Source organism: Pseudonaja textilis, chromosome 4 (assembly GCF_049901715.1).
Source record: "Pseudonaja textilis isolate UNSWEBS1 chromosome 4, rPseTex1.2, whole genome shotgun sequence".
In the NCBI taxonomy this organism is placed as follows: domain Eukaryota; kingdom Metazoa; phylum Chordata; class Lepidosauria; order Squamata; family Elapidae; genus Pseudonaja; species Pseudonaja textilis.
The window spans coordinates 13958926-14099563 of NC_141993.1; the positions used below are offsets into that span (position 1 = coordinate 13958926).

General features: G+C 39.8%; 2 protein-coding genes across 3 annotated transcripts; both read left to right on the forward strand.

The window, feature by feature from the left end:
* The first annotated feature begins 6070 nt into the window (after nucleotides 1–6070).
* On the forward strand, nucleotides 6071–76807 carry SYNPO2L (synaptopodin 2 like). The gene is made up of 4 exons (XM_026711040.2): nucleotides 6071–6383; nucleotides 23169–23320; nucleotides 45435–46090; nucleotides 70428–76807. Exons 1-4 carry the CDS (start codon nucleotides 6273–6275, stop codon nucleotides 72749–72751), a joined length of 3243 nt encoding a protein of 1080 aa, XP_026566825.1. The 5' UTR covers nucleotides 6071–6272; the 3' UTR covers nucleotides 72752–76807.
* A 24833-nt stretch (nucleotides 76808–101640) lies between these two features.
* MYOZ1 (myozenin 1) lies at nucleotides 101641–140294 on the forward strand. Of its 2 annotated transcripts, XM_026711014.2 has the most exons (7): nucleotides 101655–101866; nucleotides 107999–108074; nucleotides 111948–112040; nucleotides 114279–114460; nucleotides 130606–130873; nucleotides 134386–134554; nucleotides 139756–140294. In XM_026711014.2, the coding sequence occupies exons 3-7, from the start codon at nucleotides 111965–111967 to the stop codon at nucleotides 139985–139987; spliced, it is 927 nt and encodes a 308-aa protein (XP_026566799.1). In that variant the 5' UTR covers nucleotides 101655–101866; nucleotides 107999–108074; nucleotides 111948–111964; the 3' UTR covers nucleotides 139988–140294. The 2 variants fall into 2 exon arrangements, with proteins under 2 accessions (XP_026566801.1, XP_026566799.1); XM_026711016.2 differs by lacking the exon at nucleotides 111948–112040 and having other exon boundaries at nucleotides 101641–101866.
* Nucleotides 140295–140638: the final 344 nt, after the last annotated feature.

Here is a 140638-nt window from a genome sequence, read left to right on the forward strand (position 1 = left end):
GAGGCCGAATTCAGCACCTGGATTCGATGTCTAGTCCAAGCACCGGTGTTCTGAAATTGAATACCTAAATACTTAAAATGGAAAACCTGCTTAACAGCATTACCATTGATAGCCCAGTTATACAATTTGTGGGCTCTAGAGAACACCAATACTTTGGATTTGTCATAATTAATGGACAAGTGGTTCTCAGCACAGTAAGACCCAAATGCAGAAAGTAATCTTTTCAGATCTGGCCTTGACAATGAAAGGAGGGCCGCATCATCAGCATAAAGGAGAAGCGGGATCTTCGTAGTTGACAGCTTTGGGACATGGGACTCAATACGTCCAATGTGAAAGGCCAAGTCAGATAAGAATAAATTAAACAAAAGAGGAGCCAGAACACAACCCTGCCTTACTCTGTTCTTAATTGGGATAGGATTAGAAAGTTCTCCCTTAATCCACACCTGACCTGACTAGAGGTCTGGTTGTACAAGGGTGTAATTAGGAACAGAAGACATCTATCGATAGAACTTTTGAGCAATTTTGACCACAACAGTCCCCTAGGGACTGAGTCATGGATTGCCAGTTAGGAACTGCAGGAGGCAGCTGTGGCCCAAGCACGGTCGAACTTGTTGACGCCTGGAAAATTGCCAAGAAATGGTTTTCCCAATCTCTGTTGGAAATATAGCAGAGAGGGAGTTCTTGATGACCCGGCAAGGAGCTGGCAACAGTTTGCCAAAATAATTGAGTGTTCTTCTACTGGATAGACAGGAGAAGTAGATCCCACTTCTCTCTCTCTTTAGCTTTTTTTTTCTTAGCAATTAGTCCTTTATGCTCCCGCTTCAAGCAATAATAGTCCTCTGGTGGGCATTTATCCCCTCGATTACGATAGAGCAGGTAAACCCGATTAATCTGGTTTCTGAGCATCAGACACTCTTTGTCAAACCAAGAATTATTTCTTGAATGATATGGACCACTCGGCCTACGGACGGCTCCTAGCTCCCTTTGAACACTATTAACTAGTGATTCAAAGGCCAAGATTGTCCCTGGGCCACTACTTGTTAGGGCCTGATTGTATAGGCTGAGACACTCCAGAGATGATAAAAAGGAGTGGAACTTTCTTTCGTTAGAAGACCATTTGATCCTCCTTGTATACGAGGCCACATAGGGATCTAATATCTGGGGACCCCTAGGGAGATGTATATTTGAGGAAAGCCCAATGATTGTAACCAGGGGGTAGTGGTCGCTCTCCTTAAGGCAGTCCACATAGAAAGCACGGACTGCCTTTCTAAGAAGCTGGGATACCAGCATAAAATCAATAACACTAATCCACGTGAGGAACTAAAAGTAAACTCACCAGCTAGATCATCTAGGGTACTCCCATTAAGAATTATCTTATTGTGTTGGGCTGCTAAAAGGGCTAACTGAATGCCAGCAAAATTTGTTAATTCATCCTTAGAATGTCTGCCTGAAATCAGGTGTCCTATGGCCTGGAGGGTTTCTTGGGAGTAGAGTGCCTCAATCAATGGGGGAACTTGGACTCCCAATCAGGCATTAAAGTCGCCCCCTATAAGGATGTGCAGCGCTGGGAATTTAGCTTCCATACAAGTAATGTCATTCTCCAGCACGCCCCATTGGGCCTTAGTATCAGCTTGCCTCATCGTCGGGGGGAAGATAAACGTTGAACACTAACAGTTTGCTGCGTCCTCTCTTAATTAGGAGTGCCGTAGCTAAAGAGCCACAGCGGGGCAGCTCCACTGTCTCCACTTTCAGAGAAGTAGAGACCAAGCAAGCTAGACCACCCTTAGGCCTTCCTATCATAGATTGTCTGGTGGCGGCCAAGGAAATGACCATAAACCAGGTGGTACCACACCTTCTCCCCCAGCCTGCTATGTTCCACGAAAGGCACTTAAGTGTGCGGGGTGGTGGTGGTTACCAAGTTTAATAGTCATTCCGTGTGATTAATTTTTTCCAGAGTGCCCTTCGGATCTGAAAAGATACGCCCATTGTTAAGTGGCAGGGTCATCCTCTTAGGAGGCAAAGGCAGGGAAGGAGGGAGGGGGGGGCGATCCTTGTTCATGGGGCTGTAGGGCTCTAAGTGCACTCCAGTTCGTACTTGTGGCATTAATTGGTTGCTTAGCTGGCAAGTATTCAGCGGCATCAACAGACGGAGTTTGAAGTAGCTCTGGATCTTCAAATTTACGAATTAGACATTCTGGAGAGAGCGCCAAGGGAGCTTCCGTTGGTAAATCAGCCTAGACTCCCTGGAATCCAAGGGAATCCTTATCAGGTAGTGAAAGACTCCAGAGCTTGGATTTAACTGCATCCAGACACTTTATGATTTGGGCCCTTTCTGGTTCTCTACACTGAATTTCATTTTATTAGATAGGGCTCAATGTTCAAGTCTGTCAAGATCCATCTGGATCTTGAGCCTGTCTTCTCAGGTTTTGTCTATTCCTGCTATTTTGGTGTCATCCGAAAATTTGATGAGTTTTCCTTCTAACCTCATCTAGATTGTTTATGAAGAAATTAAAGAGTACTGGGCCTAAAACAGAACTTTAGGTCATCCCACCGCTTCCTTCCTTCCTTGAACATGTAGTTCCATTAAGATTTGTCAACCAGTTAAATTCCATCTGGTGGTGATGCTGTCTATCTCATGTTTTTCTAACTAGGTTGTGATCTACTTTGTCAAATGCCTTACTGAAATCTAAGTATACTATGTCCATAGCATTCAGCTGGTTCACTAGTTTAGCCATTTTGTCAAAGAATGAAATAACATTTGTTTAGCATGAGCTGTTTTTGAAAAACCCATATGGGTTTTGGGTTATAACTTTGTGTCTAGGTGGTAGCAAAGCTGTTGCTTGATTATCTTTTCCAGGATCTTCCCAATATGTCAGGCTGATTGTTCTGTAGTTTCCTGGATCAGTTTTTTCCTCTTTTTTTAAAAAAATGGGGACCACATCAGTTCTTTTGCGGTCCTCTGGTATTTCCCTGGTACTCCAGGATCTTTGAAAGATATAGTACAATGGTTCTCAGGTAACATCTGCCAGTTCCTTCAGAACTCTGGGATGTAATCCATCCGGTCTCAGTGACTTGAACTCATCTAGATCAGAGAGATGTTCTCTTACCATTTTCTTGCTTATTTTAATTTTTATTTCTAGACTGTCTTTTACTATGTTTTGGTAGGTTGGGCTATATTTTCTTTTTGGATGAAGACTCAATAATGAATTGAGCAGCTCTACTTTTTCTCTGCTGCCCATTACTTCTTTGTCAACATCTCCCATTAGTGGACCAATGGTTTCCTGGAGGTGTGTGTGTGTGTTGAAAGTTTCCTGGAGGTCTCTGTGTGTGTTTTTATTGTTTTTATATTTGTTGCAAGTCTTACTTCATTCTGAGCCTTAGCTTTCCTGACCTTTGCAAGTTCCAGCTATTTGTTGATACTCTGCCTTAGCTATGTGTCCCTCTTTCCAGTTTTTATACTTATCTTTTTTTTTGTCTTTCAGTTTTTCAGAGTGTGTGCAGCCAGGCTGGTTTCTTCTTGGATTTCTACTTTTTCTTCTCCAGTGGTATTATGGTGGACTGAGCTTTTGTAATTATATTCTTTAGAGTTTCCCAAGCTTCTTGGATTGTTTTCCCTTTTAAGATTCTCATCCATGGTGTCCTTCTCAAGTTCTCTCTAAGTTTGTTGAAATCAGCTCTTTTAAAGTCTAAAGTTTGATTATACTCTATTGTGGGTTTCTGCATTATATTGAATTCTAATATGACATGGTCATTCTCCCCCATGTTTCTGCAACTTTAACCCCCTCTATCATTTGTTCTCTCTTAGTAAGAATTAGGTCCAGGGTAGCTACCCTCTAGTTCCCTCCTTTACCTTTTCGATAACAAAGCTAGGTTGGTCAGAAACCTGTTCGATCTCCCACTGGATGCAAATTTTGTCTCCCATAATAACTAATAAACCAATTAATGTACTATTTCATTTTTTTAAGTAGAAACCATCTTGTGACTTTGTTCATGGATTGTCGCATAATACTACATTACTATCCATACAGCATGCACAACCATACTTGCGCATTACACTATCTGAAGGGAAAATCTCCATGAGTCCTACTGGGGGGTGGGATTCCACTGGTATAACAACCGGTTCACGTGCACTCTGCATTTTAAAAAGGCAAGTTCATACTTACCTTCAACTGCAGCCTCTGTGAAGAAATCAGCTGAGGCACGGCAAACCCCTTTGCCATGTGAATCAGCTGTGCTCTAAACCAGTGGTTGCCAACCAGTGGGCCCCGGCCCACTGGTGGTCCATGAGAAAATTTTGATGGTCCGCAGAGAAATGTTACCCCCAGAGCACCCCCCAAACCAATTAATCCAGGCTGCGCAGAAACACAAGGCTGTGCCACCCACATGGCCCTACTCCCCGCCAACTCACTCCTTACCTGGCAAACTTGCCTGCTAAATTGCTATTTTTCCTTTTTCCGACCATCAGCTGTTCTGTTGTGCCAGGAGATTTAGATTAGCTAGAACGCAGGAAATCGTTGGATTTCTTGCTTTCCAGCTAATCTTTAGAAAGCAGAAGCCTTATCTTTAATCTTTAAAAGCAGAGCCGAACCTTACTTAGGACTGAAGCAGCGCAGACTCAGCTAGCCGATTGCAGAAACACAGATCTCTAAGTGAATCTGTGATTCTGTGAGCAACTCGATCTGTGTGCTGTCCCAGCCAGTCTATGGGAATTGGATAGTTACTTAGGAATTATGAGCTGTCTCCTTAAGGGAATGCATCATGGTAAATGTAGTTAAAGGTATCCTGGGAAATGTAGTTCACGTCACGTGGCCACATCTGTAATCCCGATTGGTCATTAATTTAACCCTCCATGGGTTGGGAGAGTTTTCCTCACTTTTTCCTGAATTCCCTAACTCATGGCAGCTGCTTTCTATTGCTACGAGATGGGTTAGGAGATAACCATCTTTTACCTACTCTGCTTGCCTGCTTTACATGATTTTGGGTAAAAGTTGCTCTTTTTTTATAAAAAAAATCAATATTTACATACATGGTGTGTTGTGAGTTAATTTTGTGAGTTTGCTTGCTAATTTTACGTTTGCTTGCAAGCAAATTTTATGTGACAGACTCAGCTAGCTGATGGCAGATAGATAGATCTCTGAATGAATCTGTGATTCTGTGAGCAACTCAATCTGCCTGCCTGCTCTGCCTGATTTTGAGTAAAAGTTGCTCCTTTTTATAAAAAAAATCAATATTTATATAAGTATTTATAACATTTACATACAAGCCATGCCCAGCTAGTCACATGACCCACCAAGCCACACCCACAAATTAGGCCATTCCCACAAAACTGGTTGTTAAGAAATTTGAATCCTACCCCTCCCTCTGTGTGTGTGTGTGTGTGTGTGTGTGTGTGAGAGAGAGAGAGAGAGAGAGAGAGAGAGTGGTTAGATCAGATCTCTCTCTCTCTCCCACCAATGTCAGCAAGCCACCGTCAGTCCGAATTCATATTAGTGGTCCCCGGGATTTAAAATTATGAGTTTGGTGGTCCCTGAGGTCCAAAAGGTTGGCGACCCCTGCTCTAAACAAAGGCATAAAGCACAGGAAAGAGTGGGGGCAGGCGGGCGGACCCTTTTCCTCATCGCAGAATCCCACCCCTGGTCCTACTGAAATGACTGGCAAGTCCTACTCATTGTAATGTGTTGCCCAGATGAGCTTCCCACTTCACTCACTGCAAGAACAGAGGTGGCTTTGATGGAGGTGACACAAACATCTTAAAAGATTTCTTATGTGGGCAAAAAATAACAGCAGAGAAATCTTTCAGGAGCTTTTGCAATTCCATGTTTTATTGCAGTGCTTAAATCAAATCCTCCCCAGCTGGAAAAGAATGAGACAAAGCTCTAGAAAAACAGGAGTTGAGCTATTTTCAGCCATGAGTCTGGAGTGAGACATCCAGGATCTGTTTCGAACAGGAGGTGGAGAGGACAGAGAGTGAGATTGACAAGATACATGTGCAAATAACTCTGGCGTCTTACCAAAATGGGTATGAAACGCCTGGCAATGGTTTGCTCAGCAGCTGGACATTTGGAAGAGTATCGAGTGTTGGGCTTTTCTGTGCCTGGGAAAAGGATGGGGGCGGGGTAGAGAAAATCAAAAGTTGGGAGGGACTAGAGAAGGTAAATGCTACTCTCAGCAATGGACAAGTAGCAATGGACAAGTAGCTCCTCTAAGAGCTGGAGATTTATTTTGCAGCCAAGGGGTTTGTGACACACACACACAAAAGGGGGACTGAGGTGATGGGAGCCGAAGAGAAAGAAGAGGTGCTTGTAACTCTCTCTGGAGGAGGCCCCTGGGGCTTCCGCTTACAGGGAGGCTCTGAACAGGACAGACCCCTCCGAGTATCCAAGGTAGGACCTTCTAGCTCTCTGGAGTGGACACAGACACTGGGGAAAGTAGATGGGAATCTATTTGCTCCATTCCAAGTCATTTATTTTCAAGACTGCAACAGTCTTCCTCGGAGTTTAAATATCTGTGCTTGCTGTACATGCAAATTCAAATAAATAAATGTCAAATAAATATGCTGTTGCCAAAGTCCATGTGATCTCTGCAGCCAGCAATTTTATTCCCGTGCTACTACTTTTGTTAACTGAAACAGCACATTTTAAAATTTAATCTTCAAAGACTGGAAGTAATGTGCTAAATAAGAATCCAAAATTTACTGTTCCCCAAACTGATATTTTTAAATTTTATTGTAAAATTTATTTACCATTTTTTTCCCACTATCAGGTAAATTTAATTACAAATACAGTACAACTTCTGTTAAAAAATGGTAGATGGCAAGTAATATTTCAAAGTATTTTGCAATTTCTCTTATGCAGAGGGGATTACCTCTTTCAAGTAATGTCTCTGTAATGAGTACATCTTCCAAATCCATAATTCAAAATTTAAAGCAATATTTTACGCATATACATTTTCCAGCTCAAACTCGGGCATTTAAGCTACCAGGTTTTTAAAAAATTGGGTCAAAAATACACAAGCCATGCATGGTAATTAGGATCTGAAAAGTGTTGAAAACAAAAATGGAATTTTAAAAAAGGCAGTATTAATGTTGCTTGAATTCCAGAGTCCTTTGGTCCTAACCAGTGAAATAAAAATGTCGAGAACTTAGTGATGAGTTTGTACCCTGAATGTTGTTTAGGAAAGTGATAACCCTTGAGAACTTTTAAACTGGATCTGTATCTGCCATAGAATCAAATTAATCTGTATGCATATACTACTGTATATCCACATTGTCCTAAAATTAAACCACTCTGAAACCAATGCAGTATAAAAATCTTGTCTTATAAAAGTGAATTGTTTCTAACAGAACGCACGGTGATGGAATAATATTAGCTATATCAGAGTTGCACTGTGCTGTCTAATATTTTCTCTTTTGTAAAGTATCAGATGATTTATCAGAAATGAATATCTCAAGTGTATTATTTTATTCCCATATTGCTTTTCTGTCTATGAATCTACAGAAGCTGCCAACAGCAGATCTGTAGATCTATTTAAATTGGTAATAAACATGCAAACAATCTACAGCCTGTACTAAAATCATTACCGGTAAGATCCTTAGGAAATACACATTAAACATTGTAACACAAACATGTCTGTAACAACTGGCCAAAGAATACTTCCACTACTGTTCTCTAATGTCTGTCACCTAATTTCAGAACTGAAATGAAGCTGAGCATAAATGAACTGTTCTCACCATTTTAGTTATGTGGATGTGATAGTCCTTTTCTTCTGAGAATTAACAGCTCACCGAAACCTGGCAACCAATTAGAAGGTTCTTTTTTGGCAAAAGGTGAGTGGAGATATCTCCGCCAATTTACAGTATAACCATTGCCAATAAGCAAGGGCCTCCTCATATCTCCTTAATTTCAAGTGAAAAACCCACCACACACATTTTTCTCTCCCCATGAACAAAAGCCCTAAAACAAATGTGAATCATCTCATGGGTCCATCATAGTTTGTATAACTTAGCTTAATCCCATTTTAGGTGTTTCTTATCCGCCTTGCCATGATGATGAGAGAAAGTAGAAGGCAGGATGAGTTGGGGCTTACAGACTAAACTATTTATAGCTGTTGTCCTACTTCATTTATGAAATTTAAGTTAAAGCTATAATTGTTATTGAATTGTAAATGTCTTGTTGCTTCTCCTTTTCCCATCTTTTTTTACTGCAGTATTTTTTTTTACTTTATTTACATAAAGTAAAACAAATAAGATAACCCTTTTTGTGCAAATATGGGTAGGAAATACACATTGTCCTATTTGGGTGTCAGGATTGAGGAGTGGGAGTTGTGAAGGCAATATAGTGAAAATCTACTTGCAGAAGCCATTTGTTGCAACCTCCAACCAGTCCAGAATTAACATCAGGAATAGTCAGGCTCTTTGAGGCAAGTCTGCCGGACAGAGGTAAGACTAGGGGTCCAGGCAGAAAAGAGTCCCGTGCAAAAATGTCTGCCAGGCAATTACGGTTCGGGGTTAAATTGCACACCCTAACAATGGGATGACTGCTCTCAAGCAAGTTATGCTGGAAGCTGCCGCTCTCTCATCTTCTCAGCTGCAAAGGCAGATCAAGTTGCCCTTTAGCTCCCTTAATGTCTTTCTCTCGGAACCGAGCACTTCAGCACTCAGTGACCACCTGCTGTTGCTGCTGTTGCTATCATCTGCTTAGCTGTTTCTTCTCCTTCTCCCCGCCCTCTGCTCAAGGGACTGGTTCAGGCTCAGTGCTGGCCTGGTCTTTTAGAGACAAGGTTTCCATAGAGTATTTCAGCCTCTCTTCCCATCCAAGGAGTCTTCCATGATGCTTAAGAGATCATGGGAAGGAAAATGTTTCACATTATCTGGGCCTTGGGTTTGACATAGCATGCTGATCCTAACAAAGTTTTGCCCTTTTTTCTGAGTTTGGCATGCCACATGGGATTAATCAAACAGCACAACAAATTAAGCTGAAATATGGTTGGCTAGTTTGTGGCTTAGTGTTATGTGAAAATAGCCTGGCTTAATTTTTACTCTTGGTTTGTTCCATGTAATTTTGTCACCTTTCCCACCCCGCCCACCCCCAAATTTTAAAATATAAGTAAAAGATCTTTTACTCTTAACCCTAAAAGTTTCCAGTTTGCTTCTTGTCACAGTATCTTTTTATATCTCTGCAGCCAATCACCTTTTTCACAGAAATACATATGGCATTTGCTCATTTTCAAACAGAGGTGAAGTTCAAACCACAGAACACAAATTTTCTCTTTTAAAACTATATTTTCCTGCTCTTAAGAAATGAGAGATACTATGGAAGAGCCTGAATAGGAAGCAAAAGGGTAGATTAAAAACCAAACACAAATCCATAATTCTCTCATTTAAAATTACCTTTTCAAAACAATATCTTTCACTCAAAGCCTACTATTCAAAAACATAATACCTTTCACTCTTTCTCCTACTATTTTAATACCTGCCCTCTTTTCTCCTCTGTTTTAGGTTACCCCAAGGTTTTGCTATTTGTAAGAAGTAGTCTCTGAGGCGAGGTTGAGCACACATGACTTCATTCATGGGTCCATGAGGCCTTCCTGGCACTTGCTCTCTCCTTTTCTCCAGCTGAACTTCCTGTACAAGATGAAACTCTGTTATACACCTGGATGGCATTTGGCCTAATCCTCTCTGTCTTGTGTTGCACTGTCATGGATGTGCATTTGTTGTTAGTTGCAAAGTTGTGTCCGACTCACTGCGACTTCAAGGACAATGTTCCTCAAGGCCTTCCTGTCCTCTACCATCCTTCGGAGTCCATTGAAGCTCATGCCTACTGCTTCAGTGACTCCCTCCAGCCTCCTCCTTCTCTGATGTCCTCTCCTTCTCCTTCTCCTTCTCCTTCTCCTTCTCCTTCTCTTGCCCTCAATCTTTCCCAGCATTCTTCTCCAGTGAGTCCTTCCTTCTTACTAGGTGGCCGAAGTATTTGAGTTTCATCTTCAGGATCTGGCCTTCTGAAGAGCAGTCAGGGTTGATCTCCTCTAGGACTGACCAGTTGGGTCACCTTGCAGTCCAAGGGACTTGCAGAGTCTTCTCCAGCACCACAGTTCAAAGGCTTCAATTCTTTGGCGCTCAGCCTTTCTTATGGCCCAACTTTCACAGCCATACACTACAACTGGGAAAACCCTAGCCTTGACTATACACACTTTTGTTGGCAGGGTGATGTCTCTGCATCTTTTAATTTATTGGCTGCAGTCTCCATCTGTGGTAATCTTCGAGCCCAGGAAAATAAAATCTGTCTCTACTTCCATTTCTTCCCCATCTATTTGCCAGGAATTGAGAGAGCCAGATGCCATGATCTTAGTTTTCCTAATGTTGAGTTTCAAGCCAACTTTTGCACTTTCCTTCTTCACCCGCATCAAGAGGCTCTTTAGTTCCTCTTCACTTTCTGCCATTAGAGTGGTATCATCTGCATATCTGAGGTTGTTGATATTTGTCCTGGAAATCTTAATTCCAACTTTTGATTGATCTAGCCCTGCCTTTCTCATGATGTGCTCTGCATATAAGTGAAACTGGCTGGATGACAGTCTACAGCCTTGCCGGCCTCCTTTCCCAATTTTGAACCAATCAGTGGTTCTGTGTCCAGTTCTCACTGTTGCTTCTTGACCCTCATATAGGTTTCTCAAGAGACAAATAAGATGGTCTGGTACTCCCATCTCTTTGAGAACTTGCCACAATTTGTTGTGATCCACACAATCAAAGGCTTTAGCACAGTCAATGAAGCAGAAGTTTTTCTGGAACTCCCTGGCTTTCTCCATGATCCAGCATATGTGGGCAATTTGATCTCTAGTTCCTCTGCCTCTTCGACATCCTTCCTGTACTTCTGGTAGTTCTCAATCCAAATACTGCTGGAGCCCAGCTTGTAGGATTTTAAGCATAACTTTACTAGTATATGAAATGAGTGCAATGATGCGTTACTTTGAACATTCTTTGGCATTGCCTTTCTTTGGAATTGGAATGTAAACTGACCTTTTCCAATCCTGTGGTCGCTGTTGGGTTTTCCAAATTTGCTGGCAAATTGAGTTTAGCACTTTTACTGCATTGTCTTTTAAGATTTTGAACAGTTCAGCTGGAATACTATCACCTCGACTAGCTTTGTTGTTGCTCAGATTTCCTAAGACCCATTTGACGTCAGATTCTAGGATGTCTGGCTCGAGGTCAATGACCACCCCATTGTGGTTATCAGGGACATTAAGCTCATTCTTGTATAGTTCTTCTGTGTAATTTTGCCATCTCTTCTTAATCTCTTCTGCCTCTGTTAGGTCCCTGCCATATTCGTCTTTTATCATGCCCATCTTTGCATGAAACGTTCCCTTCATATCTCCAATTTTCTTGAAGAGATCTCCGGTCCTCCCTATTCTATTATTTTCTTCCATTTCTTTGCACTGTTCATTTAAGAAGGCGTTCTTATCTCTTCTAGCTATTCTGTATTCGATTAGGAGTGTATTTCTCGTTCTCCCTCGCCTTTCACTTCCCTTCTTTCCTCAACTTTTTGCAAACCCTCTTCAGACAGCCATTTCGCTTTCTTGCATTTCTTTTTCTTTGGGATGATTTTAGTTGCTACCTCTTGTACAACGTTGTGAACCTCCGTCCATAGTTCTTCAAGCACTCTCTGTCTATCAGATCTAATTCCTTAAATCTATTTGTCACCTCTATTGTATATTCATGGGATATGATTTTTAGTTCATACCTGAGTGGCCTAGTGCTTTCCCCTACTTTCTTCAATTTAAGCCTAAATTTTGCAACGAGAAGCTCATGATCTGAACCACAGTCAGCTCCTGGTCTTGTTTTTACTGACTCTATAGAGATTCTTCATCTTTGGCTGCGGAACACATAGTCAATCGGATTTCTGTGTTGACTGTCTGGTGTAGAGCTGTCTCTTGGGTTGTTGGAAAAGAGTGTTTGCTATGACCATCCTCTTGACAAAATTCTATCAGCCTGTGCACTTCATTTTGCACTCCAAGGCCAAACTTGCCTGTTATTCTGGTTATCTTTTGGCTTCCTACTTTAGCATTCCAATCCCCCAAGATGAAAAGGACATCGTTTGTTAATTCTATAAGGTGGTGTAGAGCTTCATAGAACCAGTCAATTTCATCCTCTTCAGCACCAGTGGTTGGGGCATAGACTTGGATTACTGCAATATTGAATGGTTTGCCTTGGATTCGAACTGAGATCATTCCGTCATTTGGGAGATTGTATCCCAGTATTGCTTTTCCTACTTTTTTATTGACTATGAAGTCTACTCCATTTCTTCTGAGGGATTCTTGCCCTCAGTAGTATACCTGATGCAGTAGTGGGATTCAATTTTTTTTACTACCAGTTCTGTAGGCGTGGCTTGGTGGGCGTGGCAGGGGAAGGATACTGCAAAATCTCCAGTCAGAGGTGCTATTTGCCAGGTCTCTGAACTACTCAAGATTTCCGCTATCAGTTCTCCAGAACTGTCAGAACCTGCTGAATATACCACCTCTGACCTGATGGTCATCTGAATTAAGTTCACTCATTCCTGTGCATTTTAGTTTGCTGATTCCTAAGATGTTGATGTTCAGTCTTGTCATCTCTTGTTTGATCACGTCCAGCTTGCCTTGATTCATGGATCTTACATTCCAGGTTCCTGTGGAGAATAGATCTCTACAGCATCGGACTTTCCTTTCACCACCAGATGCATCCACAGTCACTTAACTCTTTCCGGCGCTACTAGTACTAGCCCTCTGCTCTTCCCCAGTAGCATATTGGACATCTTCCGACCTGAGGGGCTCATCTTCCAGCATCATATTTTTTTGCCCTTTGGAACTGTCCATGGGGTTTTCATGGCAAAGATACTGGAGTGGGTTGCCATTTCCTTTTCCAGTGGCTCACATTTTGTTAGAACTCTCTGCTATGACCTCTCCATCTTGGGTGGCCCTGCAAGGCATAGTTCACAGCTTCATTGAGCTACACAAGCCCCTTTGCCACAACAAGGCAGTAACCCATGAAGGGGGATGTGCATTAGGACCATATTTAGTTTCTAATGACAGGGACAGGGCAAGAACTAAACTTCATGTTATTTACATTTAAACTTTTATAGAGTTATTGTAATTATTACTAGGGTTAATCATTTCCCCTTCTATATCAGGCTGCACTTGTGTTTTTCTGAGGACATAAATTCAGGGGATCTCAGCTTTTCAACCTTTTCAGCATTTAACAATTGTCTTAGGGATCTGATCATTATTAGGTTAATGTTCAACATGTGAAGGTGCCCTCTCTTACTGCAGTATATAGAACATAAGAAAACAGGACATGACCTTCTTCCCTAGGGCACTTCTTCGAGTATCCCAGAAGTACTAACAGCTCTTTGGAAAGTCCTTTTGAATCAAGGGTTGGACTAATACAGGCCTTACACACTCCTTGATGCTCTGAGTTTCCAAAAGTCTGTGCATGTTGAGTTGATTAAGAAATAAGACCCAGGTAACCACAAATAGGTTAATCTGATGCTGATAACCTTTCGAACATTTAAAAAAGAAGACATTCCTTAGCAGAATCCAGCATGGACTTAACAAGAACAGCCCCTGCAAGGCAATTTTTAATAATTATTTAGTTAAAAAAAACATTACAATTAACATTCCTTCAAAAACATTGGTAATTAGTTTTTTGGACAATATATTTAAAGCCCCTTCACGATAAAGCAAACATGACACAGGACTGGATCAAGATTGAGGAGGATTTTAACAAGCTGGGACGAACAAGATGACCTATACATCAATGGGTTAAGAAAAATCAAAGGGACAAGTATATAAGACCAAAGGGAAAAGGAACTACACTGGGCAGCCATACTTACAAAAGGATGTGGATGACTGAGGACAGGGGTGTCAAACTCACATCATCACAGTAGCATATCAGGACTTTTCCCCCTTGTTAAACCTTGTTAAACCAGCACGTGACACATCTGACCTGAAGTTTGACAGCCCTGACTTAGGGGAATCACAAACTGAACATGAGCATGTATAATGCAGCTGAAAAAAATGGCAATTCCAGGCTTAAGGGAAGTCTTTGACCACAATAGAGCCCCAAATTTCCATTGGTAAACAAGATAGCCGTTAACTGAATTTTGCCCTATTTTACAACCTTTTTTGCAACAGTTAAGTGAATTACTGCAGTCGTTAAGTGAATCATGCAGTCGTTAAGTGAATCTGGCTTCCCCTATTGACTTTGCTTGTCAGAAGCTAGCTGGGAAGGTTATGAATTGCAATCACTTGTCCCCAGAACAATGCAACTGTCATAAATATATGTCTGTTGCTAAGCTCCCAAATTCTGATCACGTGGCCACAGCGATTCTACAACGATTATAAAGTGTGAGAATTGCCACTGTAACTTCAAATAGTCACTAAACAAATGGTTGTAAGTCAAGGACTACCTGTATTGGCAGAAGAACAGGGTCAAGATCTGTAGAAATTATTGTTCTTCTCTATTCATGTTGATTAGGCTACACTTGCAATATTTGTTCTGTCCATTTCTGGATAAATTGATTAGATTAACAGAGTTGGAACTTGGAAGGGACCTTGTAGGTCATCTACTCCAACACCCCCTGCCCAAGCAGGAGACCCTACACCATTTCTGACAAATGGCAGTCCAATCTCTTCTTGAAAGCATCCAGTGATGAAGCTCCCACAACTTCTAAAAGCAACTTCTGTTCCTTGGGTTGATTGTTCTCACTGTCAGAAAATTTATCCTTATTTGTAGGTTGAATCTCTCCTTGATCAGTTTCTATCCATTATTCATGGTCTGGCCTTCAGGTGCCTTGGAAAATAGCTTGATCCCCACCTCTCTGTGGCAGCCCCTCAAATATTGGAAGACTGCTATTATGTCTCCCCTGGTCCTTCTCTTCACTAGACTAGCCATGCCCAGTTCCTGTAACTGATCTTCATATGTTTTAGCCTCCAGTCCCCTAATCATCCTGGTTGCTCTTCTCTGCACTTTTTCTAGAGTCTCAACAGCTTTTTATAGCGTGGTGACCAAAACTGGATGCACTATGCTAGGTGTGGTCTTACTAAGGCTTTATTTTGTGTGTGTGTGTGTGTGTGTGTGTGTGTGTATGGTATTCAGCTTTGTTTGGGTATTTTGCCACGTCATTATAGTTGTGCTTTGAAAGCTGTAGCAATGTTTCAGCAGAATCTCATCTGCCATCATCAGGCTTGTGTATTGGGTTCATCTGTGTGTCAGGCTTTTGCAGCCGTTTCTGTTTTAAATTTGGTGCTAGCCTTGTGCTTTGTTAGAATGGTTTTTTCTTCATCCTGATTGGTTGGGAGTCTTGGTCTGTGTTTATTGGTCTTGAAGTTTGCTGTGTTCTGTTTGGTGTTTCTAACATCTTCTGTCTGTTTTGTAACGGTTTTTTTTGTCTTTTTTGTCCAAAACGTTGCTACAAATTTAAAAGCATAATTATAATGACGTGGGAAAATATTGAACAAAGCTGAATACCATACATATAAATACCCACGAAAAAACACACACATATATTTATATATATGTAGGTCTAGGTGTGTTCGGGTCTTTTCCCGTGTAAGATTAAGAGTATCTTGGCGATGTTTCGGCGAGGTCCCACTCGCCATCATCAGGCTGGTACTTTCGGCTTCATGTCAGTGCAAGTAGGAAAGCACCAGCCAGAGGATGGCGAGTGGGACCTCGCCGAAACATCGCCAAGATACTCTTAATCTTACATGGGAAAAGACCCAAACACACCTAGACCTACATACCTGTACCCGTGAAAATCTACGAAAACAAATATATATATATGTATTTGTAATCAAGACTATATAATCAAGACTCACTTGGTCTTGATTATATCCCTCTGTTAATGCAATTTAGGATTGTGTTGGCTTTTTTGGCTGCCACCACACACTGCTGGGTCTTACTGGAGCACCTCCAGAGGAGAACAAAAATTACAAGGGGTCTAGGAATATATTTATGTGTGTATATTAGGACCAGGTGGGAATCTTGCATACATCTAGCTTTGAAGAATATTTCCTGACCCAAATGGTTTGCCCATTAAGAGGGATAGAATGCCATGATATTTGTCAATTGTATTATTGTCTAGTCATGGTTATTATACATAATTGTCACTAGGTGGATAATTTCTTTTGGTTAAATTTATTTCCAATACCTTCTCTGCTCACCTCATGAATCAGAAGGCAGATTCTGGAGGATTGATTCAGCAAAGCCCAAAATGTCAGCTGATTCTATATAAGCCAGAGCACAAAGTGCAAAATTTAGAAAGCAAGTATTTTGCTTTTCGTTTGGCTGTTTAAAAAGTGATGTTAATCTTGTACAGTTTATTTCAGTTTTTTTATTCTCTGGCTGCTCACCTCATTATGATGTTATCTACTTAGTCACACCTGAGTCTCTTGTGGAAGACCTTGGCAGATGATTAATGGTATCTATTGTAAGGATATAAAACAACAGGAAATTATTAAGTTTCAGACAGATACGTAAATAAAGCAGACAGAAACATAGAAATAAGACTCAGGGAAGGAATCTTCTGTTAAATTTATATCAAAATATTTATATCAAAGAGACTATCAAATATTTATATCAAATATATTCTTTCCTTGACATTCATATCCAGACATTTTATGTCCTGGGATCCATTTATTTATTTCAGGGTATCAATCCCAAGGATCTTCCTTGCCTGGGGATACACCTGCGGTCTGGCTTTGGGGCATTTCAGTCTTAATCAGTCCCATTCCTGGCGTAGCCATTTCATGCTTCTGAGACCTGGATGCTCTTCCCAGAAAGTTAGGAAGAAAGGGGGGAAAGGCGGAAGGACCTGCAGTTGGGAGGAGAGCCAGGAGGAGAGCTTCGTGCTCTGCTGCTTGATCTATGGTTTCATGTTCTCATTCCACATTTTTTACAAATGTTAAAGGCAGGGGAAGGGCAAAGACTGAGAAAGGCCAGGGCGGTGGCACTTGTGCTAATAGATGCGGCAGATGGAATGGCCTATGGCTATTTTAAGATTGCAGCAGGAGCTGGAGCCCAGAGCGTGATCAAAGTCCAACAAATTCCGAGCCAGGTCATAGCTCCCAAAACAGATACTTTCCCTTTTGTCTCCATTTTAAACTGATAAGAACACTTGTTGTAGAGACACTCAGGACTGTGCCAAATGTGAAGCTAAACTCTTGTTAAAGAACCAATTGCCTTCCATTTAATTAATAGCTATGTGGGTGGTGATTTTTAATAGGGACTACTGTGTAGGAGGTGGTGTAGTCTACATTACTGGTCCTGCAATCCAAATTACAATTACTCCAAGTTGTTATTAATTAAAGAAAGTTGAATGTCTTAATGCTCTCTGCATCTTTAATTATCACTTTAAGCTTGATTGATTAATTGACTTTCCAGTCCTATTGTATCAATTGTGGTTTCTTCATTATACTTCCTAATCAGAACATAGAGTAAAAGGTTTGGAAGGGACTGTGGAAGTCTTCTAGTCTAACCCCCTATTTGAACAGGATACCCAATACCAGTCTGGCTAAACAGTTGTCCAATTTCTTCTTTAAAATCTTCAGTGATCCAGCATCCACACCTTCTGGAGGCAACCTGTTCCACTGATTAATTCTTCTGTCAGGAAATTCTCCTTAATTCTAGATTGGATCTTTTTAAGTTTCCATCCATTACTTTTTGTCCTGTCCTCAGGTGCTTTGGGCAATGGGTTGCCCCCTCTTCTTTGTAACAGCATCTCAAACCTTGGAAGACTGCTATCATGTCACCCCTAGTCTCTCCATTAGACTAGCATACCAAGTGCCTGCAACCATTCATCATATGTTTCAGCGTCCAGTCCCCTAAATCATCTTTGTTGCTCTTCTCAGCACTCTTTCCAAAGCCTCAGCATCTTTTTGTATTGTGGTGACCAGAACTGGATGCAGTATTCCAAGTATGGCCTCGCTAGTGCAATATAAAATGATGTTATCACTTCATGTGAATTTGAAATTATCCCTTTGTTGATGCAGCCTAGGGCTGCATTGGCTTTTTTTGGCAACCGTGTCACACTGCTGGGTCATACTTGGAATGGATGTCTAGGTGAGTGCACTGATGATGTTACCTTGTTTGGGTAATGAAAACGATCAAGCTCAGAGAGCACCAAGGACCCTTCATTTCAACCCTGAGCTACAAATATTCTCCTATATTCTCCTTTCACTGTTACTGCTGTTGAGCCAGGTTCCATCCATTCTATACCTGTGCATTTAGTTTTTCTTGCCTAAGTGTCAAACCTTACTTTTCTCACCACTCACTCAACATTTTGTTGTAAAAGGGTAGAGCCCAGAATTCAAGCCTGTTAAGATCCTTCTGAATCTTGAGTCTATCTTCTAAAATTTTGGATATTCTCTCCAACTTGATGTTGTCTGTAAATTTGATGAGTTCAACATTTGTAATTTGTGTTTTTAACCTTACTTCAGCCAACTGCCTTACTAAAGGCTTTTGTTAATAGCATAACTTAGAATTTGTTGTCAGGGCTTCTATTAGTGCTTGGCATTTTGGAAGTATAGATTTGGGGAAGTATAGATTTGGGGATTTTCCAACATTAGCCCAATAATGTCTGGGCTGCAAAAATCCAATAAATAATGGCAAAGCTTTAGAGATTTCCCTATCCTTATGCTGCCCTATACAGGTAAAGGTATGATGCCCAACCATTTTGCGAGATTACCCTGTCTCAGATGGTCAGACCATCAGAGTTCACTTTCTTGGGATGTTCTCTAGTGACATGACTCTGATTAGGTAGGTTTCCCCTAGCAAGAAACACCAGGCCCACCGTCCATCTGGCCCTGTTCATTCCAGAATTCCAGGTTAGAAATTAGGAAACTGGGTTTTAATCCTGCTTTAGGCATAAAAGTCAGTCGGATGATCTTGCACCAGCCGCTATCCCTTAGCCCAATCCACCCTACAGGATTGTTGTGTGCAAAATAGGAAGAAGTGTCAGATGTGGCTCCATTCAAATTCCAAGAAAGAAAACCTTAGACTCCAATTTATAGAGAAAAGGACTTTTACTGAAATTGAAGTGGTAACAGGAGAAGAAATACAAGATCTGAGGTAAAAGGCGCAGAAGTTTTATATATATAAAGTTATCTCATGTCCCCACCCCCAACAATTCAAACTGGACATCCAATCTGAGGTGTGTATAATATCATGTGGGTACATCCTCAGACATCTGGTATGCCAAGATGGTTGACCTTGGCCTGGAAAGATAAGTGACTGCATTTGTGCAGTAAGCAACAAAGCATCCCAACTTTTACAATTCACACAACTCCACCTCCAGCACCCTTCCCCCCACAAGGCCCAATTATTCCTCCACCTGTCTCTATGGCAGCCGGAAAGAGTCAAGCAGAAGACAGAATCTTGGAGGCAGACAAGAAGATTGATATGTTCAACACCTTGAGTTTTTTTAGAAAAATAATTATATCCCTCTGTTAATGCAACTTAGGATTGCATGGTTTTTTGGGCTGCCACTGTACACTGCTGGATCATACCAGAGCACCTCCATAGGAGAACAAACATTATAAATTAAAGCAGGATAATTTAAAAAATCCCAAAAACTATGGCAAGGCAGATTCTGGAGGGATTGATTCGGCAAAGCTCAAAATGTCAGCTGATTCTGTATAAGCCAAAGCACAAGGTGCAACATGGTACTATTTAGAAAGCAAGTATTTTGCTTTTAGTTTGGCTGTTTAAAAAGTGATGTCAATCTTGGACAGCTTCTTTCGGTTTTTTTATTCTCTGGCTGGTGTTGGCTTTGATGGTGTCTGGGGTTTTTTTTGGTGACCTTCTTTCCTTTTAGCTCTGACCATTCTGAGGAGAACTGTATTTTCCAGTGAGTTTGATTGTGGGACATGGCTGAAATAAGGCGGAATTTTGTGATTTTTGCCTTCCAGCGATATGTCTGGTTTTATATAGTTCCTTGTTTGTCATCTTTGTGTCCAAGGAATGTACAGGAGCCTCCTCCAACACCACAGCTCTAATGAGTCAATTTTCCTCCTGCCATTTAAAAAGTACTTCAGGGCAAAAGCAAAAACATACCGAATGAGAATGGTTCAAAGGTTATTTACTTGACTTTGATCATATCTTTCAGCTCTAGGGGCATTCATTGTCTTTGATTGAATAGCTTTATTACTTCAACCGGGCGAGTCTTACTGTGCCCCTCAGCATGGAAATCATGGTACTTTATGGGTTTATTTTACTTAGGAACAAAACTATATGTAGGCCCATCTTGTTATCAGGGATGACTGCCCATTACATCCTTAAAAGGAACATTATTTTTCCTGCCTCTTGTTGCAAGCAGCAGGAATATCTAACTATTGAGACTTTCGTATCTGTAACCTTTAATTGGGCAAAACAGCGCATCACAGGGCAACAGTTTTTGAACCAGAATACCTCAAGTGGACCAACTTATAGAATGCTTCCATGACTCAGTGTATCCATGACTCCAGTGGAATTGAAATTTAGCAAATTTTACAAAACGTTTTTAAAAATACCATTAAAAAGTTAATTACATAATATAAATGTCATAAATTGTACCCTCTGGTCAACTTGTTCAACCGCTGCTGTTGACTGTTCAACTTTCTATTCTTTTTTTAATTATTTTTCTTTTATTATATAAAATACAAAGAAGGAAAGAAAATAGGAAATTAAGGGAGGGAAAGGGAGCAGGGAGAAATGGGTGTGAGATACAAGGGGAAAGAGAAAAAGAAAGAAAGGGGCATTTACTCCCAACTTTTCTTAGCACAGTACAAGATAAACATACTCCAACTTTTTGCTTTTACACATTAATATATAACTAGCCATTCCTATAACACCAAATCTTTCTAATCAACAAGACCAAAGTCAAAGTTTCAGTTTTTTTCTTCACAAGCACAGATTCCAGAAGTGATTTCCAAATAAGAATATATTTTCCTCTTCGAATAAAATAATCAATTTAACCATTCCTGCTTTATTTTCCTTACTATAGAAATAATGTGCATTTCTATTTGCACCTAGTAATCTTTGTAAACTGTCACCATTTTATTTATAAAATTTATTTTCTTCTTTCAAATTCTTTGTCCTTACTGAAAAAAGGAAAAAAAACCATTTTTTCACCCCTTTTCTCCTTCAAAGTACTAAACTTTAAAAAAAAAATTTTTTCTAAAAAAATCAAAACTTTCTAATATTTTTTCTTTGACTTCTTAACATATAAGCTTTAAACTTCAGTATTGCATTTAGATCAGAGGTGGTATTCAGCAGGCTCTGACCAGTTCTAAAGAACCGGTAGCGGAAATCTTGAGTAGTTCGGAGACCCGGCAAATCCCACCTCTGACTGGAGATTTTACAGTATCCTTCCTCTGCCACGCCCACCAAGCCACGCCCACAGAACCGGTAGTAAAAAAAATTGAATCCCACTACTGATTTAGATCCCTCCTTCCAAACTGTCCTGATAGAATTATTTTATTTTATAAACATCCTTTTTAATGTAGTTTTTCTTTAAACTGGTACATCATTTTCATTAACTTTCTCTTAATACTCTCAAATACATTTTCAATAGCTTTTGCCTATTTTAAGAATTACTTTAACATTATATGTAAAAAAATATATATATTCAAATTTTGGGTCAAACCTTTCTTTTAGTTGCACGTATCAAGCAGAGAAAAATGCATTCTGATTCCAGTTAACTCATTAAATTTAAGTCACTCCTTCCAGCTTATCTTCATGGAGTAAAATGTTTTCCTTCTCTGGAAGTTTTATCAAAGACTTATAGGATTTTATCACGAGATCCTCAACCTTGTTAATGTCCTTAAAGTAAAAGTCCCACATTTGTCTTTTTTCTTTATGCTCTTTCAGTTGTTTTGAGAGGTTTACATTTGAACTATTGTAGTGAAAGTTAATAGCCAGTTCTTCTAAAACTGATAAACTTTCTGCATTTTCAGTTACTTGTGAAGTTGCCTTGGCAGTTTGGTTACATTCCCCGCATAGTTGTATCTCAAAAGTAATTTGAGAGGATTTTTTTATCATCAGAAAACAGCTGGTTAACAAATTGGCATATTTTATTTAGAGCAGTGGTCACCAACCGGTGGGCTGCAGCCCACTTGTGGTCCACGAGAAAATTTTGGTGGTCCACAGAGAAATGTCACCCCCAAAGCAATTAATCCAGGCTGTGCGGGAACACAAGGCTGCGCCGCCCACATGGCTCATGGTAACACAAGGCTTGTGTTGCTTGCATTACGGGGAGGGGGAAAAGGGCAGATGGGGGAAACTCGCCCCATGCACCTCTCCACCTATTCAAAATAATCAGTGTCCCTCTTCCAGCAAACCTGTAGAACATAAACTCTGTTAATAAAGTAACAATAGGTGAAATATCTTAAGTTCACAACAAACTGAATATTCGGAAGAGACACCTCCCTAATTCACAGGAATATAAAAAAAGGGAAAGAGGTCCAGCCCAATCAGACTTGCAAGATTGTGTTATCATTGCCAATCTCAATAAAAGCATTATTTGTCTTCCTGGGGCGTTGATTTCTTGATCTGTAAGACTGACAAACCCTCAACGAGACAACCATGTGGGCAACAGTTGTCTTACTCTTGTATACCCCCCACATGCCAGGGTACCTCTGCCTTCTATCCATATTTCTCTGTTGGGACTCACTGCCTCTCCTGAAGGCAATGACCAGTAACATTTTTGTCAATTCAGCTTCTGTTTGTGAGTTTTTTAAAAAAATCTGAGTATTTGTTAATGACAACTTTTGCATGTTATATTTCAAAATATTTCAATAGTTAAAATAGCTTATCACCAGCAACAGGTTTTAGGACATTGTGTTAGTGGCAACACCTAGACATTATACAACATTATATTTATTTGTTTATTTTCTTGCTCAGATGGAGTTTCCCAAAGTGGCTGATTATGAGGGTGGCCGTGATGCCGTGATGGAAACTCTCACCCATTTTTAAATGTGTGACATAAAAATGAGCAGAGCTTGCACCACACCATCATGGCCACTTTATTGATTTTATTGTTATCATACCCTGTAGATATGCCTAACTGGACCTCTGCCCAAAACTCTTTCACCCCCTTTTGAAAAGTTGAGTAAGTAATGGGGCCACTTCTGGGCTGCTGATCCCTACTTCACTTTTCTTTTTTTAGATTCGCAAGAGAAGTAAAGCGTGTCGTGGTGGCCTAAGGGAAAACGATGAACTTGTATCTGTTAATGGAAAGCCATGTGCTGGCCTCTCCCATGCCACTACCATGCAGATCATCGATTCTTCCAGTAGCACCCTCAGCATTGTTGTTACAAGGTAAGGGAACCTCTCGTGGCGCTGAGTGAAAGATTGATTACTCTAAACCCGGGGACTCAAACACAATTTACCTGGGGGCCGCTGGAGGCAGAGGCTGGGTGAGGCTGGGCCAGCATAATATTATACTTTATATTATACTTTATATTTATATTATACACTAATATTATACTTTCATATCACAGTGGGGGCCACAGGATATCCTCCTGCGAGCCGCAATTGGCCCGCGGGCCGCGAGAATGAGACCTCTGCTCTAAACCATTGGGATAAATTGAGTATTTTTAACTGGAACAACACCATTAAATGCTTTTCATAAAGTTCTGGTGGAATCATACCTGATTTCACAAATGTCACCAATTTTCTCTCTCCTGCACTCAGGTGAAAGAATGCATGGAAAGCTCTCAGTACAAAGCAGTGCCAGGGTTCTGCTCTGATATTTATTATGCATATTTTGCTCAAATGTTCATACCAGAATGAGATCTATGAGACTCTGATGCACAAGCATTCAGACCAGGCTGAAGCCCACTTAGCACAGCATTTCGATAGTCTCTTCTAAGCAGGATGTCAGACTTGTGTATCAGCTTTCCTAGGCAAAGTTCAAAATAACACCTGGGGTGTCTTTTAAAATCTAGTTGTTGGTACTGTACATTACCAGAGTATCCAGGATGTAGGTCCCTTAATATTGTGGATATTATGGCTGAACTGCAATTCAATGCAATACATTATGTACATTCAGAGTTTTTATCTTCTATATTTCTTCTCTTAGAAATGTTGTTAAACTTAACACTTTTTAAACATTACTTGGTGTAACTGCATTGTAACTGCAATTGTATATATATATGTGTGTGTGTGTATACACACACACACACACACACACACATATATATACATTCAAGTTTTCGCGGGTACTTACATGTATGGCATTCAGCTTTGTTCGGGTATTTTCCCACGTCATTGTAGTTGTGCTTTTAAAGTTGTAGCAACGTTTCGGCAGAATCTCTTCTGCCATCATCAGGCTTCTGTATAGTGTTCATCTGGGAGTCAGACTTTTACAGTGGTTTCAGATTTAAATTTGGGGCTAGCCTACTACTGTGCCAGAATGGTTTTTTCTTCATCCTGATTGGTTGGGAGTCTTGGTCTGTGTTTATTAGTCTTGGAGTTTGCTGTGTTCTGCTTGATTGGTGTTTCTAATATCTTCTGCCTGTTTTGTGGCTTTTTTGTACTGATTGGCTGGCAACATTGTGTTCCTGTATTGGATGCTTTTAGTGCGGCTTGGCTCCGAGTAAACGGACAGCTATCATTTATTAGGAAGCTAGGTTTCATCTGGGTGCCTGGTTGGGGTGTTTTTGAGCTGGAGGTATCGGGGGAGTCTGTTTGTGCCCAGGTGTTTGCCTGGCTTGTGGTGTGGAGATTTTTTTGTTTGTGAGTGCAGGCTTCCAAATAATTGACAGTCTGTTGGAATCATCTCTTCTATTCATGCTTTCAGGTCTTTTTTCAATCTCTATGGCTTCTCTGATAATTCTGTGGCTGGGGTTTTCTATAATGGCTAGGGTTTTGGTGCCATTGAAGTCGATGCTATGACCTGTGGCTTTCATGTGTTGGACTAGTAAGGAAGTGTGTTCCAGCTTTTTGACTGCATTTTTGTGTTCATCCAGGCAGCTACTTATTCTTCTATTGGTCTGTCCGATGTATGTGGCAGTGCATGATGCACAGGGGACTTCGTATATGCCTTGGTTTACCAGGTCAATTTTATCTTTGGGGTTTCTTAGGATGGCTGCTATTTTTCTGTCTGTTTTGAAGGCCGTCTTGATGTGATGCCTGTGTAGTATCTTACTGATTTTGTCTGTAGTACCTCTTATGTAGGGCAGGACAGCTGTTCTATAGGTCTGTTCATCTTCTAGGTCTCCATTATGTCTCAGTGTGTTTTTTTAAATAAAGTTTTATTTGGGTTTTCACACACAAAATACAAGTAAAACATCTTTTTTGAAAATAGCATGGTCCCAGGTTGAACTTCTTTATACAGACACAAAACTCAATTTCATGCTCCTTTTTGTATTCTATTCCGTATCATGCTATTTTACATTTTCTATATAGTTTTCCCCCTCTTTTAATTTTCTCAATTTTATTTTGATTATCTCATCTCAATTCAAATCATTATATTTATACTTTTGTCTGTTCTGTTTCAATTTCATATTATCTTTTCTCATTAAACAAATTTTCTCCTGTAGTTACTAATTGGAGTATGACACCTTTATATCTTTTAATTACACCCATTCAACTCTTATTTAAACTTCAATATATATCTTAAGTTTATGACCTTCAATATAATACATAATATATAACTTCCAATCGAATTCTGCTTGGTACATTCTTATAATACACACTATATTCTTTAAAAAAAAAAAGAAAGTTTGTAAATATATGTAATTATAAGCCCTCATTCCATTCCAGTTCAGTTCTATCATTAATAATCATTAAACTCTTAATATCTTTAACACTTCTTTTCAATTAAATATTGTACTTCCTTAAAAACACGTATAATCTCCATAATTAATTTTTCCCTTATTTCTCTTCACATATGTTTTATAAATCATTGAATATACCTTTTGTTACATTTATTTATTGACAAGCATTCCACTGAATTACGTTAGCTATTTTATCAGACATTTTAATCATACATTGTTTCATATTTTCTAAAATTATTTCTGCTTCTAATATAACCATACTATCTTATGTACCTTTGCAGAATCCCTTTTTCCATTAAGTTTTCAGCCATTATCTCTAAATAGGCCCTGTTTCTCTATATTTTGCTTCTGTCCTTTATAACTTCTTTTCCTTTCTTTCTTCCCACTCATCTTCTCCCTCCCCTTTTTACCCCCTTGTCTCTCTAGTTCCAATTCTCTCTTCTGCATTTCCCTCTTCTGTTGCTTTCTGATTTTATACTTATTTTTCACTCTATTTTTTGGGGGGGGAGTTGTTTTTCCCAATCTTAAATTTTCCATTCTTTTTTGCCCCCTTTACTTTCTCCCCCCATCTAAGATTACTTGTTCATTAAAGATGGCTTCTTCTTTGTTGCAATCTTCTTGTTCTGCAGGCATTTCTTGTTGTTTCTCATAATTCCAAATCTCCATTTCTAAAAACTGAAATATGATGCCAAAAGAACCTCTCCCTTCTTGTGCATCTTCTTTGTACTTTTTAAGTTCCATTTTCAGTTCTTCTAAAAGTGGAGCCATTTTAAACAGTTTTAAACAACCACCCAATTGATTTTAGTCATTCAAAACAATAACCAAGAATCCAGAAATCATCAAGTAATCCAGACAGTCCCGAGTTATATCGTCTTATTTCTTTTTCGACTTTCTCTTCCTGGGGTTTTTGTTGCAATATTTCAGTTAGAATGTATCTTTTGGAAGTCTTGTTGAGATTTTGCTGTAAGTTCTTTTTTAATTCCAGGCAGTCTCCTCCCTTCCAGATCCTACCCTTTTATTCTTTTTCTCTCCTTTCCTGTTTTCAAAAGCTTTTAATTATCCAGAAATCTTTATTATCCCTTTGACTTTTTATTTTCAGCATTAAATACCTATTGATGTCAAAGTGGATTTTTTTTCCAATTTCTTGCTTAAGTCTCTTAGCCGTCAGTATAGGAAAAGGAGAAAACCAAATCTTTTCCCTTTTCTCTCTCCTTCGCAGCATTGTTCTTAAGGAACAATGTTATTGTTTTTTAACAGTTTCAATTCCAGGGTACCTTATTTGTTGCTTTTGATGTTTGACCCGGTCAACTAAAACTTTCTCTTCTTATCTTCCTCCTGCACATTCTTTTCCGGTCAAGTTCTTCTTTGTGGTGGCCATTTCTGACCACCGCTGCAACCGCCTTCGGGAAAGGGAGTAATGGCCAGCTGGGGAGGAGAGATGCGGCTCTCCTCAACCCTGCTGGCAGTCTCCCCCCTCTTCACCACTTCTACAGGGTGGCTTAGCCCCAAAACCAGCCGGCTCGGGGTGCTCCAGCGGTGAGCACGGATCGAAGCCTCGCAGAGACGAGGTTTCAGTCTGTTGCTGAAGAAGCTCAAACCGGAAGTCTCAGTGTGTTTTTGTGGATCAAGCTGGTGATTTTGCTTTTGTGGAAGCAGTTAGCTGTCAGTACTTTAGTCAGGGTGCATAGTTCAGTCTTTATGTATGTCTTGTCTGCCAGGCATTTGGTTCTGGCAATTAGTGTTTTGGCCACGGAGTTTATCTGTGCTGAGTGGTGGTGGGATTGGGCGTTGAGGTAGCGGTTGGTGTGCGTTTTCTTCTGGTATACGTTGTGTCCTAGTGCGCCATCTACTTTTTTGTAGATTAGTACATCTAGGAATGGCAGTTGTTTGTTTGTTTCCGTTTCCATGGTGAAGTTGATTTTGGGGTGTGTGCTGTTTAGGTATGTTAGAAAACCTAAACAATTTCTGTTTAGGTTTTCTTTTCCATGGGGCCAAATCACAAATGTGTCATTGATGTATCTTAACCATAGTTTGGGTTTGTGGGTGGCATTAACTAGGGCTCTGGATTCGAATTCTTCCATGAACAGGTTTGCAATGATGGGTGACAGTGGTGATCCCATAGGGGCTCCTTCAATTTGCTTGTATCTTTGTCCTTTGTATATGAAATATGTGTTGGTTGAGCAGTGTTCTGCTTGTTCCACGAGGTGTTTAGCTGGTTGGTATTTATTTTTGATGATTTCAAGAGTAGGCAGGCAGAAGATATTAGAAACACCAATCAAGCAGAACACAGCAAACTCCAAGACCAATAAACACAGACCAAGACTCCCAACCAATCAGGATGAAGAAAAAACCATTCTGGCACAGCAGTAGGCTAGCCCCAAATTTAAAACTGAAATGGCTGTGAAAGTCTGACTCACAGACAAACACAATACAGAAGCCTGATGATGGTAGAAGAGATTCTGCCGAAACGTTGCTACAACTTTAAAAGCACAACTATAATGACGTGGGAAAAGACCCGAACAAAGCTGAATACCATATATATATATATATGTATATGTGTGTGTGTGTGTGTGTGTGTGTGTGTGTGTATGTATATATACATATACATACATATATGAGGTTTTAGCAGGTATTTGTATGTGTATCTTTGGTTATTCGGGTTTTCTCCTGCGTAAACTTGGAAGTATCTAGCCTAGATCCAAAGATCCATATATATATATATATATATATATATATATATATATATATATATATATATTGTGTGTGTGTGTGTGTGTGTGTGTGTGTGTGTGTGTGTGTGTGTGTGTTGTGTGTGTGTGTATGGATCTTTGGATCTAGGCTAGATACTTCCAAGTTTATGCAGGAGAAAACCCGAATAACCAAAGATATATACACATATATACATACACACACACACACACACACATATATATACATATACATACATATATATAACAAACTATTCTAAAAATATAAGTTCCGGGTATACTTGTAAAAGAAGAAACAGACATCCTGCGATCTCTGGAACTAAAAATTATATTTATTGTACTTACTAAGCTTTTTTTATTCTCTGCTGACATCGTCAGAGTATTAAGCAACCATTACAGAGATCTATGCCTTTATATATCATTAATCAATTTAGCCCTTGCATAATAGGTCCTTCCAACTGCCTCCCACCCGTAATTAACTCTATTGTTTGTGCTTTAGTTCTGGAGATCTCAGGATGTCTGTTTCTTCATATTTAACATTTAAATTAACATTTAACATTTCTAAGAAATCTAGAAGATAGAAGCTCTGAATGTACAGATGAAACTCGAAAAATTAGAATATCGTGCAAAAGTTCATTTATTTCAGTAATGCAACTGAAAAGGTGAACCTAATATAAGAGATAGACTCATTACATGCAAAGCAAGATAGTTCAAGCCGTGATTTGTCATAGTGATAATGATGGCTTACAGCTCATGAAAAGCCCAAATCCACAATCTCAGAAAATTAGAATATTACATGCAATCAATAAAACAAAGATTGTACATAGAACAGTATCGGACCTCTGAAAAGTATAAGCATGCATATGTACTCAGTACTTGGTTTGGGCCCCTTTTGCAGCAATGACTGCGTCAATGCGGCATGGCATGGAAGCTATCAGCCTGTGGCACTGCTGAGGTTTTATGGAAGACCAGGATGCTTCCATAGCGGCCTTCAGCTCTTCTGCATTGTTCGGTCTCATGTCTCTCATCTTTCTCTTGGCAATGCCCTATAGATTCTCTATGGGGTTCAGGTGAGGCGAGTTTGCTGGTCAATCAAGCACAGTAATCCCACGGTCATTGAACCAGGTTTTGGTGCTTTTGGCAGTGTGGGCAGGTGCCAAGTCCTGCTGGAAAATGAAGTCAGCATCCCCATACAGCTCGTCTGCGGAAGGAAGCATGAAGTGCTCCAAAATCTCCTGTTGGACGGCTGCGTTGACCCTGGACTTAATGAAGCACAGTGGACCAACACCAGCAGATGATATGGCTCCCCAAATCAACACAGACTGTGGAAACTTCACACTGGACTTCAAGCATCTTGCAGTGTGTGCCTCTCCATTCTTCCTCCAGACTCTGGGTCTTTGGTTTCCAAATGAGATGCAAAAGTTGCTCTCATCAGAAAAGAGGACTTTGGACCACTGTGCAACGGACCAGTTCTGTTTTTCTTTAGCCCAAGTAAGATGCTTCTGATGTTTTGTTGCTCAGGAATGGCTTGACAAGAGGAATACGACATTTGAAGCCCATGTCCAGGATCCGTCTGTGTGTGGTGGCACTTGATGCACTGACTCCAGCCGCAGTCCACTCCTTGTGAAAGTCCCCAACACTTTTGTTTTTATAAAAAGTTTTTTTTTAAAAAAACATACACATACAAAACATAAAAACATAAAACCATCTTCCATTTTATATACATACAGTGTGTCAGTTGGTTACAAATCTTTTGTGCTATTCTTTTATAGTCATTTACTCACAGTATATATCAATTTTCACATTTGAAACTCACATATGCTTATAATTTATCAGTTATTAATCATTCATGACTAAACTATTTATTCCATCATTTTATATGAGATATTCCAAATTTTATCTTAAAATTTATGTTATACTTTCAACCAATGGTTATATATGTCTATATTATGTTTTATATCAATCTATTAAATTTCTATCACAGAATTATTTAGTCTATTACATTACCATGTCTTTTTATCCAACCATTGATAACAAATCCCATATCATATAAAATTGTTTATCTTTTTGTTCTCTAATTTCAAATGTCAATTTACTCATTTCAGCACAATCCATTATTTTCTTAATAACTTCCTCCTGCATAGGTATTTTATCATTTTTCCAATTCTTAGCAAATACGATCCTAGCCACTATTAATACATTTACAATCAAATATTTCAACTCTTTGTTGTATATTTCTGGTATAATTCCCAATAAAAAGATCTCTGGTTTAAAGTCTGTATGTTGTTTTATCATTTTTTTCCAACCATGTGTGGATTTTAGTCCACTATTTCTTTGCATCCGAGCATGTTCATCACATATGGTAATATGAACCAGGTATCTGATGACATTTCCAACATTTATCCGATTTATTCTTAAACATTCTCGCAAGTCTCATCAGGGGTAGATGCCACCTGTAAAACATCTTGTACAAATTTTCTTTATATGCAGTTCACATTGTCATTTTATAATTTTGAGACCACAATTTTTGCCATTTTTCTAAATCAGTCCCATATCCAACATTTCTCCCCAAGCAATAATCGTTTCTTTAACTTGTTCCTCCTCCAATTTAAATTCTAATAAGTGTCCACAAAGTTTTTTAATTACCTTTTCATCAATACCCACCAAAATTTTATCTAAATCAGTCAACTTATCATAAATACCTTCTAACATCTTTGTCAAATCTAGATTGTATTTGCAAATATGAAATCCAGTTCATTTTTACACCTTGTTCTCCCAACGTTTGCAAAGGTTTAAGTTCACCCTTTTCATTCAATATCTCACCATATCTAACTGTTTGTTCCTTTTTATATATTACTGGATAAGAAAAAGCTTCAATGGTAGATATCCATAATGGAATTTTTAAATAATATTGTCTTTTTATCTTCTTCCAATTCAAAAACAATGCCTCTCTAATATAATGAATTCTAAAATACCCCTGTGTTTTAGTTCCCTTATACCAAAGGAAGGCATGCCATCCCAACAGCAAGTCATGCCTTTCTAAGGTCAATAGTCTATTGTTCCTTAATGTAATCCATTCCTTTACCCACATCAAATTTGTTGCCTGGTAATACAACTCCCAGTTAGGCAAGGCAAATCCTCCTCTTATTCTTGCATCTTGTAACAATTTTAATTTTATTCTTGCTTTTTTGCCCTTCCAAATATATTTCAGCACAATTCTATTTAAGTCTTCAAAAAACTCTTTCCCTTGTCGGATTGGAATTGTCTGGAATAAATATAAAATTCTAGGCAATACATTCATCTTAATTGTGGATATTCTCCCAATCAATGATAATTGTAAGTTTCCCCATTTTGTCAAATCTGTTGCAATCTGCTGTTTGAGTTTAAGATAATTATCCTCTTTCAGTGTGCTACATATTGGTGTGATGTATATCCCTAAATACTTAACCTTGTTTGCGATCTGTATTTCTTCCTCCAACTCTTTCTTTCGTCTTACTAATATTCTTTGTTAATATCTTTGTTTTATCTTTGTTTATTTTGCAAACCTTCCATTTTTCCATATTCTTCTATTTTTCTATTAATTTAGGTGCTGTTTCCAATGGATATTCTAATATAAATACCAGGTCATCTGCAAAGGCTTGCAATTTATACTGTTCCTTTTTGATTTTCATTCCTTTTATTTCTTTGTCTTCTCTAATATTCAACACTGCCAATGTTAACACAAACAGCAGGGGGCGACAGTGGACAACCTTGCCTTGTCCCTTTTCTTATATCTATAGATTCTGTTAGTTCTCCATTGACCATAACCTTTGCAGTTTGTTCATAGTATATCATTTCAGTGGCTTGAATGAATTTTTTACCAAAGCCTATAGGTTTCAATTGCAATAACATAAATCACCAACTCACATTGTCAAAGGCTTTTTGTGCGTCTAAAAACATCAAAGCCATTTGCTTCTCAGGATATGCCTCATAGTATTCCAGAGTATCCAAAATAATTCTCACATTGACTTTGATTTGTCTCTTTAGCAGGAATCCATTTTGATCAATATGGATAAAGTTATTTAAATATCTTTTTAGTCTTTCTGCCAAAATTGAAGCAAAAATTTTAGAATCTGAATTTAATAGGGATATAGGTCTGTAATCTTTAACTTGCTGCAGGTCTGTATCCTTCTATGGTATAAGTGTAATATATGCTTCTGTCCATGTTTTGGGTATTCTTTTCTTTAACATAACTTCATTCATAACTTCTAGAAGATGAAAATTCAATATTTCCTGGAAAGTCTTGTAAAATTCCACTGGTAAGCCATCTAGACCCGGTGCTTTCCCAACATTCTGGGTTTTTTTTAAGGCATCATTGTTATGATGCCTTTTTTTTTAGTTCCATCATTGTTATATTCCCTTCTAGCATTGTTTCAGTATCTTTAGGTATCTGGGGTAAATTCGCTTTCTGCAAATATTGCTTAACTTTTTCTTCTTGAATATTCTCTTGAAAATAAATTTCCCATAGTAATCTTGTATAATTTTTCTTCTTCTCCTCATTTCCATAGCAAGCATGTCCTTCTTCATTTATTAGTTGGCTAACCCTTCTTGATTCACTCTCCTTTCTCAGTTTATAGGCTAGCCATCTACCTGGTTTATTTCCATCTTCAAAGTAATTCTGTTTAGCATTTTTAATTTTTTGTGCTAGTTCCTCTTTTTCCATTAGTCCCATTTATGTTTAATTATATCCATTTTATTTTTAGTGTCTTTTTTTGCAGGGACTTTTGTAAATCTTTTTCTAATTTTTTTATAATCATCCTCCAATATTTTGAAAGTCTTTTTCTGTTTTATATTTCTTTTCCTTGTAGTCTTTTATCAAGCCTCTTGTGTAGGCCTTCATTGTGTCCCAGAGGTTCTGTAGAGATGTATCCTCTGTTCTATTTTCTTTAATAAAGAAAGTAAGTTCTTTCTCTATTTTCTGTTTAAAGTCTTTTTCTTTTAATATCGTATTATTTAAAGTTCATCTGGATCTCCTCTTATATCCTTTCCAAGTAACTGTCACTGGATTATGGTCTGCCCAAGTGCTTGTTTCTATTTCAATCTCTCATATGTTAGCCAGTGATTCTGCTGACATCCATATCATGTCTATTCTAGACCATGAAGCATGTCTGTTTGAGTAAAAAGTGTATTGCTTACTCTCCACATTTCTCTCTCTCGATGCATCTTTTAAGTTGAATTCTTCTGTTATTCGAAAGAAGGATTTTGGTAATATCTTTCTAGCTTTCTTTGTTGATTTCTGCATTTTGTAGTCCAACTGATCATTAACTATTCCATTAAGATCTCCCATCATACAAATATTAACATAGTCCAGTTCAATTATTTTCATATGTAATTTCCTGTAAAATTCTTCTTGGTTATCATTCAGAGCATAATTTGCAATTAAAAGTGTTTTAACATTATTGTCCATTATTTCCACCATCAAAATCCTTCCATCGTCATCTGTGTAAATTAATTCTGCCAAAATTGTATCTTTAATGTATAAAACCACACCTCTTTTTTTAGATTGTGCCAGCGATGCAAATAATTTCCCTATTTTTTTCTTGTTTCAGTATATATTCATATTGTTTTTTAATATGTACTTCTTGTAAGCAAATTATATCAAATTTTAATTTCTCTAGTTTATGAAATACTTTCCTTCTTTTAGTAGCCAAATTAAATCCATTTATGTTATTCATAATCAATTTTCTTTCATCCATGTTAAGCTTTGTGAGGAGTTTTTATTGCTCTAGTAAGTCTTAATTCTCGCTGTTCTCTGGATACACCACCTACTGCACCTTCTTCTTTCTCTTTTTCAATTGCTGCTATACACTCCTCTTGGAATTTTATTAGTGACTCTTCCTTTCTAGCTTCTCCCTCCTTTCCTCTGAAATATTCTAAGTAGAATAGCTCAGCTTTTTCAACTGTGTCAATTCTATGTCTTTGTTCCTGACAGGTGAACAAGAGGCCTTCTGGCATCAGCCATCTGTAATTTACTCCTCTTTTAAGTAACTCTTTGGTCAAAAATAAATATTCACTTTTCATCTCTCTTACTCTTCTTGGTATCTGTTTCAGTACCACAATTTCTTTATCTTAGTACTTTAAAGTTTTCTCTCTTGCCACCTGTAATATCTGTGTCTTAAAAATCTTTTTAGTGAATCTGATATGAACTTCTCTTGGTAGAGATTGATATCTTTAGATATCTCTTGCGTATCTTGTATAGACACAGAACACTTAATCCATCCCATTCATCATCTTCTCTTTAGATATCTCTAACGCTTCTGCCAGTATTTCATTATTTCAGCAAGATTTTCACCTTTCCCTTCTACATTTTGAAATCTTAAGTAGAATTCTGATCTGTCCATTTCCCATCCTAATGATTCGCATCTGCCCTTCTCGACATCGCTCAATCGAGTATCAGTATCTCCAATTTTCTTGTCCCTTTGTGTATTTTCTTCTTCAATTTTTTAAAATCTATCTTCATATTGCATCATCATCTGTTGAATATTTTCTACTTTCTCGTCTGTCTTTTCAAATCTTTGCTCAATATTCTCCATTCTCTTTTCAATCTTCTGAATTCCTTGCATAATCATCTGTAATGTCACTTCCTTCTCTTTCTCCTGTTGTAAGATTGTCTGTATTGACTGTTGCCCTCCAGATGGTGAAAAGGCTATTGGTATTGAGGACGCTGGTACTGTTGTCTTTCTGCTCATCTTGTAGTGCTTTCCTGTAGAGAGGGAGAAAGAATAAAGAGAAAAGAGAAAAGGAAAATGGGGGGGAAAAGGAGTACATGCAGGCAATTGCCACTCCAAAAAAGAAAAAGGGAAAAAGAAAAATCTTCAGGCGCTTATGTACCTTAATCTAATTATTTCTCTTAATAAAAGAGAGAAAAGGAAGAGGATAAAAAAAGAAGTAAAAAATTTACGTTCTAGTTTCTGGAATAGAAGGCTAAAATCCAAATATAAAAATCGAATTGGGGGGGTGGGGGAGTAAAAAAGGAGATGGAAAATAACCCAAAGTTAAGCCCGCCACTGCCACTGAGTATCCAAGGCTCTTGATTAAATCAACTCAATGTTTCTGGTTCCAGTATTTTCAAGGTCACTTCAATCTTCTTTCTTTCAACTTCAGCTCAAAGCTCTAATTATTTAGTTTCACAGATGGGCAACAATCTGCCATGGTCATCCCACTATCTTTTCCAGTGCAGAGCTCAGAGTCCTTGAGTATAGCACAAGTATAAAAACAAACTGAGGAAAGAAAGAAACGATATGTCCAAGCCTCTAGATGGCAGCGCTACTTTTTTTCCCACTTCACTTTCACTCCCCCCTCAGGTATCCAATACGGGAAACAAAAAGAGAAAATGAAATCCTTCCTTTTTTTTTTGAAAAAAAAAAAACTCAAATCCAAAAGAAGAGTCTTAATCCAAACAGTTTCAAAAAATTGTTAAAAAAATAAAAATAAAAACAAAGATGGAAAATTTAAAAGAAACCAGTCCAATTTAAAATTCAGTAACTTTACCAAATTCAAAGTTCCAATAAAAAGGGAAAAGGAAAAAACTTTCACTTTAATTAGCTTAATTTCACCACTTAAACACTTTCCTCTTCACTTTTAATTTCACTTTAAATCTTTCAGGATGTTCTCTTCAAGCAATAATTGGTAAAAGTTCATCTCACCAAACTGACACACTTTCCTTCAATCTCTTCCATTCCGGAGCTGTCCCAGCTTCAGCAGCTTGAATGGCTGCCTCTCTGCCACCAGCAAAAGGGCTTTTCCTGGATCAATCAGGGACTTTGCGATGTCCCTGGGATCGACAGGATGTGCCCTCCTCAGTCACCCTTTCTACAGGACGTTTTAGGTCTGGTGGGACCATCCTGCAACTGAGATATCAGCATCGATCTTGGAGCTTCAAGATCGCACGCTGTACCGCTGAGACACCAGCTCCGACACCCCCCCAGTTGGGTTGAAAGTCCCCAACACTTTTGAATGGCCTTTTCCTGACAATCCTCCCCAGGCTGCAGTCATCCCTGATGCTTTGCGCACCTTTTTCTTCCACACTTTTCCTTTCCATATAACTTTCTATTAATGTACTTTGATGCAGCACTTTGGGAACATCCAACTTCTTTTGCAATTACCTTTTGAGGCTTTCCCTCCTTATGGAGGGTGTCAATGATGGTTTTCTGCACAACTGTCAGGTCAGCAGTCTTTCCCATGATTGTGATTCCAGACTGACAGACCATTTAAAGGCTCAGGACCCCTTTGCAGGCTTATTTATTTATTTATTTGATTTATATTGCCGCTTATTCTCCCATGGTGATTTAATTAGCTGAGTGGGACACTTTGAGCCTAGTATATTGAACCTTTTCACAATATTCTAATTTTCTGAGATTGTGGATTTGGGGTTTTCATGAGTTGTAAGCCATAATCATCTCAATTATGACAAATCACAGCTTGAACTATCTTGCTTTGCATGTCTATCTCATATATTAGGTTCACCTTTTAAGTTGCATTACTGAAATAAATGAACTTTTGCATGATATTCTAATTTTTCGAGTTTTACTGTGTGTGTTGGAAGTTTCACTGTGTGTGTGTTGGAAGAAATATCTATCTGGGTTTAGTTCCAAGTGGGAAGAAAGACACACTGGAAACTGATTGGAATGGTTTAATGGTGAAGTAGAACCATCTATTGGACCAGATGGAATATGTGCCTATAAAATCCTGTACCTGTCAACAGTGGTGTCCCCCAAGGCAGTATTCTAGGACCAACTCTCTTCATACTCTACATAAATGACCTCTGTGATCGTATCAAGAGCAACTGCGTTCTCTTCACTGATGATGTAAAGCTATTCAACACCAAAGACAGTACTGCTACCCTTAAAAAGACCTCGACTATGTATCAGAATGGTCAAACAAATGGCAGCTTCAAATCTCAACTAATAAATGCTCTGTCTTACATATTGGCAAAAAAAATCAGAAAATAAAATACAAGCTGAATAGTCAAGACCTTGCTGATGATCCAAACTCTGTCAAGGACCTTGGAGTACTCATCTCTAATGATCTAAGTGCTAGAGCCCACTGTAACTACATAGCCAAAAAGTCATTAAGAATTGTTAACCTAATCTTGCGTAGCTTTTTCTCAGGTAATGTCACACTAGAGCATACAAAACATTTGCTAGACCTATACTTGAATACAGCTCATCAATATGGAACCCTCATTACATATTTGATATTAATACAGTTGAGAAAGTCCAGAAATATTTCACAAGAAGAGCTCTCCACTCTCCTACTCGTTGCAGAATACCTTATGCCACCAGACTCGAAATTCTAGACCTAGAAAACCTAGAACTACATTGCCTTCGGTCTGATCTAAGTATAATACATAAAATTATATATTGCAATGTCCTACCTGTCAATGAATACTTCAGCTTCAACCATAACAATACAAGAGCACACAATAGATGCAAACTCATGGTAAACTGCACCAAACTTGATTGCAGGAAATATGACTTCAGCAATGGAGTGGTCAATGTCTGGAATACCCTACCTGACTCTGTGGTTTCTTCCCCAAACTCCAAAAACTTTAACTTTAGATTGTCTACTATGGACCTCACCCCTTTCCTAAGAGATCTGTAGGGGGCGTGCATAAGTGCACTAACGTGCCTACCGTCCTTGTCCTATTGTTTCTTTTTATTTTTCTGATATGTATCCATTTCATGTATTCATAACTATGTTTATCCTTATACCTGTTATCTTATAATCGCTTGACAAATAAAATAAAATAAATAAATAAATAAAGAGTGAGTGTTATTTATACCCTCTGTTGGGCTTTGAACTTGCTTCCTGTTCCTGTGGCAAGAAATATATCCTGATTGGTTGTCAGACTCCCATGGGGCCATGCAGGGGTAACTTATAACTTTGTAAGTTGTCTTGATTGCCAAGCTTGGTTGAATCCTGCTGGGTGATGTCATGAAGGGGCTTTGGGAAATTCCTATTATGGCTTAATGGCTCTGCCCTGGAGGATCTTGAGTGAGGGCATTTGCTTATGAATAAACCTAGCCATCTCTTTATCTTTTAAGTGCTGACATCTGCTGTGGGCTATTGAGGATGGTGGGGGCTATTAAGAGTGAGTCTGCTTCCTGCCTAAAAAACCATGTTTCTCCATTTATCATCCAGGGAAATATAATATTCAGGCTTTTTAATACTTCCTAGAATATTTCATTCTAGGAGAGGGGTGGGTGCTAACTTCCTACATATGTATTTTATATACATACATACATATTATACACACACACACATATATATAGTGTGTGTGTACTATATGTGTGTTTGTACTATATATATGTGTATGTACTATCTCTCTCTCTCTCTCTCTCTCTGTAAGAATATTGAAGTAAGAAGGATCTCTGTAAGAACCTTTGGAGTTGTGTGTGTGTGTGTGTTCTTACAAATTCGTATGGTATTTCCCTGTCAGTGTTCTTTCTCAGCAAATCGTTAAAACACTTTGAGATGAAGATATGTAACATAATCTTATAGATATCCTGAATGTTACTTTAAAAAAATATTTGATAAAATCCAAGCTAAAAGTTCTTATAGAAAGTTAGCAATCACAGGAAAAGGATCCTTGCAGAGGATGCAGGTGCTTAAGTGATTGAGTTAAAAACAAATAAGGAGCGAGACAAGCTGTGATGTCATTCAAGCCAGCAGCTGCTAATGTAAAATTGGCACAACTGGAGAGTCTCAGGGATTCCCAGCAGCTAAGCTGAGTGGAGAGATTCTATTTCAGTCAAGTTCTGTTCTAGCCACACATTCTTTGTCTGCCCCCCTACCCCCAAGACCCATGGAAGATCCATGGCAGCATTACAGATGTCTGTAAAACATGGTATGGCACGTTACCAGTTCTACAATATTAGCCATGCTGGAAGGAGGTACAATACTGCATGGAAGCTAATGAAAAGCAATAGAGAGAGACGCTTTCCTAAATGATAGAATTTGAGGGCCTAATAGGTTCTGAGTACAGCACCAGTATAGGGCAGGAATCTAAATGAAAGTATTCCAGACAGAGGCTAAAGAGCTCCCAATGTCTTTCTGAGTAATTGAACTCTAACAAGCAGGAGTCTTTTCCTAACTATCACTTGGAATCTGCCTTTCTACTGTGGAAAGGGAATTTAATGAAGGCAGTAATGTCACAAAAAACAGGAAAAGCCCAAGGGGAACATCAGGCCAGCCAGAAAACAAATTTACATAGGAAAAGGAATCAAATAAAAAGTATTAAAGAATCCCTATAGACAAAAGCCTGAGTAATTAAGAAAACTAGACAAAAGGAAACAAAAGATAATTCAGAAAACCCTTACAAACACAGGACATACCAAATAAGCAAAACAAACAGACAAAAGACACAAAATATAAATTACAAAAGGGTCAGACAGGAGATTGCCACAGAACAAATATGAAAAACTATCTTAAAGCTAAAAGAGATTACAGAAAACCAATAATACAATCTGGCCACCCCGTGGAGTTTGCCTTCCGCACCCCATGGAGTTTGCCCTCCGGCGGGAATAAAGACAAACTCAAACAGGATTTGAAACATTAGGCACAAATACAAAGACTCACACAAAATCAACTTACAAAGGGAGAAAAGGGTATAAAAAACCAGGGACTTACCATAAGTAGGTAGCTAGCCCAGGAACGCAGACTTCTTGCTGTTCTCCGCCTTCCTGAAAAATAAAAAGATCCAGCTTTCAAGCATTTGTCCGTATCCTTGTGCCGGAGCTCTCCCAGCGGGAAAATTGAATCCTCAAAAGAAAGGCATTTTGGCACCTTTCAACACTACAATCCAAGCTTCTTATCCTGCACTCTGGAATGAGAGAGGTCTGCTTTGACCTTCTTCTGTCTGATGTTCTTCTGGCTTCTTTGAAGTGTTCTATTATATTTTCCCCACAAGATTCTTCAATTCAAGACCTCCACAGGATTTGTATGACTCCACAATGTGTGAGGCTTTCCGCCATCTTTATGCATAGAGATGATTAACCTTGGAATTTAATCAGACCCAGTACTGCTCCTGAGGGGGGAAATGGGTCAGTTGGTTGCACTGCCTGTCCATCTGAGGTTTTCCACTGGTGAGAATTGCATCCACTTCATTGCCCTCATTGCATCCACTCCCTGGGGTTTCCCCCTTTTCCCCCCAAGTGAAGGCACCAGGCTATTTTCTCACTGCTCTAGGGAGGGGTAGGCAGGGCACTGGCTAATTACCACTGCATTGCCCCATTAACCACCTGGAGGAAATGCTGGACCATTTGGGGAGGAGAAAGATGAGGACACTTCACACTCATGAAAATTTGAGGTAAAAATGAAGCCAGTCCTCAGAGCCTTCCTCCACTTTGGAATGAAGGTCTGGCATTCTTGTCTGGACTACGCTTCACATGCTCCTTCCTTTTCACCGTTTCCCTGCCAGGAAAGCCAACGACAACCCCTTTCCTTCCTGGGGAAGTCTTGGAGGATTTGAGATTTTCATGGATAGACTTTTCATATGTGCACTCTTGCTTTTGACATTTTCCCCTCTGGTGCATCTGCCGGTGGACAAGTTAAAATGGAAAAAAAAAAAAAAAAAAGCAAGCCCAGTTTCACCCATCTTTCTATGACTTGGGCTGGAAGAGAAACTGGCAGAATTGTTGTCAATGTAACATGGTTATGAAAGAAGCTAAATTGAAAAAATTAAATTAAAATTTTTTTTTAAAAAAAATTAAATCTCCATTGATGAACTTATAAGAGAAAAAGTGGGGAAAGGCCCACCATTCACCAGGCCCACAGGAAACTTAACGTCCTCTAGTGTTTCACCAATTCAGTAGGGAAAAAAAGGGACAGAGCTCCAGTCTCCTTTGAAGGGCAGGTGGGCCAGGCATCCAGGATAGAACAGCCTGGGGGGAGGGGGACAGCAGGCAGGACAGTAAGGAGGGGAAATTCCTTCCTTTGTACATAGTCATCAGTTCAGGGGTGGCATTCTACCAGTTCATTTTAAAAAGAGTGTCAGTTTCAACCTACAGGTAATCCTCAATTTAGAACCATCCAGCACTGGAAAAAGTGACTGGTTAGAACCAGTACTCTCGCAACTGTTTCAGCATCCCTACAGTCACGTGATCAACATTTGGGTGCTTGGCATTTGGTATGCATTTTTGATAGCTGAACTGACTCATGTGATCACCATTTTTAACCTTCCTAACTGTCTTCCAACACGAAAAGTGGATGAGGTAAATTGGATTCACTTCACAACTGTGTTATTAACAACTGCAAGTGGTTCACTTGGCAACAATGGCAAAAAGGTCATAAAATTGGGCATGACTCATTTAACAACTGCCATGCTTAATAACAGGAATTCTGGTCTCATTTATGGTTGTGAGTTGAGGACTACCAGTATTAGGTCTAGTCTCCACTCTGCTCTAAAAGATGGTTAGCTGAGCATCTAGTCCAGGGATGTCAAACTCGCAGCCCACGGGCCAGTTGGGTCACGTGCTGGCCCCACCCCCACCCAGTTTAGTGAAGGAGGGGAAAGTCCTGATACGTCACGTGATACCACCATGATGACAAGAGTTTGACACCCCTGGACTAGTCCATTTCCATAGTCTTCCAAGTAGTTTTCTACTACTTAGGAATTCTTCCATGTTCATTTCTATATTTCAGATCCATTGGATAACACTGAGAAAATTTTGTGGTGGTAAAAATTATTGTTGTCATCATCAACACAAAATATATTTAGAATTGCCCAATTGATGCCAATCTGGATTCAGTTTAATTTGGCAAAATTCTTCTTCCATTGCCATCCTTCTGCTTGCCTCATTAGTTCAAGTCTATAGAAAGGAACTTCTCAGAGGGAGAAAGCAATTGATTATAAGGAAGAAGCTTGGAACACCAGATATACAGCTATCATTTTTATTGCACAAGAATTCCTGATGAGGTATTGTATAATAAATTATTGAAGTCATAGATATTGTTTTAATAAGACACTTATGCATTAGCACTGAACCAAGTGTCCCCCATGCTATAAGTCCCCTGTTATCTCAGAAACATTGTACCATATCTTTCAAAAATCCTGGAGCACCTGAGAAATGGGAAAGGGCTGATGTGGTTCCCAACTTCAAGAAAGAGGGGAAAAAGACCCAGGAATCTACAGACCAATCAGCCTAACATCAATACCTGGGAAGATCCTGGAAAAGATAATCAAGAAACAGATCTGTGAATATCTAGAACAAGTTATAAAGTTATAACTAGTAGCCAGCACAGGTTTGTCAAAAACAGATCATGCCAAACTAACCTTATTTCCTTCTTTGATAAAAATGACCAAATTAGTAGAACAGAGAAATGCTGTGGACGTAGTATAGCACTACAAATAGCACTTAGACTTATATATTGCTTCACAGTGCTTTACGCAGTTTACGGAGTCAACATATTGCCCCCAACAATCTGGGTCCTCATTTTACCGACCTCGGAAGGATGGAAGGCTGAGTCATAGTATACTAAGATTTCAGTAAGATATTCTACAAAGTAGACCACAACCTACTTTTGGGTGAGCTAGAAAAATGTGGAATATTTGGAATCTCACCAGATGGATTTGCAGTTGGCTCACAAACCATACTGAACAAATAGTCCTTATTGGTACTAAATCTACATCTCTGTGTAAGTAAACAGTGGTTTCACCACAAGGTTTCACCTTAGGTCCAATACTCTTTAATACCTTCATGAATGACTTAGATGAGGGAGTAGGAGGGGAACTCATTGAATTTGCAGATAACACGAAGCTGGCAGGAATAGTCAACACCCCAGAAGACAAGCTCAGGATCCAAAAAGATCTTGACATACTTAAACAATAAGCCCTTTCCAACAAAATGAATTTTAATGTGGATAAAAGCAAAGTTTTACATTTAGGCAGGAAAAACTAAAGGTATAAGTACAGATAAAGCAATGTCTGGCTGAAAAACAGTAACTGTGAGGTTGACTTTGGGGTCCTAGTGGATGATCATTTGAATATGAACCAGCCGTGTGCAGCAACAGTCAAAAAACCTAATATAATCCTGGGTTGTATAAAGAGAGGCATAGAATCAAAATCATGTGAAGTATTAGTACCATTTTATAAAACCTTAGTAAGGCCACACCTGAAATAGTGCAACCGGTTTTGGTCACCATACTACAAAAAAGCTGTTGAGACTTTGGAACAAGTGCAGAGAAGAGCAACTAAGATGATCAAAGGCCTGGAGCCTAAAACATATGAAGAACAGTTGCAGGATAGAGAAAAGAAGGGCTAGGGGCGATATGATAGCAGTATTCCAGTATCTGAGAGGCTGCCTCAAAGAAGAGGGGGTTAAATTATTCTCCAAAGCCCCAGAGGGCAGGACAAGAAACAATGGAGAGAAGCAACCTGGAATTCAGGAGAAACTTCCTAGCAGTGAGGACGATTCACCAGTGGAATAGCTTGCCTTTAGGGCGCTTCCCCACAGAAGGCTTTTAAGAAAAGACTGGACAGTCACTTGTCTGAAACGGTATAGGATCTCTGCTTGAGCAGGGGGCTGGACTAGAAGACCTCTAAGGTCCCTTCCAGCCCCTATTCTATTCCATATTCCATTCTATTCTACACCTAAGCCTTACATTTTCCATCTGGATGCAGAACTTTATCTCAGCTGCATTCCATGCATTTCATTGCATTGGTCAGACCTGTATAGATATTTCTGAATCTTCTTGCTTTTATCTAAAAAATTAGCTCTTTATGTACCTTTTAAAAACATCTCACCTAATAAATCAACTAAAACACTTTGAAGATAACAACATATAGGAGAGAAATAACCTGGAATTAAGAAGAAATTTCCTAACGATGAGAACGATTAACGAGTGGAAGAACTTGCCTTCAGAAGTGGTGGTTGCTTCATCACTGGAGATTTCAAAGAAGAGACTGTCTGAACTGCTATAAGGCAGTGACCGCTAACCTTTTAGTTGCCGCGTGCCAAAAGTGTGCACACATGCGTACCTGCACCCATAATGCAATGCGTGCCTGCCCCCCCGCCCCATGTGCCGTGCGCCTCTGCGCATGCACCCCCACGCCTCTGTGCATGCGCATGCATCTCCCGCACACACCCCTGCACATGCACAACAGATACCCAACAATCAGCTGGCTGGTGGGAGGCATGCGCGCATGCACAGTAGACCTAATCTGGGGCGATGGCTTGTATGCTGGCAGAGACGGCTCCCTGTGCCCCTTCGGGCGTGCATGCCAGAGGTTCACCATCACAGGTATAAGGATTGAATTAGAAGACCTCCAAGGGAGCTGGACCTCCCTTCCAGCTCGATTCTGATTCAGTGAGCATTACAGCAAGACACTGGAATGCTTTAGATACAGTAAACCCACCTGAGTGGTTTCTATTGTTTATCCCTTCCTACCTGGTTAGGCTGGTTAGCCTGCCACACTATCTTTGAGAGATACTGTATATACATACTTTTTTGTTTGCTGTGCCACAGGTCCCTGACTGTTCCTTCCCTCATCACTATTCAGGTCAGGTCAGCTTGCTGTGAATGTATTATTACAAGGTCATTTTAAGCAGTTTACATGTGTGGTGTGTGTGTATGTGTGTGCATCTCATAGGTTTGATGGTGAATATAGCTCTTGTGTGTATGGGAGGATATCTTCCACCAGCACATTGCATCCTCTCATCCAAGTAATTAATCAAGATGGACAGCAGAGGGCCCAGGGATTCATGGAAAAAGGACCTTGAAATGAGGGCAGCTAGAGAACACAGTCTGGGAAGTATCAAAGGTGGAATGTCAAAAAAGGGAATCCTTACAGTGTCATCCCAGGGGCCAGTAGGATGAACAGATACAAAGAATGTAATGGCTCAGAAGTGGATCTTGTAATCTACATAACTGACTAAAATTCTCTTCCTTTTCTGATTGCTCCAGGGCAACGACCAGAGACCTGTCTGGGGCAAGATTACTGCGCTCCCCTTCTCCTAAACAACCGCAAGTTGCCTCGCTTGCTTCTCCACTAAACCAAGCCTCCCAGGGACAGAGTTTTGAAACAGGAGAGCCCCAAAGTGCCCCAGAAGTTAAGCAGTCCCAGCGGAAGCAGCTCTTGGAGAACGTGACCTCTCCCCCAGACAGTGAAGCCTACTACGCTGAGACAGACAGTGACGCTGATAACATCACCCAAGAAAAGCACCGGAGAGCTCGCAAGAAGACTCCCCGTTCCCCCCCAGGGGGATCAAATAACAAAGCGGGTGGGCCACAGGATGAAGTCTCTGAGCAGAGTGGCTATGACAGCACACCTGAAGTGCTAGCACAACGTGGAGAAGGAGAAGGGCTTGGTGGAGTGGCTAAGAGGGAGATTGTATTTCACGCAGAAAACTACACTGATGCACCAGCTTTCTCGGAGGGTGAAATTTTGCTACATCCAGCCTCATCTGAAGAGACAGCGGCTCCCCCTGAAGCTATGCTCCTTCCACATGCAACTAGGACAATTCGAGCAGAGCGGCACTTGATCCCTATGATAGGTCCTGTGGAGCACCCTGTCGACGAAGATCTGACTACCAGCTATGCAGAGAAAGCAAAGCAAGCTAGTAGGTCGTCTGTAATGCTGTTCTGTTCCCCTACTAATGCTTTTAAAAATTTTAATTTTAGCTGTTATAGAGTTTCTATTTCCGGAAGCATGTCTATTTGCACATAAAATGCTGCTTTGTGCCCCCCTTGACTTTTTTAGCATAGTCTAGAACAGCGGTTCCCAAACTTTTTCAGTCCACCGCCCCCTTGGTGCTACAAACTCATCCTCGGTGCCCCCCACCCAGGGGTGGGATTCAAATTTCTGTGGGCATGGCCTAATTTGAGGGTGTGGCTTGCTGGGCATATGACTGGGTGGGCGTGGCTTGCTGGTCACATGACTGACTGGTGCGGCTTGCTGGCTGGGCGTGGCTTGGTGGTCAGGTGACCAGGTAGGTGTGGTTTGGTGGTCATGTGACTGGGTGGGAATGGCCAGGTGACTGGCAAACCAAATACAAGTGGTCCTCACTTAATGGCCAGTTGTTTAGCAAGTGTTCTAATTTATGACTAGCCTCCCCAGAGCTACTTGACCTGTTTTTGGAGTTTTGACAGCCATGCACACGCATACACACACACTCCCTTCTAACCCTGCTGGAGCAGGTCATTGGACTAGAATCAGCAAAGCATCTCTGATTAGATTCTAGTAGTGAATAAAATCTAATCAGAGATGCTTTGCCAATTCTTATTGATTTGTTTTATTTGTATTTCTTTATTTTATGTTGCTGAATTGCATTGACATGTGTGTCCCTTCTTGTGCACAGCCCAGAAGCTTTTGTGATTCTTTGCAGCAAAAATTACCAACCTCCGGCTTTCTTTTACTTTTCAAACATGCCGCCACTGTCGCGTTTTAGGTGCCGGCCCTTGCATGTCCACCCCATTGAGCCCGCTGCACCAGAGGGACCTGCCCAAGCAAGTCTGAGCGGAGCAGTGCACCAAGTCAATGGGGTGAGCCTGAGAGAGGGAAAGAGAGAGAAAGAAAAGAGAGAGGGAAAGAGAGAAGGAAGAAAAGAAAGAGAAAAGGGAAAGGAAGAAAAAAGGACAAAGAAAGAGGGGGGATGGAAGGAAGGGACAGAAAGAAAAAGAAATAAAGGAGGGAGGGAGGGAGGAGAAAGATAATGAGATATCTATTCTAATCCAATCATCCACTCCAACAGGAGTCTGATAGTCTTGACTATGTTTTGTCTAAAAAACATCTAATAGAAGCCAAAGAAGTTTCAATGTGGAAAAGGGCCTCAGTCTGACTAGATCTCATTTCAATCTTCTCTCTCTCTCTCTCCCCCCTGCCCCCTCCCTCCCTCCCTCCCTCCCAGACTGGCTTTGCTTGACTTTCCTGATGTGCCTTTGGGGCTGGCACCTCGAACATGGATGGATGGATGGAGAAAGAGAGAGAGGGGGGGGGTAGGTAGGCAGGCAGGCAGGCAGGCAGACCATTTGGATGAATGTATGGATTGATAGGTAGGTAGGTAAGTAGGTAGGCAGGAGGCAGGCAAGGAGGCAGGAAGACAGATAGAAAGACAGACCTTTTGGATGGATGGATGGATGGATGGATGGATGGATATTGGTAGGTAGATAGGAAGATTGATAGATGTATATATGGATAGATAGGTAGGTAGGTAGGCAGACAGACAGACAGAAAGACAGACAGGCAGGTAGGAAGGCAGAGGAAGGGGGGCTTTGACCACATGCCCAATATCCAGGATCCTACTCAGCCAAGCCCACCCCTCTTTGTAGTTGCCGTGCCTGACAGCAAATTCTCAGGCTGCCCCTCCCACCAGGGATCAGCCTCCCAAGCTGCCCTCCCTCCCTCCCGGGGCACTCATGTTGTAGCGGGCAGGGCTGTTCCCTCCTTCCTGGAGCCGGTACAAGGCAGGGTCGAGGAAGCCCCGGGCAGGCAGTGGTGGCACGTTGGGAAAGTAGAGCTTTCCAGGTTAGCCTGCATACTATTCAAATCATAGAAAACAGGAGGAGGACAGAGAATAAAAAACAAGGAGGAGTAGGGAAATGCAGGTATTTTAGAATAATTCTAGCGATAGAATTATTTAGTAATTATCTAGTAAAATAATTCAAAAATGTGAATTTTTTGGAGGCAATGTTTCAACAAGCAGCGATAAATGTATCTGTGTGTCAGAACAAAGGCTGATTCAGATGACTAGGATTATATTATTTTTGCTTAACTGCACTATAATTTGAGTAACCAAATACGACATTTTTTAAAATGTGCTCCTCCACAAACAAATAGGAAATACAACATGGGCATTGATGATTAAAACTCATTTCTCTGAAGGTCTTGATAATTCTAGGATGATAGCTAAGAATGTAAATCATTGAATTATCTTACTGTCCTTCGGCATTTATCAGCCCAACCTGCAATGGATACTGGTGTTAAAGCTAAGAATAAAACAAACTCACCAGATGCACAGAACAATAAGTATCAATGATAATTGACATTTTAGGACATTGTAATATTAAAATGAAATAAGGAAACGGTATCCAAAATACACAGAATTTTAGTATAATTCAGTTTTAAAGAACGAATTAATCATTAAAATTAATCTTTTGCTTATCTATGTTATATAATAAGAAGAAAAACAAAGACAAACTAGTTGTTCTGCAGCTATTGAATAATTTTGAATGCTTGCAATCAACTCACTCCCAGAGCTCATTGATGGAACTTATCAACCAAGCAGAATGCCCAAAGATTGACTTTGACCTTGGAGTACTTCGTGATGCCTAAAGTGTGCTGATATAAATGAACAGATGTTTACACCTCCCATTTCTTAAAAAAAAAAGAATTCCTTCCTATTGCAATTAATCAATAGTATTTAGACTCTGACGAATTGCTAAGGGAAGATCTCAATTCCCTCTTGAAATGGGATGAAGTTGAAAGTTGGGTGGGCTGAGGATCCTTAGTTCCTCCCACTCAATTGGCTGTTTCATTGCTATCATGCCCCTCTTGGGGCTTCCTAGAAAAGGATTTTTGGACCTCAGACTCAGCCTTAAAATGTAGTGCTTGAGGCAATGGTTCATCCCAACAATTTGGATATAACAAAAATGACTAAATATAAAGATTTATTAGATCCTTTAGGGAAACTAAGAACTCGACAGGACTTACAGGAACAGGGATTTAAAATTGATCAGTGGTTATATATACAAATCCATAGTAGATACAAACAAGATATCAAAGAGTTTGGAATTTATAGCAAATTACAACACTTAGATAAAATCTTATTAGGATCAAATAAAAAGAATATTTCTAAATTTTATAAATATTTATTGGAGGTAGAATTAGAGCAAGAGATAGTGAAAGGGAACATGATAATGTGGAGTAGGAATATTGGAAGAAGCATTACATTAACAGAATGGGAAAAGATCTGGAATAGAATCATTAAGATTACGAAATCTGCGGCGTACAAAGAAAATATGTATAAAATGTTATATAGATGGCACTTATCCCCTTCGAGGTTAGCGAAAATGAACCCAAACTCTAGTCCAAAATGTTGGAAATGTAAAAACATAGAGGGAACCTACTTTCATATGTGGTGGACCTGTAAAGAAGCCCAGAAATACTGGCAAAAAATTAGAAAATGGCTGGAGGAGATAACCAAAGATCAAATTGAATACAAACCAGAGTTCTTCCTACTAGGGATCTCTGATAAACATTTTCCTAAAAGACGAAATACATAATAATTCATATTCTAACTGCGGCCAGATTAGCATTTGCCCAGTGCTGGAAATCATCCCGTTTACCTACAGATCAATTGGTCATTCAGAAAATATGTGACTGCGCAGAAATGGACAATTTAACCATAGCTCTTAAAAATAAAGAGTCTTCAGCATTTGATAATAATTGGAATGCATGGTATAATTGGTTATATCAGAGATAAACTGTTCAATGAGCATAAATAAGCATAAATATCCATAAATAGCGATAAGATGTGTATATTTAAAGTAAGGTAGGAGAATTGGATCTTGTAGACTGTCAAAAAGAATATTTGTCTGGTTTTAACGTATTTTCTTTTTTCTTCCGTCTCTTTGTTTTTTTTTTTTTTTTTTCTCTCTTTTATACTTCTTCTTCTCCTTTTTCGGTCGCAAGACCGAGCGTTTTTTTTTTTTTTCCTCTCTCTTTCTCTTCTTTCTTTCTTCTTTTTCTCTCCCTGTTTCTTATGTAATGTTGTTATGTTATTTTTTTAATTGTAAATTCAATAAAATTTATATGAAAAAAAATGTAGTGCTTAAGGCACTAGGTGATAAACAAAAGACCCTGTGTTCTAGTCCTGCCTTAGGTACCAAGGTAACCTTTGGTAGTCCAGACATTCTCCTAGAACAGGGGTCTGCAACCTTAAACACTCAAAGAGCCATTTGGACCTGTTCCCCACAGGAAAAAAACCCACCAGGAGCCAATAATATAACAACTGGTGTGACAATTCAATGTCACTCACTCCCACTCAGTCACCTCCTGCTCTGGAATATGGAGCAAGTCTCCATCCTCCATGATCACCCTTACCTTCTCAGGCCAAGCGAGGAGTGATGGGGAGAGAGGGGAGGAGCCAGCCAACAGGGAGCCACAGCAGAGGGCCAAAACAGCCACATGTGGCTCTAGAGCTGCAGGTTGCAGACTTCTGTTCTAGACGGAGAACTTTGCCAACAAAAATGCAGGGTCTAATCCAGGCAGTTCCTAGGAGTCAAGATTGACTTGAGAGTACAAACAAATTACATTTATTTGCTCTATGGGCTTTTCTTCACAACTTGTTCATCATGGCTTGGAAATCTCATTGACTGTTCTTATGGAACATGTTCTAATGATAGAGCTTAATAGAAGGAACCCAATTAATTTCGATAGATAATCCCTAGCTGTTTTTGCTCACCCAACCAGAACTTGACAACCCAGCCTGTGCTATGATGTAGGGCTTTATAGATGAGCTAGAATTCGCTAAGTTCCTTTCACTGGCTGAGGCTGGTGCTGTGCCAAATAGCATATTAAGGGTTTTCATTTGTTTCTGCCAACAACGGTTTTTCCATGGCTTTGCTTTCTACTGTTGGTATTACTTGGGCAGAAAGATAGTGCTAGGTTGCTTACTCTGATTTACTTAAGATTTATTTATATAAACAATTTCTATGTTTACCCGTCTCACTACTATGACTCAGAATGGTGAACAGGAATGTAAAAAGAAACCAAGCAAAGAGAATAAAAAATATGTACAATAATAATAATATACAGGTAGTCCTTGAGTTACAACATAATTGAGCCCAAAATTTATGCTGCTAAGTGAAACATTTATTCACTTGAGTTTTGCCCTATTTTGAACCATTGCATTTGTTAAGTTAATGACATGGTTGTGAAGTGAATCTAGATTTCCCATTGACTTTGCTTGTCAGAGGTAGCAGATCACATGACCTCCCCGGGACACGGCAACCATCATAAATATGAACCGGTTGCCAAGCATTTAAATTTTGATCATGTGACGATGGGGATGCTACAACGGTTATAAGTGTCAAAAACGGCCATAACTCACTTTTTTCAGTGCCATTGTAACTTTGAACAGTTACTAACTGAACTGTTGTAAATCAAGGACTATTTGTATTCCAGGGGTCTGATCAAATGGATCATTCCATTTTACAATCGGTAAAAAACAATAGCCATAAAAATAAACCAACTAGCAAAGTGTTAACACGCACATGCTTCTAGGTTCGGCTTATATATTAACTCACTCACACACTCACAGCCCTGGACACCTGCCACACTCAACATTACTTTCAAGGGAACATTGAGGCACAACTGGTTCTTTAGAACACACAGAGACCCAATGAATTTAAAATAAGAGCAAACTTTATAGATTGGAAGCCAAGTCTGGCTCCAAAGATGATTCAGAGAAGGGCTAGTTTGATGACCCCTTTTATCCCCAAAATCCTTGCTTTGTTTTGGTGATGGGACTTGGGGAGGGGTTTCCTACGGACAAGTTCTTTTGCTGATCCAGGTGACATTTTTTCTTTGTTTCCTTAATGACTTGGTTCCTTCTTAACTACTTTTCCTGCGGGAATTTTTCCTGACTTTTCTCACCCTGCTTAAGTGGTTGTCATCATCTTTAGGTATGGCAGCTTCTTGACTTAAGCATTTATTTATATAAACAATTTCTATGTCTATTCATCTCACTACTTTGACTCAGAATGGTGAACAGGAATGTAAAACAAAATAAAACAAGCAGAATAAAAAAATAAGTGCAATGATGATAATGATAATGATAATGAGGCAGAGGTCTGATCCAAAGGAACATTCCATTTTACAATCAGTAAAAAACAAGAGCCATAAGAACAAACCAACTAGCAAAACTTGCCAAATCTTCCACAAATACTTAAGGGAATAAGCAATATTTAGCACCTCGCGGATAGCCAGTAAGGTCAGCGCCATCTGTATCTCTCAGAAGAAGGTACTGTAGAATCCTACATAGCTTTTTCTCTGGTAATATCACACTACTAACTAGAGCATACAAAACATTTGCTTGTCCAATACTCAAATACAGCTCATCAGTCTGGAACCCACATTACATATCTGATACAATTGAGAAAGTCCAGAAATATTTCACAAGAAGAGTTCTCCACTCCTCTACTCGTTGCAGAATACCTTATGCTACCAGACTTGAAATTCTAGACCTAGAAAACCTACAACTATGCCGCCTTTGGTCCGATCTAAGTATAGCATATAAAATCATACATTGCAATGTCCTACCTGCAAATGAATACTTCAGCTTCAACCATAACAATACAAGAGCACACAATAGATACAAACTCAAGGTTAACCACACCAAACTTGATTCCAGGAAATATGACTTCAGCAACAGAGTGGTCGATGTCTGGAATACTCTACCTGACTGTGGTTTCTTCCCCAAACCCCAAAAACTTTAACCTTAGACGGTCTACTTTTGACCTCACCCCTTTCCTAAGAGGTCTGCAGGGGACCTGCATAAGCGCACCATCATGCCTACCATCCCTGTCCTATTGATTCTTTTTATTTTTCTTATATGTATCCATTTCATGTATTCATAACTATGTTTATATTTATACCTATTTATCTTGTAAGCGATTGACAAATAAAATAAATAAAATAGAAGAAAAGGCACAACATCTGCATTGCTCACTAGAAGATGTCAGTTCTAATGGGATGAACAAAAACAGCTGGTGACAGGTGACCACAGGGTTGTCACAGATAACCCTATCTAGACCATTTAGAACTTTATGGGTCGTAACCAGCATCTTGAATTGTGCCCAGAAGTTTCCTGGAAGTCTGGATAATTTGCAAAACAATAGTGTTATCTGAATGTATTGTGGAATGCTCCAGACTGTCTACATTACTCCATTCTGGACAGCTACAACTCCTGAATGCTTTTTATGGGCAGCCCAATATAGAACACATTATAGTAATAAAATTAGGCAAGTGATTGTGAGTAGAGCGCAGTTGGTGTACAAAATGAACCTCTGGAAAGGCTGCGAGACTCAGAAGACCTGCAGATTATACACGGCCTCTATTTGGTGAATTCAATCTGACTGGAATGGACTAAAATGAAAATTCTCCCAATCCACTGGGCCTGAAAATTCATCCAGAGGTTCTGGAGTTGGACTGACGTCTGTTCTTCTCCATCTAGATTCCTATTCCTCCTACTTTCCCCAGACAATGGGAAAGAGCCTTGATGGCATTACTTGATTTGACCCAGGATAGATATGTATGGTTGGGTACCAACAGTTTATTGATAATATGACACTCCATGTTGGTGATGACCATACCAAGTGGCTTTATGAAGACATTAAATAAGAAGAGGGAGAGAATAGAGTTCAGAGGCAAAACCGTGCAAGGCTGAAAAAAACCAGCCCAGCTGATAAGTCATTTGGGCTGAAGAACAGGCAGGAAGTAGAGGGAGATCTCTCAGATGTCAATAGCACCCTTTTGGCTCAACCCACATCCCTTCTCCAACCCAGAGATCTCTCAGCTGGACTAGTTTTGGACACAGATTTATCAGTTTCCCAATAAGGCCCATCTTCCGACCTAAGTGACAGCAGATCAGTGCAGAGGCTACACCCACCCACTACCTCTTGTCAAACCTATCCCATCAGACTTTAAATACAATGATGGGTCATAGCTGTTTTTATTTTGGCTTCCTGACACTAGATGGCAGGAGAACAAAGTCAAGAGAATCTTTCGATTGCTGCCCTTATGTTGTCTTCTAGCAATGCTCTGAGGACAGGACAGCTCACAAGCCTTGGAAGGGAGGTAGATTATAGGTTGGCAGTCAGAAGAATACAAATCACCAGCATATTTTTCTAGCAACTCAAGAAGGAATATTCATTAATACAATTGTGAGGAACAGCATCGTAATTCCCCCCTCCCCAATTTATTGATGAGAGAGGAATGTAGATTTGGAATACTGCATTGTTAAAGTGGACACTGAAAGATTTGCTAACTGCTTTACTAAAAAATAGTAAAGGTCTGAAAGAGCTTAATATAGTTATTTATGTTCTAATCTATTTTTTTAAGAAGTCCATTTACAGGAAATGAGGGTAATGTCTGAATCAAAAGGATTTTGGTGGGGTTGCATTATGTGGCTATTACAGATAACATTAAAATTTTGTTTAAATACTGTATTTCCTAACAATAAGAAGGAATTCGGGCCTGTTACTGGTGAGACATTTCTATAGGACGACTATTCAGATTCAAGGTCTGCCCTTAAAAATTGGCAATATGATGGACAGAGTACCACAGTGCCGTTCTTTTGAATGTGTGTGTGAGACATTAGGTTATATCTGCCATTTAGGTTCCAAAGATTCCAGGGTTATTGTGTGCAATGTCTCAGGACAGACAGCAAAGGCCCCATTAACAAGCCAGGAGCATGATTGGTGGTTTTCTAACTATCTGTTTAGGACCTATTCTGCAAGTATACACATTCACCATTCACATGCACATACCAGACCTAGTAAAAAGGAAGAAAAGTGAAAACAAGGACATAAACAGAAAGTGCCCTTGTCTTTTACTTTACTACATTTTATACAGAAAAAAAATCCTACACCTTATTTCCAACTTACATTCTGTGGGTCATGATACCTCTGCTGATCCTTACATGAAGTATTTTTTGTGCTACCGGATATACTTTCACTTTGATGCTTTCATTTCTTTTCTTAAAGGCTTATTTATCATTCCTGTCCTTGAGATCACATACAAAAACACACATCACTACTAACACCACTGCCTGGATTCCTTTCCTTAGGAATAGTCAACTGAGGTTTATGGCATTTCTCTATAAAAGATTTATTTGCATAAATAATCAATAGGTTATTCTTTAGAGAAATATTTACAAGGAACAAGAAACCCCAGTTTGGTAAAAAACAACAACAATGATTGAAAATAGGAATGGGAGTGAGGTTAGAATTCATATGGTCCCTAGACTACATACTTTGTCAGCTGCAAGTTAGAAAGATTTATAGAACTCAGTAAGGAAGTAAAAATGATAATTTTAAAATCCAGTTAAATGTTAAATATTAAGACCAGGGAATGCCATTTTGCCCACTTAGTGAACGCACAGCTGATGGCAAAGAAATGAAGGTAGTACGAAGTTTTCTGATTTTGGACTGCAAAGTAGATAAAAACAGACAGTATGCTGTAGAACTAGAGAGGATCTGAATGCTAGCAGAAAAGCCGTGACAGAGAAAATAATCAGCTATGGTCAGTGTTAAAATGTTAATGCAGTGATCTTTCCAGTGGTAATTTATAACTCTGAAAGCTGGTTATTAAGAAACAATGAAAGAAAGAAGATAAACACTTCCGGATTTGGACATGGTTACTAAGGATATAAGGACATTAAATAAAAGTTGATTTTTCTGTTATGGTAATCATTATTAGCTAGCAAAACCCTGCATACTTTGAGCTCATTATATGAACAAATGTATGAAAAAATTAATGTATTTGACAAGCTTCAGGGAAGTAAAAGATGAAGAATCCGCTGGATAAAGTAGATGGAAGTGTATAGGAGGAAAAATCCGTCTGGTTCAGTTCCAAGATAGAAGAAAGACACTGGAAATAAAATGGAGGCTTATTGGAAAGAAGGATTCTTTTATTGATGAGCAGAACCACTAACAGCATCTGGTTCTGGAGCAGCTGACCAAATGGCAGAAGGAGTGGATGGATCTTTATAGGTTTCTGGGGTTTTGCGTTTGAAATGTTTCAGGGGGTTGTGAAATGTTCTGAGTCTGGTCCTAGAATTTGTGGGGTAGGGATGCAAATTTTAATCCCAACATTTGGAGCTGAGGGTTTTTTGTTTGTGAACAGATTAGCCCAGTTTTTCTCAATGGGCACATCTCTAAAGACTTCAGACATCTGCTTTACTGTAATATAATAAATATATTATATTTATAATATAATATTATAAAGATAATATTCTACCTCTTAATATTCCTCAAAACATTTCATTCTCTAGAAGGAGAGGGTGTTTCCCACAGAAGCATAATGGAAGGTTGTAAAATAATCTCAAATTATTGCCAGGAACAGGTCAAATGTGAGTGCTTGGGGTCTTGACTCTGTGTAACCATACACAGATGTTGTATCTAAGATGTCAAGCCACATTATTAATAGCTCAATACTTTTCTAGTATCCCTTGAGATTTATATATGTTTAGGCAAACTATTCTGGATAAGCAAAAGCAATATTATGCAAAGCACAGAAAAAAGCAAGAAATAGTGAGCAAAAACATTTAAAGGCAGGAAATAAGCAAAAATAAAATATAATTAAAATCAAGTTTACACCAAAAACATTCATTATGCCTGTCCATACCTTTCTGTTTTGCAAATTATATTATTTCCACTGTGCTTATGTTCATATTCATACATGTTTTATTCTTGAAACTTCTTACCTTTTTCTTTTTGAAGATTCATCCAATCATGACTTTCCCAATACTCTCCTTTGCCTATTACTTTTCCTTCATACATTTGTTTTGCAATTCAAGATTATTATTTTTCTATATGACCAAATCATCCAATGTATTGTACTTTACCAGGGTCCTTCTGTTCACTATTCATTCTGCAATATCTATCGTTTTACTATACAGTTTTTAAGTCTCTCATTCTCATGGTATTCAACTTTTACATATTTTTTGAGATGCTTAACTTTCATTTCCAATTCATATAACAAAGTAGGCAGAAGTATTTTTTTCTATTGACAAAAAAATCATTCTTGACAGACCCCATATTACTGCTGTCTTCCTAACAATGTTAACGTGTCATTTTCCCATCAGATTTCCAGGGTAACCAATGATGGCAGGGATTGCATGCACAATGCCAGTTGGCTGTCTCTTTGCCAAATTTCAGAACCAACTGTTTAAAACAACTGGCTAAGCCATCCCACTCCCTTTAGGACAAAAGGATGCCATCTTCCATTCTTAATATATGTTTATGCATGTTCCAGTCACAGCATACTTTGGCAATGTGGAATGGAGTTGAGGGAATCAAATTGTCTCTAATTCTTTTACCTTTGTTTGTATTGTGTACAGAAGCAACCCAATGCATCACAAGAGAAGAAATCCTACACTTATCACACTAATTGGATTCATACAACATGGTTGGATGTCATGTAGTTGGATTTATAGTTTAGTGTGTTGCATGAATAGAACCAACAAAGCAAGAGCCAGCATGTTTAGTGATGAAGATTTTAAACTAAGATAAGAGATCTATGTTTAAATGTATTCCCAGTCATGAAAGTTCTCTGAGGGACTCTGGATTAATCCTCTATCTCAGCCCATGAGACAGTGTGGGCCAGAGCTGGACCAGCGGCATGGACTCTGAGATTTTAGTCCCCTCTGGGCAATTTTGCATCGATCCTTTCCTTTCAGTCCAACTTATCTCCTAGAGATGTTGGCATGGGGAGAAAAAAAAACAAGAAGAGAGCTTCTTTGAGCTCCTGGAAGAAATACATCAAACTACTATATATTTCTTTCTAATCAGAGACTTAATGAACTGAATTGCCGGTATTGGTTGAAAATCTTTATTAAAATTATTTTTTTCCAAATATTTTGAAAACATTAATCAGACAGAAATCACCTAGGGAATGCAGAATGTCCTTTCCTGATTGAAGGTTTCCAAGTAAAGATTGGACAAATGTCAACATGGATATTTTGAAGAGAGATAATTTATTTTAGCAAAAAATGCATACTGTATATTACTCCCAAGCTGATGAGAAATGCTGAATTATTAAAATAAGCTTAAATTGTACTTCACAGTTTAAAAGTGATTAAAAAGAAATGAAAATGAGTTAAAATTAGAGCCGAGTGATTTAATTTCCTGATAGCTTGCCAGGAGTTTCAGTTACTTTCAAGTGAGTCTATTTATCTCTTTTGAATAATGTACAGCCACGAGATGAATGCTGAGCAAGGCATGCTCAGCTGTTCTCTTCCATCTGATTGTCCTAGAGGGGTGAGCCATATTCTGCATCATAACTTATTTTCATGAGTGGAGTCAGTACCGTGAAATGTACCTCAGGAGAAGCCAGATACATCATGTGTGGCATTTCGAAGGATACAGAAGAAGTATTCAGGACCGTGGGCAATCAAAAGCTGCAATTTGATTTTAACTGCTATAACTATTCTATGGCCCGCTTCAAAAATGTTCTTTTTCTGAAAAACAAGCATCTAGAGCTTATTATACAAATTAAAATTTGAATAGATAAGCAGATAGCCAACTCACAACCTTTGTGTAAAGCAAAAAAATTCTAGGCTGATCGTCATAATAATAATAATATAATAAGCAAAGCAAAACTATTATTACCAACTCTGCACAAAATGGCACACATGCTAGAGAAAAAGAAACATAAAAATTAAAAAAAGATTGAAACAGTCTGTATATTCAGTTGTTACCTGGAAATAGGTGCAGTTTGAGTAGGACCAGTTTAGAAACCACATTTAAATGTTTGAGGAAATGTCATTGACACCAGTATAAAATGGCTGACATGATAAGTCTGCTAAATCACAAGCATACATTGCAAAGACTGAAAAACAATTTGCCAAATAATTTGGGGGGGCCTACGGTTTTCTGCTGTAAATGAAACTCACTTCAGGGAAGGCAGTCCACTAAGGATAGACGGCTTTGCCCAAGATCTTGAATCTGTGTCAGAGCTGAGACTGAATCTCACCCGTATCCTTCTTTCCTTCAGGATCACCCAGCCCCTCTTCCCCTCCTTCCCTTACTTTCCCAGATATGATCTCCAGTTACAAGATACGGAATTATAAGTAGGGCCATCAGAGAAATGAGAAAACCTTCCTTCTGCTTTCCCACTCTGGGAGTCTGATGTTGGGGCCTGGAGTGAGTAGCCTAAGCAGCAGGGCTGGGCCTTAGTTCATTCTTTATTGTTTCTTTTCATGCCACAGTCCAGAGGTGGGTATTCAGCAGGTTCTGACCAGTCCTGGAGAACCAGGAGCAGAAATTTTGAATAGTTTGGAGAACCGGCAAATCCCACCTTTGACTGGAGATTTTACAGTCTCTTTCCCCTGCCAAGCCCGCCAGGCCACACCCACAGAACTGGTAGTAAAAAAAATTGAATCCCACCACTGCCACAGTCACAGTCACTGGTTTCTCCTTTCATTTTTGTCCCAGTTGACTTGTTGCTTCCCTGATGTTTGCTCACCTCTGCTGATCTTTGGTCTGAGTTATGTTCAGCTTCATATTTTGTTTCCATGCATTACTGACAGAGCAAAGGAGGCAGTAGCAGATACGAACATGCCCAGATACACCCTGCAAGCCCACCTTAGGTCAGATCCAGTATAATAAAACCCATTTCATTTGCAACACATTCAAAATCGGAAATTAGTATGTCTCTTTCACTTGTAGTGTGTGTATGTATCCCTTTTTCCTGAACAAGAAGCAGCTATTAATTGGGAGAGCTTTCATCCAAACCAAGTACTTATTTTTTTTAAAAAAAAAAACAAGTTTTATTGATTTTACAAACAAACAAACAAACAAACAAAACAAAACATCATTAAACATTAAAAACATAAAACCTCTTTCCATTGTAGATCTTTACAAGGCAGGTAACATATTGCTTTATATCACGTACTTATAATTTATCCCATTTCCATATAAACATGTAAATTCCCTTTACCAAATTCCACATTGTTTCTCTTTAATCATTATTCAATCATATTTCCTTTCTAATTTATCTGGTATTCAGTCATCACATTTATATTTTCCTCTGGCTTGTTTATAATTATTCTCATCTAGTCTTCCTCCGAGATTTTATTATTTAATTCTTAATTAAACACACACACATAAGACATAAACATAAAAACATAAAACTTTCTTCTAGAAAGTTACTTGGCCCTAGATTACCTCTTTTTGTATGGACTTCAATTGAATTCATGCTCTTCTTATATACCATTACCCTTCTTATTTACCATTCTATATCTATTATATAACTCCTCTCCACTTTTGCCTCATCTTAATTCTGTTTTATATATTTAATCTTGCTTTAAAGAAAAATATTTTTATATCTTTTGTCCATTTCTCCATTTACATCTGTCTCATTTCCAATTTAAAAAAGAATAGTTTCCCCTGGAATCACTAATCGGAGTATGATGCCTTTCTATCATTCCCCTGAATTAAAATTTAAAATAACACCTAAATCCCAATCAGATTCTGCTTAGTACATTCTACTATTTCAGAAACCAATACTACAATAATAAATCCATAACAGTCAACACATTAGTCCATTAAACTCTATATTTAAACTAATATTTTAAACATTCCCTTTAGTATTTTATTAAAACTTAATATCATTCATTATTAAACCTTTTAAAGTTATACCTTGATATTTTAGTCTTTTATTAGATCTTAAAAAGTTCTGATTATCTACTTATAATACAAATACCACTATTACAATACTCATGTGTACTTTGCAGAATCCCCCCTTTTTAAAAAAAAAAAATCCCTTATATTACCCATTATCCCTAAAAAAAATTTCCTTTTCTCCATCTTGTTTTATACCTTTGTAACTTTCCCCCCCCTTTTCCTTTTCCTTGTTAGCCCGCCTAAACTTTTTACCCCCTCCTCTCCAAACCTCTGCCTTCTTGATTTCCCCTTTCTGTTGCATTCCTCTTTCCTTTTGCTTTCTAGCATTCTGTTGTTTTTGCATCTTCTTTTTCTCTTTCATAAACATTTTTTTATTTCTTAAGTCCTTCCTTTTCGCTCCTCTCTTTCTCCTTTCTTTCTTAGTCACACTGTTTAGTTCATTAAAAATGGCTTCTTCTTCCTCGGCTTCTTCCAGCTGTTGTTTAATTTGCTGACACATGACAAGCGCCATATCTAGGAAACAAAGGGCTTCTCCCATAACATCTTTGCCTTCTTTCTTTATTTTTAAATATTGTTTTTTTAGTTCATCAAGAGATAGAGCCATTTTAAACTGTTTCTTCTTCTCTTTCTGTATCCTCTTCTTATTATTAAACCAATCAGTTATTTCCAAACTTAAAACAGTTCCCAAAAGTCCCAAAGTCCCACAGTCATCAAACAGTCCAGGCAGAGTACAAGCTTCTTCTTTTTACAATTTCTCTTCTAGGGGTGAAGTCAAATTAGGGAAAGAAAAAACGTCCAATCTGTGCTTTAAGTCTTTCTTAGAATTAATTTCTATTCTCTTTATCTTCAAGGCATCTCCTCCAGCAAAGTCTTAGAGTAAAAATTTGTTTTCCCATGCCTCTCCCTTCCCACTTATAACAAAGGAGTTTAGGTTTTACCTTCTATCAAAAGGCTGGTTTCCCTTGTCCATTTGTTAATTCCATAAGGGAGGGAGAGTAACTTCCCCTTTTTGTCACTTTTCTTCGCAGCTGAAAACATCAATCGGGAACATTATAGCTTCCAAGCCAATACTTTCCCAGGTGTTAAATATGTCATTAAGGTCCCAGTTCAACCAAGAAAAGACTTTCGTTTCAAAACTCCTTCTTCCTCCTGCGCATTCTTTATCCAGTTGCCGGCTTCTTTATGGCGGCCATTAAGACCGCCGCTCCACCATCTTGAGAGAAGGGAGTTATTGCCGGCTGGGGAGGGGGTTTGCGATACCCCTCAACCCCTGTCCGGATCCCCCCTTTCTTCAGCTGTCCCAACAGGGCAGCCTTAGCCTCCAAATCCGTCAGGATCGGAGGCACCAAGGCGGCTAGCACAGCAGGGATCGCGGAGAAAAGCGAATCCCTGCTGTCACCGAAGCCAGGCAAACAGGAAGTCCATTTTTTCACTTATATTTTTATAAATCATTACTAATAATTAAAAATGTTCCCATTTAATTCTTTCAATCATTTTAATTCATTTATTTATTACCAAACATTCAACTACATTACAGTAAATATTTTATCCATCATTTTAATCATATTTTCTAAAATTATTTCTGTTTATAATATAACAATGCTATCTTATTTACCTTTGCAGAATCCCTTTTGCAATTAAATTTTCACCCATTATCTCTAAACAAGCTTATGGTTACAATCCTTATATCTTTTCCCTGTTTCTCCATTTCTTGTTTCTGTCTTTTACAACTTCTTTTCCTTGCCTTCTTCCCCCTCTTCTTCTCCCTCCCCTTTTTACCCCCTCGTCTCTCTACTTCTAACTCTCTCATCTGTAATCCCCTCTTCTGTTTCTTTCTAATATTATATTATTAATTATATAATATTATATAATTTTATACTTTTCTTTCAAATTCTTCTTCTTTTTGGTTGTTTTTTCTAGTCTTAAACCTTTCACTCTCTTTCCCCCATTTTCTTTTTTCCCCCACTTAAAATTATTTGATCATTAAAGATGGCTTCTTCTTTGTCCCAATCTTCTTGTTCTGCAAGCATTTCTTGTTGCTTTTCATAGTACCAGATCTCCATTTCTAAGAATTGAAACACGAAGCCAAAAGATTCTCTCCCTTCTTGTGCATCTTCTTTCCATTTTTAAGTTCCATTTTCAGTTCTTCTAAGAGTGATACCATTTTAAACAACCATCCGGTTAATTTTAGTCATTCAGATGCAAAAACCAAAAATCACCAAGTAATCCAAATAATCCAAGGCTGTTTCTTTCTGCTTCTTTTTTCTACTTTCTCTTCCTGGGGTTCTATTATTTTGTTACCAAGTTTCAATTAAGAGGTATCTTTGAGGAATCTTGTTAAAATTTCACTGTAAGTTCCTTTTAGTTACAGTTCCATTCCTTAGTTCCCGGCAGTCTCCTCCATTTTTCCAGATCCTGCCCTTTTATTCTTTTTTTCCCCCTCCTTTCCTGCTTTTAAAAGCTTTTAAATATCCAGAAATCTTTATTAACCCTTTGACTTTTATTTTCAGCTTAGATGCCTATTAATGTCAAAGTGGATTTTTTTCAATTTCTTGCTTAAGTCTCTTAGCTGTCAGTATAAGGAAGGGAAGAAAAAAAAAAACCCTAATCCTTTCCCTTCTCTCTCTTCTTCGCAACTTCAAAATCTTCTTTGGGAACAATGTTATTAAATTTACATTCCAAGGTACCTTATTTGTTGCTTTTGCTGTTTGACCCGGTCAACCAAAACTTTCTCTTCTTATCTTCCTCCTGCACATTCTTTTCCGGTCGAGTTCTTCTTTGAGGTGGCCATTTCTGACCACTGCTGCAACTGCCTTCGGGAAAGGGAGTAATGGCCGGCTGGGGAGGAGAGATGCGGCTCTCCTCAACCCTGCAGCCAGTCTCTCCCTTCTTCACCACCTCTATGGGGTGGCTTAGCCCCGAAACCAGCCGGCTCGGGGCGCTCCAGCGGCGAGCATGGATCGAAGCCTCACAGAGACGAGGTTTTGGTCTGTCGCCGAAGAAGCTCAAACTGGAAGCCTCCCCCAAATCCAATAATTTTTGCATTTATATAAATTGAATTTGGCCCATACAATATATAACTTGTGTCCTCATATGCCACATATCCAGGTCCGTTTCTTTCCTCCTAATGCCACTCTGGACAACAAATGTTGAAGCTGATCTCTGTCCTCCTGTCAAGACAGGTCTTGTCAAGTACTAGAGGATAGATACAAAACTTGGAAACAAGTATAGGGTCCCTTCTATAACATATCTGCTGAAGAGGGAAATGCTTAAATGCTTAAGCTGAAAATGGTCATAAAGAACTTTGCACTATCTTATTTAGATGTCATATATATGAAGCATCAGCCAAAACCAGATCACATTTTTATGATTGTACAGCTACTCTAAACTTCTATAAAATGAACAAATAAATTCCAAATGATCTTGTTAGCATGAAATTCATTTTGATCCCATCATTTTAATGATGAATATTCATTTTCTGTCTGCACTGACCATTCTAGGTGTCTGATCCTTTTCTAAAGACAAGATAAGAGAAATTAGGTAACACAAAAGGCTCTTGGTGTTCATGAAGTTTTATCTCTCTGGTAAATCAGATAGGAGGCACAACTAGACGAGTTAATTGTACACTATTGTTAGGATAGATCATCAGAATCTTGAAAGACTGATGGAACAGATTTCCCATTGCCACTTTAAACCAAGTGATCAATTCTTTCTAAGTTTCTTTCTCTGACCATTAATCCACTGGGGGCTTCACTTTCTCTTGTCTGTTTTTTTTCTATACAGCATCTCTTCCCCTCATTCTGCAAGCTTATCCACATAATCCGCTTCACTTTGATACTGGCTGCCAGAGTAAGGTATTGTTGAGGCTGGCTGCTAGATGGTGATCAAAATCATATTTGTTTCATCTTATTTTCAAGATGACCTTCATCCGAAATAAAACAAATGGGAAGTTGTATAAGAAAAGACCTAAGCTAAAAAAAAAAATCCAGGAAATTTCTGCCACTGTTCACTTGGCTATAGCAGTTTTTGACTCCAAATGTGAAAGACTAAGAGATTTCTTTCTGGACCATCCTATCAATGAATTGACTGAACTGTGATTTCCATCATGTTCAGACACCAAAATCCACTTGAATTGAGATGATTGGCAGTGTAACCGTCAAATCCAGCAACTTGAATGGCAACAATGCATAAGATGGTGCATCACTGCAAGTCCGTAAAGGAATGTAAAGAAAAAATCTTAGTCATATTGCATTAGTTGTTGACATGCCACCTGTTTTTTACACTTCTTCAGCCAGAATTCAGCCAGAAACCTCCAAGGTAGGGTCACCCAGATCCCCCCCCCCCATATTTCCATCAGATCATAGTATTTGTATTTAAGGTAGGATCAAGGCAGGAAACAGATACTCAGTTTATTCAGATTATTCAGATTATTCAGATGATGATGATGATGATTATTATTATTATTGTTGTTGTTGTTGTTAATTTTAGGGATTACTGAGTCCTGAGAAAGAATAAAGCATGAGAAACTCAAAGTAATCCCACCTTGATTTTGTTGAGGCAGATTTTAATTATGTTAAGTATAAGATGGTGCAGAGAGAAAATCTAACAGGCTTTCAGGATTGATGTCAGCCCTCTGAGGTAAGCCAGGTCAACAAACAGACAAGGCAGCAATTCAAAGAATGTTTTTATAGGTGGAAAGTAGAATCAGAAAATCTTAAAAGCCTGTGTCAGAGTTTCCATCTGCCCCATCTTATACCAAATAGAATCAAGGCAGTTTTACCTTGAGTTTCTTTCTTACTTTCCAGGACTGAGTAGCTTTTTCTCCTCTTTAATGGTTCATCTATTCCTTTTCCAAAGTCACCTCTATATTGCTTTGCACATAGTTATATCCCAACAATTCGTGACTGTAAATAACTGGCACAATAATTTACTGCCGTTCCTGATTACAGAACCTTGTCTTACTTTTATATGCCAATTCAAATTAGAATAGGAAAATTTTTAAAACCCCACATAGAGCTATGAAGGCAAAGAGAATTATGATAATCATGTCAAGATTGGTTACTTTGTGATTCAGAATAGCACAATATACAAAATGTATATTCCTGGCTTCTGTTATTAATTACATAGAATCCCTGCCTCATTGACATATATCTTGAAGAATAAGGGTAAAGAAAGGAAAATTTATTTCCTCTTAATGATGCACTTATAATGTTATTAGTTTTCGTATGTTAGCCACATTTTGGATGTGAATAGGACACATCTGTGAAAAACAATAGTGCGCCATATTGTATGACCTGTGGCAAAAATTCAGTTTGTGAATATACTTTGATTCAAATGCTGATTAAAATTACAATTTGAGTGGGGGGGTTTTGGTGGGGGGGAAGGGAGCCAAACTTTGTGTTAGGTGAGTGAATGCCAGGGGGAAAAATCTAAACTACATTGGATGCCTTTATTCTCTTCAGAAGTGTGGAAACTTGTTGTGAGAAACATTCTGCCTTATTTTAACCCCAGCTATGAGAGGAGGATGGGAAGTGGAGCAAGTGTTTGACAGTTGACAATGTCCATCACCCTTTTTAGTGATGATGCCTGGAGGGTAAAAATAGCAAGAGTGACCTCATGACTTTTAGCAGCAATACTGAAGAGACAAAAGAGTGGCTTTAAAAGGCCAGCAGCGTTGCAGTCAAAGGACCTGGACTCTTAAGGTTTTGATTCTGCTCCAGAAGGGAGCTATTCTACTCCTTCTCTCTCTCTTTATGGAGAGCTGGGAGTTAAAAACAGTACGTGACATGCCCTGCTCTCCAGGACTGGATGCTGCTATCAAGCCCTTGGACCAACCATATGCAGGTACCCTTTTCCTTTGTGCCCTGAACTTAGCAAGCTTCTTCTCTTTCTGTATTTCTTTTTTCTGTAGGGATGTTTGCCCGAGGAAGGAAACTGAATTAGGAAAGAGAACTTTTAAAAAAAGGAATTAGGAAAAAGTAGGATGAGGTTGGAAGCGGCTTTGAACCCATGTATTGTGCAGTCCCTGATGTCTTCTAAGAGGAGAAGAATTTATTACAGCTGTTTCCACCACTGATACTTTTCTCAAATGGGAAAATGATGCTGATGTGCCTGAATCCTTATTATTCTGATCTTATGCAATAGAAAAGGTTAGTTTGGCTAGAAATGTTACACCAGTCTCCTTTCCATCCTACTCATGGTAATGAGGGCTGTTATTACTACTAGCATTTGATTATAAAGTAAACTATAAAACAAGGCAGCTTTTCCATCCTCATTTCTTAAGTGGTAGTAACTGAAGGTAGTAACATGGTAGTAACTGAAGGCAAATGCTAAACAGTGTTTTATAGCATCTACTAGACCTCTAACCACTGCTGTGCCAATAGGAGACTGCTAAGGAGAAGTTTTGCATCATCTCATCAATGTACATTTTGTTTACTATCAATAGATTGTAAACTTTGTGCTGAGCTTGCAGTCAGCATTAGGGCAATTTAAAAATTAGTTACAAATTAATACAGGAAACGCTGCTCAATTGAAACTTCCATAATACTGTACTCATAAACTTGGGGAAGGTGGATATTTTTTTTGATAGACATATTTTAATAATTTAATAGAAGTATTTCTACTTAGACTAGAAAACCTCCGAAGTCCCTTCCAACCCTATTATCCTATGTGCTATGTTCTAATTAGGAATATGGAGTATTATTAGTACTTTTTCTACCTCAATTTCTATGATTATGTCACTCTCCTTGACTCTCAATCTGCTTAATAGCAGAACTGATAACATCCCGGTATCAACATTTATCCAAAAGAGTGGAGATGCCAGGAATGTTGTATAGACCCTTCAAATTTAGCAAATCCCAAAAGATTTCTGAGCTGAGTGCCTGCAATTTTGATGACTTAGACCAGACAGGTCAAACTCAAGGCCCATGGGCCACATCCGGCCCATGATGCAGTTAGATCTGGCCGGAGGGGCTGCCCTGGAGATAGTGAGGCCCAGCCACACGGTCCCCCCTAGGCACACACAGGAAACAGTGAGCATGCAGGGATTGTGTGTTCCCGGTGAAAGGACGGGGCAGGGCAGTTTTATAGTCCCTGTTGAAAGAAAAGTGGTTTCCCACATGGGGGCAGGAGCGTCCCTAGTGAAAGGGAAGCCCTTGTGGGCTGCAGGAATGTGGTCAGCCTACGGGCAAGACAGAGCCCGGGTGGCTGCCACAAAGCTGTTGTAGATCAGCAGGGAGTAGAGCCCCAGCAGCCATGCCTGCCACTAGCACCTCTGCTGCCTCCATGGCCCACTCGCCAGCCTGGCCTTGCCCACTGGCCCCACAGCCCGTGAGTACTTCCCTTTCACCAGGACGACTCACACACTATCTCCCGCCCCCATGTGGGAAAGCCACTGGCTGTGCGGCCACACTCTTTCACCCTTCCTCTGGGTGCAGAGGGAGGGTGGAAGGAAGGAGATGGGAGTGAGAAGGAGGGAGGGAGTGGAAGCGTGAGAGAAAGAGGGAGGGAGGGAGGGAGGGAACAAAGAAGGAAGGAAGGAAGGAAGGAAGGAAGGAGATGGGAATGAGAAGGAGGGAGGGAGGGAGGAGATGGAAATGAGAAGGAGGGAAGCAGGGAAAGAGGAGGAAGGAGGGAGAGAGGGAGGGAGGAGATTGGAATGTGAAAGGAGAGAGGGAAGAAGGAAGGGAAGAAAGAAAGGAGATGGGAATGATGAGGGAGGGAGGGAGGGAGAAAGAAAAGAAGGAGATGGGAATGAGAAGGAGGGAGGGAGGGAAGGAGGGAGAGAGGCTGCGCTGCAGTCCCAAGAACTTGAAGGCTGCGCTGGGTGCTTGCCCTCTGCTGCCCAGAGCTCCGGGCAGCCTGTGCTGCCATGCGTGGGGCCTCCATGAGTCTCTGGTGGACGAGGCTTTGGCCCTTGCCCTGGTCTTGCCTTCCTCCACTGGAGGCTTCTGGGTCCCTGCTCCCAGTCTTGCCTGGCCTTCCACAGGAGGCTGAGGATGATGCTCCTGCAGGTGGAAATGCGGAGGAGAAAGTTTTCAGGATGAAGTTTCCAACTTCTGCCTTGACAGGTCTCTGGAGGGGAGGAGGGAATGGAGTGGGTGTGAGGGAAAGCTGCCCCTACAAGCCAGCATCCTTATCACACACAATTGGAAATTGGGATTTCAAGAAGGCCAGCCTCCCTCATGCAGGACTTCTCCCCTGCCGCCTCCTCTTGCTCTCCAGAGTTCTGTCAAGGCAGAAGTTGGAATCAGAGGAAACTGCTTCCTGCAAACTTTCTTCTCCGCACTTCCACATGCAGCAATGCCATTTCCGCCTCTTGCTTTGCTGACAAAGTCTCCTTAGGGGTGCTGTGCGTGCGCGCACGCGCACACACACACACACACACACACATCATTCCAAGCTTGGAGACTTTTATCCATATCTGAGCTTGCAAACTGCCAATTGTTAAGTTCGGATAATGAGAGGCTGAACCAGGGCATGGGTGCAACAATACTTTATTAGAATAATAAAGGACTGAATGTGCTTGCCAAGCCTGGAACTGGCTTGCAGCGATCAGCAACTGGTTGGACCCCGCAGCCTGCTTTTATAGCTGGCTGCTGGGGAGAACCAGCCAATGAGAGAGGGCAACCGCCCCCGCAGCGCGAACGGACCTGGGTGGGAACTTCTTTAAGTTCCAGGGACATAACACCAATCATGCCTGAGTTTGGGGAGAAGGCCCTCTCCTTCTTCTGTGGATAAAAGTCCCCAAACTTAGAATGGTGTGTGTGTGTGTGTGTGTTTGTGTGTGTGTGTGTGAGAGTGCCTGCATGCGCTTGGCTGCCAGCAATTTGGGGAGGCGAGGACCTTGTGGGGCACCAAATTGTCCTCAGGTCGAGTTAGCTAAGTGAGACTTGTTCCATCCCAACCCAGCCGGCCTGAGTCAGCCATGCCCAGTGAGCGGTGCCAAGCCGGCCACCCCCACCCAGCCACCTAGTCATGGCACCCCAGCTGTTACCACCCAGCCATGCCCTCTTGGCCTCTGTGAGTCATCATAGTCTTAGGTGCAACGGGCCCTTTGAGAGCAACCGTAATGCTGATGTGGCCCTCAATGAAATTGAGTTTGACACCCCTGGCTTACAGAAAGCCTAGCAGTGCACTAGGAGCTAACTGAGCTAAATGTTTTCTTTTTGATGTATTTCTCCTTGTAGGTTTCTTTCCCACAGGTATAAACTGGTATCTTTCACCTGATGGACCTTGATGTTATAAAGTCTAATAATTTCTCATAATAAATTCTAATTGGATTTTACTAGGTCAGGTCCAAGTTTCGGTTGCTCAATCATGAAGGTTCTCTGGAATTTACTGCCAAAGGTTTCTTTTCCTCTATCAAGTTACTATGACATCTTGCATTCCTTTGTTGGTAGAATACAACCTTGAAGATTATTCCTTTGTGAGCCAAGAACATTCCTATCATCAATAAGGCTATTTTGCCTTACAGATGCTACAAATGTGCTTCCATGTACATTCTTCCATGTAGAACTCTGATTGTGCTTTTTGTCTTCTTCTTTACAGAGCTTAATCGTGGTGTGAGCATGCAAGAAAAAAACATGAAGGAAGCCAAAACTAAATGCAGAACTATTGCATCCCTGTTGACGGATGCCCCCAACCCCCACTCCAAGGGAGTTCTGATGTTTAAAAAACGCAGGCAGAGAGCTAAGAAATATACCCTAGTCAGTTTTGGGAGTGTGGAGGAAGACCGCTGCTATGATGAAGAGGACGGAGTCTTCCCAACTAGTGAGTCAGAATTGGATGAAGAAGGCTTCTCTGATGCTCGAAGTTTAACTAACCACTCAGATGGAGGCAACATCTACCTTGACATTGAGAAGCCCAAAGGCCGCCCTGCACAGGAGCAGGCCCAGCTACAGCAGGGGCTGAGTGAAGCCTCAGGGAGAGGAGCACAATTATTTGAGCAGCAGAGGCAGAAAACTGGGAAGCAGACCCTGGGAAATATGTCTGCCCAGAAACCAGAGGCGGAGCTCCCAAATTCAGCCATCCAGCCTACACCCAGTAGGATTAGTACTGAAGCACCAATGCCCTGGAAGGCTGAAAAGACTCCCCTAAGGGTCCATTTAGAATCTGCACAAGTTTCTAGTGAGCTGCCACCACCTAATCCTGCTCAGCTCCAGTCTCCATCTGTTATCCTTGGAGAGGGACGCCAGATATCTTCAAATACCTCAGGCATCTTCAATAGGTCTGCTCGGCCTTTCACTCCTGGATTTTCTGGGCAACGTTCTATGACATCATCTGTTATATTTAGACCCCTAGTGCTAAAAAAGAGTAGTGAGAGGGTAGGTGACCAGAGAACAGCTGCCCCTCCCGTTTCCCCTGTTTTTTCAGGTACAGTCCTTGCTGCCCCTCCATCATCGGAGCAACCTAAAGGCACAGCAAGCACATCTGTGTCCCTATATATCCCAACTACACCATCATCAGTACAGAGAGCAACAGATGCAAAATCAGGAGAAGCGAAATCACTTTCCAGAGCAGGTAGAACCTCCACTGCTTCTATATTTCTCTCGTCCTCTTCTAGGCCAACTGGGGATGCAGTCATAGCTACATCTAACGTATTATCTTCTCCACAAACCCAGGATTTTGCATCTCCTACTTTTGATGTTAGTCCAGTTCCACGGCCCATCAATCAGCCACCAATCCAGCAATTCCCCAGTAATGGCTCTGCTATTCCACGACCTGCTTCTGAGCCTTTGGCCTCCAGGGAGCAGAGGGTTGCAATTCCAGCTCCCAGAACAGGCATCTTGCAGGAGGCCCGCCGCCGAAGCAGTAAGAAGCCCATGTTCAAATCTGTAGAAGAGAAGAAAAAGAATTCCCCAAATCCAGAGTTATTATCCCTTGTGCAGAATCTGGATGAAAAACCCAAAGGGGACCACCAAGGAGCAGCATTTGAGTCAGGCCCTGAGGAAGATGTCCTCAGTCTGGGAGCAGAAGCCTGCAACTTTATGCAGTTCTCAGGCCGGAAGTTTAAGACCCCACCTCCAGTAGCCCCTAAGCCTCAGCAGTCTAGTACCCCTAATGGAATGGTGAATGGCTCCTCTCCTGCCTATGACCTGTCTCATTTGAAGGGGAAAGGGGCGGAGCTTTTTGCTAAGCGACAGAGCCGAATGGATAAGTTTGTGGTGCAGGCTGTACCAACATCAAAGCCAAGAACTCCGTCTCCAGCACCTTCTCTTCCGTCTTCCTGGAAGTATTCACCAAATATTCGTGCCCCACCTCCCATAGCTTATAACCCATTGCATTCCCCATTTCACCCATTGGCAGCTAGCAAATCCCAGGCCACAAAGGGAGAGAGCAAAGTTAAAAAAGCACCAAGCCACAAATCAGGGATCAAAGTCATTGACTTCCTCAGACATCAACCATACCAACTAAATTCTGCCATGTTCTGTTTTGGGGAGACTACAAACACTGGTGTCCAGGCCCCGACAAGTCCAACAGTTCAACAGTCCAGCTTGTCTTTCACACCGGCCAAGCAAGCCCCTGTGAAAACAACCAGGACCTATGAAATTCGGCGTTTTTCCACCCCTGTCCCAATGCCAGTTTCAAGTGGTGTGGCTCCCACAGTGTTAGCTCCTCGTTCAGCCACAACATTGGATGAACCAGTTTGGAGATCAGAGGTGACCTCTACTTCTGCGCCTGCATCCCCAGGGCCATATCAGGGAGTTCCCCTCCAATATCAAAGTTCTCCTGAGCTCAGTGAGATGAACAGAGGGGCTTCCTCAAGCCGGCCCACATCATCCCTCAATTTCCAGGTAGCTAGACCCAGGTTTTCAGCATCTCAGACTGGAATGCAGGCACATATTTGGAGACCAGGTTCTGGTCACCAATGAAAAAGTCTTTTCCGATCATTTTAATATCTTCAATTTTGTAAGTGAGATTAGTTTCAGCTCACTGCTAATTGTGCTCTGGATTGCAAACTTAAGTTTGCTTCTGTGCAGTGTGCAAAATGGCCATAGGCACAAGCCAGACGTTTAAGCTAAATATTTGTCTTTGTGGTTGCCTTCTTTTGTTTAAACCTAATTCCTATAAATTAGATCAATGAAGCCAAACTGGAGACAAACTGCCTTTCTTCCTAAACCCCAATCCCTCAGTTTTTTTGGTTTGAAATTCTTCAACAGGATTCAACAGGGTTTTTTGTTTTGTTTTTTGGAGCAGGAAAATAAAATAGTGACGGTAGAAAGCTTTTCATTTACATGGCAGATGACTGAGACTCATCTTAAGCAATAGGAAGGAGTCCAAACATTATGAATAAATTTTACCTCTGGAGCATTGACAGCCTGCCTCCATCTAAAGCCAAAGGTGGGCAAAGAAATAAAATTGCCAAGAGGGTCCCCCCCCCCCCCCGCTTTACAACAAGGTGTCAAACTCGATTTCATTGAAGGCCACATCAGGGTTGTGTTTGACCACAGAGGGAAGGAGCGGGGGAGGGATGGCTGGGGTGGGCATGGCCATCTCGACGTCATTCATGTCGGGGGCACCTGCGGTGGCCTGAGCACTCTACCAATGAAAATGGGCTCCTGAGCACCGTTTTAGGCTGTGATGGCCTCCTGCAACCCTCTGCCAGCCAAAATGGAGCTCCATTTTCACTGGCAGAGGCACTGCGGGCTGGTCCTTCACTGTTTCCAGGGAGGCCCCATGGGCCAGATCTAAGCACTCTTGAGTTTGACACCCCTACTTTACAGGGAAGCTTTTCCTCATTGTCCCCACATTTTGTCCTTGGATTAGCATTCTGAGATAAATAGGGGACTCCAATCTGCTTTGCAATTTGTAGGTATGTATGTGTGCCTCAGTCCTGACTTCGGGCAGCTGCCTGGACAAGATTTTTTTTTGGCGGGGAAGCTTTTCAGAAGTGGCTTACTATTACCTTTTTCTTAGGTCAGAGAAAGAAGGATTGCCCAAAGTCACCCAGCTGGCTTCAGGCCTAAAGCAGGACTGGAACACAAGTCCATGCTGCTTCATAATTCTGTTGCCAACATTTGTGGCTAAGATGTTTGACTGAGACGCAAATTCAAGGTCCTACTTAGCTCTAGACCTCCCTGGGTCAGTCATTATAGAGCTAAAAGAGCTAAAGGAGTGAGGAAATTAAGCACAAAACATTGTGTGTTCCATCATAAGCTTGTAGAAAAAAAGGAAGGCAAAAAAATGCACACGGACACAACTTTGCAACTAACAACAACAAATGTATAAGTAACACAGAACATTTGAAAGGCACTGGTTCACATAAATGTATCTGTAACCTCAGCCTGTAATTAAATGGGACAGGAGCCAAAGACTAAATCCTTCCTTCTCAGAGTCATAGCAGAAACTATGTATGACTTTTAGAGCCTGAAAGAAAGACTGAAAGGGCTGGGAATGAAAAAGGCATAGAAATGCCCTTCTGGGTTAAGCGGCTGTGATTTAAATGCAGCCAGAAGACCTTAATCTCCCGATCTGACCCATTTTTCCTAACTACAAGAAAGATGTAAACATAGAGAGAGTTTACTCATTACCTCTTTTCTTGGCAGCCATTTTCCATTAATCAGAAATAATATTTTCTGGAGGCTTCTGAGAAAAAAAAGAATAGGGGTGGAGATAATGCACAGGAGCAAATTGAAGTGTTGAGTATTGAATTTTCTAAAATGAAGGATGGCATTCACATCTTATTATGAGAGAGCAAGTAGAAGGGGTGTGGGAAGTATGAGCAAGTGTGTGAAAATTCATGAGGTAGGATTTGCATTTGTATCTAAGAAGATGATTGATTTAATCACTAAGCCAAAACATCAGCAAAAGTCCTTATAGGCTCTTGCAATTTAATTAAAGATAGCAAGTAAGGGGTAGTTATTTTACAGCTACTTGAAGTCTTTAAAAGTGGCTGGGTAGTGATGCTAGAAGCAAGAGGATTTTAATCCCAGGATTACTTTGCATTCACTCAATCCCTTTAAGTTTTGTGGTGGGGGTTGTATTAGAAATGCAGTGCTTAGGGGAAAACACTAAAAATATAACCTTATCCTGTCTCCTCCTTTGCCAGCAATCACACCTAGATCCTTGAAAATTTGGTGTCAAATACCCTATATTCAGTCCAATTTTAAATTGGTCCATTTACAGAAAATTTACATGAGGATTGGAGTGTGCAAATAGTGTATTTTATCTCAGATTCAGGATCTTTTCCTAGGCTTGACATCAATCTAAACTGCAGTTCTTGAATTGGCTGTCTGAATAATCTGTCAGAATTATTTATATTATTTTGACAGCTCATGTTGCTATGGGAAAGGAATTACATGTAACCTAGTTTATTCAGTGGATTTCAGACTTTCGATACAACATTTTAATTCAAACTTCTTCAAAACCAATTTTGCCTAAAATTATCCAGGCAATTGTTGCAATGTAGGCCATTAATGTAATTTTACAGGCAACATTTTTATGAATTTTGCAGCAATTTATACATTTTGTGTGATTACACAAATCATGATGAAAACAATTTCAGTTAATTCTTCAAGCAATGTAAATTGGCGCTAATAACATAAATTGGATTTAAGGGATAATTGGATTTAATGGACTACACATAGAAGTCTGTTAAATAGCTTCATAGCTTTGTTTATGCAACATATTAACCTGAAAAACATGGTATTTGAACATATTCAAACTGCCATATAACTTGGTCACAGCCTTTTAGCCATTATCAACCTGTCCATGTCGGGTTTCATATTGGGACTTTTAACAAACATGGCTACCAGTCCTGATTTCTGAGATTCCACAGCAGGATCGATATCAGGTTCCATTGACATAGAGAGTGAATAAACTTGAATAAAGAGCAATAGGTAATTAAGGACTTTGTAGCTTAGCCTAACATGCAGAGACAAAGGGCATGAAGAAAGCTGAAGAACTGAGAGTCTAGGAAAACCTAATGCAATTGCAAAATCTCTTTGGGATGTTTGTAAGAAAGATTCCTTGATGATGAGGCACAAAAAAGCCACCTAGCTTTATTGTGCTCCTTTAAAACCAAATAATATTTTCAATAGGAAGGAGACTTCTGATTAAGATTTTAAATAGGGAGAATGGTGGGATGAATTCCAAAACAAATAGCAATTAGCCAAGAATTTGTATTATCCAGGACTGAGACAAATGGAGGTTAAATGGAGAAGGCTTTGAGATCCAGTTTCTATAACCAAGTCCAATTTTTATAATCCAAAGTCGAGCATTGCTAGGCCTATTGCAGCCTTTTGGATCTCATAGAGTGAAGTGTGACCATCAGAATGAATACACCTCTCAGAGCAACTGGGATCTGTTGTGGGTCTCGAGAACTTTTCAGAACTGCTCAGAAATACAGATTTTCAGTACAATTAAGAAAACGAAGGATCCTACCATGGGAATGTAGGAGCTGGGCTAGCCCTTTCCTCCCTGACTGTTGCATTTTCTGTTAACTGGACCATGGATATGAAGCTATGATAGGAAACACCGCCAAAAGACAGACCAGCATAAAAGCAGCCTTCAGTTAAGCCTCCAGGAAAGGGACAATTGCAGCTCTTCCCATCTCTGACTGGAGAAGGGCTAAAAAGTGAAATCGTCACCTGGAAGGCAGAAAGACACTTTGGATGTTCCTGGCATCTTTCTGATCTTCACATTGGCTTTCTCCACAACAAACTCAAAGAATGACCTTTGCTAGAGTGCTGTTTGTGACCCACAATGACGCTTCTGCCTTTTTTGAAGATTGACCATTTCATGTTGAAGAAAGGAACCTGCTAGCTGGGAGCTTTTCCCCAACAGTGTGAGGCTGAACTTCTGAAGTAATAATAGAATTGACACTGTCATTCTAGAATTATGTTTTTATTTTATTTTCTTTCATTTGAAACTGAAAGTCACTTTCCAAATGCTTGTGCTGAGGAATACATTTCTGATATGCACTTTAATTCTTCTCTATGCTTGGCTTTTTCATTCTCATGTTCCTATTATGCTAGAAACAAAATGAGTACAGACAATCTTTGACTTACAGCCACAATTGTACCCCAAAATTATGTTGCTAAGGGAGACATGTATTGAGTTTTGCCCCATTTTACGACCTTTCTCGCCACCGTTGTTAAGTGAATCACTGCAGTTGTTAAATTAGCTCTTAGGGACTGAAATTTAGAACATTATGCAAAGAAAATAATAGGAAATCATTATAATTAGAGTTGCATAGCCACAGTGCACCATGAAATATGAACTATTGTATTTTATGGGAGCTGAGACTTCCAAATAAAAATCAAGAACAGCTTGAGATTTACAGTAGTTAGCTCTGAGGTTTGAAAATTATAAATCTGATGCACATCCTATATTGAATGTGAGACTAATTATTGCCTAAAATAAAGCTGGATTAATAAGGAAGCAAAATAGTCCCAATGCAACTTGAAAACAGAAACCTTGAAGTTAATTGTTTATTAAACAATAAAACAGAGGCATGGCCCATTTTCAGCTTTCTTTTATATAATCAACGTGTTCTAGAATTTCATAATCTTCCTTCCTTAGCCTCTGAATATCAATCTATTTCCTTGAACATTTTGGTGGAAAACAGAGAGCCACTATTCTGTTAATATGAGTTTCAGTTCGCAACTTTTAACAGGAAGAAGGTTGAAGCTCAAAGCCATAGGAATGCATGGGAATTGCTATCAAATACACAAACTCGTCAAACACATTTACGATTTATATGTGGAATTAAGGATTTAAGATTACCTAACTCTGGGATGCATTAATGAATTTGAGAATTGCTTTCTATTCCTTCCAATACAATAAAATACTGGAAATAAATTATGTGTAGGGGCTCAGGATTCTGTTATTAGCAGGGTAACTTTCTGAAAACTGAGAGAACAAAGCCAAGACTAATGTGGGGGATCAGCTGAAAAAAGAAACAAATTAAAAATGGACCAATTCCAGGTGGGTTCTGGGGAAACTCCCCCCCACCCTCCGGCGCTTCCTTAGGCAGGAGAGAGTTGAACAACAGCTTGGAATGTTGCTGGCTGTTCCATTCTAAGTGCCTCCAAACTTTCTTCTGGCCAGATGACACAGAGCATGCAGTTCCTGTGCTTCATAGGGCTGACCTGGTGGACTTCCTGCTTGCTTCTGCATGTGCTGCATTAAGAGGGCAAGACTTTCCCTAGCCTGGTGGGAAATAACCACTGAGTTCTCCTCCTGTATCAATATCAATAATGCTTGGAGTTATATACCTCTTCACAGTGCTTTACAGACTCCTTGAGCAGTTTGCAGAGTTAGCATGTTGCCCCCAACAATCTGCGTCTTCATTTTACTGATCTCAGAAAGATGGAAGGCTGAGTCAGCCTTGAGTTGGTCAGGATTGAACTCCTGGTTATGACCACTGTTGGCTTGCAATTCTGTCTAATCTGCAGTACTGCATTCTAACCACTGTGCCCCCATGGCACCTCAAATGCTGATACACAAGTATTTCCCCCCATTGCATGGCAGTTCAAGTCTATCTGCCACACTTCATTCCATCCTACACATCTGCTTCTGTTCCAATTGAAACAATTCATCAAGCAAGTCAACCCACCGGCCCTTTGAACAGCCATTTCATCTTGGCTGTTGGATTACCTGCCACGAAGGCTGGCTTTTCAAAAATATAAATGGTCCTTAGTAAATAATGGCATATGGGCCTGGAATTTCAACCAGTAGGAGATGGGATCATGAAGCTATTGAGCAATAGAAACTGAAGTCCCAATTGCCATAGCTAAGCAAATCCCTGTGGGTTGTAAAGTAAGGACATTGTGTGATTATTTTTGTGACTCCTGTCGGCTTCCCCATTGACTTTGCTTGTGGAAAACTGGCAAAAAGGGTTGCAAATGGTGATCAAGCAAATGCAGGATGCTGTGATGTCATAACTAAGCTGAGTGCCATGTCCCAGATCTTAATCACGTGATTGTGACATGCTATGATAACTGGAACTTTATGAGTGTTCATAAATACCACTTGTTTGGCACCATTGTAGGTTTGAATAATCAATGAATTAGTGGTTGTTAAAAGAGGACCATCTCTAGACCAGTACTGTAGTGGCATGGTGAAATGACATTTTCTTTGCTGTTCTCTTTTTAAATTGAGATATATTAGAATGTGGAACATAAATAATAGGACTCAAAAGTCTTCTAGTCCAATTCCTTGCAGGAGATCCTATACCATTCCAGACAAACGGCAGTTCAGTCTCTTCTTGAAAACCTCCAGTGATGGAGCACCCACAAAGTTCTAGAGGCAAGCTGTTCCATTGATTAATTGGTCTCACTGTCTGGAAGTTTCTCCTTAGTTCTAGGTTAGATCCTTCTTTAATGATCTTCCACCTATTGCTTCTTGTCCTGCCCTCAAGTGGTTTAGAGAATATGTCAACCCCCTCTTCTCTCTGATAGCCCCTCAAATAGTGAAAGACTGCTATCATATCACCCCTAGTCCTTCTCTTCATTATATTAGACATGTATGTGGTTTATCCTCTCAGACCTCTTATCATCTTTGTTATTCTCTGACTTTTTCTAGGATGTCAAAAAAAAAAATTGTATCATGATGACCGGAATTGGATGCAATATTCCAAGTGTGGTCTCACCAGTGCAGTATAAAGACGTACTATCACTTCATGTGATCTTGAAACTATCCCTCTGTTGATGCAACCTAGGACTGCATGTTTTTTTTGGCAGCTGCAACCGACTGCTGGTTCATACCAAAGTGGTGGTCTATTAGGAGGACACCTGCAATAGATCTCTCATACAGTTGCTACTATTAAGCCAGATAACACCCATTCTATATTTGTGAATTTGGTTTTTCTTATCTATGTGTAGGATCTTAAATTTTCTCATCATTGAATTGTGTTTTATTGGATAGGGCCCAGAATTCAAGTCAGTCAAGGTCATTCTGAATCTTGAGTCTATCGTCTAGAGCAGGGGTCGCCGACCTTTTGGACCTCAGGGACCAGCAAACTCATACTTTTAAATCCTGCGGACCACTAACATGATTTTTTTTAAAAAAAGATAATATATTTAATATAAAATTTTTATTTTTTTATATTAAATATAAATTACTATTTAAAAAATTAATTTTGTAATATCTAAAAATGCTTATTATAACAAAAAAATATAACAAGAAAAGCAGAGCCCCCCCCCCTGCCCTCAATCTGGTCTCCTGTCATTTCATATCTCCCCCAAGTCAGAGGAAACCTCTCCCTCCTTTGCCAGGTGTGGCTGCCTGGAGTTGGGGGAGGGAAGGAGGGCCAGGCTGGAAGCCTCCCCCCCACCCTCGGTTTTTAACATCTGGCTTCCTTCTCCACTACTGCCTCGTTCTCCTCCAGCACCTCCTTCTCCGGTTAGGGCGATTATGAACTAACCGAGCAGCTACACTGATACCCCAGCTACTCTCTTTCCTGTGGTAAGACATGGCGTCAGGAGAAAGGAGCTAGCAGCTGCTACTTGGCGGTCCCACGGGTGAGGCGAAGTCATCCCAATCCCAGTTAAGACATACCAGGCACAAATCCAGAGTCTAAGCCACGAGGGGTCAGGAAGATCAGGGGGTGTGGGCAGGCACAGTCCAGCACAGCAGGCAACCTCCTCTCTGGAGTCTGACCAGCCACATGCTGAAGACAAGATGGCTGTCGGGAAGGTGGGCAATAGGGGTGATACTGGCGGTGGATGGACTCATATGCACGGGAGATCGCGGCATAGGCCTGGCCTGGGTGAGGGTAGGGAGAAAGGAACCTCTGGTGTTACCTCTTGCCTCTGTGCATCGAGGAGGTTGAGTGGCTGCCAGCGATGCCCTCAGGGGAAGATGTTGCAAGGGGTAGACCCGACCCTCCCCCTTCAGGAGTTTCTCTTCTTCCTTGCCAGAAGTGCTCACACACAAAGCGCTCACCACCCCTCTGATGCCTAACAAGCCTCCTCCTTCCCGCTGAGCATGTGAGCACTTCTGGCGAGGAGGAAGAGGGGGCCGAGCCTCCCCCTTGCAACATCTTCACCTGAGGGCAGCTGCTTCTTGCAGCTCAGGAGGTCCACACTCTTCCTGCTGCTGCTCGGCCCCCTTGATGCGCTGAGGCAGGAGGCAGCAGCCACGACATGGGTTTGCTAGGGAGTCTGCAGGATTGCCCCACCTCTCTGCCTCAGCATGCTGCAGCCCACCAAAATTTTCTCATGGCCCACCAGTAGGCCGTGGCCCACCATTTGGCAACCACTGATCTAAAGAGTTAGCTATTCCCCCTAGCTTGGTATCATCTGCAAATGTGGTGAGTTTTCCTCCTATTCCCTCAACTAGATGTTGAAGAGGGCCTAAGATAGAATCTTGAAGTACTGCATTGCATGCAGATGTAGATGTAGTTCCATTGAGGACTACCTGTTTAGTGTGGTTGGTCAGTCAGTTGTGAATCCATCTGATGGTGGTACTATCTATCCCACATTGTTCTTATTAAGAAGTACATTCCACTTTGTCAAATGGCTTACTGAAGTCTAAGTAAACTATATCCACAGTATTTCCCTTATCTACTAATTTGACAAAGAAGGCAATAAGGTTTGTCTGATATGATCAGTTTTTGACAATTTCATGTGGCTTCTACTTGTTCAATTCTAGGTGCTTGCAAAATGCACTTTTCCAGGATCTTCCTAGGTACCATTGTCAGGCTGATTGGTCTGTAGTTTCCTGGATCCAGTTTTTTCCCTTTTGGAGAAGAGAAACCACATGTGATTGGAATGAGATCAGCTCTTTTCCAGTCCTCTGGGATTTTTCCCATGTTTTGGGAGCTCTGAAAGATTACATTTAATGGTTTTGAGATCATGTATGCCAGTTCCTTCAGATACAAAAATTTATGCCAGCAGATAAAAACTGAATGCACCAATTATCACATTAAACAAGAAGAAAACCTTCTACGCACCAATTCCACCTGTGCTTTCTACAATTTTGTGAACAACAAACTAAAAGACTCAAGGTCCACCCCACCCCTGAAAGGACGTAATGGTAAAGACTGCAATGGTGACACCATTAAAGCCAACCTCTTTAAGACATTCTTTTGCTCAGTATTTGTAAAGCAATGGTATCATGCCCAGTATTTCCTAGTCAAACCACAGACAACTACAATGTTCTAATACATATCAATTTTACAGAAGACAATGCACTATGCAATCTAAAACCATCTCTATCTATTGGACCGGATGGAATATGTGCTTACTTAAAAAAGTTATCCACTGCCATAGCCGAACCTCTAAGCATAATCTTTGAAAAATCTTTCAGGACCAGCTCCTTGCCAAAACTATGGTCACATGCCATGGTCATCCCCATCTTCAAAATGGGAGACCCCAGCCTAGTTGAAAATTACAGACCAATCCCTCTCAATTATTAACCAATCCATTATCCTCCACTTAGAAACAAACAGCCTACTCTCTAACAAACAATTTGGTTTCAGGAAAAAACTATCCTGTAATCTGCAACTCTTACACTGCAAAAACATATGGACCGTACAACTTGAACAGGGCAAAGCAATTGACGCAATATACATAGATTTCTGTAAAGCCTTTGATTCAGTGGTACATGACAAACTACTCCTAAAACTAAAATCTTATGGTATCTCTGGACACCTGCATAACTGGATAGAAACATTCCTGTCAAACAGACAACAAATGGTCAAAATTGGGAGCGTCCTATCAAATTCTGTACCTGTCAACAGTGGTGTCCTCCAAGGCAGTGTTCTAGGACCAACTCTCTTCATACTCTACATAAATGACCTCTATGATCATATCAAGAGCAACTGTGTTCTCTTTGCCGATGATGTAAAGCTATTCAACACTACAGACAATACTGCTACCCTTCAAAAAGATCTTGACTGTGTATCAGAATGGTCAAACAAATGGCAACTTCAATTCTCAACAAATAAATGCTCTGTCGTACATATTGGCCAAAAAAAATCAGAAAATAAAATACAGGCTGTATAGTCAAGATCTTGTTGATGATCCAAACTCTGTTAAGGATCTTGGAGTACTCATCTCTAATGACCTAAATGCTAGAGCCCACTGTAACTACATAGCCAAAAAGGCATTAAGAGTTCTTAACCTAATCTTATGTAGCTTTTTCTCTGGTAATATTACACTAATAACTCGAGCATACAAAACATTTGCTAGACCAATACTCGAATACAGCTCATCAGTCTGGAACCCACATTACGTATCTGATATTAACACAGTTGAGAAAGTCCAGAAATATTTCACAAGAAGAGTTCTCCACTCCTCTACTCATTGCAGAATACCTTATGCCACCAGGCTCGAAATTCTAGACCTAGAGAACCTACAACTACACCGCCTTCGGTCCAATCTAAGTATAGTATATAAAATTATACATTGTAATGTCCTACCTGTCAATGAATACTTCAGCTTCAACCATAACAACACAAGAGCAAAAAATAGATACAAACTCAAGGTAAACTGCACCAAACTTGATTGCAGGAAATACGACTTCAGCAACAGTAGTCAATGTCTGGAATACTCTACCTGACTCTGTGGTTTCTTCCCCAAACCCCAAAAACTTTAACCTTAGACTGGCTACTGTTGACCTCGCCCCTTTCCTAAGAGGTCTGTAGGGGGCGTGCATAAGCGCACCAATGTGCCCAGCGTCCCTGACCTATTGTTTCTTTTATTTTTTTATTTTTCTTATATGTATCTATGTATTCATAACTATGTTTTTACTTATACCTATAATCTTGTAAACAATTGACAAAAATAAATAAATAAAACTCTAGAGATGCAAACCCTCCGATTCGGGTAATTTGAACTCATCTAGATTGGATAGATGTTCTCTTACCTTTTTCTTGCCTATTTTGCAATGCATTCCTATTCTGTGGTGCTGCTTTTGATAGGTTGGTGTAATGCAAAAAATTAATTAAGCAGTTCTGCTTTCTCCCTGATACTCATTACTGTAGTGTAGGAGATGGCCAGGCTGAGCCCAAGGGAGGGGTCAAACTCCCTGTCATAAGTCATGAGTCCCTGTACAAGAGTTCAAAGTCCAACCCGCTCATTTCCCTTTAACAGCCAGTTGGTCAGATTCTTGACCAACTTAAGCTTGCAATAAACTTAAATAAATACTCATTTGAATTGCCTGAATCTTCTAATTTCCCTGGCACTTGACAGTTACCTCCTTGCCATCTTCTCCCAATAGTGGACCAATTGTTTCTTTGACTTTTTTCTTGTTTCTAACTTGTTGAAAAAAACTTTATTATTTTTGGCATTTATTGCAACTGTTAATTCATCCTCATCCTCAGCTTTCCTGTTTTCATCCTTGCAGATTCGGGCTATTTACAGCTATTCTGTTTTAGTTATATATCCCTCTTTCCATTTTTTTTATACTTGTCCTTTTTCCCTCCCAGTTCATTGCAGAGTTCTTTATGCAACCTTGCTGGCTTATCTGGGGCCTCTTGTTTTTTTTCTCTCTGTGGCATTGTGTTAAATTGGGCTTCTATAATTTTATTTTTCAGAGTTTCCTAAGCATCTTGAATTGTTTTCCCCCTTTAGGATTTCCATCCATAGACTCCTTCCTAAAAACTCTTGTAGTTTGTCGAATCAAGCCTCTTAAAGTCTAAGACAGTAGTTTGACTTTGTTCCATTATTTGTGCCTGCATTATGTTGAATTCCAGTATGACACGATCACTCTCCCCCAAAGTTCCTGCAACTTCAACCCTATCATTTTATCTCTGTTAGTAAGAATTAGGCCCAGGATAACTGTCCCTCTAGTTCCCTCCTTCAGCCTTTGGATAACAAAGTTATTAGGAACCTGTTCAATCTCCCACTTGATACAGAGTTTATCCCAGCTAATGTCAGGGTAGTTAAATTAGTTCAATTAGGACTGTGGTGTGTTTCCTGCACACCTTAGCTAACTGCTTAATAAAAAGTTCATCTATTTCCTCTGCTTGGTTGGGTGGCCTATAGTATACACTAGGGCAATATCGTTCTTTTTTCCTTTTATATTAACCCATATGCATTCTAGGAGGTTTTCATCCTTAGTGTTATGCATTTCTGTAGCGATCTAGTGATTTCTTATATAATGCACCCCCACCTCCTCTTTTTTTCTTTTTTTAGGTCTATTGAATTCTCCCAGATTTCCCCTCTAACCCAAATGGTATGAAGAATGATCAGATGTTGTCCTCAGAAGACACATTCACAGGAGGAAAGCCGTTTGTGCTGGCTTTCCTGGTGTAAATTGGAAAAGAAGCAGAATTCTCCATCAGGAGTCCTGTCAGCCAGGAGTGGACAGGGCATTCTAGCCAAACAAAGCAGCCCAAGTGGAGGAAGGGCATGAAATCTAGATAGTGATGTTTAAAGCCAGCTTCATTTACAGCTGATTTATGCATAAGAGATGAACAGCTGAAGGTTGCATTGAGAAAAGCCCTTAATGCTCAATTACACGTGGCTGTAAGACAAGACAGCAAAAGGGGGGGGGGGAGAAATGCACCACAAAAATAAATTTCTTTTAAAAATAAAAAAAAGCTTTTTAAAAGATTAAAAATTAAACATATTGCATCAAAAAATACATCTGCCTGCTATGTCCATTGCTGGCTAGGAAGTTGGAAAAGATTTCAGGTCATGCCTTATTATCCTTTCTGACCAAAAGCAAAGTTGGAAAGAAAGTATCTTCTTGATAGACAGATGGATTACTCCGAGCTACTGCAGGTTAACTATTCAAAAATAAAACACCGAATAAGGTGTTAGGGGAAGAAACTAGCAAAAGAAAAGCTGAAATCAAATAAGGGATGGGTCAGGACAGGAGCTCTGGAGAAAAACATTAGTGAAAAATCCCCTTCAGTGCATCCCAACCAAAAGGTCAATTGGCCAACCCCTCCATTCTAAGCCCCTCCCTTCTCCTGGTCATGTGACCTAAAGTGGAGCTATTATTAAAGGTACCACAAGAAGAGAATATTTGTAGTTCAGGGCTGAACTGTGTGGTCTGTGTTTCTCTCTACACTTGGTTGTTGTTTTCGTAGATAGGCAGCACTGATGATGTTCCCTAGTTGAGCAATGAAATGTCACAACAAAGCTCAAAGAGCACCACAGACCCCCCCACAGTATTTTTAAAATATTCAAAATAATTTCAGAAGCTGCAATCTGCAAGTCCTACATACTTAAGAATCAGTTGACTTAATGATGCATTGAGCACATTACAATGTAGGTTCTGAGGCTGGTATCTATTTAGTTAATACTTTTAATACTGTCAGAAGAAAAATCCAATCCACTTCCAAGCCAGGAGAAAGGCGCTGCAAATAAAATGGAGGCTGACTGCATGGAAAGCAGGTTTATTTGGTTTCCAGAAACTTCAGTGACAGCAGCAAATGTTTCTGGGGTGGTTGACCCCTTGGCTGGCTGAATGGATGGATGGATTTTTATACGGTTCTGAGATGCTCCAGGGGGTTGTGCAATGTAGTGAGCCTTGTGCCTTTTGCTATTCTAATGTTGGTGGGTTAATCCTATTATGTCCTAAAGGTCATGTCCTGTCCTTAGAATTTGGGTGGGGAATGTAGATTTTAGGAGTCTTTGTTTTTCTACTTTTAATCCCTTCTGGAGGAGCTGGGCTGAGAGCATTTTGTTTATGAATAGGCTGGCATGGATTTCTTAACGGGCACAAAGTATCCATCCCTGAGGAGATGCCTGAAGGCTGTTTCCTATAGCAGGAAGACTGAGGCTGATTTCTACCTTTAAGAGCATGTTTCTCTATTTTTCCTTTGGGAAATATTCTATCCTGCCTCTTTCAATATTAAGAATAAAGAATATTTTCATCTGGGGAGGAGGGGCTTCCTACAATACTCTCGTAGTTAATACTTTCCGAAACTCAATCCAAATCCCATGCTAATTTATTTTGCAGTTTGCATGGCTTTGCGCAGCACAGAAAAATCAGTGAAATTCACACAGATACAACACATTTTATATCTGCTCACTTGATGAATACATTTTGTACACACATAGAGGTCACTGCTCCTTTTTGTCTCAGACTGATTCAACTGCCAACACTTTCTGGTCTCATGGCAGCCATTCTTTTTTAAGAGAAGATTCCCAACCATAAAATTACTTTGATATTGACCATGAATGTTGCTGGCATTCATGAAATAAATCCTTCAGTTTCTTAATTAGGATTTGGAAAGCTGTTGTCCAGATGAATTACAATTTCATTAGGTGAATGTTGCTTATGTTAACTACATTTGCATTAGCAGTAGTTATATGGTGCTTGCCCACCAAATCAGCACCAGTTTTTATACTAGCAGGTAGCAGGGTTTTGGCAGATCCAGAAAGGCAAATAAGGACCAGCTTTGGTTAGTACAGTACTTGAACAGGAGACTACTTGAAAACCCACAGACTGCAGACTAAATTGGAAAATTGAAAAAAACGTATCAAAAGATTGAAATGGCTAAATCCTTCTTTATAGTTGCCAGCTAGAATCCTAGGGAGTCAAGATGGCAAAAGTCAAGATGGGAGGTGTGACTGCACAAATGCAGCAAAGGGGCTGGACTTTAATAATGGGATCACCATCATTTTTTAAAATGTCCTATAGGTGTTTCAGCAACATGTCTGTGTCATCATTAGAGGTCAAGCTTTACTCAGTGGAAAGTAAACCTTAAACATAGGATGAATTTCTTTACTCACAGAATATAAGGGTTAAAGAGAAAGCAGGGCTGCTTAACCCATTCTTTGCATCGGTCTTCACACAAAAAGAAACTATAGCCCAACCTACCAAAAACATAACTGTAAAAGACTAGAAACAAAATAAGCAAAAAAAATAGTAAGAGAACACCTGTCTGATCTTGATGAATACAAATCACCAGGACCTGATGGATTACATCCCAGAGTTTTAAAGGAGCTGGCAGAGGTCATCTCAGAACCACTGCACCATATCTTTCAAAAATCCTGACGCACCAGGGAACTACTAGAGGACTGGAAAAGAGCTGATGTGGTTCCCATCTTCAAAAAAGGAAAACAAAACAGACCCAGGAAACTATAGACCAATCAGCCTAACATCAATACCCAGGAAGATACTGCAAAAGATAATAAAAAATAAACGTATCTGCCAACATCTAGAAACAAGTAAAGTAATAACTAGCAGTCAGCATGGGTCTGTTAAAAACAGATCATGCCAAACCAATCTTATTTCATTCTTCAAGATAGTGACTAAATTAGTTGAAGAGCGAAATACTGTGGACATAATATATTTAGATTTCAGCAAGGCATTCAATAAAGTAGACCCCAACCTACTTCTTGGTAAGCTAGATAGCATCACCACCAAATGGATTTGTAACTGGCTGACAAACTGTACTCCTTAATGGGTCTACATCTACATGGAGTTGGGTGCCATAAGGTTCCGGCTTAGGTCTAGAACTCTTCAATATCTTCATAAATGACTTAGATGAGGGAATAGAAGGGGAATTTGCCAAATTTGCAGATGATACTAAGCTGGCAGGAATAGCTAACACCTGAGAAGATAGGCTCAAGATCCAGATAGACCTTGATAGATTTGAACTCTAGACCCTATCTAGCAAAATTACACATATTGACTGGGTGAAACCAGGTTTAATAGCAGTAACTGTGAGAGGGATCTTGGAGTGTACAACCAGATAAATGTGAGCTGGCAGTGTGCAGTGGCAGCCAAAAAAGCCAACACAATCCTAAATTGCATTAACAGAGGGAAACAATCAAGATCAAGGGAGGTACTAATACCACTCTATAAGGCCTTGGTAAGACCACACCTAGAGTACTTCATCCAGTTTTGGTCACCACACTATAAAAAAGATGTTGAGACTCTAGAAAAAGTGCAGAGAAGAACAGCCAGGATGATTAGTGGACTGGAGACTAAAACATATGAAGAATGGTTACAGGAACTGGGCATGGCTAGTCTAGTGAAGAGAAGGACCAGGGGAGACATGATAGCAGTGTTCCAATATTTGATGGGCTGTCATTGAGTGGAAGGGGTCAATCTATTTTCCAAAGCACCTGTAGGCCAGACAAAGAATAATGGATGGAAATTGAACAGGGAGAGATTTAACCTGGAAATATGGAGAAATTTTCTAATGATGAGAACAATCAACCAATGGAATAGCCTGCCTTCGGAAGACTTTAAAGAAGAGATTGGACTGTCATTTATCAGAAATGGTGTAGGGTCTCCTACTTGGGTGGGGGTTGGATTAGATGACTTACAAGGTCCCTTCCAACTCTGTTAATGTAATAGATTATATTAAAAAGACGATGGAGATCATCTAGTGACTAGTCCAACTTTTAATTGCTGCAGGAATCCTCTAGTCTGGCATCTTTGACAGATAGCTGACCAGACTCTGTTTCAATACTTCTTGAAACAGCTGTTCCACTGATGAACTGCTCTTACTCTTGCAGGATGTTTCCATCTATTCAACCAACACCTTGTCTTCTTGTATTGTAAATTCATGTCTTTTCGTCTTGTCTTCTATCTTGTCTCTTTGCCTATTGCACCTCTTCTGTTTTCCTAGTTAAACATAGCCAGTGTCTCTAATAGCTCTCTGTCTGTGTTTTCCCTCAGGCCTATTGTCAACTTGGTTTTTTCCTCTTGATGTGGTCTAGTGTGTCAAAATCCTTTCTAAATTCTGAAGTAGGCTGATCAAAGCAGAAATAAAAAAAAACCCAATGGCTTCTCTTAATCTATTCATAGTTCAAATTAGTACCTTGCCTCTGATTTCCCTGATAACTTGGACAAGAAGACCTCCGCCCAGATCTGTCCCCATTGGCCTCTGGCCTGCCTCTTGAAGCTGACTCTTCAGTCTGGGATTCAGCTGGGCTTCTCTGGCAGAGAACAGAGGATATCTCTTCCTAGCCACTTGCACTATGCTCCAAAACATGGTCCCTCCATAGCTAAAAGTTGCCAAAAGTCTCCCCTATGAATATTGTGGTACATTTGTGTGCCTTTCTGCTACTTTTAATCATTGGACCCTCTGTGCATCATGCATCTATCCTTGCTGAGAACTGGATTCTTTCTTCTTTCCAATGGCAGCAGCTGGGGAGCAAGGGAGAAAGGATTGATGCACCTATAGCCACTAGGTGGTATAACTGTCTCTCTCTTCTATCCGGATTTTAACATCCATCTGCTATAGTGATAAGTTGGCAGGATTTAAAATATTATGGTAGGCTTACTAAATCCATCCTCCTAATCTTTTGCTATTTGGTCTTCACAGGGAATCTCAGTACCACATACTTTCAGGGTTGCAAACAGAACCCATTGTTTATCTCTGGCAAACACTGGAAATAATTTTTATCTTCAACAACAGAATTATAGGTTAGTTTAAAAAGTTGGCTCCGTCTTGAAGACAGCAATGATTTCACAATATAGCCACCTTGTGTTGGTCATGCAGACTGTTCTCAGGAGGACTTCCATTAATGTCTACAGAAGCTAGAGCAAAAAGATGAGCAAAAATGAAGCAACTAACTGAAAACAGGCAAATCTATCTCTGCCTCCCAAAACATGATTTGAAAACAAAAATGGAATCCATGTATATCAGAAAGCAACAGGATCACCAAGCAAACATTTCCAAGCTGTTACCTGTCCAAGTTGATCTCTGTTGTTTGAAGCAGCATATCAGAAACCTCTGTTATGAAACATTATATAAAGATAGTATTATTGTGGTTTGTCATCCAGTCAGATTGGATTTGGCATTTTTATTCACTTATTGAGTCCTTTCCAAGGATCTGGGATAGGCAGATGTGGATGTTTGATAGTGATAGCAGATGTCATCACAGAATGTAAGGTGTTCTAAGTAAAGCTGCCTTTTGAAATTGGCTGATAGTGTTAAGTTAGTGCTCCAGTAGTTTTGAGATTGCACCCAAGGTGCTTATTACTATTGATATTGATTTTTGAATGTGAAAATCCTCAAGAATTTTTTGAATGTCTTGGAATGAGATTGACAAAAGACAAGTTGGAATATTCTCAGAACTGAAGAAGAGAGCCTGGCATGCCTTATTATTATGGCAAAATGATACAGAAAGTGACAAAATATGGGGGCAAAGTCTCTAAGATACTATTTTGCATTGTTTTCTTTTGACAAATGTGGTGTAATATAAATTATTAGGATTTAGTCCACAGCAAATTATTTGGTGCTCTTTATATTTTTTTTTCCAGTCAGGGGAATAAAATAGTTTGATTTCTAAATGTTACAGAATAAAAATAATTATATATTTATTTACTATTATAATATTCAGTTGAAGTTTATATATATTCAGAGTAAATTGCTTACTATATAATGTGACTGTGGCTAATAAAACATAGGTTTTCCTACATGTAAATAGAAAAATTACATGTACCATTACCTTTAGTCTGTTTTCTAGCATCTAATTCCTATTTGTCTTTCATAACAGAACCAGGGGTGGGATACGACAGGGTTAACTATCGGTTCGGGATTTACGAGCTTCCCCGCACTCTGTGAGCTGCGCGCTTGTAAATCGTCTTCAGCATGCTGTGTGCAGAGACGCAGCCTTTGAAACAGCCCTCTTTTCCTGCCTTTTTAACCGCAGCTGTGCCTCGTTCGGCACCTGAAGTTGAAAAATCAGGAAATAAAGATCAGGTAAGAGCCCAGGTGGGTGGGTGGGCAAAAACATCAGCAGACATAGAACCGGTTCTATGTCTGCTGCTCTTCAGAGCTACCGGTTCTACAGAGGTGGACAGAACCGGTAGAAACTCACCCCTGAACAGAACTATGCAAAATTGTAAGAATATGAAGGTGAACTGAAACCAGGAATGTGGGTTTTGTTTCAATGAACGTCTATCAAATATCTGTTCATTTGGCTGATGAAATCTCTGCTGCCTCTTGAACTTGTTTTTTTTTTTTTGCCTGAGCTCTGATCTGCAAGAGAGAACATAAGAGGAGGAGAGGGGATAGCAGGAGGAAAGGAATATTTTGCTGTGTGTGTTCATGTAATACTATGTGACAGGCTCTATTCATATCAATGTGCTTAAACAGTATCCTGATATTCACCTTTGCAGAATCTTTCATATTCTCATCTTGATATTCTTGCAATCAATACGGGAGCGTGCATAAGCGCACCAACATGCCTCGTCCCTGTCCTATTGTGTCTTTTTTTTTCTTATTCGTATCCATTTCATGTATCCATAACCATGTTTATACTTATACCTGCTATCTAATAATCACTTGACAAAATAAATAAATAAATAAATAAAATAAAATGCGTAAAACACTCATATTTCATTTTTTAGTTGCATGTGCGTGCATACAGAAATATAAAATCACTAAGGGTAAAATGTAAATTTTGGCAGTTAAAAATTATTCAAATTAATTGCATTTAGGCTTCTTTTCAATAAACCTCTTGTTCAATGTATTTATTATACATTTAAGAGATTGCTATGATTTTTCATGATTGCTATACAGTTTCCAAAATAAATAGATACCAAAACAAAATAAAAGCTCTAAAATCAGCACAGTGACAATAACAGGAATGACATATGATGATGGCATGTCAACACAAATTCAGCTGAAAGCTGGAGAATATAAACCCTTAGGTTTTCAGCCAGTACCAAAAAAATCACAAGAGTGATTGGTGGTGCATTTTACATTATGCAGGCAAGAAATGCTACCTCTTCATTTTATGAAATACAGGAGCAAATAATATCTGTTAAAATATAAGAGTAATATGTATTTTAATGGTGAGAAAGACTATGTTTTGGGCCCATAATATCTTTTGGGGAAAATGCCCTTCTTTGGTTGTCTATTTAAAATCACTTTGTAAACTTGTTAATAGCCTTGTGAGCTGTTCTCGTCTATTCTGGCCAGATGCACTGAGTAGCCCAGTGCAAGTGCAGCCTTGTTAGCCATGACCTTACTACTTCTGCAGAAATGTAACTAGATACAAGTATTCAGGATGGTATCTTTTTGGATGCATGAGAAAGAGCCTTGATATTTTATACCATTTTTTTAAAGCTGTCACACCAATAACTTTAACTCCAATGCCATGGATAATTCAGCAAGTCCAATCTTTTGAAACATACACACCAGCAACACTAAGCGTGGTAGATTTACACAAGAAGTGTCACACTAAGCCCACAACGTGTGTTCCCTTCAGGCTGGTATATATAGACTCAGAGATTCAAAATAGCCTCTGCTGGACTGGGGAAGCTTCAGCTGAAGAGCCAAGAGTGTTGGTGTATCATCTTTCAGAACGAGGGAAGCTAAAACCTGAATGCAGAAAATGTTCAGGCATTAAAGTTTCTGCACTGGAAACCAAGGAAGGATCTACCAAAGTCCCCAGGAGAACTGATCCTGGAGGCCCTTTGTAGGAGAAGCAGTGTGGAAGTATATCGGTCCAAACGGGCCTGCTGCTGAAGGGGGGGGGGGCAAGAGGAATACACTGCATTTCAGTCTGAGCAGCAACCACACACCCACCGCATGAATTCAGAAGCTGCACTTTAAAACCCACAACATTTGGATTCTAGTGGCTGCCACTATAGGATTTTATATGGCATTTTCTTCTTATTGACAGACACTCTTTTACTCCTGTGAAAGAATAGAACTTTGTACCATTGTCAGCCAAATAAATAAAGCTAGCAAGGTTTCCAGGGATGTTCCCCAGTGCAGCTTGCCAACTGGCCATCCTTGCCCACAGCCTGTGGAGACCTGAATCTTTTAAATGTCCACAAATCCCTTTCCTTTCTGAGCATGTTTTCCTGTTCCTATCAGAAACTTCACTTCCTAGCAACATTTGTTTTAAAAATTAATTTTGGGGTGGATCCAGTGTAGGGGTGGGATTCAAATTGATTTACCACCGGTTTGGTGGGTGTGGCTTGGCGGGCATGCTTTGTGCATGCATATGCACTTTGTGCACGCACAGAGGTGTACCTACGACCTTCGCCTGCACTCCTGCACTTCACCTGCACTCCCTGCCTCTTCAACAGCTGACACACAGTCATCTGCTAAGCCGCACAATGCGGCTGAGCACCAAAAGCAGGAAATAAAGGTCAATAGGGAGCCAGGCAATTGGGTGGGCCCAGCAATTGATCGTTGGAGCGAACCGGCTTACTCCCAGATGATCTTCAGAGCTACCAGTTCGGCTGAACCAGACCGAACCAGTAGAATCCCACCCCTGGTCCAGGGATTTGATTTTTCTTTTGGATATTTCTCCCCCAGCAAAATTCCACAGGCAGGATAAGTGCCTCTGCATATCAACTGAATTGTAAAACTATTCCAACAAGGATAAAATATATTTTATGTAATATATTGTGTGAGAAAGTTGCAATTCTCCCAAGGAAAGATGATAAAAATAGAACCAGAGGGAAGAAAATCAGAATATTGAAGAGGGAGTATCAGGAGAATGTAATGGAGAATAGCTTGTTGTTTGCATTTTAATCCTTCTTCCTCACTTGCAATGGACTCACATTTCAGTATATTATATATCCCAAAGTATGTCTGATTTTCCCTACTCCTTTTGAGGCTTTTCTCAAATACTGCCACTCCAAAGGGAGTGAAATAAAAAATATATATTTTAAAAAACCTTCGACAGTCAGCAACATTACAATGCATGGATTTCATGGTGACTGGAAATTCTGGGAGTTGAAGTGCACATATCATAAAGTGGATGAAGTTGAGAAACATTGCTTCAGGATGAATACCACTTCACAGGACTTTGCAGTCCTCTCTAAGCAGTTTACAGAGTCAGCATATTGCCCCCAACAATCTGGGTCCTCATTTTACCCACCTTGGAAGGATGGAAGGCTTGAGCTTGGTGAGATTCGATCTGCCAAATTGCAGGCAGCAGAATAAATAGGTAGACAGAGACTGCACAAATAGCAGAGACTACAATTGCTTAGGCACTGTTGTAATGACGAGGCAGTCGAGTTGTTTGATCATGAACAACTGAATCATGATGATCTTTATTGGAGTCGTCTTGCATTTATACACATTTTTAATTATCCTTCATCATTGGTTAACTTTGGTTACTGCTTAATTTTTGTTACTGTTTAGCATAGTAATCCATACAATTAATTATCTCTAGTTAAAGTCTAACATATGTTTACTTCCTCTCTCTAATCCTCCTTTAGATTAGTGACTTTGTTTACCTAAGTTGTATTTGCTTGGAAACATTCTTTATCTGAGGTTTGCCATCCGAGATTGGAACATTCCTGCAATTACAACTCTACATATCCTCATTTTTTTATTTTAAATGGAGGATTCAAAGATTTATGACTGTATTGCAATTGTGGAGGATTAAGAGAGGGGGAAGCAGGATGAAACAATGCGAATAAATTTGGAATACATTGAATAAAACAACAGATTGCAATTAGTACAGTAATAATTATAACATAAAAGAAAAACTGTCTGAGCCAAGACCAATCAGGGAGCCAATTGGCTAGCCACTCAAAAGGTGAGTAATGAGCATGGATATTATTTTGAATGTATGATTGTAAATTGGCAAGCTCACCCTCAACAGTTTTATTCAAAGAATGAAAATGCACAGCACATCCACAGTGTCCAACTAATGCACAGAACCCTCCCTGATGGGCTAAAAGATAGTCTATGGCAAAACGCTGCTGTAAGACATCTTGATTTAAGTCTTCTATTTCATGCTGCAAATCACGAATAATAGCAGCGGTAGCATTGATGGATTTTTCAAGTCTGCAGATGAGACCAAGAATAGATCATCTGTTTTCTTGAGCAATTATGCCAGAATAAGAGCCTAGAGTAAGGACTCCTGTAATGGCCCCTGCCAATGCACGTCCAAATGTAGAACCAGAAGACAACTGTGTGTCAATAATGACTTCATCATTACATGTAGGCCCCAGAGAGGAACGCCGCTGTTGAGTTGATGGGCGTGTACCTGTTTGAACAGGTAGAATAAAATAACCTATAGTTGCACATTGATAATTCTGAGGATGAACATTAGTAGCATATTAATAAAAAAAGAACCACATATTAGGATCCTTAAGCTGCCAACCAGTGCATATCGATCCTGTATTAGATTGATCAGAGGCAGTAAAAATAGGAAAATTGTCAGGATACATATCAGGAGCTATATTAATTCCATGCAAAGAAGAATTAAAGGTATCTGACAACCAATAGTAGTCAGAACAATAACTATAATTCCCTAGCTTTTTTAATATGTGCTGAACAGCATCATAATCAGACCAATTATGAAGCCAAGTGTGTTTAGCGTGACAGCAGAAACACAGACCCCTTGTAAACCGACTAACTTTCAAGTAACGCCAACAGATAGAATTCAATTGCATAGGGGGTGTAGAAAATAGCCAGGAGTGTGAAATAGATTGTAGTTGTGAGACAATAAATGTAGAAGACATGATCAAGTTAGGGGTAAAAGAAATTTGACCAAATGCCATTGGGGGCTCATAGTATAAAGTAATATTTGTGCCATGGGTCATAAACATGTATTGGGCATGACGAACCCACAAATTAGGGTTAAGACGAACCACAGAAGTGTCATTTTGAGCAGAAACACCATTAACCATAAACAAGAAAATACAAAGTAAAATGGTAACAGAGTTAGCAATAATAATAGCAAAAACAGCAGCAACAAGATTTTCAGGAGTCTGAGGTAATGAGGCCTGTTGCAGTTGTTGTTGAGCTTGATATGTAGTAGATTTAACCTGGCCCCAAGTGATGGGTTGTGGGCGCATCGACCTTGGAAGACGGACTTCCGTGTTCAGATGAAGATTGAAATCCAGAATCGGGTTGTGAAGGCCCTGATGCCATGCCATGATACAGACAAACACAGCATGCTGGAACCCACACTGCTTGTCGAGTAGAAGGATCTTCCACGGTGGCGTAACCGTGACCCCAGGTGATCAGCGGTGTAGGGCCTTTCCAGGTTGGATCTGGAGCTTGGCAATACTTTACCAAAGGCCTTGCTAAAGATTCAGTAGTTCAAAAATGCAAATTAACAGGTGAGTCTGCAAGAGAATCTAAAAAGGTTAAATAATTCCAAGTATATAATGCTATAGCAATGAGATTTTGAATCTTTCGCAGATGGTAAGGGCCAGACTCAGTTTGTAATTGTTTCTGAAGCAATGCCTTAAAAGTACGATGAGCTCGCTCAACTATAGCTTGACCCTAAGAGTTGTAAGGAATTCCGTGCACTAAAGTAATATTCCATTTCTGACAAAAGGTTTGAAATTCCTTACTAATATAAGCGGGGCCATTGTCAGTTTTAAACTGAGAAGGCCGACCCATTACAGCAAAAGAGGATAGGCAATAAGAAATAACATCTGAAGTACGTTCATGTTTTGAAGCAGTAACCCAAAGGAAGTGTGAATGAGTGTCAATAGACGTATGAAGATAAAAGTATGGCTTAAAGGTTGAAAATTGAGTTACATCCATTTGCCAAATTTGATTAGCTTGGGTTCCTCATGGGTTGACACCCACTGGAAAGGGAACTGCCAGTTGCTGACAAGCTGGACAAGCACGGACAATATCCTGGACTTGAGATAATGAAATTTTAAATTGCTTATCCAAAGAGAGAGCACAATAAGAAAAGGGAAGAGATTGCATAGCTAAATACACATATGGAGTATCAACGATCAAGTTAATAGGTTGGTCATTGAACAATCGTAAAGCCAAAATCACAGCAGCCAGCTCAGCACGTTGAGCTGAAGTCTGCGTGGCAGTAAATTTAGAATACTATTGTTGTTGAATCTGCCAGACAACCACACCCCTTGTAGGTGATCCATCAGTAAAGACTGTAAGAGCTTTAGAAATAGGATTTCGCACAAAAATGGAAGAAAAAGCCAGATTTAAAGTAGTAGTAACCACTATTCTAAGATCCTTGGGTAAAGAATACAACAAGTTTCCCACATATTGAGAAAAGGCTATGATATGATATGATTCTGATATGATTCTGAAATCATCATTAAATGCTCATGTTTAACTTTTGTACGAGTGAAAGCTATGCTAATGAGATCCTGTTCTGTAAGGTGTAAGGCTCATTTACGACCTTTAATAATCAAATCCTCTAATGCTGATTGATAAGGATAAATGTTTCTAGGCGGAGTAGCTGACAAATTAATCCATTCATGAATGTTGACCACTTGCGGTGACGCATTAGAATAAAGACATCCTGTGGGTAAGGGTGTAGTGGGAAGAATAGCTAAGCAAAGTCCTATTGTTAAGGATGTTATCCTGTCCACATATCGATGCTTAAACTTATTCAATATTTCTTGAAGGCATGTTCTTTGAAGATCAGTTAATACAACTAGATCTCCTGGTGATTGTGCTCCCTTCAAAGACTGAAATAAGGGCAACATATCACCAGTTGTAATGTAGAAGAATGGGTGTACCCAATTAATAATGCCAAGTAATTTTTGCCATTGTACTAATGTATATGATTTCTGTACTTGTAATTCAGGAAGAATTGGAATGGAGGAATTGTGCAACATTCTATGTTTCCCATTTTTCTTTTTTATAACAAAAACAGGAGTATTCCAAGGACTAGTAGAAGGTTCTATATGACCAGCAGCCAATTGTTCTTGAACCAATTGTTGTAAAGCAGCAAGTTTTTCCCTTGATAATGGTCATTGTTCCACCCAAACTGGTGTAGAACAGAGCCATTTAAGAGGAAGAGCCATCATCAAGAATCAAATGGGCATTAAGAAGAGAAAGGATATCACGGCCCCAAATATTAGTATGAAAATCTAGAATGTATGGTTGTAGGAAAAAGGACTTACCAGCAGATGTTGTAACATTAATTTCTAGAACACTCTGCCAAGCAGCTCTAGAACCTCCTATTTCCCACAATGAAGAAACTGTCATTTTTGGCCACTGTACTGGCCACTTTAAAGAGGAGATGACGGTAACATCGACTCCAGTATCCAATAACCCTTGAAATGATTGTTTATTAAGGAAGAGCATTAACAAAGGATGAGAGGAGTTCAGCTGATGAAGTAAGCCTACAGATAAAGAAGTTGATCCAAATCCTGCATCCCCACAATTACCTATACCAGGAGATGGAATTTCATATGGAAGAAGAAGCAATTGAGTAACAGAAGAATTACAAGGAAGAACTTGAGGAAGATTCACCCAAATCTGAATCTTGAGGATACCAGTGTAATCTGAATCTATTACCCCAGGCACAACAAAACAGCCCTTTTTGTGTGCAGAAGAATGAGGCAAAATTAAGCCAACTAATCCCGAAGGAAGAGGACCTTTAAATTGAGATGGAACTATTTTAACTTCCATGGGAAATTTAAATTCAATTTTCTCTTGAGTGATTAAATCGATCCCAGCGCTACCAGCTGTGGCTGGGGACGAGTGAGAGAGACTGCTGGAGGAGTCAGAGTGATGGGAAAGGCACGCTTTGGATTCTGGGTAGGTGCCACACCCATTGGCAAGTTTCCCGACCAAAACCGACATTGATTGGCCCAATGAAATCCCTTTTTACAAATAGGGCACTTCTTAGGACGATTCTGAGGCATAGAAGGTGTAGAACGACAGTCCTTCTGAAAGTGGCCTGGCTTCTTACACTTAAAACAGTTACCAATTGGTCGCTGTCCTTTCTGAATAGCAGCTGTTAGCATATGCATTTTATAAGTTTGTGATCCAATATCCTGGCAGACTCGCAGCATATCTGCCAGAGTGTAATGAGCAGTAGCCTTTAACAGCTGTAAAGCATTTTCAATAGCTAACTGGCGAAGAAGTTCACCAGCAGCTTCCTGATGATCAAACTGCTGTCTAATTGCTTTGGACAGATGCTCAACAAAGTCAGCATAAGGTTCATTGGCATTCTGTTGAATGTTTGAAAAATTTGCTCTAGGTTCTTCAGCTTGGGGTACCTTAAGAAAAGCACGAAAGGCACATTCAGAAACAATAGTTAACGTAGCTGGAGGAAGAATTTGAGTAGGAATTGTACTAAATGGTCCAGAACCAAATAGCTGCTCAACTGTATATGCTCCTCCCGCTCCTAGAGCAGCAGCTTGAGCATGTCTCATATATTCTCTCTCCCAAACCACATATTGCATGGATGTTAAAATCATGCGAAATATTTGCTTCCAATCTTCAGGGATCATTGTATAACCATTTTTTATTCCTTCTACAAGTCCTCTTGTAAAATTACCACTAATCCCATAGCCTGTAACTGCCTTTTTTTAACACTCTTAAGATCTAATAAGGCAGACCCTTCCATTCTGCTACTTGCAGTCCAAGTTGTGGCCCCTGACCAGGACGATATTGTACTGGACAAACAGACAGTAATTCTGCAAGTTCTGTTCCTGAGACAGAGGCATCCCTTTTACAAGTCTCTACCATTTTCTGAAAAGAAGACTGGACAATAGAGTCAGGAGGCTTTTGCCCTGTATCTGCAGGAGCTGAGGGAATTGAAGACATATATTCAGGTGAAGAAGGGGGACAAATGATAGCATTAGTATAACGTGAAGGTGGAGGTGTTAAAAGAGAAAGTTCATTGTGACCATATTTTTCAATTGCATGTCTACACAAATGCCACACATGCAAAACTTTTATTTTTGCTCGAGGTTCAGTATGTAATGTTTTCCCTATACATTCCCAATCAGTTAATTTTAAAGACCCCTTTTCTGGGTACCATAGGCACTGAGCTGCAATCTCCTGGACCAGCCTTAAGAGATTTCTCTATGGTACCTCGGTATTATTTTTCTTCAACAAATAGCCTAATTCATCTACATGCTTCCTTTGTTCCTCAGAAAGCGAAGACCCCATACTTACAGAAACCAAAAGGTTGAAGAAACCACAAAGGGTTGAAGGTGCACCAAATCCTTGCCGGACGAAGTAAGAAGGTCCCTGTTCAAGCGTCACTTGTTGTAATGACGAGGCAGTCGAGTTGTTTGATCATGAACAACCTGAATCATGATGATCTTTATGGAGTCTAGTCTTGCATTTATACACATTTTTAATTATCCTTCATCATTGGTTAACTTTGGTTACTGCTTAACTTTTGTTACTGTTTAGCATAGTAATCCATACAATTAATTATCTCTAGTTAAAGTCTAACATATGTTTACTTCCTCTTTTTTTATACTTGTGTTGTTTCTATTCCTTCTGTAGATTTTTTTTTTCTCATCTCAACCTTTCATTTTTTCAGGAAAAGATCCTTTCATTACTTAATAGTTTCCTTCACATCAGAGAATCTTTCTACGTAGGCAGTTTATAAATAGCTTTTACAGTTAAATAATAGTTCATTCAATTCTTGTGTTGATAAGCCTGCAAACTGGAAAATGGTATGCTTTCTTTCTAAGACTGAAGAATAGAAAAAAAAAGCAACAGATACTCATCTGACATAATCGACTGCAGGTGGAGCCATTCTGATGGACCAGCCCGTATCTTCCCACCCACTAAAACCCTCGTCTATTAATCTGCACAGTGTGACGGGATTCATTTTTTTTACCAGTTCTGTGGGCGTGGCTTGGTGGGCGTGGCAGGGGAAGGATATTGTAAAATCTCCAGTCAGAGGTGGCATTTGCCGGTTCTTCGAACTACTCAAAACTTCCGCTACCGGTTCTCCAGAACTGATCTGAACTGAATATCACCTCTGGGTGTGAAACTCTGGAGCACTGCTTGCCCTGCTACCATTGATGGATTTATGTGATTTACTGGAACCACATGGCCTACACATCGTATTTGTACAAATGTAAATAATGCTGCCTTTGGGATGTTCAGACCTGGACCCAGAGCTACTTATTGAGGGATGCAGAAGTATCCTTTCCCCCTTCCCAGCTTTGCCTCTGATGATGCTATCTGAGATCCTTGGACTCTGAGTTCCCATTAACTATTAATAACACCAGGATGCCTGTGTGAGCGAAGTCTCCAAGAGTCAAATGCAAAGCACTCCCCATCAGCACTTTGTGCTGTGCAGACCAGGAGCAGGGTGCGCGGGCCCAGGAGGGTCACTGGTTACCAAACCTCCTGCAGAATTCACCAAACAAGGGAGCCCAGAGACACCAATCTCTGCTCTTGCTACCGGAGGCTCCGTCAAGCAGCCTGTGGATGTGTGCCTAAGGTGAGTCCTCTCTGCGGTTGTAAGACAGCAAAGATAACTAGAAAGAGATGAAAGAAGAAAATGTCTAAAATTGGCATTATCTCACATTATTTTCAACCAGTTGCCTGTTGGGATTAAGGATTAACAAGAAAAGTGTTATGATTAAAAGGCAAGGGTGCCAGCAGAAGCACTTGTATCGACTGACTTCTGCCGAAATCCTCTTTCCTCTATCTGAGCACTAAATGTTGGCTTACTTTGGAGTGACCTCTGTCAACCAAATCCAGCAAGAGCCCTTTCTTCTATTAGGAAAAAAAAGGTGACACAAAAAATACTTGCTTAGAATTCCTGAATGTTCTAAGAAACCACTGAAATCCCTTGACGTGATCCATTCAACATTTTCACTGACTGCCCTTAGAAGCTTTCGCATTCTGAATTAGCTGTTTGGAGCATTTTGGATGGCAGCCCAGCTTTCCCTGTCGCTTTCTTGGCCTTGGTGAATGTCAAAAGAGACTGGATCTTCTTTTTGGATCTATTTCAGTATTTCCTCCTTCCAGGCTGTCCTGCTTGCTAAATAATTTCACCAATAGAGCAGAAATTCCCTGACATTCCCCGTGGGATCACCTAGAACGACTGCTGCCTTGTCAATGCAAACATTAAAACTTCCCAGTTTTATTCTCTCTGCTGCTGCCCTCGATTGTGTAACTGCGTGAGACAGGTAGGCACGCCAAAAAGATGACACAGATCCAACCCTTCTAATGGAAAGCTAATCTAAATTGGTAATTAAACCCCACCCAGAAGTCATTTTGCTGAAGGACAGAGATTTCCCATTAAATAGATTAATACTCTGACCAGAATGGAAGAAGGTGAATCAGAGGAATTATTGTGTGAACTTTTATGAGAGGGAGGGAGGGAGGGAATGAGAGAGAGAGAGAGAGAGAGAGAGAGATGGGTATTTGAAATAGGTATACATAAATCCCCTGTTTATGCCTGGAATTCTAATTGGATCCTGGTGAAGTGATGGCAGAACCAATGGAATTTAGGTGTCCAGTTAGCCAGTTTTTCCTTCTACTTTAAATAGAAGGAAGAATCAGCTCAATGGATGTCTGAACTCTATAATTATACCATTGGTCAGGGAAGTCCTCTTTATTTCACTACGACTCAAATTTTGGTATGCAAATGCCAAATCTCTTATGCACAATTCTTATTATAAAATTGGAAGTTCAATGCTTGTTTCCATTTTAAACACACTCACGGCTTCAGAATTAATTTGAGTTAGCAAATGAAGACAAATAAAATCGATTTGTGAATTCCTTTTTTAAAGCATGAATAATTCTTCCAGGATACAGAAAAAGGAGTTACCTGTTTCCTCTGTTCCAAGAGATTGGATTCATAAGAAATATGGATATTCTTATTTCTAAGGATTTTGTCATTCAACTTTTCCATGCTAGTATTTAACCTTGTGATGTAAATAATCTCTCCATGAAAAAATAAGATTTTGTTTACTTCTTACGATCTTTTTTTGAGAAGGAAACATCCTATCTTTAAATTAGAGATATAAATGTTTAACAAATTGCATCTCTTCATTTATGATAATATTTCATAACTTCTGTCTAGTAAAAAGATATATGTGATTTGTTTTAACTATCATCCTATAGATAAAATACTGTATGTTGAGCCAAGAAAAATCATTGGATAATAGGACATAGCATTATATAGTGATGAGAATATGGAAGAAATATAATGAATGTTCAGCTTGCTTCTAGAAGATTTCACAGTATTTTTTTGAATCTCCAGCGGAATTGTCTTCATATATCTAGATAGCCATATAGGGAACAGAGGCAATATGCCTTTAAAAGTGTAGATGCTGATGACATAGAGAAATGTCAGAGAGATGGTTTGGATGCTAAATATAATTTGTTAGGTAAGAAAGAGAAGTTGGGATCTCCATGTTTAACTTTTTCTAAAATATCATATAACCGACACTGGAAAGACAAGCAGGCAGAGATAAGCTTGTCAAAGTTTATGGGTGAGAAATAAGGGCTGTTGTTTTTTATTTAAAAAACACATGTGACAATAATACATTTTATGAAGATCAAAATAAATGTTAATACTATATTTTATACATGGCAAAATTATTAGTGAAATAATTATGGAAAAAGAACTACTGTAGAGAAAATTGAAATAAAATGGTTGAACATATAAATAGCCATTGAAAGCTTCACTACAAAAGACTTCTTCATTTTTCATTAAGCAGTTGCTTGAAAACATAAACAAACCTACAGTCTCAAATATAATTTGGACTGAGGGTCATTAAAATCCTTTCTTGGTTCTTAGTAATAAAGCAGATTGGGACAGCCTCCGTGCCTCAGTTATTCCATTTATTTATTTCCCTGCTTTTCTCCCAAATGCACCAAATTTTTGCAGCCTAGATGGAGGCCTTTTGAATATGTCAAATGTCTAGCATAGACTTCATTTCTATTTTGCCAGGAACCTTTTCTGTTGAAGAGTCATACATGACAAACATTTTTACCCTATTGGCCACTTACAAGAACAGAGGAAGTCAAAGGGAGCACAGCAGGCCTAGGCTGCATTGATAGAGTGCTAAAATCAAGATCACGTGAAGTGTTAATACCACCTCATAATGTAAGACCACACGTGAATATTGCATCCAGTTTTGGTCACCATGATATAAAAAAGATGTTGACACTCTAGAATGAGGGCAGAGAAGAGCAACAAAGATGATTAAGGGCAGTGGTGGGATTCAATTTTTTTTACTACCAGTTCTGTGGGCGTGGCAGGGGAAGGAGACTGTAAAATCTCCAGTCAGAGGCGGGATTTGCCGGTTCTCCGAACTACTCAAAATTTCCGCTACCGGTTCTCCAGAACTGGTCAGAACCTGCTGAATCCCACCTCTGATTAGGGGACTAGAGGACAAAATATATAAAGAACGGTTCCAGGAGCTGGATATGTCTAACTTAATGAAAAGACAGTGTTCTAGCAGTTAAAGGGCTGCCACAAAGAGAAGGAGGTCAACCTATTCTCCAAAACATCTGAAGGCAGAACAAAAGGCAACGGATGGAAACCAATCAAGAAGAGAACCAACCTACAACTCGGGAGAAACTTCCTAACAGCGAGGACAATTAATCAGTGGAACAACTTGCCACCAGAAGTTGTGGATGCTCCAACACTGGAGGCTTTTAAAGAAAAGATTGGACAACCATTTGTCTGAAATGGTATAGAGTTTCCTGCTTGAGCAGAGGATTGAACTAGAAGACCTTCAAGGTCCCTTACAAATCTGTTATTTTATTCTTCTGACTTTGGGTCAATCACTAGAACACATAATACACCTTCAACTGTATGGTTGCAGTTTCTATTTTGACTTTTTGGGAGCAATGGTGGGATTCAATTTTTTTTTACTATGGGTTCTGTGGGCGTGGCTTGGTGGTCATGTGACTGGGTGGGGGTGGCTATGTGGTCATGTGACTGGGGGTGTCAAAAGACAGAAGTTCACTTTCTGGAGCAGGGGGTTGGACTAGATGACCTCCAAGTATATTCCAGCCCTGGATTGCTGTGCTGTTTCAAAGCATCCTCTGAAGCTGCATCTAGGGCAGCGGTCTTCAAACTTGACAGCTTGAAGACTTGTGGACTTCAACTCCCAGAATTCTTCCTCCAGTCATGTTAACTCAGGAATTCTGGGAGTTGAAGTCCACAAGTCTAAAACTTGCCAAGTTTGAAGGGCCTTGGTCTAGTGGCAAGGTTTATGGTCCTTCCTTCCTCTCCTTTTTCTCTCCCTCCCTCCCTTTCTATTTTTCTTTCTCTTTCTGTCTCCCCTTCCTTCCTCCCTCTTTATTTCTCTTTCTTTTTTTCTTTTGCACCCTGTTTTTGGCCTAGTGGTCCTCAGGGAAGCACTGGAAAAATAAGCATTTTGAAGTGAGAGGGGAATCAGCTGTGCTGTGCGATTTAGATTAGCTAGAAAGCAAGAAATCCGATGATTTCCCACTTTCTAGCTAATCTAAATCACGTGGCACAGCTGATGGTCGTCCAGCTGGTACTTGGAAATACCGGTTCGGATGAACGAGGCCGAACTGGTAGAATACCACCACTGTTTGGGACTCTCTGGAAAGGAGGTGTGGGTATTGTATTTCATTCTTTATCTCCCCTTCTTGGAAAGTACCTAACATTCCTCTAATTGGTTAGACCATTGTTTTTCAAACTTGGCAACTTTGAGATGTGTGGACATCAAGTCCTAGAATTTTCCAGTCAACACTGTGAACTGGGAGTTTGAGGAGTTGAAGTCTACACATCTTAAAGTTGCTAAATTTGAAAATACCAGGTTAAATTGTACTCTCAAGGCTGTCATCATTTCTAGCGCCTTCTTGTTGTTTACACAATCCTTCCTTTGTATATGCCAGACTCCATGTCGTCTAATAGTCTACAAGGCTTTTCTTTAATTCACTAATAAATATTCTTTTTTTGTTGTGTACAAGTCTCCAAAAATCATTTTGTAAATTGCTGTATTATTTCTGTTTTTCTTGGCACACATATTTTAGTTGCACAAAGGTACTCCTACCATTTTGGACACCAAGCTCCATGTTTTGCTCGTGGCTCAGAAATCAAACAAAAGCATCCCAGATCAATGGATGTCCAGTCTCTGCTTGAAAGCCTCACATACAAGGAAGCCACCTCTTCCTTGGGTAAAAGTCCAACTGTTTTTATAACTTTCAGTTGGAACCTGCCTTCATATAATTTAAGATTATTATTCTCTGTCCTGGAATGGTATTTCCAGGAGATTATATTCTCATTCCAGGACCAAAAGAACAACATCACATTTCTAGCTACTGGAGAAGTCCCCTATTTATTAATTGCAATCTAACTGGACTACTTTAAGTAGAAGGGTTTCCCAGAAAATGTCATCAGTTTGAATAGTACAAATAATTAAAAAGCATAGAAATACAAGTCAGAAAACTACCAAAGCAAGGGTAGCTATTAACCAACAACATACTGAGATACTTATGTTGACTATTGCAAAAAACCCCAAAGATTTAAGTAGAATAGTATACCATTGTAGTCTAAATAATGTTGATTGCATGGAATGCACTATTATATAACATTGGGCAAACGGACTAATGGTTATTGCATTATCTGCAAGCAGAACAGAATCTTTGCATTTTAGACTTCTGCCATAGATAAAATTACTTTTTTTTTTCTAAATGTATACATCCTTGTGCAAAGATAAGTAAAAAGGTCAGTAGTGAAATATGTTCTTTGTTGGCTCCTCAACTTAACTGTGTTGATGGCAGCATATTTTGTTTAATCAAGGTAAAAGCTCATCCATAATTTGGGCTAAGAGGTTGGCAAATAGGGAGCTACTGAGAAAGGTTCTTGGGGTAAACCAATGAGGTAAAACACTTAGGTCTTTGTAGACCCTTAAATAAAAAATCCACATGGGATGTCTCAAGACCGATCAAACATTGATTTTAAGGAAAGAAGCTACAGATTCTTAACTCTAAATGTATTCCCTTTTAGCCATGAGGATTGACAGGAAAATCAATAAACCGGTGGCTCTGCTGGCAATGTTGTATGCATGCTTCAATTAACATCAAGTTGGCTTTGACTGCTTCTTCCAAGCTCGTCATAATTTTGAAACACTCTTTCCCCTTCCTCTCCATTCCTATTATGAAAATGAAGAAACGGATATGAGATTCTATATAATGTTTTATGAGTGGACTTTCAGTTGATGGAGAATAGGCAGGGCTATCTTATTCAAATATTTGAAGAATTATGGAAATATTATATAAGATACTACATATCATATTTCCACCATCATTGTCTCTGCTTGAGTCTGAATAAATTCACTTCCCTAAATCTCATTTTATATCTGCCAGTTCCTTTCTCTTCATGCCATCCACTTGTCTGTTTTTTTCTTTATATATAGTGTCCAAAAGCTGAACACTCAAGGTAGGAATTTATCAGAGCAAAACAGAACAAAATATGGTTCAGGTGATACAATCTAAAATTCCAATTTTGTCACACTTCACGTTCTTATTCTTATATAAACTAAAATACATACACAGAATAAATTCTATTCAATGTCACAGTGTCATTTTAGGGACCTTTTCCTGTACCATTATATGTTTATTATTCTTTCCACAGGTGCATTTCTACTAAACAAACTTGTAACATCATCCTTGATCAATAAACTCTTGAAAAAGGGTCAACAGATCTCCAGGTAAGTTTACTTACTTGTGTCAGTTATTGTATCAGTGGAATCCTATAACCTTGTCTTAACACCATGAAGTCTATAAGACCAGAAACCATCAAAAGTAATAAAATGTTTGAGTCAATGCAAGTAAACATTTTCCTTAGTTTTTTTTCCACAGCCCTCTATTTTTACTATTTCCTTTGGAACAGTTCCTCTGTTCACTCACTGAAGTCAACAGGATAATTTATTCCCCTTTTCTTTCATTCATTCTCTGTTATGTGTATAGATGATGGCCATTTCCCATTTCTTTCTGCAGTGACCTATTCCTTCTTTAATATAATTATTCTATTGATTTTTTTTTTACTTTGAAGATTCATATGGCCACACATCTTAGAGGACAGCTCCGGGCTCTCTGTCAAATAGTCCCCAAGACATCTGAAATCTTCTTTCAGTGACCGATGGTTGCATTCACTGAAGCCATGGCGAAAGAGGTTCCCCGCAATGAAAAGGGATGAAGCAGTCAGTCTTCCTCACTCCATCCCTTCCCAAATTGCTTCACTATGTTAGTTCTGGGTGAGGACAAGGAAAGCCAGCCAGACTACTCAAAGCAGCTCTTGTGTCTCCTGTGAGGCCACGAGGGAGTTTCAGAGGCCTTGCAGTCAAAGGAAAGGAAGAAGCACCATCCCAGAATCCAATCACTGACAGGACTCCCTATCAATGGAACAATTAATCACTCCCAGCCACCATCTATCTCAAATTGCAAAAACATATTTTCCCCCAATTTTGAGGTTTTGGGGGGCAGCTCAGTAAGGGATAAGAAGGTGTGGCACTGCTTTGGAAGGAGGGCCAAACCCCATGTGGAAATGACATCCTGCTAACAACTAAATAAACAGATAAACAGCATAAAATAATATCCACACAAATACACAAATTTTCACACCAATATCCAATATTTCCACCCCTTCCAGCATCAAAAGTTTAGGGAACTGAAAGCTACATATGTTCTGCAGTGGTTTCACCAAGTAATCTAGCTAGACGTTTATTCTAGTTCAAAACCCATGAATCTACACTGTGTTTTGGCCTCTAGGTCTTAGGAAAACTCAGAGCCACCCCCACCCCCAGCAAAAGTCCAATAGCCTCCTCTCCAGTTTGGAGATTGGATAGGCATGCCTACCATCTGCTGGAATCCTGCACATTCTTATAAACCTGAGCTTCCCGTGGCCCACTAGATCCTCACTACTCTGTAGATGAGACAGGACAGTTCAAACAGTGGAGCTTGTCTTCTTTCTGCCCTGGAAGACCAGTGTGAGAACCTAAATGAGCAGAGTCTTATTTCCAATAGATCAGGTTTTGCAGAACACCAATGCAACCACTTCTATGGCAGCTTATCCTTTTACTTTCTACCAGTATGTCCTGACAGACTGGAAACTCTAATCTTTGCCTAAGTATGATGACTTTCTGTTCTACCTACTAAATGTTAATTCTCCATGTAGAATTTTATGTGTCTTGGACTGTGACTAGCTCACCTATCAATTCTATCACAAATGCCTTTAATAATACTTGGATTACTCAAATTACTATATCATACCTCTGGGACAATAAATGACAACTGCCTTTCCCCATTGCTTTTCCTATTGGCAAATTAGGATACCTTGAGATTAAGTTTTCATGTAGCACCAGTAGTAGAAGATCCCTGGTAGTGCAGCAGTTAAAGTGCAGTTTATTTAGCGTATGGCACATGTTAGCCAGGGATCACCAAGGTGGCTGCCTGCCTCTGGGAAAGGATTTTTTTCCGGGCGGTGTTATCTTTACCCACGGGATGCCTGAAGGCTGGTAGGCATTTGGGAGAGGTTCCTTCCTTGTCCCTGCGTGGTTTATTCACTCATGGGAATCAAACTGCCAAGCTGCTGACCTCAACTGTGCACAAGCCCAGTGTCTTACCACGTGAGCCACTGTGGCCTCTAAAGTGCAGTATTGCAAGCTAAACATTGCCCACTGTCTGGAATTCGATCCTGAGAGGCTCAAGGTTGACTCAGCCTTTCATCCTTCTGAGGTTAATAAAATGGAGACTCAGACTGTTGAGGGCAACAGGTTGACATTGTAAACCACTTAGAGACTGCTGTAAAGTGCAGTGGGGTTGTATATAAGCCTAAATGCTATTGCTAGTACAGTTCGATGTCAAAGAAGGTTACAGGAAACTATGATCCAAGAAGCAAATATGACTTTCAATTCTGGCTTATTCATTCTGTTTTGCTACATTACAGTTTTCATTATGAAAACTGGGCTGAACTCATTATACTAAGTACTAAATAGGAGTTGGAATTGGGAGCTTGATCAAGTACTTCCTAACCCTTCCACTCTAAATGATTGTGATGATACATTGCACTTTTTTCTTCTAATAAAGAAAGTTTTGCCTCATATAATAAAAGCTCATTGGGCATCTGAACAATCTCCTCAGAAAGTAAAGGCAACAGAGCAGTGGTGGGATTCAATTTTTTTTTACTACCGGTTCTGTGGTGGGCTTGGTGGGCGTGGCAGGGGAAGGATACTGTAAAATCTCCAGTCAGAGGTGGGATTTTCCGGTTCTCCGAACTACTCAAAATTTCCACTGCTGGTTCTCCAGAACTGGTCAGAACTTGCTGAATGCCACCTCTGCAACAGAGCGTGTACTATTATTTCACCCAGGAGCAACCACTATCAAGCAGTGATTTGGTTTTTTACTATTTTTTTATGATAAAATCCTACTGGGTCAGACAAAGTCTTATCTAATACAATAATCTCAATAATAGCCAATGATGCCTCTAGAAGCCCAAAAGAAATATATGCATGCAAAAAGTCTCCCACATTCATATCAAAGCAATTTATACTGAGAAGCAGATTACCTCTGATTTTGAGCATGAGCAGTAGACACTTCATGGTTATTTTTGTGTGTATCATAGTGCGATAAAAAAACATTGCTGTAGTTTTATAGAAAATTTTGACTGAGTGTGATAAATTAATTAAGGATCAAATTTATTAGAACAGGCTAACTAGCAGAAAGATAAACATTGATACAATAACATCACCATATAATTTCATTACAATAATAGATAAAAGAGAGAAAATAAATTTGCAGAGTGGCTTCATAATTTAAGTTTCATAATTAAGAAACAATCTGCCAAGTAGACTAATGTGAGAGTATTCAATTCAACCTTAATTTGAAGTGATAGTAATAAAGTAATAAAGACAGGGGAACTTTACCAAACTTCAAAGTGATTCAATCCAAGGTTCTATTCAAACAAGATTTCCTTCCAACTCTTATTATTCTGTTATTCAGGAGCTGAGTTACAGGGTGCCAATGTTAGATTTGGAACAAATTAATTCTGCCAACCACGGGAAGATCTTGCAATAAGTGCATTACCTTTAAATCATCTAATACAATCATAATCCTGGAAGGGACCTTTGAGGTCATCTAATTTAACAGCTTGCTTATTGACAGATGTCCACCCAGTCTGAATTTAAAAATCTCACTTGAAGGAAAACTTTCCCTTTCGTGTGGCAGCCTGAAGAGTTGGGTTTAAAGACCACTCCTCGTGCTGGTGGCCCTTTTCTGAAACTCTCCAATTTGTCTTGTTGAATTTGAATGCCCAGAATTGGATGTAATAATCCAAACTGGGTCTGATCAGGGAAGAATGATTTTGCTCTTTGATATGCTGGGCAATTTTGTTGATGGGTTTGCCTGGGAAAATGCAGAGGAGTTCTGTATGAACTTTTATGTCCTTATGTTTGGGGACATAAAGGTGGCTGTCACCTTTTTTATAGATATGTGGAATTTAAAATTGTTTCATCCTGAAACAGCATTAGTTCTGCATCTGCATCTTACAAGAATCAGATTCATTCCGCTATTCCATTCTCACACAGAAAACCCCTCGAACAACATGCCTCTTGCAGGAACCCCAGCTCCCAAAAAGAAGAGAAAACCTACTAAACTCATTTTAGAATTAACCCAAGAAGGTAAGAGATACCCCATGAGCACACATTCCTTTTCCAATAATTCTTCCCTAATATCTAGGAAATGATTTACAAAAAACATAGAGGTTATTTTCCCAGACAGAGAAAACACTTTGACGTAATATGTAGAACTACAGTTTTTGATAAATCAAAGAGATGGAGAAGGAAATTATGGTCAAATTATGGTGATAGCCAAAGAGCAACACACTGTAATTTGTTCCCAACAGAGGTTGAAATCCAAAGGAAAATACAAAAGTAAAAGTTCCCTTAACAGTATGTGGATTGGAGAGGCTATCATCTACCCCAGTATCTTGCTAAAATGTAAGATTAGACACTTGCTCTTGATGATAATCTCAAGATTGGATTCATTCAAAAGTGATCACATCACACACTTAGGATCAGCAGGCATTGTTTCCTCTTTCAAAGAATCATTGAATCAAGACCTTACATTAAGTCCACCAGATTTCTGCCACTAGGATGTGTAGGGGAACATCATATTTTATAGATCTAAACCTCCCACCTCAAAAAGTTCAGATTTATATCTCAGGTTCTCAGTAAAATGTTCATTTCTTCATTTTTGAAGAATTGAATAATGTGTGTCAGATTCTTAAAAGTATGGGTGGTTTAGCTATCATAGGTGGGAACTTTAAAAACTCTGCTATCTGATTGTGCAGACTCAGGTTGCCTAGGCTGTTTGCTGCCTAAAAAGTTGTACATCAGACTGACTTAACACAGGAAGCAGTTTTCATTAACATCACTGAAAATCAGTTCAGGCATTTTCATTATTAATATTATGTCATTTGCTTTTATTTCATCAAGTCAACTGTCTTATTTCATTCAGCACCATAGAAAGCAAAGGAGTCAGTAAAATTATATTTGGTTGAGGAGAAGAAAAAAAGAGATGTTGTTAATTTTCAATCATAATAATTAAAACTCAGACTTACGTAGTTATCAGCAGTTAACGCTGCAAGAATGCCTCCCATTCTCCCAGAGAATTCAGGAATTTATAGCTTTTTCCATCTTCAAGTAGGTTAAAAAAAACAAGACAGTTCTGAACATTAAACTCTCTTAGTCACCAATCTCAGGAGTTTTCAATTTACTATCTTAGACCATCTGATTAATTTAATTAGGACACGGTTGTTCTGGAGGAAGGAAAGCACAGAAATCTATCTCATGTCCCAGCGTCATATCCAGTATTCCCAATATCAGACAGAGTGCTGAACAGGATCAGAGAGATGCAATTCCTAAGTGCTCTCACTCCTTAAACTACACATTATTCCTAATAACCTTGAATATTAGGGAGATGTTCACATGTCCCCTTCATCCCACTAGGTTTCAGTGAGCTCAATCAGGTTGGCCTGGTTTTTCAGGGAAAGTTAGGAATAAGATATAGTGATCAGTAATAAGGATCAGAGATGGAAGAGGAGAAAGGGAGGATAACCGCCAAGCCATCAGACATATTGAGGCAGAAGGTTAAATGAAATCTTAGAAAATATTGAGCTCAGGAAAGAAATTTATGTCCCTAAGAGTTGGGATGTTCACAGGTTATAATTTCCAGTATGTATTTGCCCATCTTTGTTTGGACTACAGTGAAAAATCACTCAAAAAGCTACTAAAAAACTTTAGTGTAGCCTCATTTGCAAGGTTTTTTCAAGCATCAGTTCTGGAAATTTCTTACTGAAATTTGTTTTATTGATCTTTTGTTTGCCTTTAATAATGTAAGCAATGCGGCATAGTGGTTTTCAAACCATGATGTAAACTAGTGCACTGAGAACACCAGGAGGATGTGAAGATCACCCATTTCCCAACAAAATCCTTAATATCTAGAATAATATTACTTTTCCAATTTTGTAATATACAGTATTTATTTTTACTGCCCACGTCATTTCCCAGGCTCAATACAACCATAACTGCTGATAAACAGTCAGATCCCAAAGCTTTGGCATATAATTCAATATCACATTAACATCTTTACATTTAAATGTTACCCCATAAATCTATTTAGACAGTATATATTAACATGATTCCCAAAAGATATCAGATGATCACATGACCATATCATGTGGCTCAACGAACTCTCAAAAAAAGTTTACATCTCTAGCACAAAAACCTGATGTCCATTCTTTCAAATACATTTTTGGGGGGTCCAATATACCATAAATCTAGTGGCCTTGGCTGAGGAATTGCAACACAGGGTAAGTTTTGCTGCTTCTATAATAGTTTCTTCTTGTATTCCTTCAGTCATGCCGCAAGAAGGGTCCAAGCTGAACCTCGGGAAGAAGATCAGCATTCCCAGGGATGTGATGCTAGAAGAACTCTCTCTCCTTACCAACAGGGGATCCAAGATGTTTAAACTTCGTCAACTGAGGGTAGAGAAATTCATATATGAAAACAACCCTGATGCCTTTACCAGCAACTCTGTGGTAGGTACAAGCAGACACAGGAATATAGACCTAGATCTAGTAAATTTCTATTGTCAGGCTGGATCTAGGTAATATATGTGCAAATGTAAAGAGAATTTCCATTTGTAATCCACTCTTAACTTCTTTTCCATACCATAAAATCCCCAAAAGGGAAAAGTTGGAATAACTGAATAAAACCTTTTGACTGGTAGCTCTAAGACCTGTCCTTTTGAAAGCACCTAGAATTGCATTTGGAAAAAAAATAGTAAATTTGTGTGCATCATAAAAGGAAAGCATTTTTCTGTACTTTCTATCCTTCCATTTTATTCTATAGTTCTGATACATTGTCAGTGGAGTACAAAAATGGCTTTTGTTTTTGTTTTGTTTATCATACATGGATCTTCCACATTAGGTGGGGACAAAACATTGTTCAGTTCAGCCGAAACAACTTCTTACTTTCTTAAAACTTGGCAGGTCAGGAAACATTTCTGCAAACTGCAGTCGGTTTAGAGATGCAAGTTTTATCTGAATTAGAAATTAATTTTACAAAATAATTGTGTTCACACAACACTTAATCAACTTGAGATTTTTTAACACACATCCACATAATTTGTTAAGCTTGGCCCCTGTGAACCTTAATTAGGGTTTTGTGACTAGCATGTTGTACAAACCGGACCTATTTGATTGGTTTGTAATGTAATATATCGTGTGAACCTAAATAATTATTTCTTTCACAAATCTGGTTTAAACATGGGGTTGAATGCAGCGATCAAAAACTCATCAATATAAATTCTAAGCTGATGACCTCTTTTAACTTGTTATTTGGCCTGGTGGAAGTAACCATAGGAATATGTAGGGGAGGTTGGCTTTCTTTCTTTCTTTCTTTCCTTTCCTTTCCTTTCCTTTCCTTTCCTCTCCTCTCCTTTCCTTTCCTTCCTCCCTCCCTCCCTCCCTTCTCTGATAAATTGAAAGATGAAAAGCATAAGTATAAAAAAATGGAATGGGGGACACATAACGAAGGCAGAATAGTTGTACACATCCCAAATTGCAAGGATGAAGTCAGGAAAGCTAAGGCACAGAATGAACTAAGCTTTGCAACAAATGTCAAAAATAATTTTAAAATATTTCTTTCAACATATAAAAAACAAGAAAAAGTCAAAGTCAAAAAAAAAAAGTCAAACAATCAAACCACTAATGGGAGAAGAGGGCAAGGAAGTGACAAGCAGCAGAGAAAAAGCAGAGTTGCTTTCCATCTGTGCTTACACAAAGAGAAAAAACAGCCCAAGCTACCCAAAACAGAATTGTAAAAGACAGATTAGGAATTCAAATTAAAATAGACAAGAAAGTGATTAGAGAACACCTGTCCATTCTAGACAAGTTCAAATCATCAGGACCAGATGGATTGCATCTCAGAGTTCAGACATGATCTTGGAACCATTGTACTATATCTTTCAAAAATCTTGGAACATCAGGGAACTGGAAAAAGACTGATGTGGCTCCGTCTTCCAAAAAGGGAAAAAAATCAGATCCAGGAAAGTACAGACTAATAAGACTGACATTAATACCTGGTAACATTCTGAAAAAGATAATCAAGCAACACATCTGCAAACACCTACAAGCAAGCAAAGTTATAACATAAAGCCCACATGGGTTTGTTTAAAACAGATCATTCCAAACAAATCTTATTTCATTATTTGACAAAGTAACTAAATTAGTGGACCAGTGAAATGTTGTTGACATAGTATACTTGGATTTCAGTAAGATATTTGACAAAGTAGGATTTTAACAAGGCATTTGATTATCTACTTCTTGGTAAGGTAGAAAAATGTGGGATAGACAGCATCACCACCAGATGGATTTGTAACTGGCTGACAAACCACACTCAGCATATAGTCCTTAATGGAACTAGATCTACATGGACAGAAGTAAGCAGGGTTCTCTTTTAGGCCCAATATTCTTTAATGTCTTCATAAACAATTTAGATGAGGGAATAGAAGGGAAACTTATGACATTTGCAAACAACACCAAGCTGCCAGGAAGTCAACATCACAGAAGATAGGCTCAAGATCCAGATGGATCTTGACAAACTTGAATACTAGACCCTATCTAAACACAATGAAATGCAATGTAGAAAAAAAGTAAGGTTCTACACTTAAGCAAGAAAAACCAAATATACAGAACAGATTCTCAACAGCAGTAATTTCATGAGGGATCTTAAAGTCCTAGTAGACAATTACCAAACATGAGACAGCAGTGTGAAGTGTTAATACCACTTTATAAGGTCTTGGTAAGACCACACTTGTAATACTGCAATTTGGTCTCAAGATTTTGAGACTCTAGAAAGAGAATGCAGAGAAGAGCAACAAAGCAACAAAGATGATTAAGGAGATGGAGGCTAAAATATAAAGAATGGTTGCTGGAACTGGGTAGGTCTAGTTTGATGAAAAGAAGGACTAGGGGTGATATGATAGCAGTCTTCCAATATCTGAGAGGTTGCCCCAAAGAAGAGAGAGTCAAGCTATTCTCCAAAGCCCCTGAGGGCAGGACAAGAAGCGATGGGTAGAAACTAATCAAGGAGAGAAGCAACCTAGAACTAAGGAGACATTTCCTGACAGTAAGAACAATAAACCAGTGGCATGGCTCACCTTCAGAAGTTGTGGGTCCTCCATCACTGAAAGCTTTTAAAAAGAGCCTGGACAGCCATTTGTCTGAAATGGTATAGGGCAGTGATGGCTAACCTTTTCCACGTTGTGTGCCAAAAGTGCAAGCGCTCTCTCTCGCAGGCCTGCACCCATGATGCAATGTGCGTGCAACTCCCCCCCCACCGCATGCCTTTGCACATGCCCATGCAACCCCTCGCATGCCGCATGCTTCTGCACATGCACGCACATCTCCCACGTGCGTGTCTCCCCTGCACGCCAGATACTTGACAATCAGCTGGCTGGTGGGGGGCATGCAAACATGCGCAATGGGGCTTTTCCAGGCGACCTCCCGCAACGCACATGCTATAGGTTCGCCATCACGGGTACAGGTTTTTTTGCTTGAGCAGGGGTTGGATTAAAAGACCTCCAAGGTCCATTCTAACTCTGTTATTCTACTATTATGTTAATTCTGAGAATGTGAATCTCTCCAAGATTGTGGCAAAAACATATAAACTCTGCTGCTTTCCAGGTTTTTACAGTCCAGATCTTGGGAAGTACTGCATAGCCATTTTTTGGTAGATCAAAATCATATTTATGCTGAATTATTGTAATGGATAATTTTGAAATATTTGCAATTTATTAATTTTTTATCTTTATTCATAAACTATGTATTTTTGGATTGCCTGACTGCAATGAATGCAGTGAATTATTCTGGGTAGCTTTCAAGTGAATGAATACAAAAAACATCACAAAATCAGAGAAGTACAATAGTTGCTTATAGAATAAAATCCTTTCACCCACATATAACACACAACCTAAATGGACATCAACACCATGACCCGAGGCCAGATTTTAAAGGCATTATGGGGCAACCCAATGCAACAATTATGCAACTACCCACTTTTTTATGGATTTTGGGGGGACTCAGGAAATATTGTCTCCCATTTATAACCATATTCTTTTTGACTATTTCTTTAATATTATTTTCTTTCCACAGGAAAAAAGTATTTATTTGCCAAGTCCTTCTTCTTTAGTCAAAATAAAACTCAGTAAGTTAAAAATAATAAGTGTTATAGATCGGAAAGAAGGGGAGGCCACACCAGAGCATTCCAATAACACACTTTATTCAGGGGAATAAAGGGGGCTGTCGTGTCTGCTTCTAACCAGGCAGACCTACCAGCGAACAGCGGCTGGCTCGACCTCGCAGCCGGCTTTTATAACCGGCTGTCGAAGGAGCCAGCCAATGGGGCTGCTGACGCCTGCTGAAGGAACGGACCTGATGGGGAACTTGTGTCAGTCCCGGGGACATAACACCCCTTCCCCCAGATACGAACACGAATAGTCTTTTAAGTAAACGGGTGGCCTGTGCGAGCGCCTGACCGGCGCAATTCTGGTGAGACACAAAGTGGCACAGAGTTCGGTGAGTCAGGAACGGGGCTTGCGGGAGCACAGGGTCGATCCGGAACTCGGTCTGGAGTCTGGGAATGACCACAGTCTTCAGGTTGGATTGTTGAACTGTCATCGTCACGTAACCTGGTAGTGTCATTGGACGGTAAGGCTGGCGACTCTGGTGGACGGTCCCGGTCTACCGTCCGTTCCCTCGGTTCGGCTGGCGGAGGCTAGTCACTCTGGTGGTCCCAACTCAGATTCAGGAGCGGCGACTGGAGTGTCCCTGGAGTCCCTGGGCCAGAGTTGGCAAATTCGCTCTGGCGACTTCTTATCTGGTCCAGATGTCTCCGCCAGACGCGCCTGTCCTCCAGCTGGATGCGGTATGATCTCGGGCCGGTGATGGCCACGATCCTTCCGGGTACCCACAACGGATCGCCCGCGTAGTTCCGGGCAAACACTCGGTCCTGTAATACAAAACTCCTGACCCTACTGTTAGAACCAATTGGTGTGTCAGGGCAATAGTGGGGGTGCAGTCTATCTAACACCGTCCTCAAACGTCTGCCCATCAGTAGCTCGGCTGGAGACTTATTTGTGACAGTGCATGGGGTTGAGTGTTGGCTCAAAAGAAAACGAGAGAGTCTGGAGTGCCAGTCGTCTTGAGTGAATCTTGCCAACGCCTCTTTTGCTGTCCTAACGGCTCTCTCCGCCAACCCATTGCTAGCGGGGTGAAAGGGCGCCGTCAGGATATGTCGGATGCCCAGGTTGGTGACATACCGACTGAATTCTGTGGACGTAAATTGGGGCCCATTGTCTGAGACTATGGTGTCAGGTAGACCGTGTGTAACAAATAGGCGGGTCAGAGCCTGGGCAATTGCTCGGGTGGTGGTCGCGAGTAGGAGGGCCACATCGATCCATTTTGAGAATGAATTAACGACCACCAGGAAAGTCTTGCCATGGAATGGCCCGGCCAAGTCAATGTGCAAACGTGACCACGGTGCGTTGGCGCTTTCCCATTTGGTTGGGGTGGTGATTTGCGGTGCTGGCCTGGATTCCTGACAGGGACGGCAGGAGCTTACCCATTTTGCTATTTCGTCGTCCATGCCCGGCCACCAGACGTAACTCCGAGCCAACGCTTTCATCCGGACGATGCCGGGATGTCCCTCGTGCAGCGCCTTCAGGACGGGTGTGCGCAGTGGTTCTGGAATGACAACTCTGGTCCCCCATAACAGGCAGCCCTGCAAACCGGAAAGCTCTTGCTGGCGGGTTTTAAACGGTGAGAATTCAGTTGAGAGATCGCTGCCCGGCCACCCCCTCCGTACCCAGTCCAGAACCTGGGCGATAAGTTTGTCTTTTTGGAGTGGAGGGCGATGTCGCCGGCAGTGACTGGAAGGTTGAACTCACTGGCATCGAAAATGGCATGTACCGGGGCCGGGTCCTCCACGGGTGCTGGCAACGGGCAGCAGCTGAGGGCGTCGGCGTGGCTAAGGTGTTTTCCTGGACGGTGAACTAGTTTGTACGAGTAAGCTGCCAGGAATAAGGTCCACCTAGTCATCCTGGGTGACAAGACTTGCGGTGTCTGCTTTTCACCTGAGAGAAGCCCCAATAGTGGTTTGTGGTCTGTGACAAGTTCGAAATTGTGACCAAAAAGAAATTCATGGAATTTTTTGACCGCAGCTACGGCGGCTAGGGCCTCTTTGTCAATTTGGCTGTAGTTACGTTCAGTTGCGGAAAAGGTTCCCGAAAAGAAGGCGATTGGGGCTTCAGAGCCGTTGGGCAGTCTGTGACTCAAGACAGCCCCGATCCCGAAAGGTGAGGCGTCTGCTGCTAAGACTAGAGGAAGGTGTTGGTTAAACTGTATTAAGACAGCGTCCGAGGTGAGCAGCGACTTAACTGCCTTAAAAGCGTAATCCTCTTTGGGTCCCCAATACCATGGGGTGTTTTTGTCTAGAAGTCTATGCAGCGGTTCTGCTACTGACGCTTTGTGGGGTAGGAACGATGCATAGAAGTTTAGCAACCCCAGGAAAGCCTGTAACTCTGACTTGGAAGAAGGAGTGGTGCCTCGTGAATGGCTTTGACTTTGGATTCCACCGGGTGGATGCCTGAGGCGTCTATTTTATACCCAAGAAAGTCCACCTGCTTAGTGGCGATGGCACACTTCTCCCTTTTTAGTTTGAGGCCATGCTGCCTGAACCTATCCAATACCGCTCTGACTCTGAGGAGAAGCTGGGGTCTGTCCCTGGCTGATACCAAAATATCATCAAAATACGGAACCACGCCAGGGAGGCCTTGCAGTATCCGTTCCATTAATGACTGAAATATATCTGGGGCGACGCTAACGCCAAATTGGAGACGTTTGCATCGGAATGCCCCTCTGTGGGTGACAATTGTTTGCAATTCGGCCGTTTGGTTGTCTACAGGAAACTGTTGATAAGCCTGTGACATATCCAATTTGGCGAATATGGTTCCTGGTTCAAATGTGTGTAGTAAGTGTTGGATCACCGGAACTGGGTACGCGCTAGTCTGCAGATAGCGGTTAATTGTGGTCTTGTAGTCAGAACACATTCTTATACTGCCATCTTTTTTAGGGGTGTGACAATTGGGGTCTCCCACTTAGCAAAATCCGTGGGCTCGATCACCCCTTGTTTGAGCAATTTGTCCAGTTCCGCGTCCAGTTTAGAGCGCAGAGCAAATGGTACTCTGCGTGGCTTTAAACGGACGGGAACTGCTTGGGGGTCCACTGAAAAGGAGATGGGCGTACCCTTATAACAACCCAATTCATCGCTGAACACATCAGCATAGTCTGAAAATAGCGAGTCGATATCGGAAGGTGAGACAGCATGAACTCCCGTTAAGCTAAGGCCGAGATAGGGGAACCAATCCAACCCCAAAAGGCTAGGGAGGGTACCATCTACCACCACTAAAGGCAGATGGCCTTTAAAGGATTTGAATTTAACAAGGAACTTGCCTGTTCCGAGTACTGGGATGTTCTTCCCCTGGTAGTCCCTCAAGGTGAGACGACTCTTCTGGAGCTGGTTTCTGGACAGGTTGGGTCGTAGTTTCTTGAGCGTGCTCCATGAGATGATCGAGAGTGCTGACCCGGTATCGACTTCCATAAGACAGGGTTTACCTTCTAAATGGATAGAAAGCGTGATTTTATTAGGTGTCAGAAAAGTGTGGTTAGCTTGGTAGCACGTGTAACAATTTTCTACTTGCCTGGGTGGCCCCGGAGGGGAGTAAAAGGATGCTACCTTTTGTGGAGCCACATGTGTTGCCTGGCAGGCCCTGGCGATGTGGCCTTTCTTGCCGCAATTGTTGCAGGTGACGTTCCTGAACCTGCAAGTCGTTCTAGCATGGGAACCCCCGCAGGCGAGGCACAACAGGATGTGTTTGGATGTGTTGCTGTTCCCAGGCCTAGTTCCTACCTGTGGCTGCTTGGATGGCTTGAGTCGATGAACTTCTAGGTGCTCGACAGGGTCTTCTTCACTCACCACCTCCTCTGAGTGGATGGTGACTGGACTGGATTTGGCTGCGCTCCCTTGTATTTCGGCGGCTGATTGGGTCGCTAGCTCTGCTGCCAAGGCTTCCTCGATCGCTTGAGTGAGGTTGAGGTCTTTTCTAGCCAGCAAACGCCTCTGCAATCTTAAGTCTTTGACTCCACAGACGAGTTGATCAAGGAGCATGTCGTCTAGGTAATTTTTGAATTCGCAGTGGAGAGCTGCGGTTCTCAGGGCGGCCAAATACTGATTGATAGATTCCCCATCTGCTTGCTTCCTCATGCGAAAGGCAAAACGTCTCGCGATCTGCGATGGTTTTGGGGAATAGTGGTTAGAGAGTGTCTCTAACAGCTCGGGCCAGGGGACGCTCTTTAACTCCCTGGGTGCAAATAGCGCTGTGGCGGTATCGAACACTGCGGCCCCGCAGTAACTCAGGAAGTACGATTTCTTCCTGTTCTCTGTAGCATCGGCCAGACCAATGGCATCAATGTAGTGATTGAAGCGGTTTCTGTAAGAGTCCCACTTGTCTTCATCTGGCTTAAATGGCGGAAACGCCGGATTTGAATTCATATTGGGTTTTCAGTCTGTTGGTAGACTGACCAATCTCACTGGGAATACAATGGCCCTGATAAGTGTGGCTTTCAGTCTGTTGGTAGACTGGCCAATCTCACTGGGAATACAATGGCCCTGATAAGCGTGGCAGCAGTAGCTTGCAGATCTGCCCCAGCTTAGTGTTTCAGCTCTTAGAGGTTCTCTCTGTGTTTCACGCTCTATGTGACTCTGTGGGCTGTGGCTGTAGCCCGTAACTGACTTCCGTTTAAATTTCGCGCCTTCCCAAAGGCGTAGGCGGCTATAGCTGTAGCGTCGTGCTGACAGCTATTCAAATCGCGCGCCCAATGCGTTCTGGCGGCTGCGAGTACAGCGCCAAGCTTGCTAACAGCAGAATTCGAACACCAGCAGTTGAATTCTGCGCTCAGTGTCGGCGGCTGAGGCTCTCAGCGCCCTGCTCCTCACGTAGCTTTCTTTTTTTTTTTTACGTGGAGCGGCTACACGCTCCGCTTTCACTTCTGCAATCCACAACTGACCGAGCTCTCACGGCGCGGCTACGGTTCAGCGTTTGGTGTGTGATTTCAGCTCTTTTCTATTGCTGCTGGTTGGCCAGATCCCACCTTCGTCGCCAATGTTATAGATCGGAAAGAAGGGGAGGCCACACCAGAGCATTCCAATAACACACTTTATTCAGGGGAATAAAGGGGGCTGTCGCGTCTGCTTCTAACCAGGCAGACCTACCAGCGAACAGCGGCTGGCTAGACCTCGCAGCCGGCTTTTATAACCGGCTGTCGAAGGGAGCCAGCCAATGGGGGCTGCTGACGCCCCCACGGAAGGAACGGACCTGATGGGGAACTTGTGTCAGTCCCGGGGACATAACAATAAGCATATAATAACTGTTCAAAAATAATAATCTGAGCACACAACTCTCAATGATGACTTCACGTTGCAGATACACATCCTCATTTGAAAACTCAGCCCAAAAATTCCTGCCTAAACAACTTCCTAAATAGCGGTAGTTACCATGAACTTATTTTGGGGGAAAGTTAGTGTGATGGGAGGGAAACTCCAGTAGTGACTGCTCACTTCTCAGCCTTCTTTCACCTTACCTTGTTGTGGGGGTCTTAACATACTTTCTCTACTGGCATATCTTGGGTAGGCAGCTTCTATCTGGAACCAAAGGATTTCTGGGTATCTGGGTCCCAAGCCATTTAGGATTGTGTAAGTTATTACTAGTACTTGAATTGCACCCAAAAACAAACTGGCAAGTAACACAGCTCCTATGTTGTGTGACAAGCCTGGGATTATCATGTTAGTGTATGACAGCTATGCTTGTATACAGCTGAAGTTCCTGGGTGGTCTTCACAGGCAATCCCATTCACAACACCTTTTGTACAGGAATGACAAGGGCGTCATTGACTGTTGCCAGGGTCTCCCACTGCTACCCTCAGCATCTGATGTTGGAGATGGTTTCCCCTCTATGCCAAATTGAAGGGCCTCTCTGCAATAAAAAATGTTGCTGTACCTAGAAATGTATGGATAACTGTAAACTTCATTTGTGTTGCTAAATCTCATGAATTGGAACCCAATCCAAAAGTATAGGAGTCATACCCACTGAGAACTAGAGAAAGATTATCAATATAAAGCAGGCATTTAATTCTTGGAATTTTATTTTTGGAATTTACTCACTACAATATTATGAAATTATTATATAACGATACTAAACTATAAAAGAATCCTACAGATTATAATGATAATGTATCCTATCATATTCATCACATGCAGTACATATTTCTTTTAGATATTTACAATCCTATAAGAGCCAAGCAAGCTTGAAGCATAGGACTCAAGGACAAAACTGTATTTATTCTTTAGTGGTGTGGGAGAGGGCAAGGATTTGTTTCCTGTCTTTGATAGAGTGTGGGGATGCTATGGACACAATATATTTCGATTTCAGCAAAACATTTGACAAAGTGACACTAGTTGTTCACAACCTACTTCATTCCCTAGTCTTCTCCTGAGTATGAGTCCCTTTGGCTTTTCTGCAGTGGAGATGCTGGAGCTGACAGCATTAATGGTAATATGAAAATACTTGGAGGCCTATACTCCTAGTAATTCTGACAAAGATTCATTACTAACCAGACAGGTTAACTGGTTTTCTAAGATATAGGTGGTTGCATTTAGCAGCACTTATTTTTCATCACAATTCAAAAGCTTTAGTTCTTCCATTCATGATTGGGAAAAAAATCACTTGCAATTTCTGTACCCACAGACATAAAGGTAAATGCCACTGAAGGCAAGTGGCTTTTTGTCTCAGTAAATGTATATAGGTTTGCATGAAAAAATATTTTAAACAAATAAGGGAAAATAGTCAGTAGTATTACAGGCACAAAACGTTGTAAAAGGTAACGTCACACTTACATTCTGCTTAATTTCTGATGACTACATGGTCTCATCCACAAGGTTTTCTTGGAAGCAATGCAGAAATAAATACCTGTGACTTTCCTTAATTTCATAGCATTACTTGCACAATATTATATGTATCTGGAATGTATCTGGAAAAAAACTGTAAAATGACCTTCCCTATACACTAAAATAACTAATAGATAATCATAGTTGGAAGGGACCTTGTAGGTCATCTAGTCCAACCCCCCCCCAAGCAGGAGACCCTACACCATTTCTATCAAATGGCAGTCCAATCTCTTCTTGAAAGTCTCAAGTGATGGCGCTCCCACAACTTCTGAGGGCAAGTTGTTCCATTGCTTAATTAGCATTGATTAGCACTAAAAAAGCATTGAAGTAGTTGAGAAGGCTGACTGTTGTTAATAACTTAGAGAGTAAATATTTTGGGAAGCTCTTAATCAGCAAGATAGAAATAGAAACACACTTGATGGCCTCAATCATGAAAGGATTTCTTACCATCTCCATCTCTTTGAGAAGGATCATCTTCCATTGCCTAGTTGGAAATGTTGGAAATGAAGGGAATTAAGTGCCTTGTAATGGTAGGAAATTGGCCACCTTTGTGATTTTTGTGTGGAGCTATGGAAGTAACAAACCTGGCTTATGTCTGAAACAACATTTGGCTCTCAGCCTGGTTATTTAGAGACTAACTCAAACTCAATCAAAACAGGACAAAAGTACCGGATTTTAATGCGTGGGGGTTAAACATGAAGTTGGGCTTCTGGATTCCTGTGGAATCCTTATTCTTAGAATTAAAGGCAAACTATTTTATGTTTATTGTTATTTTGGGGGTGTTTTTATATTTTGTTTAATTTTGTAAGCCATCCAGAGTCATGGAAGTGAAATGAACTAACGTGGGCAACATCCTGCCCACACTCTTTTATCTTTCTTGTCGACCTCAATCTACCTCATATTAACTGGACCCTAAACAAATGTAAAACTGAACCCATACATGCAACCTTCCACAATGCTGTAACAAATCTGGGACTGGAACAACTACTAACCAACAATACTAGACTTAACAACTGCCTCGTCTCATCTTCATCAATAGTTTGAATTCAATTTATGGAATACAAATTAAAGAACCCTTTTCCAACAGTGACCACAGCATGATTGACTTTTGTCTCAACATATGTCCACACAAAAATCATCATAACGACGGGATTCCCAATTATAACTTCAAAAAAGGCAACTATGATCTTCTGGACGACAAACTCTTGATTGGCAACTTCTATTCATTGGATGCAATACTGTCGAAGACCATTACAACATATTTTTACTTGAAGTCAAAAAAGTCATCAAACGATATGTACCAATAACAACTCCCAAAAGCAGAAAAAAAACAAATTACCCATAACAACAAGGAAGCTTCAATCCAAAAAGAAATCACTTTGGTAGAAAAACAAATCTGGTCATGTTGCCAACTTCAAAAAGCGATACAAAAATGTATGCCACCAGATAAAGACTGAATGCACCAATTATCACATTAAACAAGAAGAAAACCTTCTATGCACCAATTCCACCCAGGCTTTCTACAATTTTGTAAACAACAAACTAAAAGACTCAAGGTCCACCCCACCCCTGAAAGGACCTAATGGTAAAGACTGCAACAATGACACCATTAAAGCCAACCTCTTTAACACATTCTTTGGCTCAGTATTTGTAAACAGCAATGGATTAGTTGAACCACAGACAATTACAATGATCTAATACATATTGATTTTACAGGAGACAATGTTGAAAAAGCACTACGCAATCTAAAACCATCTCTATCTATTGGACCGGATGGAATATGTGGCTACTTCTTAAAAAAGCTATCCCCTGCCATAGCCGAACCTCTAAGCATAACCTTTGAAAAATCTTTCAGGACCAGCTCCTTGCCAAACCTATGGTCACTAGCCACAGTCATCCACATCTTCAAAAAGGGAGACCCCAGCCTAGTTGAAAATTATAGACCAATCTCCTTATGCTGCATCACCTGTAAAGTCATGGAATCAATTATTAACCAATCCATTATCCTGCACTTAGAAACAAACAACCTACTCTCTAACAAACAATTTGGTTTCAGGAAAAAACTATCTTGTAATCTGCAACTCTTACACTGCAAAAACATATGGACCATACAACTTGATCAGGGCAAAGCAATTGACGCAATATACATAGACTTCTGTAAAACCTTTGATTCAGTGGTACATGACAAACTTCTACTAAAACTAAAATCTTATGGTATCTCTGGACATCTGCATAACTGGATAGAAGCATTCCTGTCAAACAGACAACAAATGGTCAAAATTGGGAGCGTCCTATCAAATTCTGTACTTGTCAACAGTGGTGTCCCCCAAGGCAGTGTTCTAGGACCAACTCTCTTCATACTCTACATAATGACCTCTGTGATCATATTAAGAGCAACTGTGTTCTTTTAGCTGATGATGTAAAGCTATTTAACACCATCGACAATATTGCTATCCTTCAAAAAGACCTTGACTATGTATCAGAATGGTCAAACAAATGGCAACTTCAAATCTCAACAAACAAATGCTCTGTCTTATATATTGGCAAAAAAATAAATAAATCAGAAAATAAAATACAAGCTGAATAGTCAAGTCCTTGTTGATGATCCAAACTCTGTCAAGGACCTTGGAGTACTCATCTCTAAGGATCTAAATGCTAGAAGCCACTGTAATTACATAGCCAAAAAGGCATTAAGAGTTGTTACCCTAATCCTGCGTAGCTTTTTCTCAGGTAATATCACTCCACTAACTAGAGCATACAAAACTTTTGCTAGTCCAATACTTGAATACAGCTCATCAATCTGGAACCCACATTCCATATCTGATATTAATACAGTGGAGAAAGTCCAGAAATATTTCACAAATACCAGACTTGAAATTCTAGACCTAGACAACCTAGAACTACGACGCCTTTGGTCTGATGTAAGTATAGTACATAAAATTATACATTGCAATGTTCTACCTGTCAATGAATACTTCAGCTTCAACCACAACAATACAAGAGCACACAATAGATACAAATTCAAGGTAAACCACACCAAACTTGATTGCTGGAAATACGACTTCAGCAAAAGAGTGGTCAATGTCTGGAATCCTCTACCTGACTCTGTGGTTTCTTCACCAAACCCCAAAAACTTTAACCTTAGATTGTCTACTATGGACCTCACCCCTTTCCTAAGAGGTCTGTAGGGGGTGTGCATAAGCGCACCAATGTGCCTACCGTCCCTGTCCTATTGTTTCTTTTTTTCTTTTTTCTTATTCGTATCCATTTCATGTATTCATACCTATGTTTATACTTATACCTATTATCTTATACGCTTGACAAAATAAAATAAATAAATTGAATGAAGAAGAATAATCTACCTCGTCCATCATTAAAACGAAGAGTACAGGTAGTCCTTGACTTATAACAGTTCATTTAGTGACTGTTCAAAGTTACAATGGCATTGAAAAAAGGGACTTATGACCTTTTTCACACTTATGACCATGGTCACAGGATCAAAATTTAAATGCTTGGCAATTGACTCGTATTTATGACCATTGCAGTAACCTGGGGGCACATGATCCCCTTCGGCAACCTTCTGATCAGCAAAGTCAATGGGGAAGCCAGATACACTTCACAACTGTGTCCCCGTCTTAACAACTGCAGTGATTCGCTTAACAAATGTGGCAAGAAAGGTCGCATAATGGGGCAAAACTCATTTAACTCATTTAACAAATGTTTTGCTTAACAACAAAAATGTTGGCCACAATTGTGGTTGTATGTTAAAGACTACCTGGACCGGACTAGAATTGAACTTTGAAGTACCACGATCAATACTTCCTCCATTTGGAGCATTCTTCAAATAAAATGTCAAGGAGGCTATATATTCCTATGATGAATCCATTTGTCTTGTTAATGAAAATATCAGTAATAGTTAGCATTACTTTAAATGTATTCAATTTCATTTTAAAAAATATGAAATTTGTATTTGAGTTGACTCGCCTTTAGTCTGTTGTAAAATCCAGAATTGCACTGTAAGATTTGTGTCATACACAAAGGATCAGGACCATACGTTATTACATTAAGTCACAGTTTAAGGATTTATTGCTCAAGCCTATTTATTGCATAATAATCTAGTCAACTAAAGTTCATTACTAAATTGGTGACAGACAAGAGTCAACGGATTTCAAGAGGGGTTGGATTTGGACATCTGCAGCAACATAACGACTCTATGCTGATGATGTGCTTAATTCCGCCCCCCCCAAATCTGCCTATTGTTCTCTTTTAGTTTGTTTCCCTTGGAGTTCCTGCAACTTCCACTTCCTCGGTTAAATTTTCCCTCTTGATCATGATTAAATTGGGAGAGCTGATGCTCTTCCTCTGTTCTGTGAAGAAAAAAACCTGTCAATAAGCCAAGTCATGAATTTCTTCAAAAAAAGGACAATTGGTAGAATCTTATATAATTGTAGCATATGCACAATAATTATAGTTCCCCAATACTTCAAGCCTCTGAAAGATCCGCATTTTATTTTTGGAAGTCATCCACATCTTCTAAATGCCAATAACAGTATTGCTTTTGTTTGTTTCTCTATTCATTTTGAGCCAAATGCTCTTTACAGCATTGCCAGATTTATTTATTCAGAATTCTGAGAATATATGGTCATTTTTAACATACCGTATTAATTTAGAATGCACATATGTTTACCAAAAACTTGTTTACCAATAGCCCTGAATAAAGTAAGATCAATTCCTGTCATCACTGGTGCACAAAATGGCTTAATCTAAGCAGTAACATTGATTATTTTAGTAGTTAACATATTTCTACCCAACTAACTTTTTTTATCTCTTTGAATTTTCTAACTGTATTATGCACCTACATATTCTTCTTCTGTATTCTCATGCCTCTCTTGTTGTCCTTAAAATAGGGCACTCATATAGGTGTAGGGTAGGGAGATTCCCCAGAGCTTTGTCAGGATCATTTGCTAATGGCTTTGTGCCCAGATTGCATATTCAGTGACCTGCTCTGAAGCTTTATGACTGGTGCAGCAAAGACACTACGATAACTCAGGCTTTGAGTATTTCGTGTCTACTCACCTATATTTAGCAGCCCAGATAGCTGATACTTGAAGCCTGTTTACAGCCTACTAAACTTTCTTCCCTCAACTGCTACACATAGAAGAAATCAAATGCATCTGTTCCTATGTGCAAGCAGCCGCCAGTTCTGAAGCAGGAGGAAGGGAGGCTTCCACTTGGAAAAGACTAAATTCATAAATTAGTCCACTGACATAGCAATGTGGTAATTTAAATCTTGATTCTGTTCTTTAATGCTGGCCTACCTGCAGCTGTCTCTCAAGGATATCCCATTCTAATGATTTAGTTTTCAAAATTAAAATAAACTATTAAAAATACTAAAATTATTGTGACAGCACTTCTCACTGTTGTTCCTCAAGGCCACTAATTCATTTGCATACGAATCAGCATATTGTTTTCATCATCCAAGCACAATAGATTCAGAAATATTATATTAGCAGATAAAAAAGAAACATGGAATTTGTCTCTTGACAATTATTTAATTTTGCCCCTTTCTTTTACTTTCTGCTCCTCTTTCCTTACATTTCCCTTCCGTCTTCTTATCCAGGATCACTTCCAGAGGTTTATCCCATCCGTTGGGGGATACTACGGAGCTGATTCCTACAGACACACTCAGGGTGGTGGGAGAATGATGAGTGGTGTAACTGTAGGACCCTACGGATCCACCAAACTGCAATATCCTCCCACTCCTCCTGCAAAGCCTGGGAGCAAAGGTGGAGCTGGAGGAACGGGCAGTGGCCACACCGAGGGATCTGCCGGCAGAGGGGGAGGAGTGGATGGAGGTGGAAATGGAAATGAGACTGCGGGTGGAAAAGGTAAGGATTCATTTTCATCCAACAGCTGAGTAAAGAAAAAGGCTTACTGAAAATCCTGTTCTTTTCAAGATCTTTCTTAAATCTGAATATATCTGAGAAAATTTCACTACTGACACTGCCTGAACTGCCTTTGAAGAAAAGGACATATGGTAATTCTTTTTTTCACCACAAATGGTAGTTCTATTATTCATATAGTTTAATTAAAAACTCTGGAGTTCTTTAGCCATTACCCTATTCAAATGAAGCAGCATGATTTTAAAGTGTGGGGAAAGTTATTTGATTTATTGATTGAAACATTTAACTGAGATTCCTACATGATTCAAAAGCATTTTTGAAAGCCTGAAATTATATTATATAGACTGACATCTCCTCAATCAAAATATTGCATATATTCAATTCTTTTGGAGATAAAATTGGGACAAATCTAATCCCTTCTTTGTTTCCTGAAAGTTGCATGTACTTCTCTTCCCTTATCTTAATGATGAAGTTCCCAAGTTTTCTTAATTCACAGTGTCTTTACTAGTCCAGTCATTTTTTTCATAGTATCCATGTTCTAAAACTGTGAACTATCTTCAGCTAGTACTTTGTATGTTTCCTAACAACTGTCAAGTATCACTGTATTTCCCTCAAAAATATGTAATGTCCCACAGTCACCTAGTAAGTTTGCTGTAGCACTCTAAAATTCTACAGCATAATTATGTAACCATGGTTTAAATGTCTTTTCCCTTTTTTCTCTAAATTAGTCCCATCCTTATTCTTTTTATTTCTCCTTGCTTCCTGTGATTTATCCTTAGCTAAACAATTGCTAAAACACCTGTTCATTCATTCATTCATTCATTCATTCATAATAATGGCATTCTCAATAAATCATGTATGAATTAAGTTTTTGCTGCATCAGTTTTTGTGTTTGTGATTATATTAAAGGAATGTTGGTTGGGGATAGGTATGAATACGGATTTCTGTATGTAAAGAATGGAGGATTCAAATGATTTGTAGCAAATTATATTAACTTTTATACAATCAAAAAGAAACTCAAAACTATAAAAACATATCAAAGACAAGGTAGTAAACAAATTAAGAGTAAATAGGTGTATTTGTATACTTTGTGGAATGTTTATTAAAGAGTTAAAAGTAACTGGAGAATTGTTAGGATGTGCAAATACTGATGCAAAAGTTCATGGTCCAATGCAGAGGATAAACATTTGTTGATAGAAATGAAAATAGCTTTATATAAGAGCCCTATTTGTTATCAAGGAGTAAGAATTTTGCAGATTAGATATAGATAAAAGTGTGAATGGGGAAAGTATAGGTGGTATAATGAAAAAAAGTGTATATAATGAATGGGTGGTGAATGTGGCTTGAACACAAAAGAAAGTAAGTACATTGAGGTGGTTTTGTCATAAAGGGAAAACAAATAGGGATCAAATTGTAGAACAAATATATGAAAGAGGAGTGAGAGGAAGGAGAGATTCAAAAGAATTGAATTGATCTCGTGAAATTTATTTGTTCACCAAATTTTGAAACCACCCATCTCCTTCACAGAGGGACGCTGGGCTGTATATAAATAAAATATAAAAACATAAATATAGTATATAAAATGTTAAAAAGAGTAAGTGTTTAAAAATCAACGTTAAAAGTTAAGTAAAAGGAAGGGGAGAGGTTTTCAAGGCACTAATCCCACATCTGCATGCTCCTCTGTGAGCCCCATGCAGCGCAGAGCCATGTTTTCACGCCTTTCCCAAAGGCCAGGTGAGTGAGGGCCGGTCTCATTTCTGGGGGTAGAATATTCCACAGGGTAGGGATGCGGGGGGAACTTCCAAAGGAAGTAAGAAATTTGCAAACAATTAGTATTTGGATGTGGTGAATCAAGGATGGATTGCAAGGATAGAGAAATGTAGGGAGGTAGAGTAACTTTTGTTAGCGTAAATTAGATTTAATTAAATTTTCCTTTTTTTCTCAACACCTTTATTTTCTTTTTCTTAGTATTTCTAACTCTTTGTCTGTATTTTGTATAATAAGGTTGTCTTTGACTTACAATAGTTAATTTAGTGACCATTCAAAGTTACAATGGCGCTGAAAAAAGTGACTTATGACTGTTTTTCACACTTATGTATTTTGCAGCATCTCCGTGGTCACATGATCAAAATGAAAATGCTTGGCAACTGAGTCACATTTATGATGGTGGCAGTGTCCTAGAGTAATGTGATCTCTTTTTGCGACCTTTTGACAAGCAAAGTCAACGGGGAAACAAGATTCAATTTAACAACCGGGTTACTAATTTAACAGCTGTAGTGATTCACTTAACACTTGTAGCAAGAAAGGTCGTAAAATGGAGCAAAACTCACTTAACAAATATCTTGCTTAACAACATAAATTTTGCACTATGGGTATTGCTTATCACAGAAGAGAAGAGAGATATGGGAAAGGAGGAAAAGATATAGTTCATAAAAACGGATAATTTGTTGAACAGCATGTTCTGAGCACAGACGATTAGTTGCTTTGGTTTAAGTATATGCTTGAAACAACCTTTTCTGCCACCATTCACTTGATTCTGCACAGTACAGCTAGTCCTCAACATAAAGCTAATCATTTTAGACCATTTGAAGTTACAGGGCACTGAAAAAAGTGACTTACTGCATGACTGTTTTTCACACTTACAACAGTTGCAGCATCCCCATAGTCACGTAATGGAAATTCAAGCACTTGCTAACAGCCCTGATTTATGACAGTTGCACTGTCCCATTTGTAGCCTTTCCAGTCAGCTTCTGACAAAGTCAATGGGAGAAGCCAGACTTGCTTAACGACTACATGATTAACTTAACAACTGCAGTTGTTCATTAACAACTATGGCAAAAAAAAGGTTGTAAACTGCAGGGGTGGGATTCAAATTTTTTAACAACCTGTTATGTAGGTGTGGCTTGGTGGTCATGTGACTGGCTGGGTGTGGCCAACTTAACATGACTCACATCGAGGCACGCATCTCCTCGCCTGGCCTCTCATGACTGTGGGGATGCTGCAACAGTTGTAAATGTGAAAAATGGTCATAAGTCACTTTTTTTCAGTGTCGTTGTAACTTTGAAGGGTCACTCCACACAAGCAAAGGACCAGCAAAGGAGGGGAAAAAAACTCCAGAGATGTTCCTGAGACAGGAAGTCTAGTCCTGCCAAGAATGTAATAAGGGTTAACGGAGAGGCAGTTTCTATAAGCAACACCAGAATGTTTCCTTCCTGGCTTCCTTACAGGATTAGGCCAGTAATTTTTTCTAACAACTGGTTCTCCGAACTGTTTAGAATGTTAACAACTGGTTCTAGCAAATAGGTGAGAACCTGTAGAATCCCAGCCCTGGTAAACTGGTATGCAACTCATTTGACAACTGCCTTACTTAGCAATGGAAATTTTGGATTCAATTGTAGTCATAAGTTGAGGATTATCTGTATTCATCCCTCAGTTCAGGATGTTGCTTTGCATGTTTTCTCTTGACTTAAGTTTTCTTCTTTTTCTTTATATTATAGGTGAAAATAAAAGTGGGAGTGGGAAAGGAAAAGTTCCCCTTCTTAAGACCTACATTTCTCCATGGGAAAGAGCCATAGGCATTACTCCACAAGAGAAAAGCGAATTCAACATTGATCTCCTGTCTTATGGCACCAAAGCAGACCTCTGTCATTATAAATCTTTCAATAGGTGAGGGAAAATGCTTACAAAAGTGGTGGGACTGGCAGTAGATAGGAAATATGAGGGTCAATGAGATATATAAATATGTTGATTGTCCTGGCATTTCAGCTTATTGATCAGGAGCGCTTTCTTTCTAACTAATGAGGAGGCGTGAATGGAACACATTCTCATGCCGTGTTGTTGTTTGCAGAAAAAAGGCAAATCTTTCATGAGCCAGGAAATGGAACTTGTATGAGAGGAACCATCATTGCTCAGACTTAATTGTATCATAACATGTTCATAACCAAGCTGTATTCCATGGCCTTGGAGAATCTATTGACAGAAGGGCAGTAGAAAAATGTCTCGAATTTAAATCCTGGAAAACAGATGCACAACAGGCTTTGGTTGCTGTGTCTTGCAGCAGGCAGTTATTTTATGTGAATATAGTTCCTTTAAATCTGCAGGAAAGAAACTAATCAAGCAGTGTCACATTTGCAAGATTTCTGCTAAAAAGCAATTTCCTGAATAGGATATTTAAGTGTCTGTAGAAAAGAGACTACCTGCTCTGCCTCATGTGAAGTTTGATAGCAGGATCTCCAAGCACTACAGGAGGAGAGCCTGCATCTGGGCATCAATAATTAAGCAATGGCTACCTACCCTCTAGGGATGGGTCCAGGACAACTCACCATGGCCAACTCTCCATGGGACAATTCAGTGCTTTTGTCATATTAACTAATATGATGCCATATTAGTATCAGAAACTTCCATGCTGCCAGCTGTATTGTTTCATTCAGTTAATTTGAGTATTGGTGACCATGTTTTCATCAAAATTATTATAACTCTTGTATTTCTGGATTGATTTTATTTATTTTATTAGTATTGGCCACAGTTCCATTGAAATTAATTTAACTTTTGTATTTGTTGAATTGTCCCACGGTGAGTTGGCCTATTCTGTTAGGGACTCAGTTGTCTGTTAATCAAGTTAACAGTACTTTGCTTTAGCATCAGAACCAAATGGCAATCCAACTAGAGTGAGGTGGTAAACCAGCAGCTTCAGGACTAGTCCAGTTCTACCAACTATTGGTGAAGCAGCTGCAGCCAGTGCTACTTTTCCAAAGCCAAATATCTGTTTCCCTGACTGATAAATATGGTGGGAATCCCAGCAAATTTACTATCTTCGGCGCTCAACGGGAACTGTACCTCCCTTAGACCTGAACATTTCCCCATTGACCTCAAATAGGTTTATCATATACTTGAGGGTAATAAACAGCCCATACCTGAGACTACAACATTATTTCCATTTTCTCTGGGGAATTAATGCTGCTTGGATTTCCTTAAGGTTACGTTAGGTCTGCTGACCTGCATCATTAGAAAGGATCCCGTCACAGCTGCTGCAAATCATGTCTGGTTTTCTATCAGTTTTCTCACCTCCACACAGACTAAGAAGCTGGATGCCAGCTTTACACTTGGACCATTCCCTGGAAAAGCAGATCAACCATATGGCCTTCCAACCAGCCTGAAAATACATGCCAACCTTCCCTCATTCCTTCCTAAAACTCCCCCTGTGTCCCTGTATAGCTTTGTCCTGTTCCCACATCTTGTTGTGGGAATTCAACATGGAATGTATTTCAAATTCTTAGCACCCAAGACATAGGCTATACAGTAATATTTGATTTATTAGCAAATAATAAATCCATTCCTAGAGTCCTCATCTTCTAGCACACGGGTGTCAAACTCGTCATGTCATGTTGCCTTCACGTGACATTTTGCAACCTTTTTCTCATTTGTGGAGCTGGGGAGACCATGGCCAGTATGTGACACTGCTGGTCTAGTACATGGAGTTAACAATTGGCCAAGAAGAAAATAATTGTTTAGCCTAATTCCTACTCATTCTCTCTGGAAGTGGACAGTGGCTGTTAATTACTAGAATTATTAGAATAACTAAGTATAATAGATCTACTAAAACTAATAGAACAAAGTATAATAGTTAGAATAACTATGTATAATAGATCTGACCTACGAGGCTGTAAATCTTCTGCAGATCTTATATTTTGAGAAGAAATATATAGAAAAGATATAAAGAATCAACCAAAAGAACCGTGGAGGATACTTGGGAAACATGTGAATCTGAGGAAATGTATGCGCGAGGATATGTGAGGGCATTTAATATGTTTTGGATACTAGTGGTAGAGCAACATAGAAAAATCTGGATTATAAAGGACTGCTTTTCTTCAGTTATCAGAAAACAAAATTTTATTGCACTTAATACAATGTTACTAAGCCCAATTTCCCTGAACAAGATCCTATTCAACCCAAATTAACTCCTATCAAAGAAGGTGCCTTAAAATTTAATCAGAATTTGTCTTGTTATTTCAAATGTCAGGAATCAGGCGCCGTATAAATTTAATAAATTATTATTTTTCTATTTCAGCATAGTGAAATATAAAAAATACATTGCCTCATAACTGTTGAAATCTTGTTTTACATTGAGAGCTTTAATGCCTGGCTTCCTCTAATTTGGTTTCTAATTAAGATGTACTTGTGTGCCAATCATCATCCAAGCTATTCTGAAGTAATAGGAAGTAATCAGAGGCAGAAGCTGCAATGAAGATAGTTTTCATTAAAGATACAGTAGTCCTGAAATTATTCTGTTTGGTCACATTATGTTGATAAGTGAATCCTACAATTATATTTTAAATGGAGAGGATACCACAGTTTTAGTGGTCTAGAAAAAAGGCATTAGGATAATATATACTGGAATGTTGTCAATTGAACACTTGTAAAAAGTGACTTATTGATACTGAAGCAATCTTGCTTAGTTTTTTTTAATCACTGTGTATTCTTTACTTCAGTAATAATAATCAAAAGGCACCTGTCACATAACACCCCAGATTTAACAATTGCTGATAAGGAAGACAAAAAAAATCTGGATAGTGGATAGTGACAGCAGAACAGAAGAGAAAGAACTGGAGAAGATAACAAAATACAAAGACCTGCAAACAGAAGTAGAATGGCTGTGGCAAAAGAAAAAAGCAAAGGTAGTACCAATAGTAATAGGTGCCTTGGGTACAATCCCAAAACAACTGGAGCATCACTTGAACACCATTGGCATTGACAGATTCACCACCAGTCAATTGCAGAAGTTGGCTATATCAGGACAGCTTACATCCTGTGACAATATCTGTAACATCATCAAACATCCACATCTGCCTATCCCAGATTCTTGGGAAGGATTTGATAGGGGGACAAAAATGCCAAATCCAGTAGGGATATCTGGCTGACTGCAACGAACAATAACTAGCAATAATGGTGCATTGGAATAACTGCAAGAAATACTATTTGCCTGCAAGCAAGAACTGGTGGGACCATCAACTATACAAAGTAATAGAAAATGAAGAAGTTAAAGTGCTCCGGGACTTCAGAATTCAAACCAAAAAGCATTTGCCACATTACACCCTAGACTTAACTATTGTCAGTAAGAAGAGCAAGGTAGTTGGAATAGTGGAAGTTGCCATTCCTAGAAATAGCAGAAGAGAAGAAAAGAGAAAGAATTAGGAAAAAAATATCACAAAATAAAAGACCTGACCGTGACAAAAGAAAGCAAAGATATTATAAAGAGTAATAGGCTCCTTGGATGCAATCCCAAAACATCTGGAACACCACTTGAACTCCATCAGCATTGACATTTCCAATTCTTGGAAGCTTAGCTTAGACGTATCAACCCTCAATTGGCACATAGAGATAAACAGAATCTACATACCATTCGAAAGAGATAATCAAAAAGCCAAAAAGGATTAAAACATCTCCTTATCAGCAATCAACACCCAGATGAGCAGAGATCAATACCAAATTTTATAAAATAAGAGATCAACACTAACATCAAATGTTATAAAATGAAATGAAATGAAATTAAATTAAATTAAAAACTACCAACTCAGACAAATAATCCAACAGACAACAGCCAAGACTACTTCCACCAACACTAACAGGGGAAACCACTAGTATACAAAATAAAAGCAATAGCAATAGCAGTTAGACTTATATATTGCTCCATAGTGCTTTACAGCACTCTCGGAGTGGATTACAATGTCAGCATATTGCCTCTAACAATTTGGGTCCTCCTTTTACCAATCTCAGAGGGCTGAGTCAACCTTGAGCCCCATCAGGATTGAACTCCAGGCTGTGGGCAGAGTTTGCCTGCAATGCTGCATTCTCACCACTACACCACCAGGGCAGTATAATGTATACTTACTCCCTGCTAGCACTGATGATGTTTCCTAATTTGGTAATAAAACACTTACAAGAAAACAACCAAGTCAGAGTTGCATCAAGAATGCCACTCAGTCCACTGCAAAAGGCAGCTCTATTTGGATAATTTATATCCAGCACCAGTAGCTTTAGTATCATCAACCTGCAACATCTCCCAATCCCAGCTCCCTGAGAAGGGCTTGATAGGGACAGAAATGCCAATCCAATCTAAACATCTGGCTGTATGAAGGACCATAATAATATTAGAGCATCTACCTATCCCATATGTTTGGAAAGGGCTTATAAGTGGATAAAATGCCAAATCCAGTATAAACATTTGGCTGATGTGCAATCAACCAATATAATTTAAACTAGGGCATAATCTAGTGCAGCTTTGAAAATGTATTTATTAATTACATATGTAATCAAAAATCTTTTTTTTTAAATGGCCACCAGCATGTTTCTACACAAAGTGATAGTGATAGATTGATAGATTACTGATATTCAAAAATAAAATTGCCAAGCTACAAACTGATGCTTGTTTGTATGGACCAACTGTTTTTACATTGAACCAGCATCACTGGATAGCTGATAATGATTTTGAATCAGCCACATTTTGCTTTTAAATAATTTTCTTAGAATTTAATGTGCCTTATACAATCTACAGTGTAAACGATATATGTTATATATACCTGATTATCATCTCAATATACTGTATTTCTACACCTTTCCATACAACATTTATGACAGGGGATTTTGTCTGTCCATTTATTTATTTAGATTTTCTGAAGTGCACTCTTTTTTGTGAGAGAGAAATGGACCTGGTTGCTTAGAAATAGAACTAAGAATAGTTATTAATACAGGACTGGATTGATTGGGTTTGTCAAAGGAACATGTGTAGCTAAAATCTGTTGATCTACTGAATTGGTAGGAAAATACTATAACATCTATAAACCCTGATGGTTGATTCTACTTTTCTCTAGAACTGCAATGCCATATGGGGGATATGAGAAGGCAGTCAAATTGATGACCTTCCAAATGCCTGAATTTGACGTTGGTCCTTTGGTACCTGAGCCTCTTATTGTGTATAATCAAGAAGTCTCCAATCGACCCTCCTTTAACAGAACCCCAGTACCCTGGCTGGGGTCAGGAGAACCAACTGAATACAACATTGAGGTGAACGTACCACCGGCAGGTGAAACAGAAGAATTATAGAAATCCCCTTTCCTCTCATTAATCTGTTCATTTGCATGTCTGTATTAAGGAGATGAACATGCAGAAATTTCTCAACTTTGCCCTAAGGACAACCACAATCTAATGCATTTTTGCTGTGGTATTGATCCACATTGGAGTTTGAAGAAAACAAAGCACTAAAATAGTGAGGGAGAGAGAGAGTCTTTTTATTTGCACTCCAAAGCATAAATACAAACCCTGTTATACTTAATTCTTCCGGTCTGCTCTGTCCCAATTTTGTTCCATTGTTTTGTCATTTGGCAAAATGAATAAAGCATCTACAAAGATAGACGACAATGTGATATTTCTTCCTTAGTTCTCCGGGTTCTGTCTATGACATGATCTTCCCTTGATTGATTTTCATTCAGGAAACAGCAGGAATCAGGAACTTTATTAAGAAACAGAGAGCCAGATTGTGCTGTGATTTTGGTGCTGCCCTAGAAACCAGGAGACAGTGACTTCTAGTCTCACTTTAGGCATAAAAACTGCCGGGGTGACTTCAACTCAGTCTTAGCCCAACCCACCTCACAGGGTTGTTGTTGTGGGGAAAGTAAGAAGAGGAAGGAGTACTGTATTATGTTTGGTGACTTGAGTTACTTACAAAATAATAAAGACGGGATAAAAAAATTCACG

Bases quoted from the DNA above. Each gene is read 5' to 3' on its own strand.
- SYNPO2L (XM_026711040.2), top strand. From the start codon at position 6,273: ATGGGAGCCGAAGAGAAAGAAGAGGTGCTTGTAACTCTCTCTGGAGGA. The intron at 6,384-23,168 runs GTAGGACCTTCT...TTCTTTTTTTAG, and splicing joins GACCCCTCCGAGTATCCAAG to ATTCGCAAGAGAAGTAAAGC. The intron at 46,091-70,427 runs GTAGGTCGTCTG...TCTTCTTTACAG, and splicing joins AGAGAAAGCAAAGCAAGCTA to AGCTTAATCGTGGTGTGAGC.
- MYOZ1 (XM_026711014.2), top strand. From the start codon at position 111,965: ATGCCTCTTGCAGGAACCCCAGCTCCCAAAAAGAAGAGAAAACCTACT. The intron at 114,461-130,605 runs GTAGGTACAAGC...CTTCTTATCCAG, and splicing joins CCTTTACCAGCAACTCTGTG to GATCACTTCCAGAGGTTTAT. The intron at 134,555-139,755 runs GTGAGGGAAAAT...ACTTTTCTCTAG, and splicing joins CATTATAAATCTTTCAATAG to AACTGCAATGCCATATGGGG.